Source organism: Cnephaeus nilssonii (assembly GCF_951640355.1).
Source record: "Cnephaeus nilssonii genome assembly, chromosome: 9".
NCBI lineage: Eukaryota > Metazoa > Chordata > Mammalia > Chiroptera > Vespertilionidae > Cnephaeus > Cnephaeus nilssonii.
The window spans coordinates 92,587,882-92,731,729 of NC_137080.1; the positions used below are offsets into that span (position 1 = coordinate 92,587,882).

The 143,848-nt window shown below is 46.3% G+C and overlaps 2 protein-coding genes across 3 annotated transcripts in view; both read left to right on the forward strand.

Moving 5' to 3' along the window:
- Positions 1-4,317: 4,317 nt before the first annotated feature.
- Positions 4,318-115,766, forward strand: ILRUN (inflammation and lipid regulator with UBA-like and NBR1-like domains). 2 transcript variants are annotated; one of them, XM_079780009.1, is made up of 5 exons: positions 4,318-4,632; positions 53,988-54,142; positions 60,780-60,977; positions 93,614-93,942; positions 112,653-115,766. In XM_079780009.1, the coding sequence occupies exons 1-5, from the start codon at positions 4,475-4,477 to the stop codon at positions 112,686-112,688; spliced, it is 876 nt and encodes a 291-aa protein (XP_079636135.1). In that variant the 5' UTR covers positions 4,318-4,474; the 3' UTR covers positions 112,689-115,766. The 2 variants fall into 2 exon arrangements, with proteins under 2 accessions (XP_079636135.1, XP_079636136.1); XM_079780010.1 differs by having other exon boundaries at positions 93,614-93,717.
- Positions 115,767-141,354: 25,588 nt separating this feature from the next.
- Positions 141,355-143,848, forward strand: part of SPDEF (SAM pointed domain containing ETS transcription factor) — a 17,346-nt gene continuing 14,852 nt past the window's right edge. The window contains exon 1 of the mRNA XM_079780154.1: positions 141,355-141,687. The gene's annotated coding sequence lies outside the window, so the exon portion shown is untranslated. The remainder of the gene's footprint in view (positions 141,688-143,848) is intronic.

Consider the following 143,848-nt stretch of genomic DNA (forward strand, 5'->3'; position numbering starts at 1 on the left):
CATTTGTGACCTGCTTTTTGTTTCCGCATTTTGGCTGCTTCCCTGTGTTGATAGAGTGGCTTTGTGTCCTATAGGGCCCAGTGGCTCAGCCTCCCCAGTTACCTGAGGTGGACACTCTTGGTGCACCCCTTTGTGGGCTGTGTGCACAGTATTTTTTTTTTTTTGTGTGTGTGTGTGTGTGTGTGTGTGTGCATAGTCTTGTTGTAGTTAAGCCTTGATTGTTGTTGGTATCACTGGGAGGAATTCACCTCCAGGCCAATTGGCTGTGAGGATCAGCTGTGTCTACGCTAGGTGAACTTCTGTGCTGGAGACACCCTTATGAGGCAAGACTTGCTTCAGTGGGGCTTTGGTGCTCACTGAGTCTGCCCCCTGAGTGTGTCCCTTATGGATCTAAGGAGTTGTAATCTGGATGGTCCTACTCTGACCACTGGGTCCACTGGCTCTTGGATCTCCAAGGAGGTGCTAATTTAGCCTCTGCCTGAGGCCACGCAGCAGGAGCTACAGAGAGATCTGCAGATTCCTCTTCTTTGTTTGGGTTTTGGAGGTGCCCAGATGAGGTCTGGCTGTGAATAAATGCAAGCTGCTGTGGGCCTTGGGCCCTCTTTTGGATGTTCTGGATCTCTCTGAGTCAGCTGCAATTTGTTAGGTAAGTTTAGATTTCAAAGGACCAGGCCATTCATATGCAAAAGCCTCTGTGCACAGCTTGGATGGGGTGGAGTCTCAGGGTGGAGCAAACAGCAATGGCTTCCCGTCAGCCCTGTCCTAAGAGGCCCTTGGGTCTCAGTGTCCTGCAGTAATCGCTGCAAGCACCTCTGAGAGAAAGCCATCCTCGAGTTTCGCCCACTGCTAGACAGTCCAGTTTCTCCCCGTATGTGTCTGGGTCCCCAGAGTCTCACCCAGAACTGGAGTTCAGAGCAGTCGGGAGCTTGTGTCTCCCTGCAGATTGAAAAAGCCAGCCGCATACTCAGGTGCCAGCCCTTTCTGCGCGTGTGCGCCTCCGTACCTCTGCACTTTACTTCCGCAGCTCCTCTGAGTCTCAGTGTGCTTTTCTCTTTCCTTCTAGTTGTAGAATTTCCACTTAGCCAGCTTTCCTATGGTTCTGGATGATGTCAATTTTGTCTTTTAGTTGTAGTTTTACCTATGCCGCCATCTTGGTTTTTCTCTGTCTCATTCTTGATTCTGAAGTCATCAGCAGTAAGATGGATATTGTCAATCTGCAGAATCATGTCCACAGAACTTGCAAAGATCTGAGCCCTCAGGTCCTCATGGTCTTGAAATAATGCTTCAATATCTGACCTGGGGTCCCTTCTGCTCCAGGGGTTCCCGGATTTTGCTCTCCAGTCTCTGATTATCAGCCTCCAGCTTCTCACCCTCTCCAGGTTGGAGGCCAGGTGGTCATTGAGTCATTGCATAATCTCCTTCTCACTCTGGATGCCCCCTATGCCTGCCAGACCCCCAGCCATCCCCATAGCCAAGCCCTGGACACTGGTAAAGTAGGACATGGAGATCCAGGAGCCCTCGCCCTTGGTACCTACATAGATGCTGATGGCACTGCTGAATGATAGGCTGGCTTAACTCTCTTATGAACCCCTGAAACTGACCTGGTCTTGGGATCTGGAATTAGTTTAATTTTTTTTACACAAGATCACCAGCCTAAAAAATTCTGAAAGAAACTGGCTGGTTTTGGGCATAAACCAGGCAGTGACATATCCAAGCATAGCCCTGACATTTCTGAGATGGTCCCTAGAAGCCCCGTTGGCATACTGCTGTCAGTTTTCCTTTCTTAGAGTGGTGTTCTTCAATTTGTCCCTTTGCCTCTCAATCAGTCCTCTCCAGGCTCTCTTTATAACAAAAACAAAACAAAGCTATCAGGATAGAAATGTAAGTGTTAATATCTCCTCAGACTCACATTTCTAGGAGTCTCCTGATTAGATAACACCTCATTTCCTCCATTTCATATCCCATCCCACAAGAGAACCATCCCATGGGGATGGAGGTGGTGGTGGTTCTTCCTTCATATCTAAAGTGCCAGCCACCTTGGTCATTGTTTCTGCACAGTGGTTAGGAGTGGGGCAGTTCTTTATTGTGCATGACTTTCTTAAGAACTTATGTTTAGCATATCTGGTCCTCAGGGAATTAACAGCCAGGGTACCACATCAATATCATGAGAACCAAAAATGTCCCCACAGTTTTAGAGTTCACTTGAGGAGTAGTTGCATTCCTTTGAGATAATACCCATCATGAACTGTAGTTCTGAGACATTTGGGTCTCTTATTTACAAGGATCTCTTTGCATTATATGGGCTGTTTAGGTATGAGTTAAGACCCTAGTAATTGGCCAAGAGTTTTTAGTTTTTCTTGGGTTCTCAGGTTCCAATAACATTTTCTTTTGGATCTTTGGTTAATCCAACTTTAATCCATGGATGTTGCAAGTTAAAATGCTTCCTAGAAAGTCTATGGTCTAACATAAAATTTGTTCTTGGGTCAAAATTTCTGATTACTTTGTATGTAAAGCCAAATTGAACTTAAAGTATAAAGGGAACTGTAGCAGGGTATAGTGGGTGGAGAGCTAGACTGGAAGTTTGGAGACCCCTTACTAGCTGTGGGATCTTGGGTGAATCAATTCCCTACTCTTGGTTTCAATTACATTTGCAAAATGGGGAGGTTGGACTAGACAGTATCAGTTCACTTCAGCTCTAATATTGTGATTTTTAAATCTTTCTGTATCCCCATTCCATTAACCATAAGATTGGGACAATACATGCTCACTTCTGAGGGAGACGGAACTTTCCTTAATATTAGTGAAATATTCCAACATTGTGGTCACCCAAAAATTAGGCCCTGACAATGATCGAAGCTTCCACACAGATCTCTGAGGCCCAAGAACAGTTTCTTACAGAATGTTTATAACTACTGTATGGTATGAATTTGTAATATCCTTACTGTAAGGTGTGTTTCCTGTAAGACATTCACATTGGAGGGGAAAAATCACTAGAGAAAGTTGGATTGACCAACTTTACCAATAATTGGCAAAATGAGAAGTTGAATCTCAAATGTGTGTGACCCCAGGACCCAGGCTTTTAGAGCCATTATGTTTCACTCTTATTTGGTAGTGGGACGGGAGATAGAATGCTTTCCCTTTCCAAAACCTCCTAGCACCCTAGACACTACTAGTCATTCTAGTTCTGTCTGCTATTGAAAACATACTCCATTAGGAATCTGAAAGCTGGGTTCTAGATTTGCTGCTCTGTATTTTTGGACAAGGCATATAAGCTTTCTGGGTCTCACTTTCCTTATTTGTAAAACAGAGAGCTACCTGAAGGCAGGAGACCATTTCCTATTCACCATTTCCCTCCCTTGACTGTAGCAGAGTGTGGGGCAAATATTATTTAAAAGCACTTCCTGAATGAAGGAATGTCAGGGGGTAGACAAGATGGTTCCTATGTTTCCTTTCTCATTCTTTGATCTTGAATTGGGGCCTTGATCAGGAAGGTGTACCATATATAGTAACGCTTTGCCTTCTATTTTATTTTTATTTATTTACTTTTGCCTTCTATTTTAAACACAGAACAAGGCATTCCAAATTCTCGTGACTTAATAATCTTTAAGAGGGTTGGTCTTGACCGATTAAGTGTGGCGTTTGTTTGGACCTGTGATTGATGTTTACACCAAGGCCTTCTTTACTTCCCCAGACTAGCCAGTACCATTGCATAACAGAAACTGCACGGATAAACTGTAGCAATCACCACCGAGGGGGCCGGGAAACCAAGGGCTTACAGCAGAATCCCTCTGGGACAGCAGCTCTGTAAACTTATGCAAACAAGTCCTTCCAACGCGAAGGGCAAAATCCTGGCTGGGAGGACTGGGTCCCGGGGTACTCTCCGGTACTTGACCTTGCCATGGTCTCTGCTCTTCTCGGAACTTTTTGAAGAAGTTCCCTCATCTCCAAAATGGCGGAGCTGTCCTAAGCGAAGAGCCGGAAACTTCTCCCCCAACCCCCGGCTTTCACTCCGCCCCTGGAGGATGGGGCGGGGCGAGGCGAAGGTCAGGCCAGGAGTCGCCCCCCGCCCCCCGCTGGGCGGGGCCTTTCCTCCTTACTTCCCGCTCTCTCGCTTCACCGCGGTGAGGTCACGCGGGGGACGTCACGGGGTTGTGACGCCACTGAGGGGCGGGCTTCCGGGGAGGAAGGGGCGGGGCCTAGGCGGGCGACGCTTGCGCACTGGGCGCGGCGCGGGTGGAGGCGGAGGCGGTGGAGAAGCGAGAGGCGGCGGCGGCGGAGGCGGCGGCTAGGGGGGGGTGGGAGGGGGGGAGCGCGCGAGTGCTGAGTGAGTTTACCCGTATGAGGCGGTGAGAGGCCCGGGGCCTACTCAGAGGAGCGGGCGGCGCCGGCAGCAGCGGCCCCCCCTGGTCCCCGGGCCCGAAGGCGCGGCGGCGGCTCGGCGCGAGGAGGCGGGGAGCGGTGTTCGGCCCCAGACATGGAGGGCATGGACGTGGACCTGGACCCCGAGCTGATGCAGAAGTTCAGCTGTCTGGGCACCACCGACAAGGACGTGCTCATCTCCGAGTTCCAGCGGCTGCTCGGCTTCCAGCTCAACCCGGCCGGCTGCGCCTTCTTCCTGGACATGACCAACTGGTGAGCCGGCCTCGCCTCGCCGCGCCGGCGTTGGCAGCGGCCTCGGGGCCCCGAGGGAGGGGAGAGACACCCGAGCCCCGCGGCTGGGCGGGCCGGGCGGGCTCTGAGGGGCACCCCCTTTCCGGGGCGGGAAAGGCGTGGGGGGAAACCCTAAGGGCATGGGAGAAATTTGGGGGTTGAGCAGGTTCGAGAGGACGTACGAGGAGTGTTGGGGTCCACGGAAAGCAGGAGGGGCGGGAGAGATTGTGGGGAGGGTCCTGCGGTTCCGTGGAGTATTAGGGGCCGTGGAACGCGGGACGAGGAGAAAGACTTGAGCCTCAGGTTACGGGTAGACTTGGGAGGAAGAGGGCTTTGGTGTTGGCTAAGAGTAGAAAGCACAGGAAATCTGAATTTGGGGAGTGGAAAAAAGCTTCGCGTGTGGAGTTAGGGGTGAGGAAGACAGGGATGAGGGGGAAACTCCGGAGACGTGGAGGAACCTGGGGCTCGGGAATTAGGAGTAGAGAAGAACATATGTGTGTGGTGTGTGTGTGTCTGTGTGTGTACGTGTGTACGACTTTCGGAAGAGTTGTGCCAGGGAGGGGTGGGATCTACTAGTTACTACTAGTAACTAGTAGATTGGCTAATGGAGGACTGGGAGTATTAGACCTGGGGCAGTGTCTGGGAAAAACTAGGGAAAGTGAAGGAAAGGAGTTTATCTTGGGGAAGGGAACCTTTTGAGGGGACCAGGACCCTCTGCTCCAGAACGCTGGAATGGAGAGTTCTGGCCTTATCGGAGGGAAGCTGAGTGGGTAGATATTTGGGAAAACGGAGAACTTGGCTCAGGTTGGGAACCAAGTGTTTTTTGCTTGGAGTTTCCTTGTAGAAGACTGAAATTGGGGCAGAAGACCATGGCACTTAGACTAAAGGAGAGTTTCTTGGCTTTGGACGTAGCACTTGCTGTTTTTGATAAGCAAGGCTTCCTCCTGTTCTCTGAGGAGGGATTGTTGGGTTCACTCGGGGAGAGGGAGAAAGTGGAGGCCATTAGACTTCCTTTGAAAAGATTTTAGGTAAAGCAACTCATCTTTCTTTGGTCAAAAAGCCAGGGAATGAATGCCCTTTGCTCTCTGTGTTGGGCAGTCCCCTGACATGTGGAATCTTGTTTCTTTTGGCATCACTTGTACAACTAGCCTCCCCTTTATCCCATGCGCACTAAATGCCTCAGGCACGGCCAGAAAAAAAGAGAGGCTGTAAGCCTAGTCTTTATCCCATTCCTCATCTAGGAATGGGATAAAGACTATCCTGAAAGATGCTCATTTTACTAATGATGGGAACCTTGTAGTTGTGACTGCAAAGGGGATGTGTGAATTTTTTTTTCTTTCTGTGCAGCATCATTGGTCAGTTCTGTTATTTTAGCTTTAAAGTTGATTGTTATAGCAAGTGTGGGATTGAATTTCTAAAATGTTTAGAAAACTGAGGCATTGAATGCAGGAGCTAGTCTTTAGAATTAAAGAAGCATTTGTCAGCACCACTTGTATCTTTTATATCTCGGGTGATCTCAAGCAGGGACTCTAACCTCCAATACTTTTCTAAACACCAACCTATGGTGTTTAAATAGAGTGACAGGGATTACTGAAAACACTAAGAGGTATTATTACACTGATGAAATTTAGAAATAAAGCTATCTTGAGGAGGGTTGTTCTCTTGCCTGCCTTCTTTCCCACCAGGCTCTTTTTCTTCCTTGTTTACACTAGTTCAGCATAGGAAACTTGGCATATTGTTGCTGCCAGTTTGGTAGGGGAGGACCATTATTTCTCCCCACCCCCTTGTGAGTCAAACCCTGCTCTAATAAATTAGTTTTTAGTTCTTTAGAGTCAGTATTTATTAGCACAATTACTATGGCTACAAAACCAGTGTAATGAATTTTATATGCTTGAGGTGTGTGTGTGTGTGTTTAACAACTAGGATTGTTTGTTTTTAAGTGTTGTGAATGATGAGGCCCAGTGTGGATGAGAAAAAAAACAACAAAAATCATAGTTGCGTGATAAAATTTTATTTGAATTTTTAGAAAAGTTATTAGGTTCAAAGACACAGTGGCATATATTCTGATGAGATGTTATCTCTGTATAAAATAAGGTATGAACAAAGGAGTGAGCCATTAAAAAAGTGTATTCTGGTTTTAAAGCAGTTAGAAGTCAATAACTTCTTAGGAATCCAGGCAGTTAAGTGATAGCTTAGTTTTAAGCCACATTATTTTTTGGTTGAAGAAGTCATGTTTTTTATTTTCTTTGATTATAAAATGAAAAATCATTTGTGAACTGAAAGCAGTGAGGCTTGTTATTATTTTCTATGAAAGCAGTTAACTCAATAATCTAATATTGTGTTTTTGATTCCTATGTTGACCTGGCTAACCCTGTCTTGTTAGACTTTTGTTTTAAACAAATACCTGTCATAATTAACAAAATCTAGTTAAAAAATACATGCATGGATGCATACTTGTTAAAAAACTTGTTGTTTAAGTAAATCTCTAGAATCTAGAAATTTATTGTTTTAAGTGTCATTTAATGTCTAACCTGGGACCTGTTGAGATGGCCTAATACAGGTTGGCAGAATAGCTCTCAAACTGCTGTAGTTAACCTGTTGGGTTTAGGATAATTAACCTTCCTGTGACTTCATAAGTGCCTGCTTCTGGTTGTAATAAATAACCACCAGTCAGTTGTCTGATGACTGTTAAAAAATAATGCGGAAAATTAAAAAGTATTTTAAGCTCTGGCTGGGTGTCTGGGTTGGAGAGTCATCCATACACCAAAAATGGTGCCGGTTGCCCTAGCACAGTGATGGCGAACCTATGACACGCGTGTCAGCACTGACACGCGTAGCCATTTCTGATGACACGCGGCCGCATGCCGAGGATGAAACATTTGCTGCTCCTGAGGATGAAACGTTTGCGACTAGAGTCTTGGAGTTAGTTTTTTCCTCAAAGTGACACACTACCCGAGTTATGCTCAGTTTTTTGGCGAAGTTTGACACACCAAGCTCAAAAGGTTGTCCATCACTGCCCTAGCATTTTGGCTCAGTGGATAGAGCCTCGGCGCTTGGACTAAAGGATCGAGGGTTCCATTCTAGTCAAGGGCATGTACCTCAGTTGCAGGTTGCAGGCTCAATCCCCAGCCCTGGTCAGAACGCCTGTGGGAGGCAACCAATCGATGTGGCTCTCTCACATTAATGTTTCTCTCTCTCCCTGCCCCTTCTACTTTCTCTAAAAATCAATGGAAAGAGATCTTCCGGTGAAGATTAACAAAAACCCCCCCACAAAAAACAAAAAAACAAAACATGTTGCCTGTTGATCCCTGGTTGGGGATGTTTCTCTTTTTCTCTCCCTTCCTCTCTAAAAAATAAATGGAAAACATCCTCGAGTGAGAATTAAAATTTTTTTTTAAAAAAAATGAAGATTATGAGTCTCCTAAAATGAGTTGGAAAGACTGTTTTTGTTTTCCAAAGTAAGATGTTTGTTTGTTTGTAACAACTTTCTAAGAAGCTGTTGAAAAACTGGTTTAAACGGAATGTTTTGGCCTTATTAATTTTCTACCCTGTAAGCACAGATTTTTTTTTTTGGCTTATTCTTAGGTTAGGTGTGCATTATGTAGATATTTCTCTTTATTTATTTTAGAACCAAGTATCATTTCAGTTTAAGCATTTTTATAGTGTTTATATTTGAGCTGGCAGCCATGCTGCTGGGAATGGGTGGAATTGCCTCTAACAAAAGTAGTCAATTTTCTTTCTTTTTTTTTTTTTTATATTTCTTTATTGATTTCAGAGAGGAAGGGAGAAGGAGAGAGAGATAGAAACATCAATGATGAGAGAGAATCATTGATCGGCTGCCTCCCACACACCCCCTAGTGGGGATCAAGCCCGCAACCCAGGCATGTGCCCTTGGCCGGAATCGAACCTGGGACCCTTCAGTCCGCAGGCCGACGCTCTATCCACTGAGCCAAGCCGGCCAGGGCAAAAGTAGTCAATTTTCAATTCCCAATTTATGAGTGCATAAAATGAATAAAATGGTGTAGTGAATACACAGTATCTGAAGCCAAAGTGAAATGACTTGTAGATTAGTATATAATCTTTCTATAGCTGGAATATTTTTTATTGAATTTATTGGAGTGACATTGGTTAATAAAATTATATAGGTTTCAAGTTATAATTCTATAATACATCATCTGTATATTGTGTATTCGCCACCCTAAGTCAAGTCTCTTTTCATCACCATTTATCCCCCCCCCCTCTTCTACCTCCCCCCACTCTGTAGGTGGAGTATCTTGCAGTGATACTATTGGGCTGTGAATATAGAACCTGGATTTCTAAAATTGGAAGTTGGTTAAAGAGCTTCTGTAGTTCATTTCAGTTTTCCCTACAGAATTGCATATAACCCTTCCAAGAGAGCTTATTCTTATGTCTCTGAGGGCAGAAATTTGTATGATATCGTAATGTGTAATTACTTTTCTAATTAGAATTATGTCAAAACTTAAGTCTCTCTTACTACAATTTAAGCTTTTTTTTTAATTTGCTTATATCCACTTTAGAGATGGAGAATATCTAATGATCATTACCCTTAAGGGGCTAGAAAGCTTCTATTCAAATCACTAAAAGTTTCCAACCATTTGTAGTTTAAACACATTCAATTTAATGGTTTCTCATCCTTTAAGGTAGTCTAATACATTTATATATTTTTTTCAGGGGTAACTAACAGGAGTCAGAGGAGAGTTTACATATGATTTTTAAAAAGTTGTGGTAAAATATACATAACAAAATATTATTCTAACCAATTTTAAGTGTACAGTTCATTGTTAAGTAATGTAACCAAGCCCTGGTTGTTTTGGCTCAGGGGATGGAGTGTCAGCCTGCGGACTTGAGGGTTCCGGGTTCTGTTCCAGTCAGGGGCGCATGCGGGGGTTGCTGGCTCTATCCCCGGTGGGGGCGTGTGGGAGGTGGCCGATCAGTGATTCTCTCTCATCATTGATGTTTCTGTCTCTCTCTCCCTCTTCCTTCCTCTCTGAAGTCAATGAAAATATATTAAAAATTTTTTTTTAAAATTTACTTCTGGCCTTCAAAATCAGTTGTCTCTGTTATGTTTTTTAGATTGTTTATTGACGTTAGAGATAGTGGAAGAATGTTGCTTTGTTGTGCATTCATTGGTTGTTTCTTGTATGTGCCCTGATGAGAGGTTGAACGTGAAACCTTGACTTATCGGGATGACACTAACCAATTGAGGTACCCAGCCAGGGCTCTGTTATGTTTTTCTTTCTTCTTTTTTTAAATCCTCACCCAAGGATATTTTTCCATTGATTTTTTTTTTTTTTTTTTTTAGAGAGAGAGGAAGAGAGGGAAAGACAGAGAGAAATATTGATGTGAGAGAAACACGTCAATTGGTTGCTTCCTGCACGCACCCGACCAGGGCCTGGGCCGGCGAGGAGCCTGCAACCTAGGTACGTGCCCTTGACCAGAATAGAACCCAGGACCCTTGGGTCTGCAGGCCAACTCTCTATCCACTGAGCCAAACTGGTTAGGGCTTTTTTTTTTAAAAAAAATCTTTGTTGTTGAGAGTATTACAGATGTCCCCCCTCTTGCCTCTCATTGCCCCCTTTCACCCAGTTCCCACACAGCCCCAGGCCTTCACTACCCTATTGTCTGTGTCCATAGGTAATGCATACATGCATATATGATCTTTGTTTAATCTCTTCCCACTCCCCACCCCCCTTCCCTCTGAGAATCGTCAGTCTGTTCCATTTCCATGCCGATGATTCTACTTTATTCACCAGATTATTCTGTTAATTAGATTTCTTATTCGTTTGTTTTTATTTTTAGATTCAATTGTTGATAAGTATGTATTTGTAGCTATTTTGTTGTTCATATTTTTGAACTTCTTCTTCCTCTTCTTAAAGAATACCCTTCAACATTTCATGTAGTACTGGTTTGGCGGTGATGAACTCCTTCAGCTTTTTCTTGTCAGTGAAGCTCTTTATCTGACTGTCAATTCTAAATGATAGCTTTGCTGGGTAGAGTAATCTTGGTTGTAGGTCCTTGTTATTCATCACTTGGAATATTTCTTGCCACTCCCTTCTGGCCTGCAAAGTTTCTATTGAGAAATCAGCTGACAGTCGTATGGGCACTCCCTTGTAGGTAACTAACTGCTTTTCTCTTGCTGCTTTTAAGATTCTCTCTTTGTCTTTAACCCTTAGCATTTTAATTATGATGTGTCTTGGGGTGGGCCTCTTTGTGTTCCTCTTGTTTGGGACTCTTAACTTCCTGGACTTGTAAGTCTGTTTCTTTTACCAGGTAGTGGAAGTTTTCTGTCATCATTCTTATAATAGTTTTTCAATATCTTGCTCTTTCTCTTCTTCTTCTGGCATCCCCATAATTTGGATGTTGGTATGCTTGAAGTTGTCCCAGAGGCTCCTTACACTATTTTCATATTTTTGGATTCTTTTTTCTCTTCTGATTGGGTGTTTTTTGCTTCCTCATATTCCAAGTCGTTGATTTGATTCTTGGAATCCTCTACTCTACTGTTGAATCCCTGTAAATTATTCATTTCAGTTCAAGCTTGTCATACTCACAGCATGTGGCCCACCTGTCACGAGTTTGACATACTTGTTTCAGTTAGTGTATGCTTGCTTTCTAACTGGTTCTTTTTCATGTCTTTGACATTCTCACTAATATTCTTGTAAGTCTCACTAAGTCCCTTGAAGCTCTCATTAAGATCCTTGAGCAACCTTGAACTCTGTATCGAGTAGTTTGCTTGCTTCCATTTCATTTAGTGTGTGTGTGGTTTTTTCCCCTGGAGATTTCTTTTGTTCTTTCATCTGTGACATGTTTCTTTGTCTGCATTTTGGCGGCTTCCCTGTGTTTGTTTCTTTGTATTAGGCAGAGCTATTATGTCTCCTGGAATTGGTAGATTGGCCTTGGTGTGGTTCAGTGGCTCAGCTTCCCCAGTCACCTGAGCTGGGCACTCGAGGTGTGCCTCTGTGTGGGTTGTGTGCACAGTCTTGTTGTAGTTGAGCCTTGATTGCTGTTGGCGTCACTGGGAGTTGACCTCCAAGCCAATTGACTGTGAGGACCAGCTGTGACTACAGTGGAAGAGCTATTGTGTAGGAGACACCCTCTTGGAGCAGGACTTGCTTCAGTGGGGTTTTGGTGCTCACTCAGTCTGCCCCCTGCATGTGTCATGTGCAGATGTGTAGAATTGTAATCCAGTTGGTCTGAAGTTGTCCAGCAGGTGTACTGGCTCTGGGGCCACCTGGCAGGAGTTACAGAGGGATCTGCAGATGTCTGCTACCTGTATTGGGCTAGGAAGTGCCCAGGCGATGCCCAGCTGTGAAGCAAGGCAGGCTGGTGCTGGTGCCAGGTCATGGGCCTCTTATTGATAGGTTGGGACACACTGCTGCCAGCTGCTGCTTGTTTGATTGTAGGAAAGTCTGAAGCCTGAGCCAGGACAGGCCATTCATATGGAAAAGCAGCTGCAAACAGCTTGGGTGGTGCTGCAAGTTAGTGGGTCTGGGTCTCAGGGAATCACCAGGGCAGAGTGAACAGTGTGAGATATGCTGATGGAAACTCAGATATGGCTGCCAGTGAGCTCTGTGAATGGGGGAGGTCCCAGCACAGGAACAGTGACCCTTGTGAGCACCCCCGTCTGGGAGAATACCACCCCTGAGTTCCTGCCCTGGTGCCAGACAATCCAGTAGTTCCTCCTCATATGTCCCTGATTCTCCCAAAGCCACCCAGCACTAGAGCTCAGAGGGAGTGGGACTGTGTAAGTTTGTTTACCGGCCCTTTAAGAGGAACTGCCTGAGACTCTAGTAGCCTCTGCACTCACCCACAATCTCTGCTGGTTTTTACAGCCCGAAGTTATGGGTACTTCTCTTCCCAGCACTGGAACCCTGGGCTGAGGGGTCTGGTGTGGGGCTGGCACCCGTTGTTTCACACTGGAGGCCTCTGCAGTTGAGAATATCCCTCCTGATTAAAAAAATGCCAAATGTGAGTGATGGACCAAGCGGTTCTGTGCCTCTGCCCCTCCTACCAGTCTCAGTGTGCTTTCTTCTTTACTTCTCTAGTTGCAAGGTTTCCATTCAGCCAGATTTCAGGTGGTTCTGAACGATGGTTGTTCTGTATTTTAGTTTGTAATTTTGATGTGATTGTGGGAGGTGGCAAGTACCACCTTTTACCTACGTTGCCATCTTGGTTCTTTCTGGCTCTGTTATGTTTTTTAAAGTGAGTTGTACTTTAGCATTTATGACAAGAGGCAAATACAGGTAATGCTTCTAGATTTTTAGAGGACATTAGCTTAGGAGTTAGTACTGGCCTTATTTCTCAGTATAAGTAAAATATCTTTCACTAGAATATAGACATCGACTGTTTCTCTCCCTCCTAGCCATTAGGCTAGGGTTTTGCAGTTTGAGTGTTGCAATATCTTAGGTTGCCTCCAGGTATCTTTAGGAAGCAGTATTTTGTGGAATACTATATATCTGTGCCCGTCATGGATGGAACAGGTATTTTCTAGAAAACTAACTTGGGAAAACATTTTTGTAAAACAGTGACCTGTTGACTATCTCAGCATTGTCAAAGGCAAGAAAATAAATCAAATAAAATAAAGTTAAATCAGAATCTAGATGTGAAAATGTAGTATATCATCTCACAGTGCCTCCCCTGGTTGGTCTTAATCCATTTCTCAGTCACCTGCAATGCTAAATGAGTTTCTGATTTACTCTCTGGGTTACATGTGTGAATCTAGGAAAAGTCCCTTTATGACAGACAAAACTTGATATTAATACTAGTTTTCTTAAAAAATGTGTGCCAAAGCTGATTGATATTTCTCTCTCATCAATGTTTCTGACTCTCTCTATCCCTCTCCCTTCCTCTCTGTAAAAATCAATGAAATATATATTTTAAAAAAAAATGTGTGCCAAGCAGCAGTTTTAGGATTGTATGATATTCAGTGATAGAGTGTTGTACATTCTATTACATTTTTAAGGTTTGGAGTTCTTGCTTTGGACATTCTTTTTTTTTTTAATCCTCACCCAAGGATATTTTTCCATTGGTTTTCAGAGAGAGTGGGAGAGAGGGAAAGACAGAGAGAAACATTGATGAGAGAAACGCATCGATTGGTTGCCTCCTGCATGTGCCCCTACCAGGGCCTGGGCCGGGGAGGAGCCTGCAACCAATGCCCTTGACTGGAATCGAAACCAGGACCCTTCGGTCTGCAGGCCGATGCTCTATCCACTGAGCAAAACTGGCTAGGCAGTACTTCATTCCTTTTTATTGGTGAACAATATTCCAGTGTATGGTTATACCACAAATGGTCCATTCATATATTGGTGAACACTTAAGCCATTTCCACCCTTTGGCTGTTGTGTATAGTGCTGCTGTGAGCATGTGTGTACATGTATTTCTTTAAGTGCCTGTTTTCAGTTCTTTTGGGTATATACCTAACAGTTGAGTTGTTGGGTCTTATGGTAATTCTATGTTTAACTTTTGAGGAACCACCAAACTTTTCCACAGTGACTGAATCATTTTACATTCCCCCTAGCAATGTAGGAGGGTTTTTCCACACCCTTATCAACACTTATTTTCCTTTTTTTAATTACAGCCATTCTAATGGGTATGAAATGGTACCTCATTGTGAATTTGATTGGCATTTCTCTAATTACCAATGGTATTAATGTCTTTTCATATACTTGTTGGCCATTTAGATATATTCTTTGAAGAATGTCTATTCAAGTCCATTGCTTTTTTAAACACTGGGTTGTCTTTTTGTTGTAAGAGTTTTTTATATATTCTGTATACTAGACTCTTATATGTGATTTGCAGATATTTTCTCCCATTCAATAGGTGTCTTTCATTTTCTTGGTAACGTCCTTTAATACACAAATCTTTTTAATTTTGATGAGGTCCAATTTATCTAATTTTTTGTTGTTGCTTGTGCTTTTGGTATTATATCTAATAATCCATTGCCAATCTAAGATTATGAAGATTTACCTATGTTTTACTCTAAGAGTTTAATGTTTTTTGTTCTTATATGTAGGTCATTGATTCATTTTGAGTTAATTTTTGTATATGTTGTGAGGTAGGAGTTCAACTTCATTCTATAGAGTTTAAATTTTTGTCATGTTATATGCTCTGGGACAGGCTTCTCATTAACTCTACATTAAAAATATTCTTTACTTGTATTACATGTATATTTTACTCTCTTAGCTATCACTAAAACTTGGGCCAGAAAAGAGTGCAGATTGACTAATGGGGAGGAAAAACTTCCAGGTGGCCTATTAGGCACCCCAAACTAAATGTGTTTAAAAGGTCACTTTATCCTCTTCCCCATCCCCAACCAGCTTTTCTTCTGACTTTTCCCTGTTCTCTTAATAGCTTCAATGTTCCCCCAAGCATTAGGCTTGAACTGAGTTATTTCCAATGCCCTCTTTTTCCTGGACACCCCAGATCATTTGCCAAACCCAGTTCATTTCCACTCTGCAGTGCACCTCCCAACTGTTTCTTTTTTCCATTCCTTCTGCCACCACTTTAGTTTGTAGATTGTGTTACTACTCAAACAGGGTAACATAGGAATAGTTTCATATTGGTTTTCTCCACCGGGCTTTCTTGCTTCTAGTCCATTTTATGGACATATTACTACCAGATCAATCTTTCTAAGTCACAGCTTTGAGCTGGGTCCTTCTTTTCTCAGCAATCTTTAAACAGTGTGTGTACCAGAGAGAGAGCAGAGAGCTTTAGCTTGACATTCAGGGTCCTCCAAAGATTGATTCCAGCTTGTCTGCCTCTACCTTTCTGTCATGTCTTTGTGCTGAACTCCTCTTTTTTTGTGCCCCATTCAAACTGGTCTGCTGCTCATTTCCAGGTACATACTTTTGCTTTCCCAATTTAAAACTTTTTTCTTTTATCTAGAATGCTGCTTTTTCCTCTCTTTATGTCTCATGAAATACTATTGCTTTTTGTAACATCATTTGCAATACACACCCCTTAACAGCCTTCTCCCTAAGCATCTGATGCAATGCTTTGTATATAGTAGATGCTCAGCAAATATTTCTTGAGGTCATGAATGAAGAGATGGGAGTAAAGGCTTCATTTTAATGGAAATGTTCAAGTATAGTGCTGTTAAAAGAAACAAAGTCCTACAAACTAAGCTCCTTTTCAGGCTTTTTTGTTTGTAGGTTTGAGCATGAGATTTAAATGTTGCTAATAATTTCTACATGACTTGAAAGGGAATTAATATATAAGTAACAATAAGAATATTATTTCTGGAAGCAATTTGAGTCCTGTAAAGATTCGCCCCACCTTATCTACCAACCTTTCCAGGCATATTTTCTTGTACTGCATACTCTTTGTAAGTCAGTTTATGAGAAAATTTATTCAAATTAGGTATCATTTAGTTATTTAGATGTGAATGGAGAATAATATTTTGCAAACTCTCTAAAGTTCTCTTTGATCTTTGCCAGTGTTTTTCATTGAGGAAAAACTTTAAAGAGTAATATAAGCACATAATAAGTTTAAACAGTTTAGAAGGTTCTAAACAGAGGTTTCAATCTAAAATGTCTATAGTTGCCCTAGCCGGTTTGGCTCAGTGGATAGAACGTTGGCCTGTGGACTGAAGGGTCCCAGGCTCGATTCCGGCCAAGGGCACAGGCCTGGGTTGCGGGATCGATCCCCAGTAGGGGGTGTGCAGGAAAGGCGGCCCATCAGTGATTTTCTCTCATCATTGATGTTTCTCTCTCTCTCTCCCTTTCTCTCTCTCTCCCTTCCTCCCTCTCTGAAATCAATAAAAATATATTAAAAATAAAACAAAAAATAAAATAAAAAGCCTATAGTTGCCAGGTGGGGAACATGAATAATCAAAGTGTGTGTGAACTGAAAGCACTTGCCTTTTTTAAAGAGGGTACCTGATTCTTGCCTTATGTCAAATGCTGCCATGCTGGAATGGGGGCCCAGTGTTCTTACAGATTCCCCCCACCCCCACCCAAGAGTGAGAAATTCAGATTTTTATGGGAAATTTTCTGATTTTCAGATTTTGACAACTAATTTAAATATTTATAAAACTCTATGTGGGCCAAAATAAAGCAACACACGTAGGTAAAATATGGTGCTTGGGCCACTAATTTGCAGTCTTTAGATAAAAAGTGAAAAGCAAAAATCCTCTCTGCTTTCCAGATATAGCCACTACTATTTCTTTTGTACCTTTTAGAGAATTTCCATGTCTATAGAATTCTACGTAGATATGTACACACACACACACACACACAGAGAGAGAGAATTTTCTGTGCATATGTATACGTATATATGCACAATGGTATTGCAATTTGAGTAATTGTATTTTTCTGTTCAGAGTAGTGGGTACCATGGTCCTTGTACATCCTTTGCTTCAGTAGGAAGGGAAATTAGTTGTCAAGGTATTTAGATATCCTGATCAAAAAGATGCTTTTTAATCAACAATGTAGAGGTGGACTTTGGTCTCTTCAAATACAGTAGAATTTCTTCATTGTATTAAACAACAGGCTCTCATCCAGTAATTACATATAATTATTAAAACTTTGTTTTGCTGTGTTAAGAGGAAAGTGTGTTAAGTAAGCTACCTAGTAATTTGCTCATTTGAATTTACTTACTAGAGATATTGTCAGGTAAGTTGAACTTTTTAGGGACCCAAAATGCAACAAGACTGAAATTCACTGAAGAGATGTAACTCTTTATTAAATCTCTTGTGCAGATGAAACTAATTTTTCACTTGTTGGAAGGGCAATTAATATTGTAAGTGGTTTTTCTAATGATTTGCCAAAGTTAATATGTATCTTGGGGGCAGGGGTGACAGTTTATTCCAAATATGGAATGCATCCCCACTGAATTTACTAAAAGATTCATTTTAAAAAATGAACAGTTGTGTTTTCTTACGATGTTTGAGCTGTAGATCTATAAAGTGTTTCTGAGGGTTCACACTTGAATTATTATGCTTGAGGTCAGTGATTCACAGCCTATTGTGGAGCAAGAACCTATTAATGATTGATTGAATGATACAAGATGTCCTTCTAATGTGCTTTGTCATTAGCATTTATTTTGTAAAGTAAATTTTGCTTTTTAATTTTTTTTAATACTTTAATAACAGTCTTTGAAAGAATGGGAATAACTGGCTGAATAATAGGGTTTGCATATAACTATAACTGGGAATGAGTGCCTTTTTACATTTTTTCAAATTTAAAAATATTTATAAAAGGATTTATGTCGTGATAAAACTGTCATAAATAAAATAGTTAAGTTAAAAGTGCCAATAAGCAAAAAGAAAACAAAAATAAATCATACTCACAGGACTGAGAGATAAACAATTTTAACTTTTTGATCTATATCTTAAACTAGTGTGTGTATGTGTTTGTGTGTGTGTGTTTTACACACTGGTTTCTAGGGCTGCCATAACAAATTCCAACAAACTGGGTGGCGTGAAACAAATTTATTTTCTTAGAGTTCTGGAGGCTAGACATTTGAGATCAAGGCATCAGCGGGTCATGCTCCCTCTGAAGGACCTAGGGAAGAAACCTTCATTACCTCCTAGCTCCTATGGCTCCTGGCATTTCTTGGTGTCCCATGGCCTGTAGCTGCATACTTCATAATCTCTGCCTCAGTAGCCACGTGACCTTCTTCCTTTGTGTGTCTCCAGATCTCCTACTCCTTCGAAGGACACCAGTCAGTTGGATTTAGGGCCCAACCCAATCTAGTATGACCTTGTTACTAATTACATCTGTAAAGACTGTTTCCAAATAAGGTTATGTTCTGAGGTTTGGGTGGATGTGAATTTTGGGGGACACTCTTCAGTATACTAGTACACACTGTTAATAATCTGTTTTCCCTTAATCTCTTATGATCATTTTCCCATTAATATGATTTTACACTCTTTTTTTTTTTAAATTTCTTTATTGATTAAGGTGTCACATATTTGTCCTCATCCCCCCATTCCCATCCCACACCCCTCCCCATGGATGCCCCAACCCTCTGTTGAACTTAAGCATTGGTTAGGCTCATATGCATGCACACAAGACCTTTGGTTGATCTCTCCCCCCTCCCCCCACCCTCCCCTGTCCTCCCTCTGAGGCCCGATAGTCCGATCGATGCCTCCTTGTTTCTGGTTCTGTTCTTGTTCATCAGTCTATGTTGTTCATCATTTCCCCTAGATGAGCGAAATCATGTGTCACTAGAGATATACTTATAAGAATTGAATGTGCGACGAGCAATAATAGTTATGCTGACAGGCAAATGAATCAGTCTGTAGTGAGTTTCTTTCTGGACCAATAGTTCTTTTGAGACCCAATATCAATGTCCACCAGTTCCTTATGTGTACATGTCGGCACTGACCCCTCAGCTCTGGATGGTGGACAAATGGTGGTAATGCAGGTCCGACTCCCTCTGGTTTGGTCTCGGCCGGATCCAGGGGCACGGCTTCACCCGGATCCAGGGGCCCACGGCCTCACCCGGACCCGGGATCCAGCCTCACCCGGATCTAGGGGCACACGGCCTCGCCCAGACCCAGGATTCAGCTTCATCCGGACCCAGGGGCGCATGGCCTCACCCGGACCCAGGGTCGCGTGGCCTCACCCGGATCCAGGGGCCCACGGCCTCACCCGGACCCGGGACCCAGGCTCACCCGGATCCAGGGGCCCACGGTCTCACCCGGACCCGGGACCCAGGCTCACCCGGATCCAGGGGCCCACGGCCTCACCCGGACCCGGGACCCAGGCTCACCCGGATCCAGGGGCCCACGGCCTCACCCGGACCCGGGGCCCAGGCTCACCCGGATCCAGGGGCCCACGGCCTCACCCGGACCCGGGGCCCAGGCTCACCCGGATCCAGGGGCCCACGGCCTCACCCGGACCCGGGGCCCAGGCTCACCCGGATCCAGGGGCCCACGGCCTCACCCGGACCCGGGGCCCAGGCTCACCCGGATCCAGGGGCCCACGGCCTCACCCGGACCCGGGGCCCAGGCTCACCCGGATCCAGGGGCCCACGGCCTCACCCGGACCCGGGGCCTCACCCGGACCCGGGGCCCAGGCTCACCCGGATCCAGGGGCCCACGGCCTCACCCGGACCCGGGGCCAGGCTCACCCGGATCCAGGGGCCTCACCCGGATCCAGGGGCCTCACCCAGACCCGGGGCCCAGGCTTACCCGGACCCGGGGCCTCACCCGGACCCGGGGCCCAGGCTCACCCGGATCCAGGGGCCCACGGCCTCACCCGGACCCGGGGCCCAGGCTCACCCGGATCCAGGGGCCCACGGCCTCACCCGGACCCGGGGCCCAGGCTCACCCGGATCCAGGGGCCCACGGCCTCACCCGGACCCGGGGCCCAGGCTCACCCGGATCCAGGGGCCCACGGCCTCACCCGGACCCGGGGCCCAGGCTCACCCGGATCCAGGGGCCCACGGCCTCACTCGGACCCGGGGCCCAGGCTCACCCGGATCCAGGGGCCCACGGCCTCACCCGGACCCGGGGCCTCACCCGGACCCGGGGCCCAGGCTCACCCGGATCCAGGGGCCCACGGCCTCACCCGGACCCGGGGCCAGGCTCACCCGGATCCAGAGGCCTCACCCGGATCCAGGGGCCTCACCCGGACCCGGGGCCCAGGCTTACCCGGATCCGGGGCCTCACCCGGACCCGGGGCCCAGGCTCACCCGGATCCAGGGGCCCACGGCCTCACCCGGACCCGGGGCCCAGGCTCACCCGGATCCAGGGGCCCACGGCCTCACCCGGACCCGGGGCCCAGGCTTACCCGGATCCAGGGGCCCACGGCCTCGCCCGGACCCGGGGCCCAGGCTCACCCGGATTCAGGGGCCCACGGCCTCGCCCGGACCCGGGGCCAGGCTCACCCGGATCCAGGGGCCCACGGCCTCGCCCGGACCCGGGACCCAGGCTCACCCGGATCCAGGGGCCCACGGCCTCGCCCGGACCCGGGACCCAGGCTCACCCGGATCCAGGGGCCCACGGCCTCGCCCGGACCCGGGGCACGTGGCCTCACCCGGATCCAGGGGCCCACGGCCTCGCCCGGACCCAGGGGCACGTGGCCTCACCCGGACCCAGGGGCCCACAGCCTCGCCCGGACCCAGGGGCACGTGGCCTCACCCGGACCCAGGGGCGCACGGCCTCGCCCGGACCCAGGGGCACGTGGCCTCACCCGGACCCGGGGCCCAGCCTTACCCTGACCCAGTTCCCAGCCTCACCCGGACCCAGGGGCACGTGGCTTCACCCGGATCCGGGACCCAGCGGGGTTTCATCTTCTTGATCCCAATTCCTGTTGGTCAATTCCCTCTCAGCAATTCCTTCGGCCATTTTCTCAGAGTTCCAGGGCAGCCACCGCAGAACTCGTTGGGCGACGGGCTCGGCGAAGCTCCGGTGTGCCCGGTGCGCGGCGGCGGGCTGGTCCGGGGTGGCTGCGTCGGCCCTTGGGTCTGCAGCGGTGGCCGGTCGCCGAGTGTGCGCACCTGGCCGCTTCCGGGGCGTTGAGATTCTTGAAGGACTCGGAGGTCAGCAAGCGCGTAGTCTCCCACCCCATGTCTCCCAGGGGCTTGTCTGTCCGTGCTCGGCAGCGAGTGAAGCCTTCCCCTCAGCCGGAGACCGCTGGGGGAACTGCGCCGAGCACGATCCAGGCTGCCATTGTGTCGCCTGAGCCGTAGTTTTTAAAGTGTGGTCTTTGGGTCACCGGCATCAGCATCATCCCGCGTACCCCTCTCTTTTATTCTAGTTGTAGAGCATCTGCTCAGTCAGCCCTCCGGTGGTTCTGGATGGTGTCTGCTCTGCTCTCCCGTCGTAGTCTCAAAATTGTTGTGGTAGGCAGCAATCAGGCTTCTGCCCTATGCCTCCATCTTGGTCCTTGTTTGTATAGTTAAGTCTTGATTGTTGTTGGTGTCACTGGGAGGAATTGTCCTCCAGGCCAATTGGCTGTGCGGACCCTCTGTGTCTATAAAGGAAGAGTTGCTGTGCGGGAGACACGTTTATGGGCCTGGTCTTGGTGCAGCAAGGCTTTGGCGCTCACTGCGTCTGCCTCTTGAATGTGTCCCTTATGGGAGTGGTTGAAATCTGGTGTCATCTCACACCGACCACTAGATGCCCTCGTTTCTGGGTCTCCAATGGAGTGTAGGTCAGCTACTGCCTGTGGCCCCTCAGCATGAATTACAGCATCCCTTATATTCGTGACCTGTTTCGGTGACCTGTTTTGGCTTCCCGTCAGCCCTGCCCTATGAGGTTCCTGTGTCCCTCTGTACTCCCAGCAAACACCTCTGAGAAAAAAGCGCCCTGGAGTTTCGCGCGCTGCCAAACAGTCTAGTCTCTCCCCCAATGAATCTGGATTCCCAGATTCTCGCCCAGAACTGGGTTTCCGTGTAGTCAGAATTGGGGCTCACCGCAGTCTGGCGCTTTTGTCTCCTTCCCTCCAGGGCGACTCAGCGGCACAGTCAGCAGCCCATCCTCCGCGCACAATCCCCTGCGCGCCTCCGGTGCTCTGCTCTTCGCCGCCTCTCTGCACCTCTGCCCCACAGCCCAGCTTTCCCCAGTATGAGCCTGGCTTCCTCGGGTCTTTCCCGGAACTGGGGTTCAGTGCAGTTGGAACTGGGGGTTCAGCACAGTCCGGAGCCCTTGTCTCCCTCCCGCTAGGGCAATCCAGCGGCACAGGCAACAGACCCTCCTCTGCGCACATTCCTGTGCGCGGCTCCGGCGCAACTGCTTCATGTCTCCGCCCCACAGCCCAGACTCCCCCAGCATGAGCCCGGCTTCCCAGGGTTTCGCCCGGAACTGGGGTTCAGTGCAGTCGGAGCTGGGGTTCAGCACAATCTGGCGCTTTTATCTCCTTCCCACCAGAGAACGCCAGCCAGGCCGTCAGCCGCCCCTTCCTCTCCGGCTCAGTCCTCCCCGCACGCGCGCGGGCTCGTGTCTCCGCCCGTGTCTCCATACCTCAAGCTTTTACGGCTTCCCTGATTTTCCTTGTGGTCCTCTCTTTCCTTCTAATTGTGGGCATTTCAGTCAGCCAGCTTTCCTGTGGTTCTGGATGATGTCCGTTTTGATTTTTAGTTGTGTTTTTGAAATTGTTGTGCCCGGCTGTAGGTTAGGTGTTTAACCTATGCCGCCATCTTGGTTTCTCCTGATTTTACACTCTTAAAGGCTTTACACTATTTCATTACAGGCATATAGAAAAAATTAATAACCCTTTTTTGTTGGTCTAGGTTGTTTTTAGTATTTTGTTAATAGAAACTCAGTACTGAACATCATTGTAGCTAAATCTTTGCTTGCATCATTAATTATTTCTTTAGGATTTATCCTAGAATTAGATTGCTGGGCTAAATATAAGCATGACTTGATGCTTTTAATACTTAATTGCCAAATTGTCTCCTTCATAAATGTGAACTAATTTGTATTACTGCCACTACTGTATGAGTGACTAATTATTTAATACCTCATCGGTGCATCTTATTATAATTTAAAAATTTTTAGTTTGCAGGTAAAAAAATTGATCTTTTTTAATTGATATTTTGTTACTCTAATGAGTAATTTTATTTATTTTTTAAATTTATCTTTATTGTTGAAAGTATTACAGATGTCCCCTTTTTTCTTCCATTGACCCCCTCCTCCCCACTCCCTCTTCCTCCTTAGGCCTTCACCACACTATTGTCTGTGTCCATGTTTTTTATTTCTTTGTTTTTTAAAAATTTTATTGATTTCAGAGAGAAGGGAGAGGGAGAGAGAGATAGAAACATCAATGATGAGAGAGAATCAGATTGGCTGCCTCCTGCATGCCCCACACTGGGGATTGAGCCTGCAACTCGGGCATGTGCCCTTACCAGGAATTGAACCACAACCTCTTGGTTCATAGGTTGATGCTCAACCACTGAGCCATGCTGGCCAGGCCATGGGTTTTGAATATATGCATATAAGTTATTTGGTTAATCCCTTCCCACCCCTGCCCTCCTTCCCTGTGAGAATCTTCCTTCTGTTGCATGCTTCCATGTCTCTGGATCTATTTTGTCAGTTTATTTTGTTCATTAGATTCCACATATAAGGGCAATCATGTGATATTTGTCTTTCTCTGATGGACTTATTTCACTTAGCATAATACTTTTCAGGTTCCTTTATGTTGTTTCTTTTTTCTAAATATATTTTTATTGATTTCAGAGAGGAAGGGAGAGGGAGATAGAAACATCAGTGATGAGAAAGAATCATTGATCCGCTGCCTCCTGCACGCCCCCTACTGAGGATTGAGCCAGCAACCCAGGCATGTGCCCTTGACCGGAATTGAACCTGGCACCTTTCAGTCTACAGTCTGACGCTCTATCCACTGAGCCAAACCGGCTAGGGCCATGTTATTTCAAAGAGTAAGAGGTCTTTCTTTTTTATAGCTGCATAGTATTCCATGTGCAATGTACCACAGCTTTTTAAAAAACATATTTTTATTGATTTCAGAGAGGAAGGAAGAAAGCGTGCACAGAGAGAGATAGAGAGAGAAACATCAATGATGAGAGAGAATCATTGATCAGCTGTCTCCTGCATGCCCCACACTGGGGATTGAGCCCACAACCTGATCATGTGCCTTGACTGGAAATCGAGTCATGGCCTCCTGGTTCATAGGTCAACCCTCAACCACTGAGCCATGCTGGCCAGGCTGTACCACAGCTTTTTTATTGAGTCATCTACTGATTGGAACCTGGGCTGTTTCCAGATCTTAACTATCTATACTAATAAAAGCATAGGTGGTCCTCGCGCCCTCATGCGACGCCCTCTTGTCATCACAAGATGGCTGCCACAAGATGGCCGGCAGGGGAGGGTAGTTGTGGGCAATCAGGTCGGCAGGGGAGGGCAGTTGGGGGTGAACAGGCCAGCAGGGGAGGGAGTTGGGGGCAATCTGGCCGGCAGGGGAGGGCATTTGGGGGCGATCAGGCTGGCAGGGGAGCAGTTAGGTGTCAATCAGGCCAGCAGGGGAGCGGTTAGGGGGCTATCAGGCTGGCAGGCAGAAGCGGTTAGGGGCAATCAGGCAGGCAGGCAGGCGAGCGGTTAGGAGCCAGTAGTCCTGGATTTTGAGAGGGATGTCCAACCGCAGGGATCGAGCCTAAACCGGCAGTCGGACATTCCTCGAGGGGTCCCAGATTGGAGAGGGTGAAGGCTGGGCTGAGGGACACTACCCCCCCATGCACGAATTTCGTGCACCAGGCTTCTAGTTGTATATAACACTGCTATGAATATAGGGGTGCATATATTCTTTCTGATTAGTGTTTCATTCTTAGGATATAGTCCTAAAAGTGGGATCACTGGGTCAAATGGCATTATTAATTTTTTTAGTAAACTCCACACTGTTTTCCATAGTGGTTGTACCAGTCTACATTCCCACCAACAGTGTACTAGGGTTCCTTTTTTTCCCCATCCTTGCCAGCACCTATTGTTTGTTGATTTATTGATGGTAACCATTCCGGCAGGTGTGAGTGAGGTGGTACTTCATTGTAGTTTTAATTTGTATCTCTATGACGATTAGTGATGTTGAGCATTTTTTCATATATCTATCTCTTGGGCATTTGTATGTCCTCTTTGGAGAAGTGTCTATTCAGGTCCTCTGCCCATTTTTTAATTGGGTTGTTTGTCAGTGCTCAACCATTGAGCCACACCAGTCAGGCCTTTTGTATTGTTTTTTTTTAGTCTCTATGTCATTTATTTCCGCTCTGATCTTTTCTTTTAAAATATTTTTATTGATTTCAGAGATCAGAGAGAATGCAGAGGGAGAGAAATAGAAACATCAATGATGAGAGAGAATCATTGATTGGCTGTCTCTTGCACACCCCCCACTGGAGATTGAGCCTGCAACCTGGGCATGTGCCCCGACTGGAAATTGAACCATGACCTTCTGGTTCCTAGGTTGATGCTCAACCATGGAGCCACACAGGTCGGTCTCTGATCTGATATTTATTATATCCTTCCTTCTACTTACTTTGGGCTTTACTTGTTCTCAAATTCTTTTTTTTTTTTTTTTTAATCTTCACCCAAGGATATTTTTTTTTATTGAACTTTAGAGATTGTGTAGACGGGAGGAAGAAGGGGAGAGAGAGATAGAAACATTGATGTGAAAGAGACACATAGATTGGCTGCCTCTTGCACATATTCCTACTGAGGGCGGGGAGCGAACTTGCAACCCAGGTAAGTGCCCTTGACCGGGAATCGAACCTGCAATCCTTTGGTCCATGGACCAACACTAACTAACCACTGCTCAGGCCAAGGCTCTTTCTAATTCTTTAAGTTGTAGGGTTAGATAGTTGATGAGAAACTTTTCTCTTTTTTTTTGAGGTAGGCCTGTAGTGCTATAAACTTCCCTCTCAGGCCTGCTTTTGCTCTGTCCCATAGGTTTTGGGTTGTTGTGTTCAATTTCATTGGTTTCTAGGAAGTTTTTGATTTCTTCCTTGATCTCATTGGTAACGCATTCATTGTTTAAAAACATGCTATTTAGCCTCCATGTGTTTGAATATTTTTGAGTTTTTTTATTGTAGTTGATTTCTAATTTCATGCCATTGTGATTTGAGAAGATGCTTGATATGATTTCAGTCTTCTTGAGACTTGTAGAGACCTAATTTATGGTCTATCTTTGAGAATGTTCCATGTGCACTTGAGAAGAATGTAAATCCTGCACCTTTGGGGTAAAATGTTCTTTAAATGTCAATTAAATCCATCTGATCTATTGTGTCATTTACTAGTAGGGTTGCTGTTTCCTTGTTGATTTTTTGTCCAGAAGATGTATGCAGTGATATCAGTGGGGTGTTAAAGTTTCCTCTTATGATTGTATTGCTGTCAATCTCTCCCTTTAGGTCCTCCAGAAATACACACACACACACACACACACACACACACACACACACACTAGTGGCCTGGTGCACGAAATTCGTGCACGGGGGGAGGGGTGTCCCTCAGCCTGGCCTACACCCTCTTCAATCTGGGACTCCTCGAAGGATGCCTTACTGCCGGTTTACAGGGATCGGGCCTAAACCAGCAGTCAGACATCCGTCTCGCAATCCGGGACTGCTGGCTCTTAACCGCTCACCTGCCTGCCTGCCTGATTGCCCCTAACCACTCTGTCTGCCAGCCTGCTCACTCCCAAATGCCCCCCTGCCAGCCTGATCACCCCCAACTACCCCCCGTGCCAGCGTGCTCGCCCCCAACTGCTCCCCCCGCTGGCCTGCTCGCCCCCAACTGCCCCCCTGCTGACCTGCTCACCCCAAACTGCCCCCCCCCGCTGTCCTGATCACCCCCAACTGACCCCTACTGACGGCCTGCTCACCCACAATGGCCCCCCACACTGGCCTGATCACCCACAACTGTTGTCCCATCCTGGCCTGATCACCCACAACTGCCCTCCACTCTTGGCCTCTAACCTCCTCTACCTTGGCCCCGCCACCATGGCTCTGTCCAGAAGAACATCCAAAAAGTCTCCTTGAAGGTCTCCCAGTCTAATTAGCATACTACCCTTTTATTAGTATAGATAGAGGCCTGGTGCATGGGTGGGGGCTGGCTGGTTTGCCCTGAAGGGTGTCTCGGATCAGGGTGGGGGTTCCCTTGGGGCGTAGGGCAGCCTGGGCGAGGGGCCTGTGGTGGTTTTCAGGCCGGCCATGCCCCCAGGGGGTGAGGGTCCCCGCTGGGTGGGCGTGGCCAGCCTGGGTAAGGGGCTGAGGGCTGTTTTCAAGCTAGCCACACCCTCTTCAGGTTGGGGGTTCCTGCTGGGGTGCTTGGCCAGCCTGGGTGAGGGGCTGATGGCTGTTTGCAGGCTGGCCATGTCCCCCAGCGGGGACCCTCACCCCATGGGGGCATGGCCAGCCTGGGTAAGGGGCTGAGGGCCGTTTTCAGGCTGGCCACACCCCTTTCAGGGTGGGGGGGTCCTGCTGGAGTGCCTGGCCAGCCTGGGTGAGGGGCTTATGGCTGTTTGAATGCCAGCCAAGCCCCCCAGTGGGGACCCTCACCCCATGGGGGTGTGGCCAGCCTGGGTAAGGGGCTGAGGGCCGTGTTCAGGCTGGCCACGCCCCCCCCCCAGTGACCCAGGCTTCCAGCCCCTCCTTGAGCAGAGTCCAGGGCGGGCAGGAAGCTTGGCTTCCTCCGTCGCCGCGGGCAACCCAAGCCTCCTGCTTGCTCCAGCTCCATGGCTGCTGTCATCTTTGTTGGGTTACTTTGCATACTCACTCCTGATTGGCTGGTGGGCATAGCGGAGTGACGGTCAACTTGCATGTTTCTCTCTTATTAGAGTGTGTGTGTGTGTATTTATATTTGGGTGCTCCTATATTGAGTGCATATATGTTTACCAGGGTTATATCCTCTTGTTGGATCGATGCCTTTAGTGTTATGAAGTGGCCTTCATTGTCTCTCTTATGGCTTTCATTTTGAAGTCTGTTTTCTCATATATGGGTATTACTACCCTGCCCCAGCTTTGTTTCATTTCTATTTGCATGGAAAATTTTCCCCCATCCCTTCACTTTCATCCTGTGTGTCTTTTGTTCTGACTTTGGTCTCTTGTAGGCAGCATATATATGGGTCATGTTTTCTTATCCATTCCGTTACCCTATGTCTTTTGATTGGAGCATTAAAACCATTTACATTTAAGGTTATTACCGATAGTTACTTGTTTGTTGCAATTTTTATTATTTATTTATTGATTGATTTATTTTTGGTTAATCCTTCCCTGAGAATATTTTTCTATTGATTTTTAGAGAGAGTGGGGGAGAGAGGGAAAGCCCTGCCCTAAGAGGCCCCTGGGGTCTCAGTGTTCCACGGTAATCGCTGCAAGCACCTTTGAGAGAAAGCCGCCCTCGAGTTTCACCTGCTGCCAGACATTCCAGTTTCTCCTGGTATGAGTTTGGGTCCCCAGAGTCTTGCCTGGAACTGGAGTTCAGAGCAGTTGGGAGCTTGTGTCTCCCTCCCGATTGAAAAAGGCAACAGTGTACTCAGTTGCCAGCCCTTTCCGCGCACGTGCGCGCCTCCGTACCTCTGTACTTTACTTCCGCAGCTCCTGCGAGTCTCAGTGTGCTTTTCTCTTTCCTTCTAGTTGTATAATTTCCACTCAGTCAGCCTTCCTGTGGTTCTGGATGATGTCTGTTTTGTCTTTTAGTGGTTGTGCGAGGCAGCAAGTTCAGGTGTTTACCTATTCTGCCATCTTGGTTTCTTCTTTTTGGCCCACCAATATTTTAAACCAAATTTCAGTTACATGGTGACTACTTGTTTTACCTTTTAAAGTATAACAACTTTATTGAGGTATAATTTACATACATATCATAAAATTCACCAATTTTAAGTGTTTAATTCAGTAAATTTTGTAAATGTATAGATTTGTACAACTATCATTACAATCTAGTTTCAGAATATTTCTATCACACTAGCAAGATCCTTATGCCAGTTTGTGTTCAGCCCCAACACTCACTCCTAGCCCCAGGCAACCACCATTCTGTTTTCTGTCTCTTTGGATTTGCCTTTCTGGATAGATATCCTCCTATATAATAAGAGAGGAATATGCTAATTATCAGTTACGCCCTGAGGCGTAATGACCAACCACCTAACGACCAGATCACGTATCTGCAGGAGGGTGGGGCAGCGAACTACAAGCAGCGGTGGAGAGCTACAGGAGGGGGCAGGGCAGCAAGCTATGAGGGGATGGGGGGAGCTACAGGAGGGTAGGACAGCGGGCGGAGAGCTACAGAGGGCGGCAGCGACCTACTGGCGCATGGATTCCTGCGCAGGGCTACTAGTTTCATATAAATGTACTAGGAAACATATAGCATGTGGCCTTTATGACTGACTCCTTTTCCTTAGCATAATGTTTCAAGGTTCATCCATGTTGTAGCATTCATCACATAAGGGAATTATATTTTATTGCTGAACATTATTTTACATATATTTAAAAAATAGTCATTATTAAAAAATAATTACCCCAACAGTACCATGAAAAGTAAATAAGTATTTTTCCTATTCTAGACTCTGTCTCTTGCCAGAGGCAGTAACCACTATTAATTTCTTGTATACCTTTTTGGATGCTATTCTATATAGTAGCTTTTAATACCTGTAAAATCATCCTTGGTTTTTTGGGCATCTTTGTCATTTTTTAAAATTGGTATTAGTAAGTTTTATTTTGCATGTATTTTTCCAGTTTCTTATTTGTATTTTAATTTTTTAAAATTTTATTTGGATATATAATCATAAAAGTAATATATGTCTTTCATGAAAAATTTAGATATAGTACTTAAATTCCTGTGTTTCCCTTCCTCCCTGTCTTTAAAATCAATTTAAAAAAGAAAGAGAAATAAGAACAAATACTCATTATAAAGAACAAATTAGCTCTGGCTGTTATGGTCAGTGGTTAGAGCATTGGCCCACACACGAAAGGGTCTTGGGTTTAATTCCCGGTCAAGGGCATGTACCTGGGTTGCAGGTTCTGATCCCCAGCCCTGGTGGGGCATGTGGGGGAGACAACCAATAGATGTGTCTCTCTCACAAATAGATGTGTCTCTCTCACATTGATGTGTTTCTTGCTCACTTGCAAATGTTGTCCCTTCTCCCTTCCCACTCTAAAAATCATTGGAAGATATTCTTGGATGAGGATTAACAACAACAACAAAAAGAACAAATTAAAGAATACATTATAAACTCTAAAAAAAATTTATATTAATTTGTGTTGCTTTAATTATATGCGAGGTTGGATTTCTTTTCTTATCTGTTTTGATCATTTGCATTTCCCCCCCAGCTTTAATGAGGCCGTTTGTAATTTTCTGTGACTTGTGGGTTTCCTCTCTACTTCTATTGGATTGTTAGTCTTTTTTCTCATTGGTTTGTTATAAGCTCTTTGACTATTAAGGAAAATAGCTTCTTATTAAATGTTTGCCTTTCTGTTTGTCTTTTCACTTGGCTTATAATGTTTTTAACTAGGGGCACTTTTTTGTGAATGATTATGAAGTTGAATCCAGAAATTTTTTCCTTTTTAATTTCTGCTTTTGGTTTCTTGAGTAGAAATTCTTCCTTACCTAATCCTAATATATATAAAAACCCAAAGTCTGTAACATCCAAAACGACCGAAGGCTCAACCAACTGGAAGTCAGTCCTGCAGTCAATGCTGGGTTGCCGTGGTGACCCAGCACTGACTGCCGCTGTGGCGGGCGCGGCAACCCAGCACTGCCTGCTGAGGGGCTGCGGATCAGGCCCGGAAAGAGGCAGGGTCTGATCCGCAGCCTCCGTGGCAGCTGTTGATCAGCCATTACCTCTCTCTTTCTCTCGGGCTTTGCCAGCAGCCACGCCTCTATTTCTCTCCGGGCCTACACGGGGGCTCCTGATCAGCCCCGCCTCTCAGATCAGGCCTGGAGATAGGCCTGAAGACACTGACTGGCATAGAAACTGACCAATCAGAACCAAATCTGGGTGAACTGTGAGGAGCCAATGGCTACCTAGGAGACGGAGCTTTGGACGCTGACTGGCATAAGAACCGACCACTGAGAACCAAATCTGGGTGAACTGTGAGGATCCAATGGCTGCCTAGGAGGTGGAGCTTTGAACACTGACTGGCATAGAAACCGACCAGTCAGAACCTAAGGTAGGGGCTGAGGAGGGGTTTTAAGGGCAACAGCTGTTTGGTGTAAGGTGTAAGAAAGCGGTTCAATTTTTTAATGACCGGTTTGGCAGTATAGTGATATGGCTGGCTATCAGTCCAGATATAGGGATTATGTATTTTTGTCTGCCAAGAGCATCTCCTCCTGCTGAAAAAGGCTCCCTCCCCCATTTAAGCAATCCTATCCTATAAAAGGACAATATGCTAATTAGACTAGGTCGACCGGCCATCTTCCGGTTGTCCGACTTCCTTCTGGACAAAGCCATGGTGATGGGGGCCAAGGCAGATAGGGCAGTTGTGGGCGAGATCAGGCCGGCAGGGGAGGGCCATTGGGGGTGAGATCAGGATGTCAGGGGAGGGCAGTTAGGGGTGATCAGGCCAGCAGGGGAGAGCAGTTAGGGGCAAGATCAGGCCGGCAGGGGAGGGCTGTTGGGGGCGAGATCAGGTTGGCAGGGAAGGGCTGTTGGGGGTGAGATCAGGCCGGCAGGGGAGGGCAGTTAGGGGTGATCAGGCAGGCAGAGGCATTTGGGGGCGAGATCAGGCTGGCAGGGGAGAGCAGTTGGTGGTGAGATCATGCTGGCAGGGGAGAGCAGTTGGGGGTGAGATCATGCCGGCAGGGGAGGACAGTTATGGGCGATCAGGCAGGCAGGCAGAGGCAGTTAGCGACGATCAGGCAGGCAGGCAGGCAGGTGAGCAGTTAGGAGCCAGCGGTCCCAGATTGCGAGAGGGATGTCCTGTGGGATCGGGCCTAAACCAGCAGTCGGACATCCCCCAAGGGGTCCCCGATTGGAGAGGGTGCAGGCTGGGCTGAGGCCCCTCCCCCCGTGCACGAATTTCGTGCACCGTGCCACTAGTTGTTATATAATTACTAGGGGCCCGGTGCACAAAATTTGTGCACGGGGGAGGGGGAGGAGTTCCCTCAGCCCAGCCTGCACCCTCTCCAATCAGGGACTCCTTGGAGGATGTCCAGCCAGTGGTAGGACATCCCTCTTGCAATCTGGGACTGCTGGCTTCTAACTGCTCACCTGCCTGCCTGCCTGATCACCCCCAACTGCCTCTGCCTGCCTGCCTGATAACCCCTAACTGCCCTCCCCTGCCAGCCTGATATCACCCCCAACTTCCCTCCCCTGCTGACCTGATCTCCCCCCCAACTGCCTCTGCCTGCCTGATTACTCCTAACTGCCCTCGCCTGCCTCATAGCCCCCAACTGCCCTCCCCTGCTGGCCTGATCACCCCTAACTGCCTCTGCCTCGTCCATGGCTTTGTCTGGAAGGAAATCGGACGTCCAGAAGATGGCTGGTCAACCCAGTCTAATTAGCATATTACCCTTTTAGTAGTATAGACAGATTATATAGGATTATAGGATAGGATTGCTTAAATGGAGGTGGGGGAAAGCCTTTTTCAGCAGGAGGAGATGCTCTTGGCAGACAAAAACATATAATCCCTATATCTGGACTGATAGCCAACCATATGCACTATACTGCCAAACCAGTCATGAAAAAATTGAACCGCTTTCTTACACCTTACACCAAACAGATGTTGCCCTTAAAACCTCTCCTCAGCCCCCACCTTAGGTTCTGCCTTCACAGTTCACCCAGATTAGATTCTGATTGGTCAGTTTCTATGCCAGTCAGCATCAAAAGCTCCGCCTTCCAGGCAGCTATTGGCTCCTGGCACTTCACCCAGATTTGGTTCTGATTGGTCGGTTTCTATGCCAGTCAGCATCTCTGGGCCTATCTCTGGGCCTGATCAAAGAGGCAGAGCTGATTAGCAGCCCCCAGGAGGCCCGGAGAGAAACAGAGGCTGACTGCTGGCAAAGCCGGGAGAGAAAGAGAGAGGTAACGGCTGATCAACAGCTGCCATGGAGGCTGGGGATCAGACCCTGCCTCTCTCTCTGCAGGCCTCTCTCTAGGCCTGATCTGCAACCCCCCTTGGGTTGCCACGGCAACCCAGCACTGACTTCTGGTGTTCAGTCGAGCCTTGGTCGTTACAAACCCTGGCTCTTTATATATATAGATTTATCTCAGTTATCTTTATGATTGCATAATTTACATATAAATATTTTATATAACAAATGTATTTGGCAGTGTGGTTGGAGGTCAATATCTAACATGTTTTTTAGGTGATTAGTCATTTTCCCCTCATTTATTGAGAAATTTGGATATCCCAATGATTTGATATTGCTATCTTTATCATGTATCAAATGCATATACCAGGTATAAAGATTTAGAGCTGGCCTAGCACATAGTAATTGTTAGTTTCATTCACCCATCTCTAATTTTAATTATTTGTAATTTGGTTAAGTCAGCTTCCAGTGTTTATGTTGTTTTAACTATTTAAATGTTTATTGACCCTTGAGCTATTAGTGTACTTGGATTCATTTTCCTTTTCTGCACAACTTTTTGCTTCCCCAAGGGTAATAATTATTTTGATTTTTGGTTTACTGTGTGTATACACACACACATTTGGGCTTCTTTTTGCACTTTTTTCCTCTGTTGTATTGGTATGTATGTTTGGTTTTCTGTAGTTGAAATAAGAGTTTTAATACTTACTGAAAAAGTAATTTTAAAGTGAAGTATATTTTCCTCTTATTTAATTTTCATTTTACTTATGTTATATGTGCACATAGTTTAAAGAGTAGAGTAGTACTATAGGCTTGTTAAAAGGAACAGGAATTCTAAACCCCCTTTTCCTTATCTCACTGTCCAGAGGCGGTATATTTCAGTTCTTTTCACTGACTTTTGAGTTTTTACCTCTCTATTGATTTCTCCCCCCAGTTTTAATTATTATCTGTTGACTTTCCACAGGGCAATGAGGATTTTGTTCTGGGTGAGCCAGTGTGGTGGTGAAGAGCAAAGTTCAGAGCTTCTGTTATTACTATTTGTGTGACCTTTGGCATCTTATTTACCCTCTCCATGCCTTGGTTTCCTCATATATAAGGACAGTATCAGTATTTATTTGAGGATTAGACAAATTAACATATGTAAAAGATTTAGTTTCACTCACCCATCTCCCATTTTCTCATTTTAATTATTTGTAACTTGGTTAAGTCAGTTTTCAGTGTTTATATTGTTTTATCTATCTATCTATCTATCTATCTGTCTGTCTGTCTGTCTGTCTGTCTATCTATCCATCCATCCATCCATCCATCCATCCATCCATCCATCCATCCATCCATTTCCTCACCTGAGGATATTTTTCCATTAATTTTTAGGGAGAGTGGAAGGGAGAGGGAAAGACAGAGAGAAACACATTGATTGGTTGCTTCTTGCACGAGCCCTGACCAGGAGGAGCCTGCAACCAAGGTACATGCCCTTGACTGGAATGGAACTCAGGGGACCTTCAGTCCGCAGGCCAATGCTCTGTCCACTTAGCCAAACCGGCCATGGCTGTTTTAACTACTTAAATGTTTAAAAACACTTGAGCCTTTAGTGTACTTGGATTCATTTTCCTTTTATGCACGGTCTTTTGCTGCCCCAGCATAATTATCTTGATTTTTGGTTTGCTCAGTCCCTTAAATATTTTTTTACCAGTTATTCTCAAACTCCTTACCAGTTGTGAATCTCTTAATAGGGTGCAGATACTTTAGGTGTTCTCTCAGTTTCATCTTTGTGAAGAAGTCTCTTCCAGAGCATTTGACCTACTCTGATCTGGACTGGTTGTGCTGTTGGTCTGTGGACACACCTGGAATTTTTTTCACACTCTTCTCCCTTTGTTGGAACCTCTTTTTCTTGGACCCTATTTTTAAATTTTTCATGATAGTACAGAGGAGATAAAATTTGAGACTTTTGTATTCTGAAACTATATTTTATTCTAATGCTTAGTTGATATCCAAGGTTTGGTTAGGTAGCAATTTCACGGTTGGAAATAACGTTTTTCAGGATTTTGAAGGTACTGATCCTTTGTCTTTTTTTCCCTCCTAGTGGAAATGTTGAAATGTGATGCTGTTCTGATTCTTTGTTCTTTGAATAAATCCTGTTTTTCCCCTCTCTGGAAGCTTTTGGTAACATTACTGTGCCCCTAGAGTCCTTAAATTTGATGCTGATTCATTTAAACCTGTATTTTCAACATTGTGCTCAGCTTTGGGGAGCCCTTTCAGTCTGGAAACTGCCCTCTTGTTCTTGAAAATTTTCTCAAATTAATCCTTTGGTTTCCTCCCCTTCATTTTCTCTGTTTTCTTTTCTTTGATTTACCATTTTTCAGATATTGGACCTTCTGGACTGGTCCTCTTTCTTTTCTCTTCATCTTTTGACAAATTTTTTGCTCAGTTTTCAGGGAGATCTCTTCAGTATTCTTCAAGTTGCATTTCTGTTTGCTTGATTGATCTGTTTCTTTCATGTTAGATGCTTTACCTTAAATATATGGTGGTTCTTTACTACCTACTCCTATTTTAAGAGGAGGACACAAGAAGTGGATTGGAAGCTGTGAGCCTGACTGTAGGGTTTGTTAACTGAGGGTTTAACAGCCCCACTCATTTCCTCCCGGGTGGGGCATTCACCAGGCCCTGCAGTGTTTAGATTATATTAGGGGATCTGAGGTCTAACTGTTGGGTAAGGCAAATGCATAACCTCTCCTATTTTTATCCATATCTTCACCTTCACTTGAAGGGTAACCTGGTGTTGTTAATTCCTGAACATTTTGGAGATCCTTATTTTAATTTAGGTTATTTCTTTACGTTTCTCCACTGTTGGCCGAGGAGGATTCAGCTTGTTCAGGTTGGCTAAGTTATCACTTGTCTTCTTTCCAGAGCCCCAAATGTTGCTTCTTCACTTGTTTACTTTGTCCTTGTGAATTTATAAATTTTTAAAAATTTTATTTTAACTCATTTGAGCTGCTGTAACAAAAAATACCATAGATTGTGTGGCTTACAAACAATAGAAGTACTTCTCACGATCTGAAGGCTGGGAAGTCCAAAATTAAGGTGCTAGCAGATTTGATGTCTGGTGAGGGCTCAATTCCTGATTAATAATAGATGGCCTACTTCTCCCTGTAACCCCACATGGTGGTAGGGTTGAGGGAGGTCTCTGTCATATTCTTTATAAGGACACTGATCCCATTCATGAGGGCTCTACCCTCATGACCTAATCACCTCCAAAGGCCCTATCTCTTAATACCATCAATTGGGGCTTAGGATTTCAACAACTTTTGGGGGGGACACAAACATTCATGTAGCCAATAACACAATTTTAGGAGTGTTTGGGGAGAGAGCTGAGACCAATGATGCAGTTTTTAATTTGAAGCTGAAAGCATTGGATTTGCATAAAAATTTTTTTATTCTGCCTTTGTATTCTTAGTATGATTTATGTGGTTGTTTTGATATTTTTACTTTTTTTTAGAGAGAGGGGAAGGGAGAGAGATAAGGTGGGATGGGCACATTGATTTCTTGTTCCACTTATTTATTCATTCATAGGTTGCTTCTTGTATGTGCCATGACTGGGGATCAAACTCCCAACCTGGCCTATTGGAATGACGCTCAACCAACTGTGCTACCTGGACAGGGGCCAGTTGAATAATTGATCAAGTTATGATAATAACTATATACAGATAGCTTTCCTTCACCAAAATGGATCTGCTTTTACCTGAATGATAAAGAGCAAATTATAAATGGCTATCTCTGGCTGATGGTATTACTGTTGGTTTTTAATTGCTTTTTTATACTTTAATTCTTTCTTTTTCACTTTAATTCCTAAATTTTCTAATGAATATGAGTTACTTGGTAATTAGAAAAATATAATACCTAAATAGAGAAAAAATTGTTAATCACTTCCTTGGATAAAAATTGGCTCTAGGTGTTCTTTTATTTTATCCTAAATCTGTCAGAGTTGTGCTATGTCCTCTGCCTTTTTTAGGTAATTGTAAACTAGAAACACTAATATTGGAGTTGGGCAGGGAGTTGTAGCATTCATTCTGATCTATCTCCCAACTTAATTTATTTTTTAAAATGGAACGCTTCACAAATTTGCGTGTCATCCTTGCAGAGCCATGCTAATCTTCTCTGTATCGTTCCAATTTTAGTATTTGTGCTGCTGAAGTGAGCACCCAGCTTTTTAAAAAAAATACTGTTTTTATCGATTTCAGAGGGAGAAAGGGAGGGGGGGGAGAGAGAGAGAGAGATAGAGAGAGAGAGAGAGAGAGAGAGAGAGAGATATCGGCTACTTCCTGTACAACCCTTACTGGGGGTCAATCCTGCAACCAGCATATGTCCTGGCCTGGGATCGAACAGATGACCTCCTGGTGCATGAGATGGCACTTAACCAACTGAGCCACACACTGGCTGAGATATTCCCCAATTTTTTATTTTGAAGAATTTCAAAACTATAGAAGAGTTGGAAGACTAGTACAATGACTACCTGTAAAAGTGACATTTTGCCATATTTGTTTTATTTTTAAAGCACCTTTATTATAATTGACATCATAAATTAACTCATTTTAAATGGATAATTGAGTGATTTTGTTTTGTTTTGTTTTTTTAGTTTACAGAACTGAATGACCCTCACTACACTCCAGTTATATATTTTCATCACTCTAGTAAGATTTCTTCTGCCTGTTGATGGTTAATCCCCATTCTCATCCCCAACCTCAGGCAACCACTAATCTTTTTTCTGTTTCTAAATAGTTGCCTTTTGTCTACTTTTTATATCAGTGGAGTCATATATGTGGTCTTTTGTATCTGGCTTCCATCATTTAGTATAAATGGGTTGTTTGTACTTTTTGGCTATTATGAATAAAACTGCTGTGAACATTGTCTTGCAAGACTTTGTGTGCATGTGTGTTTTAATTTCTTTTGGGTAGATACCTAGGAATGGGTTGCTATTTTGCATAGTAAAGTTGTGTTTAATTTTTAAAAAAACCTGCCAAACTGTTTTCCAAAGTAAATACCATTTTATATTCCCACCAATAATGTAGGAGAGAGCTCTCTATGGATTTACTACACGTGCTCTCCCCCCCCCCACCAACCGTTTGAATTAAATTGCAAACATCAGGACATTCACCCCTTGGTCCTTAAGCAAAGGGCATCATCCTACATCCATGGTCGGCAAACTGCGGCTCGCGAGCCACATGCGGCTCTTTGGCCGCTTGAGTGTGGCTCTTCCACAAAATACCACGGCCTGGGCGAGTCTATTTTGAAGAAGTGGCGTTAGAAGAAGTTTAAGTTTAAAAAATTTGGCTCTCAATAGAAATTTCAGTCATTGTACTGTTGATATTTGGCTCTGTTGACTAATGAGTTTGCCAACCACTGTCATAACTGCAGTATCATTGTCGCTCCCAAGGAATTTAGCATGTAAACAATAGGATTGTATATTGTAATCTAGTCCATATCTAGATTTCCTATTCCCAAAATGCCCTTTATAAGCCCCTCTCCCCCAGTCCAGCATCTTAAGCATTTAATGTTACATTTGGTTGTCAGGTCTCTTTAGTAGTCTTGAATCTAGAACAGTTCCCTTATGTTATTGACATTTTTTTTGAATCCAGGCCACTTGTACTCTAGTGTTTTCCATATTGTTGATTATTTTATCACAATTAGATTCAGGTTTAACTTTTGTTTTTTTGCTAGAAATAATACATAAATGATTCTGTGTCTTCCATTGTATCACATCAGGAGGCATGTGCTAAATTAGAGTATTTGGTTAAGATGATGGCCACCTGTTTTTCTCCTTTGTAATTAATAAGTAATCTGTGAGAGACTGTGAGGATATCATTTCCCCCCAGCAATATTTCTTCCATCTTTTAAAAATATCAATTTTTCATCCTTTCCTGAGTCATTTATTGCATAAGTGGTTGCAAAAAGGTAATTTCCTAATTCTGTTGTTGCTTTATTTATTAGTTGGTGGTCTCCTGTAAAGATATTACTGATTTTTAAAAATTTTTTATTAATTTTAAAAATTATTATTTTTTGCTGATTTTTATGGAACTTATCAAGTTAGAGCCATAAAGGATTTTATGGTGAAAGAAGCAAAATTTTGGTTATTTTTTGGTATATTGTAACAGTGTGGACTTAAGTGTATTTGCATTACTCTTTAAAGAGAATGATCTCCTTGAATTTGTGAAGCTTGAAATACAGAAACTCATTTGCTGAGTTTCCATTATTTGGGATGTTTGCTGCTTTTCTCTGAGAGATTACTCTTTTTCAGGAAGAATCTGAAAAGACTACATGTAATTTTTTTTCTCCTTAGTTTTTATTCGTTTTTCTTTGTAAACCAAAATGGATAGTCTCCCCTTACCCCATGTTTCTTTGGATGGCTTTTTGATTGATTTTTTTGGTAGTAATTTAACTGTTGTCAGTTATGCAGTGTCATGCAAAGTAGCCTATTTTTAAGAATCCTTTTTTTCTGTAATGTATAAGAAATGTCATAATTGGATGAGGTGTTTAAACCTGACTTCTTATCATCTGAATACCTCGTTGTCCAGGACATTAAAACATTAACAGAGTATGTGAGAATGTTTGCAAGTATCACAGGACTTTTAAAGGAAATCTTCTTTAAATAATGTCTTTCTTGTTTTCTCAATGATTACCTCTACTAAAAATGTCAGCAGGCTCTGATGTATTTATACTGTAATTTTATTATTAGTTTTTAAAGGAAAAAGAGGCCCTAGCTGGTTTGATTCTGGTCAGTTGCAGGCATGTGTAGGAGGCGACTGATTGATGTGTCTCTCTCTTAACTAATGTCTCTCCCCCTCCCTTCCACTCTCTCTGAAAATCAATGGGGGAAAAAATATCCTCCGGTGAGGATTAACAACAACAACAAAATCCTATCTAATAAAAGAGTAATATGCAAATTGACCATCACTCCAACACACAAGATGGCTGCCCCCATGTGGTCAAAGATGGCCACCCCCATGTGGACACAAGATGGCCACCACAAGATGGCTGGCAGGGGAGGGCAGTTGTGGACGATCAGGCCAGCTGGGGAGGGCAGTTGGGAGGGATCAGGCCTGTAGAGGAGGGCAGTTGGGGGCAACCAGACTGGCAGGGGAGGGCAGTTAGGGGTTACCGGGCCGGCAGGAGAGGGCAGTTAGGGGCAATCAGGCCAGCAGGGGAGCAGTTAGGCATTGATCAAGCTGGCAGGGGAGTGGTTAGTTAGGGGGTGATCAGGCTGGCAGGTAGGCGAGTGGTTGGGAGCCAGCAGTCCTGGATTGTGAGAGGGATGTCCGACTGCCTGTTTAGGCTCAATTCCACCGGGTTCGGGCCTAAACAGGCAGTAGGACATTTCTTGAGGGGTCCCAGATTGGAGAGGGTGCAGGCTGGGCTGAGGGACACCCCCACCCGTTTGAGAATTTTGTGCACTGGGCCTCTAGTAATAATAATAATAATAATAATAATAATAATAATAATAATAATAATATAATAAAGGGAAAAGTGACCTGGTCCCCTCAGGTTCTTGGACTGTCATAAAGTCTGACTTTATCATATTCTTTCTCCAAGTTAATTCTAATTTAATTTAGTCCCCTAGCTCTAAGTGTGTAGCTTTTAAAGGTACCTATCTTACAGACAGATACCTAAGAGCATCCAAATATACCTACAAGGTATTGGAGATGGGTTGGCTGGAGAATGAATAGAGTTGGCATTAAATGCCATGTGGCATTTTTGGTAGTGATGGTAGTATTGTTTTGGTTTTATCATATTAAATAGAACTTGGCTAAGGTTTATTTACCTTTTGGTTCCGAGAGAATAAGATTGATAACATAGGGCTTTAGATTCTTTTATTTTTATTTATTTATTTATTTTTTAAAAATATATTTTATTGATTTTTTTACAGAGAGGAAGAGAGAGGGATAGAGAGTTAGAAACCTCTATGAGAGAGAAACATCCATCAGCTGCCTCTTGCACACCCCCTACTGGGGATGTGCCCGCAACCAAGGTACATGCCCTTGACCGGAATCGAACCTGGGACCCTTGAGTCCGCAGGCCGACGCTCTATCCACTGAGCCAAACCGGTTTCGGCAAAGCCCATGCTTTTTTCTCTGTATGTAGAAATAACAGCTAGATTTATGAATGGAATGTTGTTCCATAGCTTAGCCTTTTGGCACTTTATATCTTAATATATATATTTTTTATTGATTTTTTTACAGAGAGGAAGGGAGAGGGATAGAGAGCTAGAAACATTGATGAGAGAGAAACATCGACCAGCTGCCTCCTGCACACCCCCCACCGGGGATGTGCCCGCAACCAACGTACATGCCCTTCACCGGAATCGAACCTGGGACCTTTCAGTCCGCAGGCCGACGCTCTATCCACTGAGCCAAACCCGTTTTGGCATTGGCACTTTATATCTTTTATTAAAAATCGAAAGTTTCTGTCTGGCTGGCCTGGTTCAGTGGTTGAGCGTTGACCTATGAACCAGGAGGTCACGGTTCAATTCCCAGTCGGCACATGCTCGGATTGCGGGCTCAATCCCCAGTGTGGGGCATGCAGGAGGCAGCCAATCGATACTTCTCTCTCATCATTGATGTTTCTATCTCTCCCTCTCCCTTCCTCTCTGAAATCAATAGCAAAAAAAAATTTTTTTTAAATCAAAAGTGCTTAAATAAATAAATAAATAAAATGAACATCTTTTAAAAAAATATTTTTAGCCCTGACTGGTTTGGCTCAGTGGATAGAATGTCGGCCTGCGGACTGAGAGGTCCCAGGTTCAATTCTGGTCAAGGGCATGTACCTTGGTTGCAGGCATATCCCCAGTAGGAGGTGTGCAGGAGGCAGCTGGTTGATGTTTCTATGTCATCGATGTTTCTAACTCTCTATCCCTCTCCCTTCCTCTCTGTAAAAAATAATCAATAAAATATATTTAAAAATATATATTTTTATTGATTTCAGAGAGGAAGGGAAAGGGAGAGATAGAAACATCAATGATGAGAAAGAATCATTGATTGGCTGCCTCCCCGCAACTCGTTTATGTGCCCCTGACCGGAATTGAACCCTGGACTCTTCAGTCCGCTGGCTGACGCTGTGTCCACTGAGCCAAACCAGCTAGGGAATAATAAACATATCTTTAATGGATATTTGAGTTCTTGAAAGCAGAATTATGAAGAAGGAAATGACAGCAGAAAATAGCACCTTTTAAAATTGTAATCTTTCTTTAATCTGCCTTAATATTCATAGTTTTTGTCTTTGGTGATGTACATTATCAAATATATAGTAAATAGAATAATACAATGGGTAACCATTGTATTAGTTTTTAAAAAAAAATAAATCTTTATTGTTCAGACTAGAGGCCAGGTGCACGAAATTCATGCACTTGGGTGGCGGGGGGCAATCCCTCAGCTCAGCCTGCACCCTCTCACAGTCCGGGAGCCCTCGGGGGATGTCTGACAGCAGGGAGCGGGTCTAAGCCGGCAGTCGGACTTCTTTAGCGCTGCCGCTGCGCTCGCCAACCATGAGCCCAGCTTCTGGCTGAGCAGCATTCCCCCTGTGGGAGTGCACTGACCACCTGCATTGAGCGTCTGCCTCCTGGTGGTCAGTGCGCATCATAGCGACCGGTCATTCTGCCATTTGGTCGATTTGCATATTAGCCTTTTATTATATAGGATTATTACAATTGTTCCTCTTTTCCCCCCCCCCCATAGCTCCCCTCCACCAGGTTCCCACCCCACCCTCTGCCCTTACCCCCTACCACTGTCCTCATCCATAGGTGTATGATTTTTGTTCAGTCTCTTCCCGCACCCCCCAACCCCTCCACCCCCCCCACCCCCCCGAGAATTGTCAGTCCACTCCCTTTCTATGCCCCTGGTTCTATTATATTCACCAGTTTATTCTGTTCATCAGATTTTTTTTATTCACTTGATTTTTAGATTTACTTGTTGATAGATATGTATTTGTTGTTCATAATTTTTATCTTTACCTTTTTATTCTTCTTCCTCTTCTTAAAGAATACCTTTCAGCATTTCATATAATACTGGTTTGGCGGTGATGAACTCCTTTAGCTTTTTCTTATCTGTGAAGCTCTTTATCTGACCTTCAATTCTGAATGATAGCTTCACTGGGTAGAGTAATCTTGGTTGTAGGTTCTTGCTATTCATCACTTGGAATATTTCTTGCCACTCCCTTGTGGCCTGCATAGTTTCTGTTGAGAAATCAGCTGACAGATGTATGGGTACTCCCTTGTAGGTAACCAACTGTTTTTCTCTTGCTGCTTTTAAGATTCTCTCTTTGTCTTTTGCCCTTGGCATTTTAATTATGATGTGTCCTGGTGTGGTCCTCTTTGGATTCCTTTAGTTTGGTCTTCTGTGCGCTTCCTGGACTTATAAGTCTATTTCTTTTACCAAGTAGTGGACGTTTTCTGTCATTATTTCTTCAAATAGGTTTTCGATATCTTGCTCTTTCTCTTCTTCTGGCATCCCCATAATGCAAATGTTGGTACTCTTGAAGTTGTCCCAGAGGCTCCTTACACTATCTTCATATTTTTGGATTCTTTTTTTCTCTTCTGATTAGGTGTTTTTTGCTTCCTCATATTCCAAGTCGTTAATTTGATTCTCGAATCTTCTACTGTTGAATCCATGTAAATAATTCATTTTAGTTAGTGTATGCTTAATTTCTAACGCTTCTTTTTCATGTCCTTGACATTCTCACTAGTATTCTTATAAGTCTCACTAAGTCCCTTGAAACTCTCATTAAGATCCTTGAGCAACCTTGAACTTTGTATTGAGTAGTTTGCTTCCTTCCATTTCATTTAGTTTTTCCCCCCTGGAGATTTCTTTTGTTCTTTCATCTGTGACATGTTTCTTTGTCTCTGCATTTTGGCGGCTTACCTGTGGCGCCCCAGGGAATCACCAGGGCAGAGTGAACAGTGTGAGATATGCTGATGGAAACTCAGATATGGCTGCCTGTGAGCTCTGTGATGGGGGTAGGTCCCAGCATAGGAATAATGACCCCTGAGAATACCCCTGTCTGGGAGAAAGCTTCCCCCTAGTTCCTGCCCTGGTGCCAGACAGTCCAGTTCCTCCCTGTATGTCCCTGGATTTCCCCAAAGCCGCCTCCTGGTGCTGAAGCCAGATCGTGTGAATTTGTGCGCTTTTAAGAGGAACACCTGGCACTCTTGCAGCCTCTGTGTCACTCAGCCACAATTCCTGCTGGTTTTTACAGCTTGAAGTTACGGGAACTTCTCTTCCAAGCTCTGGAGCCCTGGGCTGGGGGTCTGGTGTGGGGCTGGAACCTTCTGCTTCTCTTGGAAGGCCTTGGAGATATTCCTCCTGATTAAAAAACACACCTCCGCCCCTCCTACCAATCTCAGTGTGCTTCTTCTTTACTTCTCTAGTTGTAGGACTTCCATTCAGTAAGATTTCAGGCAGTCAAGCAGTTCTGAATGATGGTTGTTCTGTATTTTAGTTGTAATATTCATGTTGTTGTGGGAGGCAGCATTTACCTATGTTGCCATCTTGGTTCTTTGCAAAGTCCTTCTTATTGCTGTCCCTCTGGTTCTGTCTTCCTTTTCTCTCACACTCTTCTTTTTTTTTTAAAAAAAATATATATTATTGATTTTTACAGAGAGGAAGGGAGAGGGACAGAGAGTTAGAAACATCAATGAGAGAGAAACATCAATCAGCTTCCTCTTGCTGGGGATGTGCCTGCAACCAAGGTGCATGCCCTTGACCGGAATCGAACCTGGGACCCTTGAGTCCGCAGGCCGACACTCTATCCACCGAGCCAAACCGGTTAGGGCTCTCTCACACTCTTAAGGAAGTGATCACATGGAGGTTTACCTGGATTATCCAGGATAATTTTCCTGTTTTCAGGTCAGCTGACTAGCAAATCTAATTCCCTGTTGCCATGTAGAATAACATGTTTACACATTATAGGGATTAGGATATTATTGAGGTGATGACAATGTTCTAAAACATGGTGTGGTTTTACAGTTTTTTACTAAAATCATTGAAATGTACAATTGAAATAGGTGAATTTTATGCTACATAAATTTTTTTCTTTATTGATTAAGATATTACATGTGTGTCCTCATCCTCCCATTAGCCCCCACCCCCCTATGCTACATAAATTTTACTTCAATGAAATTGAGTGTGTTTTTTGTTTGTTTTTTAAAAACATTTAGATGTTCTCCTTTGCTTTTAGGAGTAAGTCCAGATTTCTTAATGAAGCCATCAAGTACATGAAAAGTGTTTAAGATCATTGGTAAATGCAAATCAAAACCACAGTTAGATATCACTCTATATTCACGAGGATGGCTGTAATGAAAAATAAAAAAGAAATTAAGTATTGGTGAAGCTGTGGATTAATAGGGAAAACGCATATATTGTTTGTGGAAATGTAAATAAAATGGTTCAGCTACTGTGGACAGTTTGTCAGTTCTTCAAAAAATTAAACATAGAATTACCATATGACCCAGCAGTTCTACTCCTAGGTATATATTCAAAGAAATAAGTACATATATATATATATACCCACACAGACACTTGTATATGAATGTTTATAGTGGCATTACTCATAATAGTCAAAAGGTAAAGCCCGGCTGGTGTGGCTCAGTGGTTGAGCATCGACCCATGAAGCAGGAGGTTATTGGCTCAAGTCCCAGTCAGGGCACATGCCCAGGTTGCGGGCTTGATCCCTGGTGGGTTATGCAGGAGGCGGCTGATTGATGTTCCTCTCTCATCAATGTTTCTATCCCTCTTTCTCCCTCTCTCTTAAAAAATCAATAAAAACATATATTTTTTTTTTACAAAAATTAGAAATACCCAGATGCTCATCATCAGATGAATGGATAAACAAAATATGGTATGTACATACAATAGAATATTATTCAGCCATATGCTTCCATTTGGGATGAATCTTGAAAACATTTTAATTCAAAGAAGCCAGACAAAAGGTCGCATATTGATTTTATGATCCCTTTTATAAAAATTATCCAAAATAGGCAAATTTATAGAGACAGAAAGCAGATTAGTGGTTGCCAGGGGAGGAAAAATGAGGAATGAGTACTTAATGGATATAGGGTGTTCTCTTTTCTTTTTTTAAAAAATATTTTACTGATTTTTTACAGAGAGGAAGGGAGAGGGATAGAGAGTCAGAAACATCGATGAGAGAGAAACATCAATCAGCTGCCTCCTGCACACCTCCCACTGGGGATGTGCCGCATTCAAGGTACATGCCCTTGACTGGAATTAAACCTGGGACCTTTCGGTTTGCAAGCTGACGCTCTATCCACTGAGCCAAACCGGTTAGGGCGATATAGGGTGTTCTTAATGGGTATAAGGTGATAAAAAAGTTTTGTAACTAGAGAGAGATGGTGTTTGCACAGCATTGTGAATGCACTAAATGCCACCAAATTATATACTTTTTAAAGTAATTGTATGTTATGTATATTTTACACCAGCATTGTTTTTTTAAAAGGAAAAATAGTTTGATCCTAACATATTATCAAAGTCACTTAGAAACTAAACTTCTACCCTGCCGTTGTGGCTCGGTGGTTGAGCATCAACCTGTCAACCAGGAGGTCATGGTTCAATTCCCAGTCAGGGCACCTGTCTGGATTTCAGGCTTGATCCCCAGGAGGGAGTGTGCAGGAGACAGCCAATCAATGATTCTCATAATTGATGCTTCTATCTCTCTGTTCTCCCTTCCTCTCTGAAATTAATAATTTACATTTATATATGTATGAAACTAAACTTCTGTAATGCTAGTGTTAAATTTGTGTCCTCAGCCTGCTTTTTAAAAAAAAACAAGAGAAGCCAATTTTATTATCTCAGATTACAAGAATACCCAATGTTAGATAGCCCTGGGGTTGCCTAATTTTGTGGTTCAATTATAGCATCAAAGACACAGCAATAATTTCCCTCTTTTTGATCTATCATCCTCAGTATATCAGCCTCATTATTGGGTCTCCTGAGGTTCCCAGTAGATTCCTTCATGTTCCCAAGATGGTTGTAGTAATTCTGTGCACTTTTTACATTTACCTTTTTATTATAAACTTTTCAAGCCTATATGAAAAATGTAAAGAATCGTAGTGTCTATACCCTTATGTTTACCATCTAGATTCAACATGGTTAACATTTTTGACCTAATTTTTTTTCTATATATAATTTTTTTTGTCATTTGAAGGTGGTAAACATCATGATTCTTCACTGTTAATTATTTCAGCATGCTTCTCCTAAAATAAGGACATCTTCTTACAGAACCACATACTAAGATACTGAGGTACTGTACAAAAATTCTATACTAATAAAAATATCCAGTTCATATTTAAAGTTACTCAGTTGCTCCCAAATGCATATTTTATAACCTTTAAAAAAAATCAGAATCCAATTAATGACTTAAAGGAAAAATAGTTTGATCCTGACATATTAGCCTAAGACACTTAGCAACTATGCTCCTACAATGCCAGTATTGAATTTCTGTGTTCTATATTGCATTTGGTTGTTATGTCTTTTTAAATCCAGAACAGTGCCACCACCTTGCCTTTTCATGCTTGTGTTTTACTTTCTATTTGGAAAAGGTTTAATTGCTGTGATAGAAGGACCAGTTCTAAAATGTAGTAAGATTAGTGGGTCAATAAATAGCCAGGAAAAGAAGAGAGAAGAAATAATCTTGGACTTGCTAGGTCTCTAAGAAGTGTATAAATGCTGGTATGGCCCTGGCTGGGTAGCTTAGTTCAAGCATATCAAACTCGCGGCCCACGGGCTGCATGCGGCCCACAACGAATATTTTTGCGGCCCAGCCAATATAACTATAAGAAACATTTTAATAAAAATTTCATAACTTAATTTTTACAATATCCTGTTATATGTAATTATTAATAACGACTTACAATGTTCGCTAATGGCTGATTACTATAATTGTGTTACATTCATTCCCTTAAGCGCCTTACGTGTACCATTTCTCTCCACTAATACTAGCAGCGAATATTTTAGCAGCCGATTGCCACGCCATTAGTCTTGTATTGACTTGTTTGGTGTGTGCAACAGGAAATATTTCGCTTTCTGAGAACAAGGAAAATAGGTTTATTTGCGTTACGCTTATTTGTGCAGTTATTCAGTGTCTGGTAAGTTAATGTTCAATAAAAATACTACTTTTTATTTAAATGTTCTATTTATGTTAACGATTACTCATTTATTTTAGTCTTTTATATTTAGCATGTCTCTATCAAAATCTATGTTCTATTAAATTGAAGCTTTTGTGTGTTTTTTTGCGGCCCACATAAACTTACACCTTGTTTATTTGGTCCGTGTTAGCCTTTGAGTTTGACATGCTTGACTTACTTGGTTAGAGCGTCGTCCTGATAGGCCAAGGTTTCAGGTTAGATAACTTGGTCAGGGCACATACAAGAACCAATGAGTGACTGCATAAATAAGTGGAATAACAAATTGATGTCTGTCTCCCCGCCTCCTCTGCCTTCTCTCTCTAAAGTCAATTTTTTAAAAAATGCTAGTGAGACCTTTGTTGTTCCTCTTAATGGAATTTTCCACAAGTTCTTTTTTCTTAATGTCTTCACATACTAAATAGTATCCATGTGTTAATTTTTAGGTTTTAAAATAGTGAGGATTTTCTTTAGCCCATTTCCTATTCTCTACCTGTTTTAATGAAATTCTCTTTTTTTTTTCAGGTCATAAAAGTTACGACAGTCTTAAATACATATTTTTGGGCCCCTCTTTTTGGTCTTCCATGTTAGATTCCAGTTGAGTTGATGTTTGATGTTGGAAAGCTCTAGTAAGATCTGTTTTGCTGATCCTTTCTTCTTCTTCTTCTTTTTTTTTATATCTTGATCCTTTTTTTAGTCAGGTTTTTCTTCCTCTTGATCCTGGGGAGGGAAACTTTGGGATGAGTATTGCTTTATGCCCAAAGATGTTATTGTCCATGCTTCATTGGATTGGTTCATTATTCTGATTTCCCATTTTAATTTGTGACCAGACAAGATGGGTTGTTTTCTCTTTCTCATTATTTGTATCATTTTGAATTTCCTAATCAGAGAATGGAAATAGAAGGTATCTAATTATATGTCCTTGAGAATCTGAGCTAATACTCAGACTTCTGGCATTCCTTTTTTAATTCTGATTTCCTGACTTCAACTGTTTTTTACCCCCATATTTTTGGGTGATGTTCCTGACTGTATATTCAGTATATAGATTACTTTTCTTTATAAGACCAATAATCTGACTTATGTATGTATACAGAGTACAAAAATAAATGTTCTCTTTGTAAATACATGCAACATTATTTGACCACTTTCAAGAATTCAGCTTAACAAGAAGGTTAAAACTATTGTGTTTATAGAATTCATGATGGAAATTAATATGTTCTTAAGAAAATCAGATGTTCAGAGTGTTACTAGATAATTAGAAAATTCCAGGTAAGTTAAAAAATGTTATGCTTTTGAATATATATGGTTCAAAATTATATTAATAACTGATTCTATAATAAAAATTATAAATAATAGTAAATTTTACTAATAGCCAAGAGCAAGTTATTTACCTGTCAGTTCATCTGTGTCTTCATAAAATGAAAGTTGGACAATATTGCTTTCTGAGTTACAAAATTGCATTTCATCGGGGAACACATATCAACATCACCAAATTCTTTTACTCTGAATTGTGTTAAGCTGATAATCAGTGCAGTTGAAATAGTATTGTGCACCAAGCCCATTTTTTCAGCCAAAGTAGAAAAAGTTGCCTTGGACTGATAGCCTCAGCGTGAGAGGCAGTTGACAGTTGGAGTTTTCCTAGTTTGCATGTCCCTGGTTTGCTACAAAATCTTTTCTTAGAGGCAGGGGCTTTCCCTGTGTCGCTATCTGTTATATTGCTGGTTCCAAGTAGATTGCCTAGCACATGAATAAATGCTCATTAATTAAATATTTGTTGAATGAATGAAATACAACCGGTACATTTACACACATTGTCTGATGCAGCCTTCATAGCCGACCTTATAATGCCAACCTTGTAATATGAAATATAAACCAGCCTTATAATACAAAAAACTCAGGTTTGCGATTGAATAATCTGACATAGATGCTTAGCCACTTGTTTAAAGCCCAGAGGTAGGAGCTGCCTCTTCAACAATGTCACTTGTAAAATTTTTACCATTTAAAAAAATATGTTCTTATTGATTTTAGATCGAGAGAAAAGGAGAGAGAGAGACATCGATGTGAGAGAAACATTGATCGGTTGCTTCCCCCATGAACCTGCAACCTAGGCATGTGCCCTGACTTAAACTGGTGACCCTTGGATGCTCCGGACAACACTCAACCAACTGAGCCACACTGGCCAGGGCCATTTTAACCATCTTTAAGTGTCTAGTTCTGTAGCATTAAATATATTCACAGTGTTGTGCAACTGTAACCATCATTTATTTTAGTCTGTGCCTTTTTCCTCCACTGTTACACTGCCCCTTTGTTCTTATAACCATCTGAAATCAGATTAAAACCTCCTTTTTTTTTTTTTTAAGCCATAAAGGAACCTGGAAGCTTAAACTTTCAGGCTGGGCTGAATACTGAGTCAGTGTGTTTCCTTTCTCATCTCAGTCAGCTCTGTTTCATGTAGAATTCCTTATCCTATATAATAAAAGGCTAATATGCAAATTGTCCCCTCCACTGGGAGTTCAACCTGGAGTTTGACCAGGGGGCGGGTCTGGCGGGCCAACCAGCTGCCGTGGCCCCTCCCCCTGCCCAGGCTGGTGCACCGGGCCTCTAGTTGGTTAATAATAGCTGAGTATGTTGTTTTGAATGGGAATACATGCTATCATGTCTACTTGATCTTACATTGAATTGGGGCTCTTTGGTCTATTCCTGCTGTTTCTTGACCCAGTGAGTCAGTGATCAAAATGGTCCAGGCGCAGAGGAGCCATGCACCCACATTTTTGAGCTGTGTACCTCAGAGCACCACTGGGCTGAAGTCCACGCTCTGCTGTGTACTTGGGAAATGAATTTGCTTTGTCATCCTCCCTCCTGCTTTCTGCCAGAAGTCGGGTTCACTAATTTCAGTTTCACTTTGGGCTTTAAAAATCTTTCTCTGGTGAATTACCTATATAATATAAGTACAAATAAGGAGTTTGTTGGCTTGGCTGTGGGATGAATTTGAATGTGTGCAAGATTTGAGAAGGGGAATGAATCTGCCTATGGAGAGTTGCTGGACGTTTCCAACTTGTGTTTCTGCTGCAGTGGTCTCAAAATTCTGTCTGATGCCAGGCAGAGCCAGAGATGAAATATGACACAGACTGGGGATGAGAATTGGCAGTTGGTCCTGAGTGCACAGTTTCTTCTCTCCCAAGTGTATTTTACAGCCAAGTGAATAGAAAACAAGTCAGCAGGCTACTTGCTGGAGACTTGAAGCAGAAAAATGATCTTAAAAAACAAAACAAACAACAATCCTTATCCAAGGACATGCTTAGAGAGAGGAGGGGGGGAGAGAGAGAGAGAGAGAGAGAGAGAGAGAGAGAGAGAGAGAGAGAGAGAGAGAGAGAGAGAGAGAAAACATCGGTCCTTTATCGGTTGCCTTCCGTAGTTGCCTTCTGTATGCTTCCCTGACGGGATCAAACCCACAACCCAGGTATGTGCCTTGTCTGGGAAGCAACTTTCAGTGCATGGGAGGATGCTGAATCAACTGGACCACTCTGGCCAGGCAGAAAAAATGATCTCTGTAAAAAGTTTTCAGAAGAACAAAATGAAACGGCTTATCTTTATCTCCCGCCAGTCCCTAAGTGAAAGGCTGATTCTGGATGTATTCCTAAATCCATTGTGGGAAGGAGAGGCGGGGCTTCCCCAAGATTGACCAATCATATATTCTTCACTTTGGATCACAGTCAGATGGATCAGGAAGTTGCAGGGTGACTAAAGTACAAGCCTTCCCATTGAATAGTCAAGCAAATGGACACAGTTTGGCCCCAGGCCCAGCTCTGCTCCATGTAAATTTTATCTAGCACACAAAGAACTGGCTCACAGCTGGTGGTGTTGTAATTCCAGGCATTACTGACTAATGTAGCAGGCCACCATTGCATGACCTGAGGTGGCTGCTCTAAATATAGCCAGTCTTTCTGGCTGATGCAAACACCTGGAGGAGCAGGCAGCCCCCCCTCCCCCCCAGCAGAAAAAGTATTTGCCGTTGATAGCATGTCTGTTGAACGTCAGACTACATATACTATGTCAGACCTTATTTCCTGCTATGTTTATGTGTAATTAAAGACAATTCACTGGACCCATTGGTTGGGTTATGCTTAGAAAAAACGCAATTTGTTGCCTACTGTGGGGACTAGGAATGATGTCACTAGTTTGAGTAAGACCATGGGAGAAGCAGTTAATGTAATTACTGATAATTTCCTTTATCTCTATAATGAACAGGGCTTACTTAAACCGCTGTAGTGGCCTTTGGTTTCTGGCACTGATATACCAAGCTTTCAGTCATGTGATTCTGTTCAGGGACTCTGGTTTGTGTGCTTGGTAGTTCCTTGTGACATAAGGGGGTTTGTGAGTAATTAAAAAGAACATTAAAAAAAACAACAACACCAAAAAATAAATAAAAATAAAAAGAACACCAACATTTACAAAATGGTGCTTCCAAAAAAGAAACTACAAATGTCTCATAAATATGTAAAAGATACCCTCTCTCACAAAAAGAGAAAACCATTTTAAGACCTCATCGAGATCTTCTTTTTTACCTATCAGATTGACAAAAATCCAAAATGTTGGAGAAATACTGTTGATGAGCAAGTAGGGAAATAGACACTCATACATTCTTGGTGGGAGCATTCATTAAATGAATAACTTTTATTGAGGGAAGTTTAGATATATATTAAAACCATAAATTTATACCCTTTGACCCAGCAGTATCATGTAGAGGAATTTATCCTATAGATGCACTTGCTGAGTGCATAAGCTTATTTATGGAAGAATTAAAGCTTGGAAACAGTCTCAGAAGTGAACTGGTTACATAAATAATGATGTATCTATAAAATGGACACAGATATAAAAAACAGTAAGGATACTCATTATGTACTGACATAGAAATGTCTTCATGATACAGTGTTGAGATAATAAAGCAAAGAGCAGTGTCTAATATCTTGCTACTTGTGTAAAAAGGGGTGAAATAATATATATTATTTGTGCATAAGGAAGTTCTGAAAAGATATTTAAGAAAGTTATATGAATGATTATGTGTGTGTAGGAAAGAAGAGATAAGATAGGTATTTTTCACTGTATGAAACTTCTTAAACTATGCATATATTGCTTTTTTTTAAAAAAAAAAATTAGAATGTTTTAAAAAGTGGAGCTGCTTTGAATTTCAGTCATAGTTGCCAGAGGAGTTCTCTTTTAATTGACTTGCTGTACCCATAATTGCTATCCTTGTGGGTTAGAGGGAAATTTCTTCATATTGTAGCTGATGGTGATAATATTTGTTGCCTCCTAAAATGTTACTGTTTTGTTGTTGTTGTTGTTGTTGTTGTTTTTTAGAGAGAGGAGGAGAGGGAGAGAGAGTGAAAGAGAAGGAAAGAGAGAGAGACATCGATGTGAGAGAGAAACGTCGATCAGGGGATTGAACCTGCAACCCTGGTTTGTGCCCTACTGGGAATCAAAAGGCCACTTCTTGGTGTACGGGACTACATCTGACCAACTCAGCTACACTGGTTAGGGCAGTGTTTGTTGCTTTTTATGTGGGCACCTTGGGAAGACAGTGGTGCACAAGTTCATTGGTCCTGGTGTTTTTCCTGTTGTTCCTTAGCCAAAATCAATGGCTATTACAAACCCTAAGAAACTGGCTTATTTCTTTTGTTTGACAATTAGGATGATATGCTGTGGATAGGATTGAATCTTTATCTTTTCTCTTTATTTGTAGGAACCTACAAGCAGCAATTGGCGCCTATTATGACTTCGAGAGCCCAAACATCAGTATGCCCTCTATGTCTTTTGTTGAAGATGTCACCATAGGAGAAGGGGAGTCGATACCTCCTGATACTCAGTTTATAAAAACATGGCGGATCCAGAATTCTGGTAAATGTATAATTGGCAATTCTCCTTGTCCAGTTTTCTTTTTCTTAGTTGTTAAAAGAAATAAATGTTTTAGAAATGTGATTGTTTTACTCAGATTTTTCTTATACATGATGTAGCATTTCTTGTACTGGTATGATGACCTAACATCAATGAAATATTCCCTGCCCTAGATTAGGAAGAACAATTTTGGTCTTGATGGCATCTAAAGAATTCAGTATTCATTTGACCCCAGGAACTAGGCCTGTGTGTGGTGGTTCTACTCCATCACTTTAATTCTGCTCTAGATAATCTCCAGTTATTCCCAGTAGGCTAGAGGAGGTACAGCCATGAATAGAACAAGGTAGGTAGAAAGAGCTGTGAGCATCTGCTCTTTTGCTCATTTCTTTACAACAACAGGATGATTCTGTTTGAAATTTCATTGAGGTATGTGAAACATTAATACCACTTTGAAAAACAGAGTAACAAGTATGGGGATTTGCTCATTTGGGAAAGATGGAATGATTGAGAAATTTTTTTTTAAACATTGTTTTGGTATATTGCCTACTTTAAGAAAGATTAAAATTAAACTAACCATAGTTCTTTGAAAATAGTATCTGAATATGTATCTGGTAACTGTTATTACCTTTTAATTGTTAAATTATTTTCTAATGACTTTAAAATTGAGTGGATTTAGTTAGTATTCCTTGTCCCATCCAATAACAGTTTATGCTGACTGGATGAGAATGCTTTAACATCTTTTATTAATGAGACAGAGAAATTCTGAGGGATAGAAATGTAGGCAAAAGGATATTTAGTTAAAAATTTGTGGCTGTGGGGAAACCCTAGCTAGCAAGGTAATTGATAGGAGATGATGTAAAATTCTGGGGGCTCAAACCCCTATAAAAGTGAGTTTTTATTGACTATTTACTTTTCAGTTCTTTATATTTCTTTTATGATTGGAAAAGATTGGCTAAGCTAGATTTTTATATGATAACTAATGTACCAAGTTGTTAATCTTAGTTTTCCTGGCTTATTTAGAAGTAACTTTCCCTTGGATGCAAGTTCACTGTCATGGAGCAAACACACATAATTTGGATTGACCTAGTGTTGTAGATGACTGGAGACATCTGTGGCTATATGAAATTTTCATTGGCTTCTTTTCTTTTCCCTTTTGGTTATAACAATATGGTACATTGTTAGTTTGAGAGGCATGGGTAATATAAGAAAATACCCATGTTTTCTATATTCTTGAAATTCTTGTTTGAAGTTTATCTTTTTTTTAAAAAAAAATATATTTTATTGATTTTTTTTTACAGAGAGGAAGAGAGAGGGATAAAGAGTCAGAAACATTGATGAGAGAGAAACATCGATCAGCCACCTCCTGCACACCCCCTACTGGGGATGTGCACGCAACCAAGGCATATGCCCTTGACTGGAATCGAACCCGGGACCCTTGAGTCCGCAGGCCGACGCTCTATCCACTGAGCCAAACCGGTTTCGGCAAAGTTTGATTATCTTTACTTTGCCTAATTTCTTTCTTAATATCGCATGCTTTTTAAAAATATATTTTTGTTGATTTCAGAGAGGGGGAGAGAGAGGGAGAGAATCATTGATCAGCTGCCTTCTGCACGCCCCCTACTGGGGATTGAGGCCGCAACCCTGGCATGTGCCTTTGACGGGAATTGAATCCGGGACCCTTCAGTCTGCAGGCCGACACTCTATCCACTGAGCAAAACCAGCTACGGCTTGCATGCTTTTAATAATATGAAAACAATCTCTTTAGTCGGCTTCTATTCATTTCCCCATAGGAGAAATCATTGTAGTATTGCTAAAACCTGTTGTTACTTATCAAAAAATGTTTTGAAAGTTACTCATGAAATTTTTAAATGCGTGACGCTTGTTTAGAAATTATGAACTATTCAAAAGTTTAAAAAAAATTAAGACCTTGTTTACTTGTAGTAAAAATGGTCTGACCTTCCGTGAGTTTGTTTTAATGCTTTTAAATATTGAAAGTTGTTAGAGTACTGTTGAAATAATTTAAATGCTGCCTTGTTGCAGAATAACCATTTTATATTTTAGAAAACCTCTTGCTATATCTGCTCATTCACTAGACAGTCACTTGGATTAATGGGAGGGTTTGGGAGGATTGACATAAAATGGCTAGAATGTAAAATCAGAACCCAAAAGCGCCTGCCTTTCACTTTGATTTGGAGAAAATCTGTATTGGCGAGCCTGACTGCCTTTTCCTCTTGTTTTTACATAGTAACTCCAGTTTAAAACAGCCTCTGGGTCTGTAGCCTTTTTTCTGTAAAAGGCATTTTTGTTCTTGAACACCTCTTGAAAAGTTGGGCAACGATTGCTAGAGATTTTACCCTTCAAGGTACTTTGAACAAATAGTTTTTTTTTATTCTTCTGGAATTTGTTCAGCCAGTCATAAAATAGATTTCTAACTATAAGCTAAATGCTTTCCATCTGATTAAGGAGAAACTGGCCTCCTGTAACTGACAGGTGTGTTATTAAAGAGAGGAAAAGTGCGCATGTGCACTGGTTCTTTGGCATCGTCCTAATCTGGCCTGAGTTCTCTCTGGAACTAGAGTAGCCACACAGAAGTAGGACAGGCCTTTGCTGTTTCTCCTCTTGCTCTCTTACTCTCATTCATAATCTTCCCTAAGAGATAGTGCTCACTGAAAGTTTCATAACTAATTTTCATGATTCTGTCTGCTGTCATCTTTTAGGCATGCCAGGCATTCAAATATACAACAGAAGAGAATAACAGGAATTGCACATAGTTGTCTCAGCAGCTTCCTCAAAGGAGATAAATGTCACACATTGTTTAAAATTAAACTTCTAATACTGTTTAAATTCTTTTATTTAGAACACAGAAAAATAGAAGTGAGACTTTTAATGACATAGATACAAAATCCCATGATCCAAACTTTGTCACTATTTACATGTTAGAAGCTTGGAAAACTTGAGCAGGAAACTACATTGGAGTTTAAAGTGAACATTTGAAACTGTCCCTTAAAGATGAATGTAGACAATACTCTTTACCAACACATACAGCTAGCTTCTCAGTTGTTGCAACCATGCTCTGTTGTCCAAGTGTGGTGAATGTTAAGCTGAGCATGTAGTGATAGCTCTGGTGTTTCTCTGACTTTGTGAAGTAGATATGATTGTCATATGAGAGTGCCATTAGAGGCATCTTTATTTTTTGAACTACATAGAAGTGAATATAAAAGAGTTGGGAGAAGAACTTGAGAAAGAATAAATATTCCTCCATTTTTCTTTTGGCTCCATAAATAGTAAGTTTTCTACCTTTCTCTTCAGTATGATTATAGATATCATTCTGCTTCATTCATTCAACAAATTTTTATGTTTTAGTCAGTTTATCAGGTACAGGGAGAAAATGGTAACAAAATTAATGAAGGTTCCTGTTTTTATGTCATTTAATTTGAAATGTAGTCTTTAAATTTATAGGGGTTAAAAGAATAGGCGATCTTTACTGAGATTTGTTGACTTCTGCATTGCTTTTTGAATGTTCCTTACTGTCTCCAAACACTTTCTATAATCACATACCGAGTAAGTCCCAGGCTTTCTAGAACTGATTGACTTTTATTTCATTTTTGCTATGCTCTCCATCATCTCAAAATCACAATATAATATAGTTTTGGTTTTTTATTTTTTATCTTTTTAAATAAAATTTAATTCCATGACAGCTAAAGAATCACAGCCTTAATCATATGCATGCTTGCGACACTTATCTTGGAAAGTCATAAAACACAGATTAATCTTTCTTATAAATACATTCATCCCCCATTAAGTCAGTTTGTAACAGGCTTAATTTGAAACCTGTTGTATTATGCTACTCAAATCCTGGTTTCCGTTATACTTAGCCAGGTGGCCCAGATGGCTCACCCTTGCTTCTGTTTAAAGAATCAATATCTTTGAATTTTTCAGAGTCACCTGACCTAATGGTTGGGGCTATAAGAACTGTATGTCATAGTGACTTACTGGTAACTCTCAGAAGGCAGATGATGGTTCTTCAGTCCATAATAAATTAACATTTTATAATGAATTAACACTTTAGAGTTGATGGTAGATGCTCTTCCAGTTTTTTTGTTTTTTTTTCAAGAGGCTCTCTAACTACATCATCAATAGGATATCTAGCATACTAAAAAGATCAGGACTGTAGCTGCATAAATTAACATTCATCATTAACGTTTTACCAACTTAGTCTCCCTGGAATGTAGCAGCACTCCCTCTTTTGCAGAGCTGAGAGATCTGAATATCTCAGCTTCTTGTGGTTGTCTGCTCTGGACAGCCAAGTATTTCCCATATCCAGACAGTCTTGGTTTTCCTTATTTTCTTAGAGGTTCAAAAACAGACACATTCTTGGATTTTCATATAAACAGACATTGTCTTGTTACAGGGGTGTGTATGTGTATGTAAAAGAATAATTGTGAATTCAGCTTTATAACAGTAGTTTAATTTCCCACTTGGATCTTGGTCTTTAAAGAAACCAACATTAAAAAGAAAAGAAATCAACATTTTCTAAGATGCTTCATGTCAGCTGCTACTACTCTTGACATAAGACAGGTATGCTTTTGCCAGGACATAGGCCCAGAAATGAAAAACAGAATTCACATATATTACCAATGTATCACTCACAACCTTTGCACCGGCCACAGTTGCTTTCTGTAGTGTACACTTAAGAGGATACTTTGCTAGCAGGTTTTGTGCGTGTGTGTTTTTTTTTAAGAAGTTGGGACAAAACATACTGCCACTGTTTCATCTGTTACCCCTTCAGAGCCAAGAGCCCCAGAGGAGGCTGCTCATTACGGGGCTGAGATCTCAGCAGTAGAGCGCTGGTTGCTTTTCTCTCTGGTTCTCTTTTCAATAGCAAGCCATCATGTATATTAAAAACACCCTGACAATTCTAGAACAAGGTAGTGAGGCACCCTAGAATACTGTTAGGAAGTAAATTTCAAGCATGATGTGTCCTGAGAGCCCTGCCATATTCACCTTTTCATAGTGATTTATTTGTATAATGAATGTATGGATTCCTCAAAAAGGATATCTAGAGTAAAAAGGAATGTATTGGAGAGACTTCACAGGAAAAATCTAGTCACTATGTGGCTACCTATGACTAGTTAGATCAAGCCAATATATAGATTTCTCATTTGCATTAGTTTACATGAAAATAGATACACAGGAGTATGTACCAAATAAGATCTTTGCCACTTCCAAAAGAGGAAAGACATTCCTGCAAAACCATTTTTCTGTATTGACATTCCTGCCCTCTGGCTGGTGGTGTTACACACACTTCATTGTGTTGTTGTCAGGGAAATTTATCGCACTGTTCATATTTTCCCCACTACTACAGTTTGAACCTGCACATGAAACTTTCACTTGACACCTCTTTTAAAAAATTATTTTTATTTTAGTCCTCTTACTAAGATATGTTTTTTATTGATTTTAGAGAGAGAAGAGGGGAGGGTGAGAGAGAGAAACATCAGTGTGAGAGAGAAACATTGATCTGTTGCCTCCTGCCCCAACCAGGGATTGAACCCACAACCCAGGTGTGTGCCCTAACTGGAATCGAACCTACAACCTCTCGGGTGCACAGGATGAATGACGCTCAATCACTTGAGCCACTCGGGCTGGGCAAAAAAGCAGTTTTGAAGTGTAAACAGTATCATAGAAATTACTTCTTATGTGTTTCATCCTCTTGCCTGGGTGAAAAAACTGGGGAGAGTCAGACATTTTTACTATGAATTTCAGCTGAAAATGTTAGAGTGAAAATTGGCCGTGTGTTACCTATTAGTAGAGAAAGCATCCAAAGATGTGGCCCGGTGCTTGTTTTAATGGCTCTTTACATAAATCATTCTGTGTTAATCCTTACCTGAGGATATTTTTCTATTGACTTTTTAAAAATATATTTTTATTGATTTCAAATAGGAAGGGAGAGAGAGATAGAAACATTAATGATGAGAGAGAATCATTGATTGGCTACCTTCTGCAAGCCTCCTACTGGGGATTGAGCCTGCAACTTGGGCATGTGCCCTTGACTGGAATCGAACCTGGGACCCTTCCGTCTACAAGCTGACGCTCTATTCACTGAGCCAAACCGGTTAGGGCTCCATTGATTTTTAGAGAGAATGGAAAGGGGGGGAGAGAGAGAGAGAGAGAGAGAGAGAGAGAGAGAGAGAGAGTGTGAGTCATTGATGTGAGAGAGACACATGGGCTAATTGCCTTGCATGCGTCTTAATGGGCTGGGGATTGAACCTGCAACCCAGGAATTGAACCTACAACCCTTCAGTGCACACTCTGAGGCTCTAACCATTGAGCAACACCGACCTGGGCACATATATCATTCTTAGATTCTACAGATTAAGTCTGATGTATGGCCTCCCCTGGGGTCACTTGAAACACATCTTAAGGAACTGCCTTGCTTTTTCTTTATGTACCCTCTCTTAGGGGTAGACTGTTGATCAGAGGTTGTTTACTTTGATAATTCCCTCTGATTAGTCATGTGAGATGTTCTATAGCTTAGGGATATGTGGGTAGAATTACATGTCTGAGAGACAAAGAAAGAGGCTTCTTCTATGGCTTTGTACCCACTGATTGCCTAACATTTTTTTCTTTTGCTTGAACTCAGGGGCAGAGGCCTGGCCTCCAGGGGTTTGTCTTAAATATGTCGGGGGAGACCAGTTTGGACATGTGAACATGGTGATGGTGAGATCACTAGAGCCCCAAGAGATTGCAGACGTCAGCGTCCAGATGTGCAGCCCCAGCAGAGCAGGCATGTATCAGGGACAGTGGCGGATGTGCACTGCTACAGGACTCTATTATGGAGGTGAGTATGTCCTTGTGCGACCCAGGGTAAAGGAATTAATGTTATATCTTAATGCATCCCCAGTGTTGCTCAGAGACCCTGTAAATTACATAACAGGGCATGGCCTCTTAAACAGTCACTCTGTGCAGGTGAATAACTTGAATTTAATGGCTATCTGATTCAATCTAGTGCTTTCCCTTTTACACTAGGATTTTAAAATATAGTGAATTATATGAGATATATCTTGCATTCTAAACAATGATTTAGTAATGTTGCTGTTTTTATTATATAATCTAGCAGGTACTATAAGAACACTGAAGGCAGTCTTTGCTTATAGAATATCTAGACACAAGTCACATAAAAAAAGATAACATACAAAATGTGCATACTTCCACCCTGGCTGGTGTGGCACAATGGTTGGAGTGACGACCCGTGGACTGAATGGTTACAGGTTTGATTCCCAGTCAAGGACATGACCTTGGTTATGGGTTTGCTCCATGCCCCAAGTGGGACATGTGCGGAAGGCAGCTGGTCCATGTGTCTCTCACGTCAATGTTTCTTTCTCTCCCCTTCCCCCTTCCACTCTCTCTAAAACATCAATGGAAAAGTATCCTTGGGTGAAGATTAACCAAAAAAAAATGTGCATACTTCCTTTAACCTGATGACCTGTCAAGCTACTAATGCCTCTCACACCTTCTCTTTATTGCCAAACTTTCTGAACAAAGTGATCTATACTCACCATCTTGTCTCTCTGTTTTCCATTTATTCTTCAACCCAATCTATTCCTTTTATAAAAGGAAATTTTCTTTTAAAAAACAACAATACATTTTTTACTGATTTTTAGAGAAAGAAGAGAGGAAGGAGGGGGAGAGAGAAACATCGATGTGACAGTGAACATTGAACAGCTGCCTCTTGCATGCACCCTACTGGGGATCAAGCCCAAAACCCCATGCATGTGCCCTGACCAGAGATCGACAGCATTTCAGTGCATGGGATAATGCCCAACCAACTGAGCTACGCTGGCCAGGGCTCAATCCAATCTGTTATTTACCCACTCCAATTAAATGTTTATCAGTGATAACCCAGTTACCAGATCTAGCAGTCTTCATACTAACTAACCTTCTATCATTTGGCACCATACTCTAAAAGTTTTTTGAAATGTGTACCTTCCTAGAGTCACATAATACCTCTCTTATTTCTCTTTCACCCCTGAATGTTCTTGCTCTATCTCTGTCGAGTCCCATCTTTGCCTTAGGATTACTAGATCGTGAGCTGGGCTCCGATCATGCTCAGTGACCTCATCTACCCACATGGTTTCAGCTCTCACCAATACAGCATACATGGTGGTGCTCAAATTCATATCTGTGTCTGCAAACTCTTTTTGGAGCACCAAACCTGTGTTTTAACTGTTTATGGACAGAACACCTGGATATTCTGTAGATTTCTGAATTTTAACATCTCCCAGGCAAACTTACATTCTTCTCATCGGCACCTCAGTGAAATGATCAGGCCTGAAACCTTTGAGTCACCTCTTTTTTTCTGTGTAATTATACTTAATCACAGATCAATCCCTATTGGTTCCACTATATCCCATGTCCTGGAAATCCAAAGAAAAATAAATAGGAAATAGTTCTTCCTCTCAGGGAGCTCTTTTTTATTTTTAAATATATTTTTATTGATTTCAGAGAGGAAGAGAGAGTTAGAAACATCAATGATGAGAGAGAATCATTGATTGGCTGCCTCCTGTAAGCCCCTAACTGGGGATCTTAATAATTTATCTGGTTCCATGATTTTCTAGGTTTTTTTTCTTAATCAGTGGAGTCCTTTCCTTGATAGTAGCATATATGAATGTCCCCTTCAAATAAGGGGAAAAGATAAAAATGAAACTGGTTTTGTTGAATTGAAAGCTTCCTTAGCCTGCCCTGCTCCCTGTCTGAGATGACCTACCTTCAAAGCTCTGTGGTGTGTAGTTTGCAAACTCTTTATCTGTTTTAGCAAAGAATTTAATTTCATTTTACAAACTTACTGTATTTCATTGAATTTAGATTACTGTTTATTATAAAACACATCCTGATAGCAGAGGTGTTAAGTGACTGGCAGAAAGTGCATATAATATACATACAAACCACAACTAAAAATACATGAAAAAAAACACAAAACACCTGCCATGTTACCCATGGTTGGCACTTCCTAGTATTTCTTGCTCGTTCTTCTTAACTTGTTAGCTCGTTGAGCACAGTGTGGTGGTAAGAACTCAGAATGTAGAACCAGGTTGCCTAGGCATAAACTTGGACAAGTTAGGTAATTCTCTGTACCTCATCTTTCTGTTTTAACAACGAAGCTTGTATTTTTTTTTAATTTTTTTTTGTGTGGGGTGGTCTCTATAGTCTTTAGATGGTCTTCTCTAGAAAGAATCCATTCTTATTTTTTATAATAATACTAGAGGCTTGGTGCACGAAAATTCGTGCACTTGGGGGAGGAGGGTCCCTCAGCCTAGCCTGCACCCTCTTGTAGTCCAGGACCCCTTGGGGGATGTCCACCTACCAGCTTAGGCCTGCTCCCTGGGGGATTGGGCCTAAGCTGGCAGTCAGACATCCCTCTGGCAGCCTGGGAGTCCTTGGGGGATGTCCACCTGCCAGTTTAGGGAGTGGGCCTAAGCTGCAGTCAGACATCCTTAGCACTGCGGAGGAAGCAGGAGAGGCTCCTGCTACCTCTGCTGTGCTCGCAGCCGTCAGCCCGGCTTGTGGCTGAGCAGAGCTCCCCCTGCGGAAGTGCACTGACCATCAGGGGGCAGCTCCTATGCGGAGCGTCTACCCCCTGGTGGTCAGTGTGCGTCATAGTGACCAATTGTTCCTGGTCGTTCTGCCATTAGGGTCAATTTGCATATTACCCTTTTATTATATAGGATTTATGGTGTTTCAGCTAATTCCCTCAAAAGGAATTTTTGCTATCTACACTAATAAAAGAGAAAGATGGAAATTGACCATACCTTCGCAACACCCACCAGCCAATCAGGAGTGAGTATGCAAATTAACCCAACAAAGATGGCGGGTTAATTTTCATACATAGGCATTCCGCACTGCCCCAGCCACTCTGGGCCTCTGGGCAGTGTGGAAAGGCGGAAAGGTGGCTCCAGCCAGAGCGAAGGCGGTGCCAGCAGCCAGGGGAAGGAAGGCCCATTCTTGCATGAATCTTTGTGCATCAGGCCTCTAGTATTAAATAATTTACAAATGGGTTCCCTTTCCCCATTTTAGGTTGATTGTGTTCTCAGAGTTTCTCAACAGGGGTGCAATTGGCACATTGTGTGGATAGTTCTTCATGATGTGGACATATTTATAAGACCCTTGGCCCTCTCACACTAAATACCTGTAATTTCACATGTTCATATTTACAACTGACACCTCCCTCCCCCCTCCCCCTCCCCCCTCCCCCCTTCCCTCCCTCCTCCCCGCCGCCACACATACAATTCTAACTCCCTTGGTTGAGTAGCTCTAAGGATCTGATTCCTAATAGATACATTTTCAAGCCCAAACATTTTATTTTATCTTCTTTTTATGGACTTCTGATTCTTAGATAAAAGCAATGTTATCTAGTACCTACTGTATATCAGGCATTGTACTGGGCCTTTTGCATATAAATTACCGTATGAAGGAAATACTAACTGCATTTTATGGAGTTCTCATGGAAACTTTGCCTCCAGGTTGTTGATGCTTGTTAGGGTTTAGGGAGGGTGTCCTCTCTCCTCTTCCAGAGTGAGTGGGACTGAAGGTGGGGTTGAGTTTGACAGCGCATCTCGTAGGTAGTGGGGTAAATATCAGTTTTCTCCCAAGGAGTTCCTGCCTGCTAGGAGATACACAGTACCTGTAGGACACTTGGCTCTTGGGAAGAAGAAAGAGCATGAGTAGTTATTCCTATTTTAGTCTTGCTGCCAGCGGAAATATGCCTGCCCTATTCCTAGTAGAGTGCCTGTTTCCAAAATTCTACAAGAGAGATTTACCCCTGCACTGTGCTACTTTCCTACAAATCATAGGGGTCCTAGTTGTGAAGTAAGCTAAGGTCATACTCTTTTTTTTTTTTTTTTTAAATATATTTTTACTAGAGGCCCGGTGCATGAATTCATGCACCAGTGGGGTGCCTTGGCCTGGCCTATGGGATCGGGCCAAAACCAGCTCTCTGACATCCCCTGAGGAGTCCTGGATTGTGAGTGGGCCTACCCCCTGGTGGTCAGTGTGCGTCATAGTGACCAATTGTTCCTGGTCGTTCTGCCATTAGGGTCAATTTGCATATTACCCTTTTATTATATAGGATTTATGGTGTTTCAGCTAATTTCCTCAAAAGGAATTTTTGCTATCTACACTAATAAAAGAGAAAGATGCAAATTGACCAGTCCTTCGCAACGCCCACCAGCTGAGGGACCCCACCAGTGTATGATTGGGGCCGGGGAGGTACACAGAAGGTTGGCCAGCCGGGGAGGGACCACGGTAGGGCTCCAGGGCATGCCCGACCCGTGTCGCTTAGTCCCGATCGGCCGGACCCTAGCAGCAAGCTAACCTACTGGTCAGAGCATCTGCCCCCTGGTGGTCAGTGCACGTCATAGCGACTGGTTGGCTGTGTGCCCCCTGGTGGTCCGTGCATGTCATAGTGAGCGGTTGAGCGGCCTTAGCATGTCAGCATATTATGCTTTGATTGGTTGAACGGCCGACTGGACGACCGGACACTTAGCATATTAGGCTTTTATTATATAGGATTGATTTCAGAGAGAAAGGGAGAGGAGAAGGAGATAGAAACATCAATGATGAAAGAGAATCATTGGTCGGCTGTCTCTTGCTTGCCCCCTACTGGGGATCAAGCCCACAACCCTGGGCATATGCCCTGACCGGGAACCAAACTGTGACCTCCTGGTTAATAGGTCAGTTCTCAACCACTGAGCCACATCGGCCGGGCTAAGGTCATACTCTTGTTATCACATGCTGATGAGGGCTTCTCCCACTTGAAGTAGATCTTTTTGTTAAATACTTCACATGAGTCCCTAGGGACATTTCATGTGTCCATTGAATTCTTATAGTTTCCCAGAGGTTAGGAATGAAACTTCGCTTATTAAGCTTCCAAAATGTAATATGTACTACATATTAGGAGAGTTATTGGGTGCTCTGTGTAAACCAACTGTTTATTTCCTAAAACCTTTGTTAAGTTCTTACTCTAACTTCTCCAATTTACAGAGTGTTCTCCCTAGCCTGTAATTTCAGGACTGTCCCATCTTATTCATCTGTATTTTAACTGTCATGTTATAAAAGCTCTGGTTTCATACAGACTTCCTCTAGACATGAGTCTTCTATGTAGATGCTGTTCTATTTGGCATTTCTGCCAGTTCTTTACCTATTAACCCCAACTTTAGAATGTCTCTCTTTTGTGTTGGACTGAAAAAGGCTGCCTCGTTTACTTCTTCTAGAAGATCCTTAATAAAGTATTCTCTGTTTCATTTCTGATCTCTAGAATTCTCTGATATCAGAAATATTAGTAGCCCTTGAAAACAACAGATTTCTTTTTTGACAGAAGAAATGCTAACCTAAGCTGATTGTGACTTGTATGGGAAATGTTTTTAGAAGAGACATTTCAAAATATAAATGAGATCTGAAATCCTTAATTATTTTTATGTTATGAGGTGTGTAATAAGTTTATAGGGTGACAGGCTATTTCAGCTTCAGAGAAGGAAGCCTGCCTTTGGTTGTACTGCCACTAGGGGATGGTGTCTGATTGGTGGTCGTGTCCAGGTAGTTCTGCATGAGTCAAAGGCAATGTGAAATGGCTGTACTGTTCAGATTAACCTCTAAAATGCAGATATTTGGGTCCTTAACCTCTGTGGAGCATAGACAATCAAGAAGTCAGGTGAGCCTAGCGGGCATGGCTCAGTGGTTGACTGTCGACCTATGAACCAGGAGATCACAGTTTGATTCACGGTCAGGGCAGTTTCCTGGGTTGTAGGCTCGATCCCCAGTGTGGGGCGTGTAGGAGGCAGCTGATCAATGATTCTCTCTCATTATTGATGTTTCTATCTCCCTCTCCCTCTCCCCTCCTCTCTAAAATCAATAAAAATATATTTAACCCTTTGCATTCGCTATTTTCTCGATTCCTTTATTCTAATGCTAACCGTGTCGAGTCACACACGACATCCGAGTGCAAAAGGTTAAAAAAAGAAATCAGATGAAACAGTGATCCATCTATAAAGTATAGTAAAAAAAAATATTTGCATGTCCTGGTATGAAGCATCAAATTTTTTAACTTTTGAAATTCGACTGTGAGTTGTTTCAATGTGTGCTCTTAGTGCTAACACTGTTTATTTTATCAAATAGTTATATAATTTTGCAGTCAACAAATAACTACATAAGGATTTGGTAGAAGGGCAGTAATATAATTTGAAAGCATCATGTTTTTTTCTTATGGTAGCTACAGCCCTTTTAACAGAAATTTCTTTGATCTGGAATGTTAGGTTCCAAGGATACAGAATTTTGGAATTGATTATTGCTTTAAAAATCTTAAAAGAAAATATAATTTTTTATTAAAATATTAATATGCAAATTGTTTTTGGGGTAGTTTACTTTTTTTCCTATGGTATATTTATTTTAAATCTTTATTGTTGAAAGTATTACATATGTCCCCCTTTTTTTCCCCATTGACCCCATCTCGCCTGCCCCTGCGCCCTGCTCCCCCTCTGCCCCAGACCTTCATCACCCTATTGTCTTTGTCCTTGGGTTATGCATATATGCATACAAGTTGTTTGATCACTTCCTACCCACCCACTTTCCCCACTGAGATTCCACAGTCTCTTCTATGCTTCTGTCTCTGAATCTATTTTGTTCATTAGATTCTACATATGAGTGGGATCATGTGATACTTGTGTTTCTCTGACTGGCTTATTTCGCTTAGCATAATACTCTCCAGGTCACTCCATGCTGTCTCAAAGGATAAGAGATCCTTCTTTTTTACTGCTGCATGGTATAAATGTACCACAGCTTGTTTTTATTCACTCATCTACTGATGGGCACTGGGCTGTTTCTAGGTCTTAGCTATTGTAAATTGTGCGGCTATGGACATAGGGGTGTATACATTCTTTCTGATTAGTGTTTCGGGATTCTTAGGGTATATTTCTAGAAGTGGGATCACTGGGTCAAATAGCAGTTCCATATTTAATTTTTTTGAGGAAACTCCATACTATTTTCCATAATGGCTGCACCAGTCTGCATTCCCACCAGCAGTGAACTAGGTAGGGTTCCCTTCTTGCCACATCCTCGCCAGCACTTGTCATTTGTTGATGGTAGCCATTCTGACAGATGTGAGGTGATACCTCATTGTTGTTTTAATTTGTATCGCTCTGATGATCAGTGACTTTCAGCATCTTTTTATATGTCTCTTGGCCATCTGTATGTCCAATTTGGAGAAGTGTCCATTTTAGGTCCTTTGTCCATTTTTTAAAAATAAATCTTTATTGTTCAGATTATTACAGTTGTTCCTCTTTTTCCCCCCATAGCTCCTCAACACCCGGTTCCCACCCCACCCCATGCCCTGACCCACCCCCATTGTCCTCGTCCATAGGTGTAAGATTTTTGTCCAATCTCTTCCTGCACCCTCCACACTCCCTTCCCCCCGAGAATTGTCAGTCCACTCCTTTTCTATGCCCCTGATTTTATTATATTCACCAGTTTATTCTGTTCTTCAGATTTTTTTATTCACTTGATTTTTTAGATTCACTTGTTGATATGTATTTGTTGTCACTTTGTTCATAATTTTTATCTTTACCTTTTTCTTCCTCTTCTTAGAGAGTACCCTTCAGCATTTCATATAATACTGGTTTGGTGGTGATGAACTCCTTTAGCTTTTTCTTGTCTGTGAAGCTCTTTATCTGACCTTCAATTCGAAATGATAGCTTTGCTGGGTAGAGTAATCTTGGTTGTAGGTCCTTGCTATTCATCACTTTAAATATTTCTTGCCACTCCCTTCTGGCCTGCATAGTTTCTGTTGAGAAATCAGCTGACAGATGTATGGGTACTCCCTTGTAGGTAACCAACTGTTTTTCGCTTGCTGCTTTTAAGATTCTCTCTTTGTCTTTTGCCCTTGGCATTTTAATTATGATGTGTCTTGGTGTGGTCCTCTTTGGATTCCTTTTGTTTGGGGTTCTCTGCGCTTCCTGGACTTGTAAGTCTACTTCTTTCACCAGGTAGGGGAAGTTTTCTGTCATTATTCCTTCAAATAGGTTTTCAGTATCTTGCTCTCTCTCTTCTTCTGGTACCCCCATAATTCAGATGTTGTTACATTTTAAGTTGTCCCAGAGGCTCCTTACACTATCTTCATATTTTTGGATTTTTTTTGCTTTTCCAGTTGGGTGTTTTTTGCTTCTACATATTTCAAATCTTTGACTTGATTCTTGGGATCCTCTAGTCTGCTCTTGATCTCTGTATATTATTTTTTATTTCAGTCAGTGTATGCTTGATTTCTAGTTGGTCCTTTTTCATATCCTCGAGGGTCTCACTAAATTTATCGGATGTTTCTAGAAAATTCTTGAGTAACCTTATAACCATGGTTTTGAACTCTATATCCAGTATTTTGCTTTCATCCATTTCTTTTATTTGTGACTTGTTTCTTTGTCTCCGCATTTTGGCTGCTTCTCTGTGTTTGTTTTTATGTATTGGGTAGCTGCTATGTCTCCTTGAGTTGATAGAGTGGCCTTGTGTGGTAGGTGTCCTATAGGGCCCAGTGGCTCAGCCTCCCCAGTTTACCTGAGGTGGATGCTCTTGTTGCACCCCTTTGTGGGCTGTTTGCATAGTCTTGTTGTAGTTAATCCTTGATTGCTGTTGGTATCACTGGGAGGAATTGACCTCCAGGCCAGTTGGCTGTGGTGACCAGCTGTGTCTACACTGGACGATCTGTTGTGCAGGAGACACCCTTATGGGGCAGGACTTGCTTCAGTGGGGCTTTGGTGCTCACTGAGTCTGCCCCTTGAGTGTGTCTCTTATGTTGGTGAAGATTTGTATTCTGGTCTCACTCTGACCACTGGGTACACTGGTTCTTGGATCTCCAAGGAGGTGCAAGGTCAGCCAGTGTCTGGGGCCACCAGAGAGATCTGGTGATTCCTCCTCTTTGTATGGGGTTTGGAAGTGCCCAGACGAGGCCCAGCTGTGAAGCAAGGCCAGGCAGTGGGCCCTCTTTTGGAATCTCTGGGGCTCTTTGACCCAACTGCAGTTTATTTTAGGGACAGAAAAGGCCATTCATATGCAAAAGCCGATGTGCATAGCTTGGGTGGGGTTGTAAATTGGGTGGGGTGGGATCTCTGGGAATCACCAGGGCGGAGCAAACAGGGATGGCTGCCCTGAAATGGAGAAGTTCCTGGTTCTCCGCTTCTCCGCCCTCATGCAGGAACAATGATTGCTGCGAGCACCTCTAAGAGTAAGCCGCCCTTGTGTTCCTGTCCCGATGCCCGACAGTCCAGTTTCTCCCCATATGTGCCTGGGTCCCCCAGAGTCTTGCCCGGAACTGGAGTTCAGAACTAGTAGGAGCTTGTATCACCCTCCCGGTTTAAAAAGCAGCATACTCTGGTGCCAGCACTTTCTGCGCCTCTGTACCTCTTACCAGTCTCAATGAGCTTTCTTCGCCTCTCTAGTTGTGGGACTTCCTCTCCGCCAGCTTTTCTGTGGTTCTGGGTAGTAGTTGTCCTGCCGTTTAGTTGTGGTTTTGATGTGGTTGTGAGAGGCAGCAAGTATAGGTGATTATCTATGCCACCATCTTGGTTTCTCTCCTTTGTCCATTTTTACTTGGATTTTTTGTCTTCCTTTTGTTAAGTTGTATGAGTTCCTTATATATTTTGGATATTAACCCTTTATCTGATGTATTGTTGCCAAATATGTTCTCCCATACAGTGGAGAACATATTTTTTTGTTTTGTTGATGATTCCTTTTGCTATGCAGAAGCTTTTTAGTATGATGTCCCATTTGTTTATTTTTTCCTTAGTTTCCTTTGTCCTAGGACAGTGGTCGGCAAACTCATTAGTCAACAGAGCCAAATATCAACAGTACGATTGAAATTTCTTTTAAGAGCCAAATTTTTTAAACTTCTTCTAACACCACTTCTTCAAAATAGACTTGCCCAGTCTGTGGTATTTTGTGGACTAGCCACACTCAAGGGGCCAAAGAGCCGCATGTGGCTTGCGAGCTGCAGTTTGCCGACCACGGTCCTAGGAGATGTATCTGTAAACATATTGCTACGAGAGATGTCTGAGATTTTGCTGCCTGTGGTTTCTTCTAGGATTTTTCCGACTTACATTTAAGTCTTTTATCCATTTTGAGTTTATTCTTGTGTATGGTGTAAGTTGGTGGTCTAGTTTAATTTTTTTGCATGTATCTGTCTAATTTTCCCAACACCATTTATTGAAGAGACTGTCTTGACTCCATTGTATGCTCTTGCCTCCTTTATCAAATATTAATTGAGCGTATTGTTTTGGGTCGATTTCTGGGGTCTCTGTTCTGTTCCATTGATTTATACACCTGTTCTTGTGCCAGTACCAGGCTGTTTTGATTATGGTGGCTTTGTAGTATAACTTGATATCTGGTATTGTGATTCTTCCAACTTTGTTCTTCTTTCTCAAGATTGCTGCAGCTATTTGTGGCCTTTTTTTTTTGGTTCCATGTAAGTTTTTGGAGTATTTGTTCTAGATCTGTGAAATATGCTGTTGGTATTTTAATAGGGATTGCATTGAATCTGTAGATTGCCTTGGGTAGTATGGGCATTTTACTGATGTTAATTCTACCAATCCATGAACATGATATATTCTTCCACTTGTTTATATCTTCCTCTATCTCTTTTTTTCAACGTCCTGCAGTTTTCTTAGTACAGGTCTTTTACCTCCTTAGTTAAGTTTATTCCTAGGTATCTTATTTTTTTTTTTTTTGCTGCAATGGTAAATGTGATTGTTTGTTTAGTTTCTCTTTCTGAAAATTCATTATTGATGTATCAAAAAGCCATCAATATTTGGGTGTTAATTTTGTATCCTGCTACATTGCCAAACTTACTTATTCAATCTAGTGTTTTTTGGTGGAGTCTATAGGCTTTTCTATGTACAATATCATATCATCTGCCAATAATGAGAGTTTTACTTTTTCCTTTCCAATTTGGATGACTGTTATTTCTTCTTCTTGTCTGATCGCTGTGGCGAGGACTTCCAGTAATATCTATACTAATAAAAGGGTAATATGCTAATTAGACCTGATAGACCAGACGTCTTCCAGATGTCCTTCCGGTCAAGCCACAGCTGTGGGGGCTGAGGCAGAGGTGGTTAGGGGTGATCAGGCAGGCAGGCAGAGCGGTTAGGGGCGATCAGGCCGGCAGGGGAGAGCAGGTAGGGGAGATCAGGCCGGCAGGGGAGAGTGGTTAGGGGTGATCAGGCTGGCAGGGTAGAGCTGTTAGGGGTGATCAGGCCAGTAGGGGAGAGTGGTTAGGGGTGATCAGGCTGGCAGGGGAGTGGTTAGGGGCATCAGGCAGGCAGAATGGTTAGGGGCTATCAGGCAGGCAAAGTGGTTAGGGGCAATTAGGCAGGCAGGCAGAGTGGTTAGGGGCAATCAGGCAGGCAGGCAGAGTGGTTAGGGGCTATCAGGCATGCAGGCAGGTGAGCGGTTAGGAGCCAGCGGTCCCGAATTGTGAGAGGGATGTCCAACTGCCAATTTACCCCTATATCTTCTCCCATCCCCAAAGGAAACATCCTTATAGTTCCTTTTCTAAATATACTATACATGTTTGGAGAAGGGTTAAAATATAAAGGGGCTCATCATATCCATTACTCTTGCTTTTAACTTAATATATACATTTGTTTGAGATTTTTCATATTAGTATAGTTAGGTCTTTGTTTTTGGTGTGTTTCTTTTTAGTATTGTATGCTATAGTTATTCAAAATAAAACATTTGTGTAGAGTCTGTTATATGGAGGGTATTGTTCAGCTAGTACATAGGGATTGGGCCTAAACTGGCAGTTGGACATCCCCCCAAGGGGTCCTGGATTGGAGAGGGTGCAGGCTGGGCTGAGGGGTCACCCCTCTCCCCCCCATGCACAAGTGCACCGGGCCTCTAGTGTTGAATAAGAGTGGTGAAAGCGGACATCCCTGTCTTGTTCCTGTTCTTAGGGGGAATGGTTTTAGTTTTTGCCCATTGAGTGTGATGTTGGCTGTAGGTTTGTCATATATGGCTTTTATCATGTTGAGATATGATCCCTCTATTCCCACTGTGCTGAGAGTTTTTATCAAAAATGGGTGTTGGATTTTGTTGAATGCTTTTTCTGCATCTATTGATAAGATCTTGTGATTTTTGTCTTTCAATCTGTTTATGTGATGTATCATGTTGATTGATTTGCGAATATTGTACCAGCCTTGCATCCCTGGAATAAATCCCACTTGATCATGGGGGTATAATCTTTTTAATATATTGCTGGATTCGATTTGCTAATATTTTGTTGAGGATTTTAGCATGTATGTTCATCAGGGATATTGGCCTGTAGTTCTCTTTCTTTGTAGTGTCTTTATCTGGTTTTGGAATTAGGATAATGCTGGCCTCATAAAAAGAGCTTGGAAGCGTTCTTTTCTCTTGAATTTTTTGGAATAGTTTGAGGAGGATAGGTGTTAGTTCTTTGAATGTTTGGTAAAACACTCCTGTGAAGCCATCTGGACCCAGGCTTTTGTTTGCTGGGAGTTTTTTTAATTACTGCTTCTATTTCATCAGTTGTTATTGACTTATTCATGTTTTCTGATTCTTCCTGATTCAGTTTTGGGAGTTTGTATTTTTCTAAGAATTTGTCTATTTCATCCACATTGTCCAGCTTGTTGGTATATAGTTATTCATAGTATTTTCTTACAGTCCTTTGCTTTTCTGTGGTGTCCATTGTTACTGCTCTGCTTTTGTTTCTGATTTTATTTATTTGGGTCCTCTCTCTTTGTTTCTTGATAAGTCTGGCTAACAGTTCATCAATCTTGTTTATCTTTTCAAAGAACCAGCTCTTGGTTACATTGATTTTTTTTTTTTTGGTATTGTTTTTGTAGTCTCTCTGTCATGTATTTCTGCTCTAGTCTCGATTTCCTTCCTTCTACTTACTCTGTGGTTTTCTTGCTTGTTGTTCTCTGTTTAGTTCTTTAAGTTGTAGGGTTAAATAGTCTGTTATTAACCTTTTGCACTCGGATGTCGAGTGTGACTCAACACGGTTAGTATCGGTAGCAGCTCGTATGTCGAATTGTATTGAATGTATCAATAATTTGAAATATAAAAAAAATCCAAATAAATAAGTTTGTATGAAAAGAAACTCCAGTTTTTTATTCTACTGCTGCGCTTTGTAAAATCTGGGGTATTTAAAAAATTAAATCCCGAATAGAATAAAGGAATCGAGAAAAAAGCAAGTGAGTGCAAAGGGTTAATTTTTCTTGTTTTCTAAGGTAGGCTCTGTAGTGCTATGAACTTTCCTCTCAGAACTGTTTTTACTGGGTTGTTTTTTGTTCATTTTCATTTGTTTCCAGGAAGTTGTTTTTTAAAAAAAATACATTTTTCTTGATTTCAGAGAGGAAAGGAGAGGGAGAGAGAGAGAAACATCAATGATGAGGGAGAATATTGATCGGTTGCCTCCTGCACGCCCCCTCCTGGGTACATGCCCGCAACCCAGGCATGTGCCCTTGACCAGAATCGAACCCAGGACCCTTAGTTCACAGGCCTACACTCTGTCCACTGAGCCAAACCAGCCAGGGCTCCAGGAAGTTTTTCTAATCTTTCTTGATCTTATTGGTAACCCATTAATTGTTCAGTAATATGTTATTTAACCTCCATGTGTTTGAGTGTTTTCCGGTGTTTTTACTGTAATTGATTTCTCATTTCATTCCATTGTGAACTGACAAGATGCTTGCTATGATTTCAGTCTTGAACTTACAGAGATTTGTTTTGTGTTCTGACATGTGGTTTATCTTTGTGAATGACCCATGTGCACTTGAGAAGAATGTATATTCTGCACCTTTAGGGTGAGATGTTCTATAAATGTAAATTAAATCCATCTGATCCAGTGTGTCCTTTAGAGTCAGTGTTTCCTTCTTGTCTGGAAGATCTATCCAGTGAAGTCAGCATGGTATTAAAGTCCCCTACTATGACTGTATTGTTGTCAGTCTCTCCCTTAAAGTCCTCTAGAAAATTGTTTATATATTTAGGTGCACCTATATTGGGTGCATATATATTTAGCAGGGTTATACCCTCTTATTGTATCACTAGAGGCCCGGTGCATGAATTCATGCACTGGTGGGGGGCGTGGTCTGCTTTGGGAGTGCCACTCATCCCGGTCAGCCTAGCAGCTGTGGACCTGCCCTCTGAGTGGTGCTCATTCTGGTCAGCAGAGCGGCACTCCCACTGAGGGAGTGCACTGACCACCAGGGGGCAGCTCCTGGTGGTCATTCTGGTCAATCCGCCATTCAGTTGCTGGGCTTTTATTTATATAGATTGTTTTCTCTTGTGACGGCCTTCATTTTGAAGTCTGTTTTGTCTGATATGAGTACTGCTACCCCAGCTTTTTTTTTTTTTGTCTCCATTTGCATAAAATTTTTTTTCCCATCCCTTCACTCTCATCCTGTGTGAATCCTTTGTTCTGAGCTGGGTGTATTGTAGACAACATATAATTTAGTTGTTTTTGTATGCATTCAGCTACCCTATGTCTTATGATTGGCGCACTTAACCCATTTACATTTAAGGTTATTATTGATGGGTACTTACTTATTGCCATTTTAATTCTTCATTCCTATGTTTCTCTCTCTATCCTCATTACAGCAGTCCCTTTAGCATTTCTTGCAGTGCTGGTTTGGTGTGATAAACACCTTTAGTCTTTGTTTTGTTTTGTTTTTTGTTTTTGTCTGGGAAGCTCTTTATTTCACCCTCTAATTTGAATGATAGACTTGCTGGATATAGTATCTTGGTTTTAGATCCTTGCTTTTCATTACTTTGAATACTTCATATCCTTCCCTTCTGGCCTGTAGTTTCTGATGAGAAATTAGCTGACAGCCTTATGGGAGCTCCTTTGTAGGTAACAGTTTGCATTTCTCTTGCTGCCTTTAAGATTTTTTTCTTAGTCTTTAATTTTGGGCGTTTTAATTATGATGTGTCTGTGCATGAGCCTTTTGGGATTCTTCTTGCTTAGGACTCTCCATGTCTCTTGGACTTGTGTGACTTTTTCTTTCACCAGGTTAGTGAAGTTTTCTGCCATTCTTTCTTTTTTTAAAAAAAAAATATTTTTTTATTGATTTCAAGTGAGGAAGGGAAAGGGAGAGATAGAAACATCAATGATGAGAGAAAATCATTGATTGGCTGTCTCCTGCACATCCCCTACTGGGGATTGAGCCCACAACCCGGGCATGTGCCCTTGACCGGAATCGAACCTAGGACTCTTCAGTCTGCAGGCTGATGCTCTATACACTGACCAAACCAGCTAGGGTTCTACCATTATTTCTTCAAACACATTCTCTGTCCCTTGCTCACTCTTCTCCTGGCACACCTATTATGCAAATATTGTTACGTTTCATGTCACACAACTCCCTTAAGCTGTCCTCCTTTTTTTAAAATTGTTTTTTCTTCTTGGTTCTCTGAGTGATTTTTTTCTACCCTGTCTTCTAATTCACTGATCGAATCCTTGGCTTCCCCTAACCTGCTGTGTATTCCTCCCACTGTGTTCTTTGTTAGTGCTATGTCATTCTTCATAGTTACTATATCTTTTCTCATGCTTTTGAGCATCTTCGTTGTCATTATTCTGAACTTTATGTCTGATAAATTTCTTATCTCCATTTCATTTAGCTCTTCTTCTGTAGAACTCTTGTTCTTTTGTTTGGGTGTTGTTTTTTGTCTGCCTGTTCGAGTTTGTGACTGTGTACTAGGTAGATCTGCTACACCTCTAAATCTCTAGTGCAGGACAATGTCCAACACTGTTTCTGACTAATTAGATCAGACCAAAACTCAAAGTCTCCAGAGACCTTCCTCTGCCTTCAGATTGATTTTATTCAGCCTTGAGTAGCTTCAGGCAATCATCCACAGGTGTGGTGAGAGGTTTTCCAACAGGGTGGGGCAATTGCTTCTGCTTAGAGCTAATTGTTATTCTCAGTCTCTTAATGGGTCTCAGAAACTACACACAGAGGGGCAAGGACTTTCCAATAGGGTGGGGCAACTGCCTTCCTCCCAGGCAAAAACCACCTGGATGGCAAAAGTCTGCCTGAGAAAGGTGTTCTTCACAGTGTGAGGAAATGTCTCAGCACAGGAAACCGGGCTTTAACCCCAGAACCCCCAACCCTGGCTTCTGCTCACACAGCTCCAGTCCACTCTGCCCTCCCTCTGCTGGAGCCCAAGATAAGTGGCTGCACACGAATTTTGTGTGTTGGCCCTTTAAGGGGGTGCCTGCGTTTCCAGCCATCTCTCCCTGACAGGCAGCAACTCTGTTGCTTTTTGTAGCGAGATGTTATGTGGGCACCTTTATCAGTTCTGATTCTCTGGTCTGGGAAGCCCAGTTTGGGGTTTAGACCTTAGAGTTCTTGGTGGCAACCTCCCACAGCTGAGATATCTCTCCAGAACTTCAGCTGCTCTGTGGGAGCCCAGCCAGCCCTTTCCAGCCTCAGATGTGAGTGGGCGGTGAAGTTGACTTTCTTTTATAGGATTGAGAAGTCCAAAGGGCCATGAGTGAGCCCTAAGGTACCCTCTGTGTGGATGTTGCTAGACCTACTTCAGTCTAGGGATAAATAATCATTCATTTCCCCAAAACTCTATACTCAGATTCAAGCCTGGAAAATATTTTGTCCTATTAAGAGCCTACAGTAGAAATGAAGAGGAATGGATGCTTGGAAAAGTTGTGTCAGACCAAAGAAATGAAGAAGAAAGTGAAAAATGGGGGTGGGGGGAGTAAGGAGAAAATGAAGAAGTATTCCAGAAGTTTTGCTTTATCACTGTCTTTGACTGTGATGTCAGTGAATGTGATATCTGATGTGTAGTTCTCCTTGGAGAGAATGTTGAGAGGGAGGGGTTACTGTTTTGTTTTGGTGATTCTTGCATCGATCCAATTAGGATGATGATGTTGACTGGGAGCAGTTCCCTGAAGCCAGAAACAAAGCTGGTCGTTTTAGGAGGGAGATGGGAGAGCAGAGTTAATGCAGTGTGCATGATCTGAAATCTCTAGGTCAAAGAGCTTCCTGTCAGTAATGCTATTTTATACTCTTGTCCCTAATTGTGTTAAAGTTAGGGTTTGAATTGGTAAAAAAAGACAAATGGGGCTTATGTCTTATTATGCTGTTAAGTATTCAAAACATACATAGTAACTCTGTAGGAAGGTGTCATAGAGTCCTAAGTTAAACCTCATATTAAAAGCATGTGTACTAAGAGGAGTGATTTTTTTTTTAGTCCTCACCCAAGGGTATATTTTTGTTGTTGTTTTTAATTTTACTTTAATTGACATTTGCTGAAAAGCACAGAACAGTTAACATTTGAATGCCTCAATGTTAAGGTTACAAACAAAATCTTTAAGTCAGAGAGTTACAGGATTCCACATCAGTTATTTCACATTAAGTGCAGGTTTAAAAAAAATAGCGCTGTGTTTGGAGCACAAGATATGCATTTCAATTTAACAACACAATTAAACTTAGCACCTTTAAAATAAAATAAATACTGATGACCACATTGTAAGTACAGAAGTATCATTTAAATAGGGGGAAAATCCAGTTCACCAACAGTGCAAACACTGAAATTAAATTTGTGTAAACACATACCCACTTGCCACTCTGCCTAGTACAGTGAGTAAGTCCTTCCCACCCAGGGCCGAAATGAAAGAGTTCCTGCTAAGTCTCTTAGATTCCAATTCTAAAAAGCTGCCACAAGTTTTAGGCCAAGGGCTGGAAAGATTTAAGTGCAGTACAAGGGAGATCCGTACGTTCGAGCAGGAAGGAGTTCTTTTTCAGATGGGTCACCTAGAAACATTTTCAGTCCAACCCCAGAGCCTTCCAGCCCAAGCATACACATGATCATAGCCTACCTGATGTGACCCTGACTTCAGGGGGGGCATCTGAGTGCAGAGCCGATGCTGCATGAGGAATGACGGCCCAAGTTCCCCACAGTGGGCACTGCTTTGCAACCAGAGTACTTTAGGCCAGTTCAGTGTAATTACAAACGTTTGTGATTCTTAACCTATTGTCACCAAGTGGTTCTTAAGTAGGGAATGTCTGTCTACATGTTAAGTCTTCTTAATCTTTTCAGACATTAATGATTAGTCCTTTCCAATGTGGTTTTTATATCACTCACAAGGTTACCGTGTTTTCTTTCTCATGAGCATGCCATTTTTACACAGAACTTGACGCTGAGCTTTAGGTCTTACTTTTAACAAGTGTAGCCACATATAAAAGGAAATACTAGAAGCAGACTTAGTGGCCAGTTATTTGCATTACAGTGTTACAGAAAAACTGCTAGATGTTTTTTCTAAATCAGCATTTACCAATTGTCCAGACCAAAGGTCATTTCCAAGCACGAAAGTTCGGATTCCAACTTTTCCACTGACCTATGTGCAACACAATTTATTCTGTTCCCAAATACTCCTGGAAGCACTTGCTTGCTCGGCTGTCATCGATGCCTAATGGGTTTGTGGACACAAAATGCCATAAGGATCATGGTCACTAGCAGGATGCTGAAAATGGTTTCCATCAACACCAGGTTCTGTCCCTGCAGCACCGTGTACGGCCAGCTCTCTGCTCCAGCGGCTCCACCGGGCTCCAGGCCTTCGCCTGCCCCATGAGGAAGCTACACAGGCCCAGGCACAGCCACCACCACACTGCACACAGCATCTTCCCGAGCTCCCAAGGATATGTTTTATATTGAATTATAGAGAAAGAGGAAGGGAGAGAGAAAGAGAGAAACATAGATGTGAGAGAGAAACATCAATTGGTTAGTTGCCTCCCCTTCATACCCTGACTGGGGATCGAACCCGAAACCTAGGTATGTGCCCTGACCAGGAATTGGACCTGCAACCTTTTGGTGTACTGGAAAACGCTCCAACCAAGACACTTGGCTAGGGTAGGAGTGCCTTTATTATTATTATTATTATTATTATTATTATTATTAATGAAGATATTTAAGATTGATCAAATAAGGTAAATTAGTTGCTAGACTAAAATTTGACTTTCTGGCCCAGCTGGTGTAGCTCAATGGTTGAGCATCAATCCATGAAGCAAGAGATAGCTGGTTCTATTCCAGGTCAGGGCACATGCCTGAATTGGGGGCTCGACCCCTGGTGGGAGCTTGCAGGAGGCAGCTGATGGTGTTTCTCTCTCATTATTGATGTTTCTATCTCTCTATCCTTCTTCCTTCCTCTCTCTCTAAAATCAATAAAAACATTAAAAATTTTACTTTCTTGTTGTTGAACTAAGTATTTCCTTGGAAGTACTTCTGTTTGAATATTTCTATTTTTAATTACCCTTTGATGATAATACCACAGATATCAAGAAGCACCACATGTGTCCCAGTCACACTGGTTGAGAAATTCAGCATAAGTAGTGAAGGAATAAAAATAGCAGCCATTTCTCTACCTATTTGCATATAAAATGGACAGTATTTAAATGTTAAGCCATTTTACCCAACACCATATTTAAGTGCTTTTCAGCGTTAATGCCAAAAATGATGGTTAAAAATCAGTTATAATCTGTGTATTTTATGCCAGTTGCATATGTTTGGCTCTTAATGTTCTCGTAGTTACAGTTTTGATTCCCTGCATTATCCTTAAACATAATTGTACTTTAAAATTTAAAGTAGTAATTTAAGTTGCTTAAATGTACTTTCCTGCTATATTAATTTTCTAGTTGTGCTATCACCCACTCAGATTGTGCTCTATTAATAGGCTACAGAAGTTTAAATTATTAGGATGTTAATATTTTCATCTTTTCTGCCAGGAAGAGTATTATCTATTTCCTGATTGACTGAACTTTCAAAACTGACTAGGAGGTGGGAAAGAAGTGTTGCATGGTATTGTAGCTAAGCACTAGACCAGGGTTCAAAAGAACTGACTTCTGATTTTGATTCTGCCATAATATAGTACCCATTAATCTTAAGCATAAAGGTTGTGTGTGTGTCTTTTTTAAATCAGTTGTGGTGAAATACACATAACAAAATGTACCTACTTAGCCATTTTAAAGTATACATTAGTGGCATTAAGTACATTCACATTATTATGCAACTAACCACCCTCTATCTTCAGAACTCTTTTTCTTTTCATCTTGTAAAACTGACACTCTACCCATTAAAAAATAACTCCTCATTTTCCTCTCCCTCCGGCCCCAGACAACCACCATTCTACTTTCTGTTTTATGAATTCGACTCCCCCAGGGATCTCAAATAAGAGATATCATACAGTATTTGTCCTTTTGTGACTGGCTTATTTCACTTAGCATACATCTCATCAAATTGTATCATGTCTCAGAATTTCCTTCCTTTTAAGGCTTAGTTATTCCAATGTATGTATAGACGATACTTTTAAAATTCATTCATCCATCAGTATATACTTGGATTCTTTTGGTATTATGAATAATGCTGCTGTGAAAATGGATATACAAGTATTTGTTTTTTTTGTTTTTTTTTAATATATTTTATTGATTTTTCACAGAGAGGAAGAGAGAGGGACAGAGAGTCAGAAACATCGATGATAGAGAAACATCGATCAGCTGCCTCTTGCACACCCCCCACTGGGGATGTGCCCGCAACCAAGGCACATGCCCTTGACCGGAATCGAACCCGGGACCCTTCAGTCCGCAGGCCGACGCTCTATCCACTGAGCCAAACCGGTCTCGGATATACAAGTATTTGTTCAGGACCCTGCTTTTAGTTCTTTTAGGTATATACCTAGAAGTGGAATTGCTAGACCATATGGCAATTCTATTTTTAATTTTTTTGAGGAACTGCCATACTGTTTTCCATAGTGGCTGTCCCATTTTACCCTCTCACCAGTAGTGCACAAAGGTTCCAATTTCTCTACATCCTCACCAAGACTTATCTTCTGTTTTTTTTTATAGTAGACATCCTAATGAATGTGTGGTTTTGATTTGCATTTCCCTAATGCTGAAGTGATGTTGAGCATTTTTCATATACTTGTTCATCATTCAGTTTATCTATTCGAGTCCTTTGCCCATTTTTAAATCAGGTTATTTGTTTTATTTTTAAGAGTTCTTTAATATATTCTGCATATTAGCTCCTTATCAGATAGATGATTTGCAGATATTTTTTTCATTCCATGATTTGCTTTTTCACTCTGTTGATCATGTCCTTTGATGTATAGAAAGTTTGAATTTTGATGTATTCCAATTTATCTTTTTTCTTTGGTTACCTGTGCTTTTTGATATCATAACCAAAAAATCATTTTAAAATCCAACGTAATGAAACTTTACTTTTGTGTTTTCTTCTAGAAGTTTTACAATTTTAGCTCTTAATGGTTAGGTCTTTGATCCATTTTTCGTTAGTTTTTTATATATGGTGTAAGGTAAGATTCCAACTTCATTATTTTGCATGTGGATATCCAGTTTTCCTAATATCATTTGTTGGAAAAAAAAACTACCCTTCTCCTTTGAAGTGGAATTGGCATTCTTTTTTAAAAAATTTTTTTTCTAATAAATTTTTATTGTTCAGATTATTACAGTTGTTCCTCTTTGTTCCCCCCATAGCTCCCCTCCACCGGTTCCCACCCCACCCTTTGTCCTTACCCCCCTGCCACTGTCCTCATCCATAGGTGTATGATTTTTGTCCAGTCTCTTCCCACACCCACCATACCCTTTTCCCCCCAAGAATTGTCAGTCCACTCGCTTTCTATGCCCCTGATCCTATTATATTCACCAGTTTATTCTGTTCATTAGACTTTTTATTCACTTGATTTTTTAGATTCACTTGTTGATATGTATTTGTTGTCACTTTGTTCATAATTTTTATCTTTACCTTTTTCTTTTTCCTCTTCTTAAAGAATACCCTTCAGCGTTTCATATAATACTGGTTTGGCGGTGATGAATTCCTTTAGTTTTTTCTTACCTGTGAAGCTCTTTATCTGACCTTCAATTCGAAATGATAGCTTTGCTGGGTAGAGTAATCTTGGTTGTAGGTCCTTGCTATTCATCACTTTGAATATTTCTTGCCACTCCCTTCTGGCCTGCATAGTTTCTGTTGAGAAATCAGCTGACAGATGTATGGGTACTCCCTTGTAGGTAACCAACTGTTTTTCGCTTGCTGCTTTTAAGATTCTCTCTTTGTCTTTTGCCCTTGGCATTTTAATTATGATGTGTCTTGGTGTGGTCCTCTTTGGATTCCTTTTGTTTGGGGTTCTCTGCGCTTCCTGGACTTGTAAGTCTACTTCTTTCACCAGGTAGGGGAAGTTTTCTGTCATTATTCCTTCAAATAGGTTTTCAATATCTTGCTCTCACTCTTCTTCTGGTACCCCCATAATTCAGATGTTGTTACATTTTAAGTTGTCCCAGAGGCTCCTTACACTATCTTCATATTTTTGGATTCTTTTTGCTTTTCCAGTTGGGTATTTTTTGCTTCTACATATTTCAAATCTTTGACTTGATTTTTGGGATCCTCTAGTCTGCTCTTGGATCTCTGTATATTATTTTTTATTTCAGTCAGTGTATGCTTAATTTCTAGTTGGTCCTTTTTCATATCCTCGAGGGTTTCACTAAATTTATCGGATGTTTCTAGAAGATTCTTGAGTAACCTTATAACTGTGGTTTTGAACTCTATATCCAGTTGTTTACTTTCCTCCATTTCTTTCATTTGTGACTTGTTTCTTTGTCTCCGCATTTTGGCTGCTTCCCTGTGTTGATAGCGTGGTTTTGTGTGCTAGGTGTTCTATGGGGCCCAGTGGCTCAGCCTCCCTAATTACCTGATGTGGATGCTCTTGGTGCACCCCTTTGTGAGCTGTGTGCACAGTCTTGTTGTAGGTAAGCCTTAATTGTTATTGGTATCACTGGGAGGAATTGACCTCTAGGCCAATTGGCTGTGAGATCAGTTGTGTCTATGATGGGAGAACTTCTGTGTTGGAGACACACTTATGGGGCAAGACTTGCTTCAGTGGGGCTTTGGCGTTCACTGAGTCTTCCCCCTGAGTGTGTCTCTTATGGATCTGAAGAGTTGTGGTCTGGATGGTCTCTCTCTGACCACTAGGTACACTGGCTCTTGTTCTCCAAGGGGAGAGGCCACCCAGCAGGAGCTACAGAGAGATCTGCAGATTCCTTCTCTTTGTTTGGGGTTTGGAGGTGGCCAGATGAGGCCCAGCTGTGAAGCAATGCAAGCTGCTGTCGAGCCTTGGGTCTTCTTTTGGAGGCTCTGGGGCTCTTTGACCCAGCTGCAGTATGTTAGGTTTCAGATTGCAAAGGGCCAGGCCATTCATATGCAAAAGCCTCTGCGCACAGCTTGGGTGGGGCGGGGTCTCAGGGAATCACCAGGGTGGAGGAGCAAACAGCAATGGCTGACAGTCAGCCCTGCCTGGAACAGTTCCCGTGTCTCTGTGTTCCGCGGCACTGTGCAGGCACAATGATTGCTGCAAGCACCTCTGAGAGTAAAAGCCGCCCTTGAGTTCCGCCCGATGCCAGACAGTCTAGTTTCTCCCCGTATGAGTCTGGGTCCCCAGAGTCTCGCCCGGAACTGGAGTTCAGAGCAGTCGGGAGCTTGTATCTCCCTCCCGATTGAAAAAGACAACAGCGTACTCAGTTGCCAGCCCTTTCCGCGTGCGCCTTTGTACCTCTGCACTTCACTTCTGCACCTCCGCCCCTCTTCTGAGTCTCAGTGTGCTTTTCTCTTTCCTTCTAGTTGTATAATTTCCACTCAGCCAGCCTTCCTGTGGTTCTGGATGATACTCGTTTTGTCTTTTAGTTGTAGTTTTGAAGTGGTTGTGCGCAACAGCAAGTTCAGGTGTTTTACCTATGCCGCCATCTTGGTTTCTCCCCGAATCAGCATTCTTGTAAAAAATCATTTGACCAATAAATATGAGGATTTATTTCTTAGTTCTTTATTCTCTTCCATGGTATATATGGTCTTTCTGCCAGTACTACACTATTTTGTTGTTTTGTAATAAGTTTTGAAGTCAGGAACTGTGAGACCTCTAACTTTGTTCTTCATTTTCAAAATTACTTTGCTATTGGTGACAACCTCTCTCATCCCTCCATTGCAATAAGGGGAAGGAGGGGAGAGACTTCTATAAGGTTTGGGTTTCTGCTGAACGATTCTGAAGAGGCTTTCAAGCATGTGGGGATCAATTTTGGATTGGCTTCGGTTTCTGAGGCAAGGTTAGAAGGGAGGATTAATTAGGGTTTGGGTGCTGTCATGAGACAAGGACAGTTTGGCAATTGGGTGTCCTCAGTAACAAAGCAGGTCTGGGGGCATCATTGGCAAGAAAGCAGTGACCCTCAGAGCTGTTACAGCATTTTACAGCTGCTGACTGACCTTGGGAGAAATAATGTTTCCTAGTAACTTTGCACCTGCCTTTATCTGTGTCTGCTCTCCCAGCCCAGTTAATGGCAGGGTTATTTTTTTCTTTCATTCTGAGCTTATTTTTATCTTTCATGTCTGACATGTTTTTACTCTTTTAATGGATTTGGGAAGTAGGGAATCATTATATCTTAAGACTTGAAGCTAATAAATAAGTGATTAAAATCCCCCCACCCCCATTTAAGGTAAAAGGGCATAATTAGTAAATAGAGCATGATTTGGAAAAATTGTGAAGTAGGAATAGTTTATTTGTTATTGCCATTTCCACTTGCTTTCTGAGCCCCTCTCCCTCTGATGGGCACCTGGGACCCTTCACTGTCTCGTCTCACCTAGGCTTCCGGTATTCTTTCTTGGGCTTTTCTTTCTTTTCCCCTATGTGAACTTGTGCCCGTTGGTTGACCTGATGGTGAGATTATGGTAGCTTAATATGTTCCTTTGAGGGGCATTTGCATTTTAAAAGGAAATTTCTGAGAATAATACTGAAACTAAGGAACACGTTTCTAAGGCACATTTCAGGTGAGATGAGGTGGTGGGGAGTGAGGATGGGAAGGGAAGCAGTTGTTTGAGTAGAGGTCAGACCTTACGCAGTCACTCTGTCTAAATGGGGCCCCAGAAATCAGAAGTTGTTCTCTGAGAAGCTGATGACTGGTGGTGCTGCCTGCCTTTCCCTCTTCTCCCTTAGGTGCTGAGGAAGACATATTAAAAGCATCTGAGTGCCTGCTGAGCATGTGTCAGGAAAGCAAGGCTATTGTGTTAAGTAAATAATGTTGAAATGCATGCTGGAAGTTGAGACTTCAGGCAGATCAGTGCAAGGACAATTGGAGGTGCCCTCTTCTTACAGTGGTACACACACTGTTACCTTGGTAGTTCCAAGAGACAGACACCAAGATGTGGAGACCTGCTCATAGTGTTGACCTATGCACTAACTGTCGGGACTTGTTTTAGTTCAGAGACGACCAGTGCTCAGACTTTCTCCTTTCAAGCCTTTCTCACTGAAGCTAGGCAATACATACCCAGTTTTCCCTTAAGAAGAAATGTGAGCCCATAGCTCCCATAGCTTGTGGGCCAGCAACTGACTGGTACCTTTTACCTCTGCAGACCCAAGTTGTTTCTTTTTTTATTGGGGGGTGGGGGGGGAGGGAGAAAGATATAGAAACATCAGTGATGAGAAAGAATCATTGATCAGCTGCCTCCTGCATGCTGAACCCTGGGGATCGAGCCCACAACCTGGGCATCGAGCCCACACCCTGGGGATCGAGCCCACAACCCGAGCCTTGACTGGGAATCAAACTGTGACCCCCTGGTTCATATGTCAACACTCAACTACTGAGCCACACCCGTTGTTTCTTAATCCTAGGGAAATGTGAGGTTCCTGTTGTGCTTTGAAGATGAGTTGTTTTAGGAAGGATTTGAATCCCCAACCTCCAAATCTACAAGTGGCTTCCATGGTAATCTTCCATGTATATGCCAACTAAGCCAGGTTATGCCTACTGGTGCTATGGCATTCTTGACTCACAGCTCCTGGGGACAAGCCCAAGGCTATTGTTCTAGACATCAGAAGCCTGCAACATTTTAATCCTAGCCATAGTTTGAACTACTTTGAAGCTTCCTGTAAACTGGATTTTTGAAAGTGGTGCTTTCCCAAGTCCCCTTTGGGAGCCCAGACCAAGTGAAACCTATTGATGCCACAGTTCTTGCTTGCTTAACTGTGGCTTTTGAAGACCTCTTGTGTAGGCAGAGGTAGACTCTAGAATTAGGCAACCTCAGCCCATCCACATCAAGGTGATGGTTCATTTGTACTGTTGCCCCTGTTTGAAGACTGTTAACTGGCCCTTTCCTTAAGCTCTGCTGAGGCGTTGCACTGGAAAGGAGCCATCTCCCTGTAGATAGGAGTGACTCTTGTAGGGTTGATAAGTTGGGCTTTTTGAGGCCTCTGAAGAACTTGAGCATGTGATAGGCCCTGCCTCCCTGCCCTCCTACAACCTGTTCTGCCCACTACTGGATGAAAGCCCTCCCCTTTGTAGTCAGTTCACTACAGAGAGAACGGTTTGTGTTGGCTGTGTTGCAGCTTTCCCTCTTAATGCCTGAAAATACTATTTTTAATGCTATACTAATTTCTTTTTAGTAGATTTTACTCTGAACTGATTTTAGACTTATAGGAAAGTTTCAAAGATGATAGAGAGTTCCCATATACCCAATTTTCCCCATTGTTAGCATCTTACATAACCAGCACACACTTGTTAGAGTGAAGACATCAACATTGGAACATTATTGTTTATTTAGATTTTATCAGTTTTCCTCTCAGTACCTCTTTCTGTTCAGGAATCCAGTCTAGGTGCCACACTATATTTAGTTATTGTGTCTCCCCGTTTCCTCTGGTCTGTGACAGTTTCTCAGTCTTTACATGTATTTCATAACCTCTGATCGTTTTGAGGAATACCATCTATTGTCCTTTATAATACTTTCAATCTGAGTTTGTCTGATATTTTCTTTTAATTTCTTTATTGATTAAGGTGTCACATATTTGTCCTCATCCCCCATTCCCATCCCACACCCCTCCCCACGGATGCCCCACCCCCCTGTTGTCCTTAACCATTGGTTAGGCTCGTATGCATGCACATAAGTCCTTTGGTTGATCTCTCCCCCCTACCCCCACCCTCCCCTACCCTCCCTCTGAGGCCCAACAGTCCGGTCGATGCCTCCTTGTTTCTGGTTCTGTTCTTGTTCATCAGTCTATGTTGTTCATCATTTCCCCTAGATGAGTGAGATCATGTGTTACTAGAAATATACTTATAAGAACCGAATGTGAGATGAGCAATAATAGTTATGCTGACAGGCAAATGAATCAGTCTGTAGTGAGTTTCTTTCTGGACCAACAGATCTTTTGAGACTCAATTTCAATGTCCACCAGTTCCTTATGTGTACATGTCAGCACTGACTTTTCAGTTCTGGATGGTGGACAAATGGTGGTAATGCAGGTCCGACTCCCTCTGGTTTGGTCTCGCCTGGACCCAGGGGCGCGGCCTCACCCGGACTCGGGCGCGCGGCCTCACCCGGACCCGGGATCCAGCCTCACCCGGACCCAGGGGCACAGCCTCACCCAGACCCAGGGGCGTGAGGCCTCACCCAGACCCAGGGGCGCGTGGCCTCACCCGGGCCCAGGGGCACGCGGCCTCACCCGGACCTGGGACCCAGCCTCACCCGGACCCAGGGGCGTGCGGCCTCACCCGGATCCAGGGGCGCGCGGCCTCACCCGGACCCGGGACTCAGCCTCAACCTGACCCAGGTCCCAGCCTCACCCGGACCCAGGGTTGCGCGGCCTCACCCGGACCTGGTACCCAGCGGGGCTTCATCTTCTTGATCCCAATTCCTGTCGGTCAATTCCCTCTCAGCAATTCCTTTGGCCATTTTCTCAAAGCTCCGGGGCGACTGCCACGGAATTCGTTGGGCGGCGGGCTCGGCGAAGCTCCGGTGCGCCCGGTGCGCGGCGGCGGGCTGGTCCGAGGTCGTTGCGACGGCGCTCGGGTCTGCAGCGGTGGCCGGTCGCCCGGCGTGCGCACCTGGCCGCTTCTGGCGCGCTGAGATTCTCGAAGGACTCGGAGGAGGTCAGCAAGCGCGGAGTCTCCCACCCCATGTCTCCCAGGGGCTCGTCTATCCATGCTCGGCAGCGAGTGGAGCCGTCCCCTCAGCCGGAGACCGCCGGGGGAACTGTGCTGAGCACGTTCCAGGCCGCCATTGTGTCGCCTGAGCCGTAGTTCTTAAAGTGTGATCTTTGGGTCACCGGCATTAGCATCATCCCGCGTACCCCTCTCTTTTATTCTAGTTGTAGAGCATCTGCTCAGCCAGCCCTCCGGTGGTTCTGGATGGTGTCTGCTCTGTTTTCCAGTTGTAGTTTCAAAATTGTTGTGGTAGGCAACAATCAGGCGTCCACCCTATGCCTCCATCTTGGTCCTCCTTTGTGTAGTTAAGTCTTGATTGTTGTTGGTGTCACTGGGAGGAATTGTCCTCCAGGTCAATTGGCTGTGAGGACCCGCTGTATCCATAAAGGAAGAATTGCTGTGCAGGAGACACGTTTATGGGCCGGGACTTGTTCCAATAGGGCTTTGGCGCTCACTGAGTCTGCCTCTTGAATGTGTCTCTTATTCTAGTGGTTGAAATCTGGTGTCGTCTCACACCGACCACTAGATGCCCTCGTTTCTGGGTCTCCAATGGGGTGCAGGTCAGCTACTGTCTGAGGCCACTCTGCAGGAGTTACAGCAAAAACTGCAGTTTTCTCCTCTTTGCTTGAATGGTTTTGGAGCAGTCTGACTGGAACTGCAGTTTATTTGGTTAAGCTGCCACAGGGCAGGCCATTTATATGTAAAAGCTGCTGTTTGGAGCCTGGGCGGGTTTGTAGAATGTACGGGGCGGGTCTCTGGGCGGGGCGGGGTCTCAGGGCGTCACTAGGCTAGGGTGTGGCAAACAGCAATGGCTGCAAGTCTGCCTTTTCTGCCTTTTCTGCCTTTCCATGTTTCCAAGTCCCCGCGTCCCGTGCTCCAGCGCAGTAAACACTGATTGCTGGGCACACCTCTGCAAGAAAGTCACTCTCACTTTCCGACACGATGGCCGAGACTCCAGCTTCTCCCCGTAGGTGTCTGGGTCTCCAGCGCGTCCCCAGAAACTGGATTTCAGAGTGATCCGGAGCTTATCTCCCTTCAGGTTGGAAAAAAAGCTGCGCGTCCCGTCCCCCGCCACCAGCCCAATTCACGCGCCTCCGTACCTCAGCCCTTCCGCGTTTGTTCGTTTTTTTTCCTTCTTAGTTGTAAATCTACCATTCAGCCAGCTTTCCCATGGTTCTGGGTGATAGACGCTTTGTCTTTTAGTTGTATTTTTGAAATTGTTGTTCGCGGCGCAGTTTATTTGTTTAACTTTGCCACCATCTTGGTTCTCCTCCTGTCTGATACTTTCTTTGTGATTAGACTGATGTTATGGGTTTGGGGAAGAATACACAGTGGGGAAGTAAATGTCCTGTGGAGTACTTGAAATTTGTATAACTTCATTGGAGATGTTGACCATGATCACGTGGTCAAGTAGTTTGTCACCAAGTGGTTCTTCACCGTAAAGTTACTGTGCTTCCTACTCTATTGTTTGGAAATGAGTCACTAAGTTTAGCTTGCCCTCAAGGTAGGTTGGGGGATATATAGAATTAAGTCCCACCTCTTGGAAGTGGGAGCATCTGTATATAATATTTGTAATTCTTCTATAAGGAAGTTTGTCTCTTCTACCCTATTTAGTCATTTATTTATATAACTATGGAGTCATGTATATTTATTTTATACTTTGAGTTATAATGCAATACTTTGGTATTTGTTTTGTTTACCAAATTGTTCTAATTCTGTACTTATTATTAAAGGTTTAATCATATGTAAAAGGGATGAGTTGAATGAAATAATATTATAGTACCTTCTAGCTCCAAAGTTCTGAACCAGGAGCTTTAAAAAACTCACCTTAAAATAAGATATTCTAAAATAAGTTTCTCCATTTGCTTACTAATCCCTGATTGTGTAGCCTTGGCCCTTGGTTCTACTTCCTTAACTACTTTTCTAGGACATCCTGATTGCTCATATATTTGATATTGGCGCCAAATAACATATGTCTGTAGGTAAAGCTACTATGGCCTGGGGAGTGGAACTGACTTAACTGTAGCTTTAGTTCCCTGGATATGCTTCTCAAGTTGCTGTTGGGAAGAAACAAGTGTGAGTCTAAAAATTATTACTGAGAGCTGGGAGTTCTTGGGCCCATTTCTTCTACCTCCAGACCTCAGATCCTTTATCTAGTAAATGAAACATTTCCATTAGATGGCCCCTAAGATTGCTCACAGCTGTGATTTTATCATCAGAGATATAGTAAAATATCTGGCTGGTAGTTCTCATCTCAGTAATCAAAGCAAGAGTTGGGAGTGGCCAACCTCTCTGAAACAAGCTTATTTGGTCCATCTTTATCATCCTTTTTATTTACTTGATTAAACACACACACACACACACACACACACACACACACACACAGTGCATGGGATGAGCACATACAGAAATGCGAGGTCGAGAGGTGATGCCTAGATGACTCGTTGTATAGTGGAGAAGGCATGTTTTGCTGTTCATTAATGGCCCCACAGTAAGAACTTTGGAGGATCAGAACTGGAGTGTTTATTATTAGTATTTATAAATCATTCTTAAGTGAAATTCCTTTTACAACAACTATATGTATGTGAACAGTCTAGCAAAGTAGCCAAGGTGAATAGAATGTGGTAGCTTAAGTATAAGGCCCAGTGAGTTACATTCAAGACCATTTAGTTCTCAAAGCCGGTGTGTGTGGGGGGCAGAATGTCATTAGTCTCATATACTGAAAGCAGATGGGTGGAGGACAACAAGGAGGAACTAATGTACTGTGAAACAAGGCATATTCATTTGGGAATAAGGAACAGTAGAGTAAAGGAATGTTGCTTTTGGTAGAAAGCTAGGATAGAAGAGCATGGAATGACTCTTCCTCAGGCTGCCTGCCATTGAGTTGTTCTTTAAGGCCCACATCATACTGATTTATGAGATTGACTTAGAGCTCTGAATGAAAGTCCTCTGACCCGCCACACCTGTCACTGTCCCACATTTCTAAGTGAAGTGGCACACTGCATATCCTGGCTTACAGTGTTAAATCAGCAGGTAGAACTTTTATGGTACTAGTTGCATGAGGATTTACATTTGCTTTAATGACAAGTGTGTCTGGAGATGCCCATTCCTGTGAGTCCTGCTAATGCTGCTAGTGGCTTTAGCTTCCTATCTCAAGTGAAATGAGTTGCTATTTCTTGAAGTGAACAGCAGATGTCACTGCATCTTCACTTACCAGGGCTCTGGATCCTAATTGTTTGGATGCAACCCAGTTCTTTGTACAGCTCTCAAACCACTGACCTCAAATTGAGTATTTATTGCTCTCTGACGCCCTAAGATCCTCTTCCTCAGATACAGAACCCAAATTGAAAATTGACAATAAACACAGCCCAAGAGGTTTTCCTCAATTCCTTCACTATCCTCTATTTATATTTATCTGTATTTTCATGTAGCTAACTGATGAGGTTTATTTGCCTTTTCCTATCAACCTTACAGTTATTTAGGAACCTGGGCAATTTTTTATATTTGTCTTCAGCAGGGTTCACACTGAAATGCTTCTTGGCCTTTCTGATGCTTGCGTTTTAAAAACCTTCCAGCAGTAAAGTCGATGCCACTGTTCTCTGAATTGAGGTGCTAAACATAGAGGAAACCGCCACTTTCCTTTTTTATTCTTTTGAACTCTTAGCTTTGGTAATTGAAGAAATAAAAAACTGAATTGGGATAAAAGTTCTGTGGTGCATCTTTTTAAAACATAGCTCTTACGGTTTCAGTGTAGATCATAGGGTTTCCCTATCTGACAGAAAGGTAATGTTGGTGTTAGATTATTCTAGAAAGTCTGAGACATATTAAAATTTTTGGTATCTTTTGCTCAGATATATTGTGGAATAGCCAGGGTGACATCTGTCCTAATATGCCAGGTTTATACTTATATACTGGTGCAGTTATTACTAGTTCCCTCTTTCACTCTCAGTTGACCTAGTCTGAACAGTATGGTCTCTCTAAATTGCCGTGGTGGTGGTGGGACAATCTATAATTTCCAATTTTAGTAATAATAAGCATTTTTTTATTCAGGAATTATGCATGCCCTGAGTTTTCTGAGTTAAACACATGTAAAATAAGAAAAAACCACTAAGATGTTGTAATTCTGGAAAAATAGATTTTAGGTTTCTATTGATAATTGTCCTCTGGAGTAATGATTTCCAAAGATGGCTGTGCATCAGAATCAACTAGTAACCTTTTTACAAATAGTTTCAGGGTTCTCATAGACCTCTACTGAATTTGTTCCAAAGCTTGAACTTGACATTACCAAAAATGTAGAACTTGACGCAATGCAAATGTACTGGACTATTTTGTGAGCAAGCTTCTAAAATAACATATAGAAGAACACTTCTCTCTATGGTTCGGGTGGTGGTTGAGGTTCTTGGTGGTAGCTGCTTTGGGCCTTGAGAGGGTGTACTTGACATTGACATGAGTTGTTTTCTTGTTTCAGATGTCATCTGGGTGATTCTCAGTGTGGAGGTGGGTGGACTTTTAGGAGTAACGCAGCAGCTGTCATCTTTCGAAACGGAGTTCAACACACAGCCACATCGCAAGGTAGAAGGAAACTTCAACCCGTTTGCCTCTCCCCAAAAGAACCGACAATCAGATGAAAACAACTTAAAAGACCCTGGGGGTTCCGAGTTCGACTCAATCAGCAAAAACACATGGGCTCCTGCTCCTGACCAAACCGAGCAAGATGAGAATAGACTCTCACAGAACTCTGTAAATCTGTCCCCCAGCAGTCACGCAAACAACTTATCAGTAGTGACTTACAGTAAGGTAGGTGCCCTTGGAGAAGAGGAGAAGGGGTAGGTGGTGGGCCTTGGGATCTGTGATACCCCTTCATGGCAAACCTTGAATCCTAGAATGTTCTTTAAGACTGCTTAGCTCTCCTGCCAACAGCAACAACACAAACCTACCCCTTCTCCCCTCCCCCCTCCCCCATCTTCATGTCCTGTGGATATTACTTCATCCACATTTATAATTTACTACTGTCTCTCTGCTCTGGTTTGGGTGTTGAAAGAACAAAGTTCTTTACCTTTACATTTTAAGAAAAGAAAGTCAAAATATCGCCAGCCATGCTTCCATTTTTAATTATACTGAGCTTAGAGCAACAACAACACACCTTGGAATTGGTTCCTACTTTGATTTTTTTGGGTTTGGGTGGGATTCTTGTTTTTGTTTGTTTGTTTTCTGAGGAAAAAGGCAAGCTCAATTATTTATCCTAACTACTGTTGGGCTTTTACTTTATTTACCTTGTTTGCATGTCTTCCTATTGATGTCTTTTCAGTCTGTGTGGCCCATCTACTCCCTCATCCACAGCCCAGAGTGGCCCAAGTGATATTTTGACTTTTCACGTGTGGGGAATAAGAGAGAATTGTTTAACCATGATTTTAAATTTATGATTGTTCTGAGACACTCTTCTAGGTGTTTGATTTCTTGATCTGTTTTTCCTTATGCTAGTTGATTGACAATGTCTTCCACACACTGCTAAGGTGATGATGGTTCCTGGTTGTTGGTTTTGGTTGATTGAATAAAGCCCTATGCTAAGAGTTCACTGTTGTAGGTGGTTCATGTATTGGGACCTGTGAGTATTCCTGTGTATTCTTCTCTGATTAATAATGCTGCATGTTAGGCCCAGCATCCCATCTATATAATCATATAACTGTTAAGTCTCAAAATTTACCCTCAAAAATTTAAAAGTAAAATTAATGTTTATTTGAGGGATAAGTTGCATTGTTGTAAGAATGGTATTTTTCTGACCAATGCTTTATTAAAATATGGTCTAGATTAAGAAAAGAAACCTGGTGATGTGAATCCTCTTTTGTCACATGGTCTGGTAAGAGGGACTTCAATTAGCAGTAGTGTAGCAAAGGGTTAATTTATTGGTTGGTTGAATAGTCACAAAGGGTTCTGTGTAGTCATGTTAGTTCTCCAGGAAATTAGAGAAGTCAATTGATAAACCAGTAAATTGCCTGTATTTGAGGAAAGACTTCACATCTTAACACTTAAAAGACTTTCCTCTACGTTCCTGTTGCTCCAGATTTGTCTGTCTTAATTTTAACCCTTCAGAGCATGACTGTTCTAAAATACCTTGGTAGAACGGAAAGTTGGGGCAGTTGAGTTTAATGGGAAGGTGAGAATTGGAGGAGGCAAAACTAGTTAGTTGCTCTATTGTTTTCTATAATCGAAGCCCCTTTACCCAATATCGAACTACTTGGCTCAGCCATCATTGTAGTCTTAGAAGAGGGCTGGCATTCCTGGCCAGGGCCCTGTATTCATCTTAGTCATGAACTTGTTAGTTGTTTTATTTTCCTTTTGGGCTTTAGGGACTGATGCTTTTAACCAACTCTCTTTGCCCTGGCCCTGGCGTGTTTGTGGGTGCACTGTCAGAATGAATTACTTACCAGCCTTAATTGAGGTCCCAGCATACTGCTTTTTTGGAACGGCTGAGCTGTGATGAGGCTATTGAGATATTTCTTAAGGTTGATGAACTCATGGTATGTTACCTAAATTTTTTTTCCATGAACGCTGCAGGGTCATATAGAAGCAGCACTTGTAAAACCACAGAGTAAGGTTCTCATTGGGGTTAATGAGACTTTTGGCTATAATACATTGAGAATGTGGCACTTAGATCCCAAAGAGAAATTGGAGCCTCCCTTTTTTCTTACTTTAAGTAGAATACTATTCATAAAGCATGTATGTGAACATCTGGAAGCAGTTCTGGCTAAAGTTGAGTCAGCTCTGCCTCTCAGGCTCCTAAGGAATGGGGTCAGGTTTAAACAGTCATCAGGAAGTACTTACAGATTTGTGCACTATTTAGAGCAGTGTACATTGTTCAGTAGGAGACTTGAAGAATAAAAGAAGTGACCCTGCCAAGCAGCTTACAGTACAGTGGAAGTGACGAGACATGCATCCAGTTCAGTCAGGACAGGTATGAATTTGGTCGGTAGAGAACAACAGTCAAATGTATAATCCTATCTAATAAAAGACTAATATGCAAATTAACCATCACTCTGCTACGCCCACCAACTAATCAGGAACGAGTATGCAAATTAACCAAACCAAAATGGCTGCGGCCACGGAGTCAGCGGGAGGCTTGGGTTTCCCCGGCAATGGAGGAAGCCAAGCTTTCCGCACACCCTGGCATGCCCAGGCCTCCACTCAAGGCTACAAAGTTTTAATTATAGAAGATAAATAAATCCCAACAAAAATGGCGGCAGCCACAGAGCTGGAAAGAGCAGGAGGCTTGAGTTGCCCCCAGCAATGCAGGAAGCCAAGCTTTCCGCACACCTTGGCAGGCCCAGGCCTCCACTCAAGGCTACAAAGTTTCAATTATAGAAGATAAATAAATCCCAACAAAAATAGCTGCGGCCACGGAGTGAGCAGGAGGCTTGGCTCCGCTCAAGGCTACAAAGTTTCAATTATAGAAGATAAATAAACCCCAGATACCAGGGCCTCTGCTTGGGTCGCCTGGGGGCGTGACCGGCCTGCAAACCACCATAGGCCCCTTTCCCAGGCCGCCCCACACCCCAAGGGAACCCCCACCCTGATCCGGGACACCCTTCAGGGCAAACCAGCTGGCCCCCACCCATGCACCAGGGCTCTATTCTATTTAATAAAAGAGTAATATGCAAATTGACCATCACCCCAACACACAAGATGGCTGCCCCCATGTGGACACAAGATGGCCACCACAAGATGGCCAGCAGGGGAGGGAAGTTGGGAGGGACCAGGCTTGCAAGGGAGGGCAGTTGTGGGCGATCAGGCCATCAGGGGAGGGCAGTTGGGAAGGACCAGGCCTGCAGGGGAGAGCATTTGCGGGGGATTAGGCCTGCAGGGGAGGGCAGTTAGGGGTGACCAGGCCTGCAGGGAAGGGCAGTTGGGGGTGACCAGGCCTGCAGGGGAGGGCAGTTTGGGGTGACCAGGCCTACAGGGGAGGGCAGTTAGGGGCAAACAGGCTGGCAGGGGAGCAGTTTTAGGCATTAATCAGGCTGTCAGGGGAGTGGTTAGGGGGTGATAAGGTTGGCAGGCAGAAGCGGTTAGGGGCAATCAGGAAGGCAGGCAGGCGAGCAGTTGGGAGCCAGCAGTCCTGGATTGTGAGAGGGATCCCAGATTGGAGAGGGTGCAGGCTGGGCTGAGGGACACCCCCACCCCCGTGCATGAATTTCGTGCACTGGGCCTGTAGTTTTTATATATTCTTGGAGGTTAGAGTTACAGAAGGCAGAGCTGGAGTTGATAGAAAGAGCTTTTCAAAGAACGGGCATATGGAAAGACAGGAAGGACAATGGTGTGGAGAACCGTTAAAAAGTGCTGAGGGCAGAACATGGAAGGGTCGTGAGGTCCTGATGTGGGTAACAGACAATGGGAGATAGATTCCACTGCCATACTGTGTTCCTTTGAGGAACAGTGGTTGAAATAATGGCTTTGGAAAAAAGTGGAACTATACTTAATAGGTATCTTAAAGCAGGGATAATTCACAGTACTAAACATTTGTGTTTGCTTCAGAATAGAGATTTATTTATTTTTAAAAGCATTGGCATGCTTGAAGTTCTTTTTTAGAAAACCACTTTGTTGGAATTTTGTAATATGAAAAATTTCAAATGTACAGAAAAGTGGAAAGAATAGTATAATAAGCATTTGTATTCTGAAATATTTTAAATGTTTAAAAGGAAATTATGACATTTTGACATTTTAATATGCATCTTTACAAAATAAGGATTTTCAAAAATACCATTAACTTACCTAATGATTAATAATAATTTCCCAGCCCTAGCTGGTTTGGCTCAGTGGATGGAGCATCGGCCTGCAGACTCAAGGGTCCCGGGTTCGATTCCGGTCAGGGGCATGTACCTTGGTTGCAGGTGCATCCCCAGTGGGGGTTGTGCAGGAGGCAGCTGATCGATGTTTCTCTTTCATTGATGTTTCTGACACTCTGTCCCTCTCCCTTCCTCTCTGTAAAAATCAATAAAATATATTAAAAAAAATAATAATAATTTCCCAATATTTTCTAATATCAGTTCACATTCAGGTTTGCCTCTAAGTGTCTCTTAGAATTCATCTGTTCAAGCCAGGATCTAATCAAGACCACATTTCGCATTTGATTGTTGTATAAGAAAAGCCTTAAATTTTGAGATTCTGAATGGTGCACTTGACATAGTGTTGAGATCAGGTACACATCAGTGGTATTTTTAACTGTTCCTGTGTGCCCAGGTGTGCTGCCAGTACTTTACAAGCCTCATCTCATTTTCTGATTAGAAAGGCTCTGAGGGGCTAAGTAACTTGCCCAGTATCACACAGCTAAGTAGAGAGAGGCAGAGCTGAGATTCAAATCCAGGTGCCACATTACTAAAATGTGTTGAGTGAAAGCATTAACTGAGCTCCAGTTATTATCAAGCAAGGCATGAAGGAAGCCCAGTCAAAATAAGCAGTCGATAAATGGTTCTAATATGTAAATTGAGGATTGCCTTTGCCATCTTTTTAAAGAATTTCCCTGTTTGCTGAGTCTTTAAAAGTAGTGACTTCTTTTCTTGTTTGATAAAAATAAAATATCTTTATAACTCTCCAGGTACCTAAACCATGTGGTGTTTATAATAAATAGTGCCTTTTATTATGAACTAGAGGCCTGGTGCATGAAATTCGTGCAGGGGTGTGTGTGTGTGTGTGTGTGTCCCTCAGCCCAGCCTGCACCCTCTCCAATCTGGCACCCTTTGAGGGATGTCCGACTGCCCATTTAGGCCTAAACGGGCAGTCGGACATCCCTCTCACAATCCAGGACTGCTGGCTCCCAACCGCTTGCCTCTAACTGCTTTTGCCTGCCAGCCTGATCACCCCCTAACCACTCCCCTGCCAGCCTGATCAATGCCTAACTGCTCCCCTGCCGGCCTGGTTGCCCCCAACTGCCCTCCCTGCAGGCCTGGACGCCTCCAACTGACCTCCCCTGCCGGCCATCTTGTGGTGGCCATCTTGTGTCCACATGGGGGTGGCCATCTTTGACCACAGGGTGGCGGCCATCTTGTGTGTTGGAGTGATGATCAATTTGCATATTACCTCTTTATTATATAGGATGAGTAGAAAGGATGAAAGACCTGAGTTGGGGCAAGTGTTTTCAGTTCACCCCAGGTGCCATCTTTATTGGATGAATAGGAGGAGTACTGGGATCACTGACTTGGCAATAGATTTGAGTTACTCTAAAGAAATTCCCTGCCTGCCATTAAGGCTGGGAGAGAACAAGATGCTCTTGGAAGCTGGTGACCACAGTTTTAGTAGCAGCTACAATTTCCTGCTGCCTCCATCGTTACAGTTTAACTTGCTAAGGTTGGTAGGATTAAATGAAAAGATTGCTTCATGCACCTGCTCTGTGAGGGCTGGGTGGATGTGTCAACATAATGGCCCATCTGTCAGTGCTAGGAACTGGACACCCGTGGAGCCCTTCCCCAGCTGCCCTTAAATAACCATTAGCTTTCTGGACTCAGTGCTTCGTGCCTGGGGGGAAGCTCTGGGTGGGAACGCCAGCCCTAGCTCCATCCCACAACCCTGGCCCCTCCCTGTGTGAGCTGTCAGAGGGAGTCAGAAAAGTAAGTATATGCGGACTTGCTCCAAAGATTCATAAAGCTGACTCTTCCCTTTTGTTAGAAATTGGCTGGCCTCATTGTCAGCTCAATTATGGTTTACCTGTCCCAGGTGAACAGTCAGATCAAGTATTGGTGACGGTCAGGTGCTGTTTTAAAGAAACCATTTTTATGTGATTAGCTCAAGAATCTCAGAGGACAAACAGTCACAGTAGGGTAGGTGCTCACTCTGTTGACTCAAGGATATTCTTGTCATGAATTCTAGCTCTCTGACTCATCTCTGCAGGCCAAGATAGCTTCTGTTTGAATAATATGAAAGTGGTGAAAAAATACCTCCGAGAGGTGTGGGAGGAGAAAATAACTCCTGTTAAAATTAGATACCCCCTTTCCTTATTTGCCAGTAACTTTTTAAAATCTCTAAATGTTTTCTCAGAAGGCCTTACAGAAGAATAAGACACCAACCAAATGATCTGATTCAGGACATCTGGGGATAAGAGTGTGGCTGGCAAAATCCAAGGGACTGTTCTTCAGGACAGCAGATGCCTCACTTCCTTTTTTTAAGAGGAATACTTTACATTGGGAGCTAAGAAGAATCCCAAATGTATTTATGTTGTTACTTGGACTATAGCCCTTATTTTGTGTTTGTTCTTACTTTAACCCTTTGCACTCGCTTGCTTTTTTCTCGATTCCTTTATTCTAATGCTAACCGTGTCGAGTCACACTCAACATCCGAGTGCAAAAGGTTAAAAAATGTTTGGAGCTGGTATATGTCATATACTCTTCTTTTAAACTGGATTACAGTCTGAGCCACTGTTATTACTTCCGCCAAGTGTTGGTTCAGAAGGAGAAACTTGTTATTATCTTTGTGGGGAGGTTCTCTCTCCTCCATTGTCCGCCACTGCCGGTTGCCATCTGCCCTGCCTGCCCACATTCCCACCTGCTCCTCTTCCATTCTCTCTCTGGCAGCCACTCTTTAGTACATTTTGGATCTGAAGTTAGAGAAGTCAGTCTACTTTTATTACATCAGAAATCAGCTGACTTCTAACCTGCTGCTTATCTGTGTTGACTGAAGCATAGAAGAGTTCTTTTCCCTCTGTTTAGGTGAGGGTTTAAAAGTTGTAGTAGAGGCTACTAGAGGGGAAGGTTTGAAAAAAGCAAGTCTTTTTCGGCATGGGCCTGAGGATGTAATAAATGGCTTGTGAATCTTATTATCTACTCTGAAGTAGACGGTCAGTTTAACACAAGGGATAGGTTTAGGGTGACAGTGGAATTGGGCTCATCATTCACCCAATTCATTTTTAAAATATATATTTTTATTGATTTCAGAGGAAGGGAGAGGGAGTGAGAGATAAAAACACCCAACCCAGGCATGTGCCTTGACCGGTTCATAGGTCTATGCTCAACCACTGAGCCACCCCCAATTCATTTGAATTTGACCACAGGGCAGGTGGTTGGTGTCCTTATCTGGGCTAATGCTTATGTGAGGCAATAGAGGGCAGTGTAACTAACTTTTCACTGCCATGAATGAGTCTGTTCTCAGATACAGACCCTTTCCATGAAAGGTTTAAAGATGGCTGAAGGAGAAGCTGGAAGGAAAGCTGCTTCACTTGATATTTTATCCAGCTTGTGTCCTCCTCTGACAAGGGACAGGTAGCAAAGCATGCTACTCCCAGAGGCCATTGAAAGTACGATAATCAAAGCTGTGAAACTACCGTTGATTGAACACTATGTGCTAGGCACTGTACTGGGGGCTTTTTAAATTTAATTTTCATTGTTAAAATTATCAATGCACGTAGTTCTACAAAGCTTATTACAAAAAATACCAGTCACCTCCCTGCCTCCCAACCTCCAGTATTTGTTCCCCAGAGGTAGCAGGCTCAATGTTTGATGTGCGTTACTTCATTTAGTCCACACAACAGTACCATGATACAGGTACTGTTATTAGCCCTACTTTACAGTTCTGAGACTTGGGGTACACAGATCCCATGAATTGCCCAAGGTCATGTAGCTAGAGAGTGTTGAAACCAGGATATGAACAAAAGCAGTTGTCTTTCACTCTCGAGGCTGCTCTCCTAACAGTGCACTCCATTGCTTCCCAGTATAAATAGTGTTCATGCACACATTTTTATCAGCTGAGCTAACAGTTGTGGGCTAGGCAGGACATGCTTTCTGTAGTATATTGCTACATTTCAAATGAGGAGCAAGCCCATTATTGACAAGATATTATTTGACTTCTCTTTACTAATCCCCCTCTCCCTATAAGTACAGTGGAAGCTACAGAAATCAGCCTTTATCTCTAACCTACAGGAAGGGAAAAGATTCCCTAGAACCTCCCTAGTCACTTGGGCTTAGGTTTTTGTTGAAATTGAAATTTACACTAGCTCACTCTTGTGACAGCAACACCTATACCTCTTGCAGTCACAAAACCTATTTGTATTCCTTGATCGTTGCCAAAAGATAGTCTCTGGAGTTTTATTTTTCTGGAACAAATGTAAAATCTCCCTTGAACATACTTAGCATTTCAGAACTAGAACATAGGTAGGGGCTACCTTACTCCCTTTAAGGTTGGATTTTATTTCTATAAAGGCTCTCTGGAAAAAGACTATTTTAGAAAAAAGGGACAGCCAGTACAAGCCCTGAAGTGGAAGTTTACCTGGTTTGTTCAAGGAACAGAATGAGTGAGGAGGAGAGTAGAGGGAGATGAAGTTAGAGAACAGAAACCAGGTCATGGAGGGCTTTGTGGTCCCTTGCAAAGCTTTGGGCTTTTGTTCTGAGGGACAGGAACATGAAAGGTGAGCGGAGAGGTGATGTGGTCTGTCCTAAGGTTGTAAAAGGATCACTCGGGCTCTCGTGTGGAGAATGTAGGGCAAGCATAGAAGCAGAGGACAGTAGAGAAGTTAGCACAATCATTCAGGGTATGTGGGGGAGTAGTTTAGACCAGAGTGGTGGCAGTGGAGGTAGAAGGTCCGAGTCTGGATCCAGTTTATAGCCAACAAGATTTGCTAGTAGGTCGGAATGGGGGATGTAAGAGAGGGTAAAGGATGACACCAAGGTTTTTGGCCTGAGCAACTAAAATTTAGGATGGAATGGCCATCAGTGGAGAAGGGAAAGGCTGGGGTAGAGGTGGAGAGTGATTGGGAGTTCCATTTTGGGCACATGGACAGTTTCTCTAAACATCCAAATGGAAGTGTCAAGTGGGCTGTTGTATATCCAAGTTGGTATAGAATTTAGGAGAGGTCTGGGTGGAGATTAAATTTTTTTTTTAAAATATATTTTATTGATTTTTTACAGAGAGGAAAGGAGAGGGACAGAGAGCTAGAAACATCGATGATAGAGAAACATCGACCAGCTGCCTCTTGCACACCCTCTACCGGGGATGTGCCCGCAACCAAGGTACATGCCCTTGACCGGAATCGAACCTGGGACCTTTCAGTCCGCAGACCGACGCTCTATCCACTGAGCCAAACCGGTTTCGGCGGAGATTAAATTTGAGAGTCATATTGTGTGGATGGCATCTAATGCGGTGCGACTGGCTGTAGTCCACTGAGTGCCAAGTGTAGAGCAGAAGAGTCTTGGGGTGGAGGGATGTTATGCATTATAAGATGTTTAGCAACATCTCTGGCCTTTACCTCCCCAACTTTGAGTTTAAGTGCCAAAAATGTCTTCAGACATTGCCAAATGTTCCTTGGGCAGAGGCGGGGGTGAGGGGAGTGAGGGGAATCGCCCTGCCAGGGGACCACTGGTAGAGATAGAGCAGAGGTCCAAGGACTGACATAATAATACTGTGTCTGATGTGTAAACAAACCACTTCAAGTTACCCAGGCCACCTTTACTGCTTTTATTCTTAATTCACAACACTCTTGTGAGTTTTGTGTTACATTGTTCATTTGACAAACTAATCAGGAAGTTGTAAGTGATTTGCTCACATTCACAGAGCAAATTGGGGGTGAAATTGGGGGTGGGTCATGGGCTAGAATCCAGGGACCCAGGTTGAGTCTAATGTTCTTCTAGACCACACTGTGATCAGGTTTGCTGGCAGAAGCAAAGTCTGTTGGCTGTTCTCTAAAGGTAGTTTATATACTAGTGTCAGGTTGTAGAGATCTCCTTGTTCATCTTCAGGAGCTACAAACGACTTTGTGACCAAGGGGGAAGCCATGCAAAACAATTGAGGGACCTGTATCCCACCCCCACCCCTGCCTCAGGTATGCTGGCAGATTAGCACATTCTGTACCAAAAGGGGTTTGCCAGGAGCCTCTGGTTTAGTGATATTTCGATGAATCCCTTTTGAAAACCCTGAGGAGCCAGTAAGCCCTGCCAGCCTTGCCGATGTTTGAACTGGCGTGGGTCATGTGTACATTAAAAATAAGCAAACACTGTGAGCCTTAGAAAATGTCTTTTGTTGTTTGTAACATTACTATCTAACTGAGAATAAAAATTATCTCCAGGAACTCTCCCTTTTGTACCTCAACAGCTTCAGAGCTGCTTTGCTCCCTTTTATTTGATTTGGGGCTCTGAGCATTATTGTACGCTGATGTGATGCTGGGCAGTCTTAGAGCTGAACCAGAGCTAGTGTTCCCAAGGTTGCCAGAATATTTTATTTTGATTGTATTGATACATTCTCTTCCCTATACTCTGAATTTAGCATTTTAATTTCTGATGAAAGTTCTCAAAGTAGGACTAGCAAAATTACAGGTTCAAAGAGATAAGTGTAATTCACAATTGTGACAATTTATCTCCTGGCCTAGATGCTCAGGTTTCAAATGACTTGTCCTCAGCTAAGTCTGCTGTAACTGCATTTCTGGCAGGACCAGATGCAGAAGGGAAGGTCACAAGCTTGTCTACCGCAGAGGGAATATGTGGGCTTCCTTCGAGCTCAGCTAAAAGCGAGATCCTTTCCAAAGCTGTGGACATTCACCTGCAGAGGAAGATGATCCTGAGTGTTTTGTTGTGATTTCACTGCTCAAGAGTCACTTAAGCCCGGCCAGCGTGGCTCAGTGGTTGAGCGTCGACCTATGAACCAGGAGGTCATGGTTCATTTCCCGGTCAGGGCATATACCTGGGTTGTGGGCTTCATCCCCAGTGTGGGGCATGCAGGAGGCAGCTAATCATGATTCTCTCTCAGCATTGATGTTTCTCTCTCCCTCTCCCTTCCTCTCTGAAATCAATAGACATACATGTTTTTTAAAAATCACTTAAAACTTTGCTTTAGCCCTAGCCGGTTTGGCTCAATGGATAGAGTGTCAGCCTGCGAACTGAAGGGTCCCAGGTTCAATTCTGGCCAAGGGCACATGCCTAGGGTGCAGGCTCGATCCCCAGTAGGGGGCGTGCAGGAGGCAGCTGATCAATGATTCTCATCATTGATGTTTCTATCTCTCCCTCTCCCTCTCTAAAATCAATAAAAATATATTAGAAAAAAACCACTTTGCTTTACACAGAGATAGCTTCAATATTACTAGTTGATTAGTGAGGCCTTCTAGATGCTTAGCTGGTGCTAATCCTTTTCTTCAAAGAAATTGCTTTCTGGCCACAAAGACGAGCCTAGCTCATAGGAAAGAATGAGAGCCAGTAAAGATAAAGTATATTGAGTCCCAGTTGACTTTTAAATGCTCATATGAGTTTGGAGGAAGGAGAAAGCAATGAGGTTTGGAGTAGCCAGAAAAACGTTACCTTCGTAGATGATAGATTTAAGCTGAATTGGAAGAAGGGAGGTATCACATACAGGAAGACCCAGAGGCAACCACAGGCAAGGTGTGTTCACGGGACACTGGCCAGCCTGACGTGGTGAGTGAGATGTGCTTAAAGAGGGTGGGGTGAATTTTGGAGGAAGATCTTTGAAAGCCAAGCAAAGGAGAGTTTACTTTTAATGTAAAAGGAAGCAATGCCAACATTGCTTTTGAGCAGGGGAGTGGCAAGATGAAACCAAATATGGCTGAATAGGACCAAGGAAAGACAGTTTGTTCTCAATTAGCCAGCCACTTGGGCGGTTGGGAGAATGGTGTTGTGAATTCATTGTAAGAGAGATGGGGAAGACAATGGCGTGTGAGGAAAATGTAGTTGACAGAAGGCACCAGGAGTCCCAGTGGTAATTCTGAGAGGAGACAGGACCAGCAGCCTCACCCTGTGCCTCGGCAGGACTCCCACAGTGAAACACCAGTGGCCACGGGGCCAGGAACTTGGATAAGTTTCTCTCCTTTTGGGTGTCCTCCCCAGTAAGACTCTTGCCAGTTTTTTTTCCTTTTTAGAAATCTCTGTTGGAGGACATGGCCAGGAGAGAGCTCTGTCTGCCAGGACCCCATCTGCGCTAGAATTACAAGTAGCAAGCAGCTTTTCCTGAAACCTTTCCTGAAAGGGAAAGTCAGACTCAGCAGTGTCCTCCTTCTCCCTGTAGAACTTTAATGTGTTCTCATTCACAATTCTTGAGTTTTACTCTTCACAGTCACTTTCATGATTTGTCAGAGGATAGGTGAAGGCTGTAGGAGTTGCCCTTGGCCAAGAGGTGCTGTGGATGGATGGGAAGATGGAGGATGAAGGAAGGAAGACTGAAGGATGCATGATGAAGGATTAGGGATGGATAGGTAGAGGGAGAATGGATGGATGGATAGATAAGGTCCCCAACAGGGCTGTAGAAGTTCGTTAAGAGCAACAGAAAAACTGTGTTACAGCAGTAAGTATAAAAAATGACTTTTTTTTTCTGAGCTTTTAAAAAATCAATTCAGCATGCTTATAACTGAATCAAGCTTCTTAAACACAGTTTTGGCACAACCCAAAGGTTTTGAACTGATCTGCCCACCATCAGACCTCATGCTTAAAGTAGGTTTATGTTCTTTTCTTTGGCTTGTTCTCACAGTCATCCTCAGCCAGTGCATGAAATATATGTGTGAAGTTTTAAGGACTGTCACATGAAGGGGCATGAACATCAGGGTTAAAGCACCTGCAGAAGTTCTCATCATGTTGACGTGGCACCGTTGTCCCACTAGAAGCCTCCTCAGGCAGTTGGCATCCATCAAGGGAAGGGCCTGGTTTGAGTATTTCTGAGAGAGTCCTGCCCATTACTCCTGTTCAGACTGTTTTATTTCTAATTAATGAGAAGCTAATGAGTTTGATCAAGGCTTAGTCTCTGGCCCTTGCCAACCAAGTGTCCCCCCTGATGAGCAGGGCCTCATCACGCCATGTTTGCACTACAGGATCAGGCTAGAACTTGGTACTAAGCCCTTACTCTTCTGTATTTGTCTTCTGTGCACACAAATGATAGAAAAGGAGCTGTAGGTGGTGGGACTGGCCCAGGAAATGAGGAGGGCCCTCCTGGTACTACCAGTGCTGCCATCAGTATGCACTGCAGAGCTTGTTAACCTGTGTGAACCTTTTTATTTATTTAAATCAGATCACAAATAAAAGGAAAATAAAGACAGGTATGTGAAAGTTTTGTGTTGTAGTGCTTTCTCTAAACAAGCTTTCATAGAGAAAAAGAGCAACCCAGAAAGTCCTCATGAGGCATCCTTGTTTCCGGAGCAATTTCAGCCTTCCTTTTTGTTCTGCAAGGTTAAAAACAGAGAGGTGGCTCACTACTGCAAAGAATTTCAGTTCATTCATTTATTTTACTTATGTTTGAGTCTTACAAATGGTTGCCACCCTCATAAAAGGGCAGCTTGCTCTTCGATAACACTATACTCCCTACTGTTGAAAATTGATGAATAAATCTTTTTAAAAATTCTAACTGAAATAGAACTAGTTTCCAGTTTTTTAGTACTTTAATATACATTTAATGCCTTCCATCTGTGACAATTTTTTGTATTCCTTTTTGAAAAGTTATTTTGATTTATGCAAAATTTTAGGAAGAACTTTAAGATATTATAGGTGCACACTCATGTAAGATCAGTGGCAACCAAATCACTGCTGGGAGTGACCCTGCTCTTCCATGGGGGTAGCTGTAAACCACTGTGAAATACACATCAGAGTTATTTTTTAGGTTTGTTTTTGAAAATAAGATTGTAGGTACTGGCTCTTAAATTTTCATTTCAGTAGATTGTGGTAAATGAGACTAAGCTTTTCTTCTATGCCTATAAATGTTCTCTCTCTTTTGTGTGTGTTGTTGAGAGAGAGAGAGAGAGAGAGAGAGAGAGAGAGAGAGAGAGAGAGATATCAGTTGCCTCCCATATGGGCCCCAATCAGGGATTGAACCCGCAACCTAGGTATGTGCCCTGACTGGGAATCGAACCCATGACCCTTTGGTTCATGGGATGATGCTCCAACTAACTGAGCCACACTGGCCATGTCGATATACACTAAGTGGCCAGATTATTATGATCTCTGAACGCATAATAATCTGGCCACTCACACACACACACACACACACACACACACACACACACACACACACATATATTAGAGGCCCGATGCATGAATTCATGCATGGGTGGGGGCCGGCCAGCCTGACCAGGGGGAGGGGACATGGGCGGTTGGCTGGCCTGCCTGCTGGTCGAACTCCTGGTCGAGGGGACAATTTGCATATTAGCCTCTTATTATATAGGATATACACTGAGTGGCCAGATTATTATGTGTTCAGAGATCATAATAATCTGGCCACTCAGTGTAAATGTTCTTTTTAAAAAATGTTTTTTAGAATTAGCCAAGTATAGCTTGCTGAAGTTATTCCATCGTGGAAGTGCAGTTCAGGACCTGGCCTGCCTACTGTAATCTTTCACCCTGATAGAGGCTCCTGCTCTTAGCTGGTGAGGATGGAGCTCCTGTGCTCTAAGAGGGCTCGCCTGTCCTGTAGCCAAGGGAAGGTCAGGCCCCAGGGCCCAGAGCTGTGACAGCTGTTGATGGAAAGCTTAAGGAAGGTTGAGGTAAACAGGCACCACCTCAATCCCTGTGGACATAAAGGCTGTCTCTCCTTCCCCAGGAACACTTTATTGTTCCCTGACAGATGTGAGGCTGCCCCAAGAAATGGAGCTTTAGAAAACCCCTTTCTGTGGAAGTTGGGTAGGTACTGGGGAATTGGCCTTCGGACCTGGAGTCAGGTAAAGGAATTCTTTTCTGGGTCTGATTGTTCCTCCCCTGTTGGCCTGGATCGGTCCAGCCTTGCTGTAGTGCTGCGTCTGTGGGGAGAAGTGGTTCCTCAGAGAGGAGGCTGGCCTTCTGTGTCAAACTCACTGTTTTGTAATCATGCCGATGGCCTCAGTTTTTGCTTGAGTCAGAGTTTAATTCAGGGCTCGATAGTACCATCTAATATGTCTGTCTCTTGATCTGTTTTCCTTATTGGTAGTGGTGCAACTGTGACAGGAAAGATGTTGGTGATGCCAGGTTAGTTAAAATATTTGGCATTTGCTTTTCCTACGGATAAAAGTAGAATTGCTAGGCCCCAGAGGAGAGTGAACATTATCTGTATTGCCAAACCCTGCTTTTAGGCTGGGGTTGGAGACATTAGCCCTGAGAACCTGTTGCGCCGGGTCTTGGAACTTCAGTAGAACCTGAAATGTGGAAGGGCCTCCTGTTTTGAATATACCTCCATCCCACTGTTAGGAAAGGCACGTCCCACTTGGCCTCCTTGCCATCGGACGCCCTGAACAAGCTGTTCTTGGAATCTCTGCCAGGCTTTTCCTTTATAACTGGTGTTGCATTACCTGTGCTCTGTGATCCACTTGTTACACCTATAATCCTGCATGTGGGGAGTCTGGATGATAAAGGGGTTTTGAAATAGAATGGTTTTCTCTCCCTTTCTTGAAGTGGTGGTAGTTAATTTTGGGGGAAGGAAAATACAGCTTGTTCTCAAGTCACCTTTCAATACCAATTAAACAGTTTCAATGTGCCATTCTCTGGGTGAAAGGGAATGAGGTAGCATTTTTCTTTCCAAAAGGCATGGGACCTCAGTCAGTAAATAGAGGACCAACGATAACTACGGAATCTAAGCTAGGCAAATACCACACCAAATGAATGGTCTAGGGCCAGGGCACTCAAGTGGAAGTCGGAAAATGCCCATGTCTTTGTTTCTCTCTCTGTCAGTAGCACGGGACCTATTTTATTTACCTGTAAAATAAGAATGTACGACAGCTCTTTGGCAAAGGCAAAATTTCCCTTCTCCAAGCATTTCAGACAAGTTTGAAGGCTAGTTTATAAAGGCCCATGTGAACTGTGTGGAGCTTTGGTCTGGAAAGCAGTTAAATTTAGGGTAAAGGGGAAATACTTCATAGAAAACAAATGCTGTTTGGTTTGGGGTTTTCTTTGCTCTGTGCCCCCCCCCCCTCCCAGTACAGAGACCTTTGAGCATTGTATTGGTTTTAATCTTACGGGAATCTAAGCCTTTATTGCTTTCCTTGGATTGTTCCGGATGAATGAATGTTGTTGGGAAGAACTGAGAGCAGCTTGTTTTAAGCTTCTTTACTTGCTGCCTGTGGTGTGTGTGACCCTCTGACCAGGACCCACAGAATGGAGTCTGAGAGCCCTTTGCTACCCTGGCCCCAATGGCTTGAGTGTGTAGGTCCATGGCTACTGAGATGGTTACAGCCTTAGCCTACCTGCTAGAGGCTTGATGGGCTTAGGGGCTGGCAAGACATGTGACATTTTGGCATTTTTGAACACCACTGCTCTACTTACCAGCTCTGTGCCCTTGATTAAGTTACCACACCTTTCTGAGCTTGGAGATCATATTTGTCTCAATGGATCTTTGTAAGAATTAAAAGAGCAGCACCTGGCACATAGTTGATGCTCCATCAATGTTGGCCAGCCCGTCCTCCAAATGCACCTTAGGCTCTTGTTCAGTGATACTACCAAGCAACTCTCTAGCTGGTCTTTTGTGACTTTATGTCAGGGGAGGGGATTTAGAAGCAAAAGCAATTTCAATGCTTTTCACTGAGAACACACACACAGATACATGGACATTTGAATCTCATGTTTTCTATTCTTTTTAAATCTCCACCTGAGGATATGTTGTTACTGATTTTTGAGAGAGAGAGCGAAACATTGATCAGTTGCCTCCCATACATGCCCTGACCAGGGATTGAACCTGCAACCTTTTGTTGTACGGGACAGTACTCCAGCCAACTGAACCACCCAGCCAGGGCATGCTTCCTATTCTTGGCCGTTTTTGGCTGCTGGTGTAAACATGACCAAAGGGCGATTTTCTTGGAATACTGTTTTTCAGCCTCCGGAGCCAAGGCATTTTGTGTCAGCTCCTAGAACCTTAAATGTGGAAAGATTTAGGGAGGAACCTGAGATCCTGGGGGTGGGGATCTTACTCAAGGGCAGAACCCTGATCTCTCCTGTTTCTTTTCTTTTTAAAATATTTTTTTTTATTAATTTCAGAGAGAAAAGGAGAGGGGGAGAGAGAGAGAGAAACATCGATGATGGGAGAGAATTATTGACTGGCTGCCTCCTGCACACCCACACTAGGGATCGAACCTGCAACCACTGCGCCACGCTGGCTGGGCTGCTCTCCTCTTTCTACATAACCTGGATCCCACTGCAGTGCACACTGTGCAGGACCAGCAAACCCCCTCCAGAGACCTCAGCCTCTCCTGGGACCTGGGGGTCTGTGACCAGATGGATGGCACAACCCAGACTCTTGTGTCCCCAGGCCTCAGCAGCTATTTAAAAACTTGGGTTTGGAAGGACTAATATTCCTGTGACTTAGAGGGGTCTAACACTAGGTCTGAGAAATACCTCTTCTCTTTCAGTTACTAATTCAGCAAATACTTACTGGGTGCCTGCTAAGGGCCAGGTGGCGTGCTAGGGAGATGGCAGCAAAAGTCATACTGAAAAGGGATCCTAATCACTGCAACCAAGCACCTTTCTTTCTTTTCAAAGAAATGTGCCATTTTTTTAAGGCAAGCAAGTTTTAAGTGCCCACATCCCATCAAGCTAATAGCAAATGTCATCTCACTAATTCTTGTACCTCCTCCCTCCAAGTGCCTGGATTCAGGATTCTTAAAGTGGTTGTCAAATCAGGAAGCCCCTCTCTGGTCATTTGTTGTGGCTGTGGCTGAGGTGCCTGTTTTCTGCTCCCATTTGGTCCCTTTGGTCCAAGGGCCCTGCTGCTTCTGGGCCAGTTTGGGGTGCAGGACAGTAGTGAAGGTGGTCACCTGTTATCTTTGCCCTCTGGTCTTAGCATTGACCAGGTCTTTCCCAGGAGCACACCCAGGGAGGGGCATGGGGGTGGAGGAAAGCACAGGTCATCCTGCACCAAGTTCATGGGGCTGCTTTTGGTGTTGGCACATCTTAACCAAAGGAAAAAGTGAAACTGATGCCTTCTCCACCCAGCCAAGTGGCATAGAAAATGCCTTCGAGAATTTGGATTAATCCTTATTATCATGTGGCAAGGGAGAGGCATTATGGGGAGAACAAAGGTCAGACTTGGGTTTGAACCTTGGGTCTACTTTTTGCTACCCATTGACTTTGAACAAGTCTCTTAGTCTCTTCAGTCATATGGGTGTAATAATACTCACCTGGATTTTGGGATGAGGGTTCAAGAAGATGTGCGCAAAGCTGCTAGTACCGGGCCTGGTAGTAGGTGCCAGTGGATAGTTGCTTTTCTGCTGCAGTGTTTTTGTCGTTGATAAAAGTTTTGTCATTAGCCTGTAGTAACCTACATGGTAGAAGTTCAGGGGCAGCAAGTGGATCTTTAGCTGAGAGGTTGTGACATTGTCAAGAAAGAAAGAAGGCTTTGTGAACTAGGTAGAGGAAAGGTGAAAGATGAGGAGTCTCTCCCCGAGTCTCCCCTCTCTGGATGGTGTAATTGAGTGAGAACCCTTAGCACCTTGAAATGTGCTCATGTTTGGCATGGCAAGGACAACCCTCAAGCCTAGTCTGTGCCTTGGAGTGTCCCTGTGGCTCACTGGGAACTGTGGATTCTTTTACTTGGTTTCGGTTTTCAAATTGTACCTGCTGTGTCTACCATCACTGACTGTGTTCACTCTCTTCCAGGGGCTCCACGGGCCTTACCCCTTCGGCCAGTCTTAAACGGGTGTCAGCAAGAAGAAAATTAACAAAAGACAGAAGGTCTGACTTTGGTGGGGGGCGGGCAAGGGGTTCCTCAGGATTGCAGACCACATCGCACGGACCTCTGGCTCTGACCGTCCATCCCGGAAGAAGAGGAAGAAGCAGAACAGACTAGTTTTGAGTAAACTCAGTGTGCATGTGTGAATGCTGAATCGCTGGAGTGGTGTTGAGGCTACCAAGAAGAAATCCATGCAGCCACCTTGGGTTTTGTTTATTAGGTGTCAGTCTAACAAGTCATTAGGTCACTCGGGAAGGGGAAAAAAAGCTTAAAATGGGGGAAAAAAGCCATCTTTTTAAACAAAATTATTTTGCCTACAGACAGGTTGTAGTTTTGAGCACATGTTAATTTCCCCCCTCTTTCCGCACTTTTATTATTATTTTTTTTAGATAAGGGATAACATACTCTTAATAGAATAGCTGCTTGCTCTGGGAGCGATTCAGGTTCAAGCTGGTGTGGTGTGTTTGGGGCTCTGTGGGCAGTGCTGCAGCAGGGCATCATCTGTGCCACATGACCCAGGAGTCTAATGGCATCAGCCATTGAGCCATCGCCCTTTTCCTCTTTCTCTTTAGTCTTTTGTTGACTTATACCTTTGACATTTGTATTCATCAACCCTGTGGCTTGTTACCATCAGAACCTCTCTGAAAGACCAAACTTCCGTGTGCCCGCAGAGGAAGCCTTGAGGACGGATCTCGGGTGGCGTGGGAGTTTCTGAGGCGGAGAGGTCCTCTGCACACGCTTGTAACAATTCAGATTGCTTTCTCCCATGTTTCTCCTGGCACAGATGCCATCATACTTGCTGCTTTTGGGCGTCTTCATCCACAGTGGCTCCCCGTTCATTCTGTGCTGCGTTTATGCATGTGCCACGTGCACACACGGGTGTGGGTGAGCTCACCAGCGAGTGTGAAGCGAAGGTCCCATTCTTCTCTGTTGTCACACAACTCCCTTCCCTGTGTTTCCTCTCAGTTGTCTTTTGTGGTGTTCTTGCAGCCTGTTAGTGGGGGCTGAGCCTTTAAGGTATGAAAATACAGCCACAAGTGGGGAATTGCCATGGGGAAGCGCCAGAGTTGTTATGTGATCTTAGAGACCACGTTTTGATGGAAATGAGAGGACCCCCATCCTGAGCAGGATGCCTGGTTGTTGGGAGGTGGTGGGACCGGGCCGCCCAGCCAGAGCAGAATGGCTGGCTGCTCCCTTGGGCAGGTGGCCCCACTGGCATCCTATGGATTCTGAGCAGGTTGAGATGTGGATATCTCCGTGGGAGGCTTGAACCAGGCTAGAACAGCTGTCTGCCAAAGATACAAGAATATGCAAAGTCCCTCTTCTCTTCTCTTCTCACCCCCTCCTTCCCTCGAGTGTTGGTTGGTTTGATAGCCAGGGGGTATGGATCTAGGATCAAGGGTGCGGTTGCCTGCCTATTACCACACCCCAAGAGTGTGAGTCAAGGAAGGAGACCAGGTGATGAGTGGCTGCTGCAAGGGGTCATATAGCCTTGATGTGGGTGAGGGTCTGCCTGCCTGTCTGTCTCTGTCTGGGTGTGTGAGTTCCAAAAATGTGTGTTGTTTGTTCCTCCTCATCCTCTTCTGAGACTGTTTTTTAAAAGCTTGATTGTGGGAGATAAGCTTGTATGAAATTACCCTTTTGCCTCCCCACCTCCCAAAAATTAAAGGGGGGGCGTAGATTTTTGTCCACTGGAGAAGCCCTAAGGGAGAGTGGAGCCAGCCTGCTGAGCAGGGCAGTACAGCTGGGGCGGGGGGCTGGACTGGAGCACCAACTTGTTGTGCACACGAAGAGTGCCCCATTCCTGAGTGGAGAACCTGTCAGGTGCCCGAGCCAGGGGCTCACAACGGCTTTTTGGCTGAGGGCCCTATTGGGCCCAGACTGCCGCTACTGTTGGTGCCAATCTCCTGGGACACTGCCACCCTGGAGCCCACCCATGCCCAGCATTCTCCTCCTTTGATAGCTCTCAAAGCAGCACATCTCCAGCTGCCCCTGGCAGGATCATGGGGGCTTTCCATCCCCGGACTTCCTGGCTTCCTCGTCTGCTACACACAAGGTGCCCCTTCACCATTTCCCAGGAGGGTCTGCCTGCTGTTATTCATCAGAGGCATCCTGCTCCTCTTGCTTGTAGGCACCCTGACCTGGCAAGGAAACTGTCCCAAACACGCTGGCTTCCCTCCCAAGAACAAACCGTTTCTGTGCACATCCTCACAGAGGGCCAGAACAAGGGCAAGCTGTGGAGTGGGGCAGGGCGTCCACTGCTCCCCAGCACCAGGGACTAGGAGTGCCATTCATTCGGCCTCCTCCCACTGGTTTGAGGGCTGAGCAATGCCCAGAGTCCCTCCTCCCCTGCATAGCCTCTGCTCCTCTTCACCAAGCAGCAGCTGCCAGTGGGCAGGACCACCAGTGTCGTGCCCACGAGGTGAGACCAACACCATCCTTAGGGGCCTGAGTCCAGTGTGGGAGGCAGAGGGGCTCAGGCTTGGGAAGAGCCTGTCCGTGTGCATGGAGTGAGGTGTGTGTGGATGTGTGTGCACGCGTGCATGCTTTTTTTTTCTTTTTGTCATGGGGACAGTTGAATTCGGGGCATTTTTTCTACAAGAAGCAGACTTCTCTCCCTCCGTAAGGACTGGCTATAAACTTGAAGCCCGTCAAAGGCACTTCCAACCTAGAAAAAAACCTAGCAAGACAGCTGGTGTGGCCTGAGGGTGGCCAAGGTGCGAAATGGGCATGAGAATAAATACCTCCCCAAATTCATTCTGAGCCCCAGCGGGAGAGGATGGTGGGGTTGGCAGGGCTCAGAAAAGCAAGCTGATCCTCAGCCCCACCCTGCCTTGCCTTTCCTTTGTTTCTGTGGGTGAATGCTGGAGCAGCGATGGCTGCCCTCCACCTGAACAGTGGTGTGTAGTGAGCAAGCTGGGTGGGTGTTTGTAGTGGGGCTTCGTGGTGCCTGAGAGGAGATGAAGATGAGGAGGATTTTCCTTACTGTATAAATGAATATTTGTATGATTAAATTAACACAAAAAAAATGTCCATGTGTGTCAATGGGTTTTATTGTACCCTGAAGCCCGCTGTACCTGCTTAGCCCCATGGTGGTTCTCTTTGGTCTCTGGGTCTGTCTGTCCCTTTTGCAAGTGGAAAAACCCTGAGGTTCGCTACATGTTTGGGAAGTCAGTCCTGGGGTTATAATTAGACTAGAGGCCCAGTGCACAAATTCATGCACAGGTGGGGTCCAGCTGGCCTGCCCCGATTGGGGTAGGGGTGGGCGATCAGGGGCGGGGCTGGCCGGGAGGGAGGGGTGGCGCCCCCCCGCCCCCCCCCCCCCCCGCCCCGTCGAACACACTGTTGAGGGGCAACTTGCATATTAGCCTTTTATTACATAAGATTAGCTGCCCTTTCTGGCTCCTAGGACCCTGGTCCCATGTGTCTCCTGAGCACCACTCTATCCCAGCTTCACTGGGGTCTCCAGGCTCTCCTGCTGTCATATTATGGATTAGGGAAGTTTTTGCAGACTGGCCTGGGATCCCGAGAGTCAGGTAGGGACCACACTCCAGGCAACTGGCAAACAAGTCTACATACATATTGAGACAGGCCTATGACCTTGGCCAAGAGATGGGGGGTGGGTTACATGGTCGTCAGCATGAAAGAAACTTAATTGGCAAATATGATGGCGAATGGGGGTTCACTGGATCCATTCCTTCCTGTCTGTAGCACTCTTTAAAAAATTTAATTTTATTGATTTGAGAGAGAGAAAAGGATAGGGGGAGAGAGAGATAGAAAACATCTATGAGAGAGAAACATCGATTGGCTGCCTCCTGTATGCCCCCTACTGGGGATAGAGCCTGTAACCTGAGCATGTGCCGTGACCTGGAACTGACCCAGTGACTTCTTGGTTCATGGGTCAATGCTCAGTCACTGAGCCACACCAGGGGGCATGTAGCACTCTTTGTAGCCCAGAACTCAGGTTTGTGCTCAGTCACTCCTCTGCGTTGACAGGAGAGTGAGATCAGAGGGGAAGGAGTTGCCTGGGTCCTACAGGCTTGGACCCATGCCCTCAGCTCCCAGATGCTGACATTGTTTTCACTGAAATTGCAGACCCCCAAGTTGGGTCCTCACCCTGGCTGGCAAAGCTGCGTGTTCTAAATGATGTGGACCTGGATGTAAGCCGTGTCTCTAAGGATTGGGTGTCAGGGATAGAGGATTCCCTGGCCAATTGCCCGTAGGCAGCTCAGTGAGAGGACCTGTGGCCACAGATTGCATGAGAAAAATGTAGGCTTCACAAAGGAACTGGCCCCTGCCCCAAGGGCCGAGATGGACTCCTGCTTCTCTGTGTAGCCTGATGCCCAGCCCAGGGTGAGAGAGTTGGGAGACGGGCCCTGAAACCCCTGCAGCCTGCTTCCTTCCAGGTGCCCATGGCTGTGTGTTCTCTGCAGGACAAGGGCCCCCGCCCTGGCAGCTGGGTCTTCTGGCAGCTCAGACAGGCCTTCCCCAACGCCCCTGCCGCTGGACAGTTATTTGCTTGGCAGAATCTGTTTGTCTTTGGGGCTGTAACCTGTCAAGAAGTCACCAGGCCCTGGGAGAAGGGAGCAGGTTCGGTGGTAGCTCCTGGCCCAAGCCATTCCCACGGGGGCTGGGTGACAGGGAGGGGGCTCTAAGCTGAGCTTTCGTCTGGGAGGCGAGGGCGGGGAGGCAGTGGCAGTGGTCGGGCCCAGCCCTCCTGGCAAAGCAAACAGGCCCTCACAGGCCCCTCCCTGCCCCAGCTCAGGTTGTCCCTGGGTGCCTCCCACCCTGTTCTCAAGAAGGCCCCTCCTTTAACTGCATGCTGTGACCCGGCCACTTTCCCAGACGCGATACCACTGGTGTCCAGCCGTGTCTGGCACCAAAGGTGCTCACGGCAGCCCTTCATTTCACAGTGGGAAGAGGGAGCGGGCGAGACGGTTAGAGATGGGGAGAATGTGAGTTTGGGGGTCAGGGTGTCCAGAGAACGGGTTCTGACAGGCTAGCGTGACTGACTGATGGGTTTCAGGTGACGCCTCTATGAAATAACGGAGATATACAGGTTTAGAAACCATGGCTTTTCTTAATATCACTTTTAGCTCTTAGTACAGAGACACTGTGATCTGGGAAAGTGCTTCTCCAACTTGATGTCATCTGCTGTTAGATGGAATTCAGTCTCAGGACTAGATGAGCTCATCAGAGGAGTGTCAGGGGCTTTGACCTCATTGGTCACACCCCCAAATGCCTGCTGGTTGCCCCAGCTTCAAGAAGACCCTCCTCAGACTGAGCGGCGATGGCTGCAGCTGACCTCTCCTGACCTTCTGGAGACGCGTGCCCCAGTCCTCTCCCTGTGGGGCATCTCTATAGATGGTATGGAGCGGACAGGGCTAGGTGCTGGCCAGGCCAGGAGTGGCCCCCACCCAGGAGGCAGGTGCAAGGGCATGGAGGAGCAAGGCCAGGGCCCAGCACGGTAGAGCTTAGTTCCTGGGGTCCTGTCCTCCCAAGGACAGGCTAGGCCCTGGAGCCAAGTTCTAGGAATTCCTCCTACTGGCTGGGGGGAGGGGGGCGGCTAAGAGAAGTGGGGCTGTGTCTGAGTGGGGGCCATGTTTGCCTGTACCAAGCCCCCTTCCCTGGTCAGCAACCAAGACACCCAAGATCCCTGGAAGGCTGGGCTGTCACTGCTCCGAGCCTCTGAGAAGCAACACACGCACACGCACTCGCGTGGCAGTGAGACAGCGGGGCCAGGAAGGGATTGTGGCTGCGCTGTGAGGAATGCCTTCTCAGTATGGCTGTCCTGAGCCATTCTGGGTGGGAGGGGGAATGTGTGGACAGCCACAGTGGGGGTGCGGAGGGCTGGGAGTGTGGCCACCTCAGAGCTGGTGCAGGGTGGGCCCAAGGCCAGCAGAGGGCACGATGTGGCCCACCTCTCTGGAAAGGGGGGACACTGGCCTGGCCTGGCCTCCCCCTGAAGTATGTTTTCCAAACCCCACCTTCCAGGCCGCGTTGCCTCTGCACTCCACGGAGGCAAGTGTGGGCTCGAATCTAGGCTCTGCTGCTTGCCTCAGCCTCAGTGTCCTAATCTGAAAATCAGTAGTTTCTTTCTCCAGAGGCATGAGAAGTAAAACTCATTACAAAAGTGGAGCATTGTATACCTGACACCTGGGAAGTGTCCAATATGTGGTGACCATTGTTATGTTTTTGTGACCTGCCACACCGGCAGGTCTGGGCTCCTTAGGAGAGGGGACTGGGACACTGGGCATTTGAGGGGTAGAGTCCAAAAAATCCACAGCCTGTGCAGGAGTCTCCCTGGACCACAGTCCTTATTTCTGGCAAATTCTTGCCTTGGTGGGTCTTTCTTCATCTGGGGCGGGAGTTGAGATACAGGGAAGGAGCAGGCTGGAAGAGTCTAGGAGATCCTAATTCCCTGAGGGAAGGCTCGGGGGAGGCTCTCTGTGCACGGTTGTTGGATGGAGAAAGAACACACATGGCGGAGAGACTGGGAGATACTGCCTGTGCTGGACTGGCCTGATTCCTGGAGGTGGACACTGCCCAGCTCAGTCCCCACACAGTGGCAGGCTCCTGGAGAGGTGGGCGGGGGTGGCCAGGTGTGCCCGAGGTTAAGAGCGACAGCCCAGAAACCTATGCCTGGCAACTGGTTCGGACACTTCCGAAGGTGGAGCAGGCTGCCATGTTTGCTTCCACAAAGGCACCAGGGCCGGGCGTGGAGGCCAGGCCACAGGTAGGCACCATCCTCGTGGCGCTTGCTGGTGTCAGATGGCACCCGGATCCTCTGAGCACCTCCAGCTCTTGCTTTCATACTGATTCCTCCACTTACTCTCCCACGCTCGGCTTCCTGAGCACACTTGAACCAGGAGCCATGGGGGTGAAGGCTTGGGGTTGGGGTGCCCACAGAGAGCTGGTAGATTGGGGGCAGTTGTTACCAAGATGGATCAGGCGGGCAGTTTATGTATATGTTGAGGCCCTCCTGTCCCCGGGGCTGATGAAGACACATGTCCCTGATGGGGAGACAGATCCTCGGGGAGGTGAAAAGTGGGTACTGGTGGGGAATTGGGCAGCTTAGGTCCTATGAGTGCGGACAGTAACCACTCAGAGCATCCCCAAACCTGAGGCCAGGAAGGGCCTTAGAGCCCAGGCAGAGAGGGCCCGCTTCCCGGAGTCCCACCGCCGTGTGGCCACTCCCAGCCCAGGCTCTGCAGGCACCTGAGCCAGCGAGGAGAGCCAAGGTCCCCAGGGAAGAGAGGTCATTGGGAAACAGGAGCAGACTCCAGCTGGCTCCGATCCCCAAGCCCAGCGGCAGGCGGGGGTCCGGTGGAGTCCAATCGTAGTGGCGGTGGTTGGGCCTGAGGGGAGGCAGCCTTGGCTCTTCGGTCTCGTTTGCATGGAGGGAAGAGGGATTTGCATCTTTGAGAAGTTACAGCCGTGGGAAGAAGGGACCGGGCCCTGGGGGTGGTTAGCCCTGTCTTCAGTCTCCTGCCTCCCCCTGGGTGGGTGGGGTGGGGGAGCAGGCCTGTGCTGGCCAGCCCCGACCTTACCTGGTGCCAGGAGCCCCGCTGAGTCCCTGTGCTATTGGCCAGCATTCAGGCTCTGTCCGTGTGGAGCACGCAGAGGGGCCGACCCCTCGCACCTGCACATGTGCACACATTCACAAGCATGTGCTCAACATACATGTGCGGTTCCATGCACCCCTCACACCGGATCATGTTCACACAACACACCTGCATCCACGTGCTGGCACGGATGCCCACTCATCACCTTAGTTCATCCACAGACACACCACCACACCTGAGGGTCATGTAATCTCACACTGGCACGTGCCCACACATGCACACATTCATACTTAATAGTTGATATTTTTTACTAGCTTTTCAAGTCGGGTATATTTGAAATTCTTTCTATTCCCTCCTCACAACACCTTCAGAAGGAAGTTGGATTCCGTGAGCTCTGCCCTGGGGGCTGGGCGGCAGGGACTGCTCCCTGCCCCCCCTCGGCCCGTGTACCAGGCCCCTCTCGCACTCCGACTGGAAACGTCAGTCTTCCCCCTTTAGGTCCACGGTCATCAGCACTGGTGAAACGCAGAGGCAGAGCCACTCCGTCAGCAGCTGGTGAGGAGCAAGGCTGACCCCGCGGGATCGCAGTTGAATGTGAATGTTCCCGGCCACGCCGAGGGAGAGAAGCAGTACTGGACACTGGATTAGCCACAGTGACCAGGAATGGGGACTAGGGAGTGGTAACAGTGACTGACCTCTGGGTTCTGGACTACTTTTCTTCAGTAAAATGTTCTGAAAGTTTTTGGTCAACAACAAAAAACACGCAACGTGTTTCTTACTGATCTATGCATTACATACAGTAAAACCCCAACACTTAGGGGTTCGGCTTGATACATCCTGCACAATCACCCAGGTCAAGATCTGCTGGAAGTTTTTAAAACACGCAATACCTGACTGTTTAGCCAGGGGCACTGACCTCTTTTCCCTTAGATTGTCAAATAAAAAATGACAGCAGCCAACACAATAGTCTGGTGTGAAAAATCAAAATTACACCTATTTTTTGGTCAGCTCGACAAATATATTTTTTGGTGTGCCGCAGAATGTCTGTAATGTATGCCATGACATGAAAAAGGTTGCAAATCGATGACTAGAACATGCCCAGTGCCTCAGCAGGCTCCCCGGTGTGCCTTCCTGATCCACAGCTCACACAAGAGGAGCCAATGTTCTGTTATTCCCATTTAAGAGGTGGAAAAACTGAGGCTCAGGTCGACAGTCACATACTAACAAGTGACCAGACTGGGAGCTCCCTGACTCGACGGCCACATCGCATAAATAAATACCCACTAATGTGCACTGTGCACCCTCACGTTAGTAGAGGCCCCGTCGCAAAAGGGCTGGAAGGGCCTCTTTTGCTTTTCCTGTGAGGAAAGCAGCAGAGGCCATCTAGCAGTCTGCCCTTAAAAGGATGTCTGTGATCTGGGCTGCAGCTGCTGCCCTGGGGCATGGTGTGTCCATGGCGTGGGCGCTTTTGAGGACACTTCTCACTGGAAGAAGCCATTCAAGCATTTTCATCGTGCCCTCCATCTTCGGAAACCCTATTGACGAAGCTTGGCATTCATCCATTCATTAATCGTTTATTTTGTTTAAAATATGTATTGAACACTTCCTAGTACCTGCCATGTTCCCAGCCCTGTCCTAGGTGCTGAGGATGCAACAGTGAAACAGACAAAAATACTCCTGTGTCATGGAGCTGACATACAGTGAGATACGTGGTTTACGGGGTGGTCAAAAGGGATATGGAGGAACAGGAGGGGATAGGGAAGGGAGGGCGAAGTGGAACTTTAAATAGGTCGGGGAGGTCCCACTGAAAAGGTAACATTTGAGGCGAGATGTGGAGCAGCTGAGGGCGTGATCATTGTGGGTATCTGGGAGAAGAGCATTCCAGGCAAGGAGAACGGCCAAAACAGCAAAAACAAAAGAAAAATAGGTGCCCGTCCTGTTTAGATGCCGATTGTGGATTTTGTGAAATGCAGGTTGTGGCATCTGCCCCGTCCTTAATGCTGTGTGACTTGGATGGAGCCACTGCCCCTCTCTGGGCTGTCTTTTCACTCACATGAAGTGACACTTAGATGAGCTGCCCTGCCCACCTGAGCTCTCTCTCTGTCCTCAAGTGCCTGCCCTTAGCAGCAGAGGAACTTCTGCGGTCACCCCCAGGTCTGGGGACAGGGCCTGGCAGAGTTCCATAGCAATGCCTTGGGCCTGGCCACCCTCACTCCAGGGCTGTCCACAGCCTCAATTCAGGGCCCCGATGCCTTAGATGCAGTGGCCAGGGGTGGTGGTAGGGGAGACCCTGGCACAGTTCCTGGATATCTGAGCATTGTCAAGTATTGGGAGAACGGGGTGGCATTACCAGAGATTGGTATGCCATATGTTTCCCTGCAAGTTTATTGCTGAGGGAACAGTGGATGAGAGCTGAGTCTAGGTCCCTTCAGACTCCACCCTCCCTGAGCGCTCCCAGGCCTCGACGCTGGCCTCTTCCCAGGGCTGGCTCCTGTTTCCTTCCCTTCATCCCCTTTGCTTCCCAGACCTCCTCCAGGGAGATGGTTACCATCTGCACAAAGAAGGAGCTGGCAAAGGAGAGATTGACAGACACTGGAGCTGCTTAGAAATGCCATTCAGCTGCAAATAACATAGTCCTGAAAGACAGTGGCTTAAACAAGACAGGGACTTATTTTCTGTCATTAAATGTAAAGTCTGAAGATAATTACCGTTCTGGCTTCCATCCCCAAGGCCTCCTCACGGTCACAATACAGTCACCACAGCTCCAGCCATCACATCGCAGTGCCAGGTAGACAGGAGGAAAGAATGAATTAGTCCCCCTTTTAAGGAACTCTCCTGTGATCCCTACCCAACAACTTCTTGTATATGAAGGAATGCTGGCTATTTCATCCAAGAAAATGGTAACTCCATTGGTAAGAAATAAGGAGAGAATGGATATTGAGGAGGCAACTTGCAATCTCTCCCCTATACTAGCACATGCCCTGCGCTCTTCCATCTGTTTCTTAAAAAATTCATGCTGCTCCTTCCACCTGTGCGGCCCCTCCACCCTCATGCCCACCCATCTATTCTCTGGTAAGGAGCCCACAGCACATTTTCTGAATCTCTTGGGGTTGCCAGTAACAGACACCCCCAGGGTTGCTCAAGTGAAAAGGGGGAGGGTGGCGTTAATGGTAAGAACACAACACCAGCCTGTGGGGTCCATCAGAGGAGGGGGCAGGGCCTCCCACTGCCCTGCTCAGAGGGATGGGGCTGGAGACACAGCCAGGTCCAGACCTGCCTCCAGGGAGCTGATCCCCATCACACCGACCAAAACCTAGATCCTGTCAGGCTCCTCTCAGTACCAAGGAGATAAGTCAGCCAGTAGAGATAAACCAGGTGTCAGGGAGCACGAGGTATGCGGTGGCACTGGATGACTGTATTGGACGCAGCCCTCAGGAAAGTGGCCCAGAATCCAACAGCTGTAGACCGTGAGGGGCAGGTGATGGGACAGCGCCAGACGGAAGGCCCCAGGACAGGTGTCAGGCGCTGGGGTCTTCAGCGCAGAGCTGGCCCAAGCCTGGAGAAGGGACAAGGGAATCGGGGGTGTGGGTAGGGGGTGCCAGTGCTGAGGCTGTTCAGAGGAGCCGCTGGGTCCAGACACCCAGCAAGTGCAGAAGGTCCAAGCCTGGTCCCAGTGGGTCCCCTGAGTGTCCTCCCTGTGGGTTGTGTCCCAGGTTGCAGGTGAATGGTGGGCAAAGGAGGCAGACCTCCTGGCAGCTCACCGGGTTGGAAGGGGAGCCAGTCCTATCCCCAAACCGGCCATACTAGGAAAGTAACTTTCACCTCAAGGAGCAGAGTTGCTAAGCCCTGAGCACCCCTCTCCATGGAGAAAGCTGCCTCAGGGGCTGGGGAAGGAAGAAGACCAGCTGGCTCCCCAAGTGTCCCTTTCTCAAGTCCTGCTCCCCAGACCTGTCTCCCCATATCTCTGTGGCCTTGGGAAGCTCACTGAGTAGCTAAGGACTGATACTGCATAAGGTGTCAGTGCTGTTGTTATCTATCTATACTAATAAAAGGGTAATATGCTAATTAGACCGGGAGACCTTCCAGACGTCCTTCTGGACAAAGCTATGGTGGTGGGGCCGAGGCAGAGGTGGTTAGGGGCAATCAGGCCAGGAAGGGAGGGTAGTTGGTGGTGATCAGGCTGGCAGGGGGGGGCAGTTGGGGGCAAGCAGGCTGTCAGGGGGGGCCAGTTGGGGGCGAGTAGGCCGGCAGGAGGGGCAGTTGGGGGAGATCAGGCCAGCAGGAGGGGAAGTTAGGGGTGAGCAGGTTGGCGGGGGGGGGGCCACAGTTGGGGGTGAGCAGGCCAGCAGGGGGGCATTTGGGGGCAATCAGACTGGCAGGGGGGCAATTGGGGGCAAGCTGGCTGGTGGGGGGTGGCAGTTGGGGGCGATCAGGCCAGTGGGAGGGGCAGTTGGAGGCAAGCAGGCTGGCGGGGGGGGCAATTGGGAGCAAGCAGGTCGGCAGGGAGGGGCAGTTGGGGGTGAGCAGGCCAGCAGGGGGGGCAGTTGGGGGCAAGTTGGCTGATGGGGGGTGGCAGTTAAGGGCGAACAAACTGGTGGGGGACATCTGACTGCTGGTTTAGGCCCAATCCTACAGGGATTGTGCCTAAATGGGCAGTCGGACATCCCTTGAGGGGTCCCAGATTGGAGAGGGTGCAGGCTGGGCTGAAGGACACCCCACCCTGTGCACGAATTTCGTGCACTGGGCCTCTAGTCCTATCTAATAAAAGAGTAATATGCAAATAACCATCACTCCACCACACCAACAAACCACGCCCACCAGCCAATCAGGAGTGAATATGCAAATAAACCCAACCAAGTTGGCTACAGCCACAGAGAGCAGGAGGGAGGCTTGGGTTTCCCTGGCAATGGAGGAAGCCAAGCTTTCCGCCTGCCCTTGCCGGCCTAGGCCTCCACTCAAGGCTACAAAGTTTCAATGATAGAAGATACATCAATCCAAACAGAAATGGCAGCAGCCACGGAGCTGGAAAGAGCAGGAGGCTAGGGTTGCCGCCGGCGATGGAGGAAGCCAAGCTTTCCGCACACCCTGGCTGGCCCAGGCCTCCGCTTAAGGCTACAAAGTTTCAATTATAGAAGATACATAAGTCCCAACAGAAATGGCTGCCACCACGAAGCAAGCAGAAGGCTTGGCTCCGCTCCAGGCTACAAAGTTTCAATTATAGAAGATAAATAAACCCCAGATACCAGGGCCTACTCTTGGGTTGCCAGGGGGCATGGCCGGCCTGCAAACCACCACAGGCCTCTCACCCAGGCCGCCCCACACCCCAAGGGAATCCCCACCCTGATCCGGGACATCCTTCAGGGCAAAACAGCCGACCCCCACCCGTGCACCAGGCCTCTATCCTATCTAATAAAAGAGTAATATGCAGATTGACCGTCACTCCAACACACAAGATGGCTGCCCCCATGTGGACACAAGATGGCCACCACAAGATGGCCAGCAGGGGAGGGCAGCTGGAAGGGACCAGGCCTGCAAGGGAGAGCAGTTGTGGACGATCAGGCCTGCAGGGGAGGGCAGTTGGGAGGGACCAGGCCTGCAAGGGAGGGCAGTTGGGGGCAATCAAGCCTGCAGGGGAGGGCAGTTAGGGTTGACCAAGCCAGCAGAGGAGGGAAGTTGGGGGCGACCAGGCCTGCAGGGAAGGGCAGTTGGGAGGGACCCAGGCCTGCAGGGGAGAGCAGTTGGGGGGGACCAGGCCTGCAGGGGAGGGCAGTTACGGGTGACCAGGCCTGCAGGGGAGGGCAGTTAGGGGCAAACAGGCTGGCAGGGGAGCAGTTAGGCATCAATCAGGCTGTCAGGGGAGTGGTTAGGGGGTGATCAGGCTGGAAGGCAGAAGCGGTTAGGGGCAATCAGGAAGGCAGGCAAGCGAGCAGTTGGGAGCCAGCAGTCCTGGATTGTGAGAGGGATGTCCAACTGCCTGTTTAGGCCCGATCCCATCAGGCCTAAACGGGCAGTCAGACATCCCTTGAAGGGTCCCAAATTGGAGAGGGTGCAGGCTGGGCTGAGGGACACCCCCATCCCCCCCTGCACGAATTTTGTGCACCGGGCCTCTAGTCTTCTCTAATAAAATGGTAATATGCAAATTAACCATCACTCCGCTACATAAGCCACGCCCACCGGCCAAGCCACGCCCACCGGCCAATCAGGGCGAGTATGCAAATGAACCCCAATCCAAGATGGCTACAGCCACAGAGAACAAGGTTTCCCAGGTAACAGAGCAAGCCAAGCTTTCCATAGCCGTTGCAGGCCTAAGCCTCCACTCAAGCTACAAAGTTTCCATTATAGAAGGTAAACAAATTTAAACAAATGGCAACAGAATGGAGCTTGAGAGAGCAGGCCAGGGTTGCCACCGGCAACAGGGGAAGCAAAGCTTTAAAGCACACCCTGGCCGGGCCCACCCGCTTAAGGCAACAAAGTTTCAACTGTAGAAGGTGAATTAACTGCCACAGAGATGGCTGCCGCCCCGGAGGGAACAGCAGGCTTGGCTCTGCTCCTAGCTACAAAGTTTCAATTGTAGAAGGAAAATAAATCCCAGATACCAGGGCCTCCGCTTAGGTTGCCAGGGGGCGTGGCCCACCTGCAAACCACCACAGGCCCCTCGCTCAGGCCACCCCATGCCCCAAGGGAACCCCACCCTGATCTGGGACACCCTTCAGGGCAAACCAGCTGGCCCCCACCCATGCACCAGGCCTCTATCTTATCTAATAAAAGAGTAATATACAGATTGATCATCACTGAAACACACAATATAGCTGCCCCCATGTGGTCAAAGATCCTGCCCCCATGTGGACACAAGATGGCCACTACAAGATGGCCAGCAGGGGAGGGCAGTTGGGAGGCACCCGGCCTGCAAGGGAGGGCAGTTGAGAGGGACCAGGTTTGCAAGGGAGGGCAATTGGAGGTGATCAACCCTGCAGGAGAGGGCAGTTAGGGGTGACCAGGCTGGCAGAGGAGGGAAGTTGGGGGCAAACAGGCTGGCAGGGGAGCAGTTAAGCATCAACCAGGCTGGCAGCGGAGTGGTTAGGGGGTGATCAGGCTGGCAGGCAGAAGCGGTTAGGGGCAATCAGGAAGGCAGGAAGGCAAGCAGTTGGGAGCCAGCAGTCCTGGATTGTGAGAGGGATGTCCGACTGCCCGTTTAGGCCCGATCCCATCAGGATCGGGCCTAAACGGGCAGTCGGACATCCCTCCAGGAGTCCCAGATTAGAGAGGGTACAGGCTGGGTTGAGGGACAACCCCCCGCCGTGCACGAATTTCGTGCACCGGGCTTCTAGTATATACATAAAAGCCTAAGCGATCATTATAACCGAGGACCGGGTGACTGGCCAGTAACTATGATGCACACTGACCACCAAGGGGCAGACGCTCAACACTGGAGCTGCCCCCTGGTCCCTCTCCCCAGCTGGCCAGGCTGAGGGACCCCACCCGCCTCTAGTGCACAGGGCCTCTAGTTAAGTAATAATACCTTATGTGTGTATGTGATGCATTTTCTTTAAAAATTTTTAAAATGTAATGATTTTTTAGGCAGAGGGTGGGAGACATCAATTTGTTGTTTTACTTATTTATGCCTTCATTGGTTGAGTCCTGTTTGTGGGGATCGAACCCACAACCTTGGGGTATTGGGACCATGCTTCAACCAACTGAGCCAGGACTGGGATGCATTTTCTCATCCAGGGCTCCCTGGAGCCTCCCACACCCTGACACGTGAGAAGCCTGCAGGTCAGAGAGGAGATAAACTTGCTCCAGCTCCCCGGAGGGACAGTGGCCGGGGGAGGGGCATACTTGCTCCTGGGTCACCGGTCTTGGGTGCCAGGCTAGGACTGTACTCAGTGGCAGCAGTGAGCCCTGTGGATTGACAGCTTGAACCCACCTGGTGAAAATGGGCATCTACCTGGCTCTGCTGTCCTCTTCTCCCATTGCTCTCCCTGGAAGCTATCCAGGGTGGGGCAAAAGCAGGTTGCAGTTGTTCTATGGAGAATACTACAATAATTAGTAAGTAATAATACAACAATAAACTGTGTTTCACACTCACAACGTAACCCTGCTTTTCCCCACCCTGTATAGCATCCTCATTTTACAGTACAGGAAGCTGAGCCCTGCAGAGGTGGCGACCCTTGCCCAAGCTCCGGCTGCCTGGTCAGGTCCTGCAGGTCGAGGCCTGCTCTTGCTGCCCAGCACCCACGTGGCAGTGTGGAGAGGCCGGTAGGAAAATGTCACTCATACCTGGCCAAGTGAGACCTTGGGCAGTTTACTGATTTGCTGGGCCTCAGTGTCCCCACCCATGAAATGGGGCTAGTTCCCGATTCACAGGGTTTTTGTCAGACTGCGATGGCTCATGCCCACCTGAGTCCCCGCCTCCTCTAAGGGCCAGGCAACAGCTGGGGGGCAGCTCCCCACTGTGACCTGGTGCCCCGTCCCTGCCCTGGCCCTGTGTCAGCTAGGCCCGCCCATGCACATCTTCCAGATGGCACCATAAAGCCATCCCCGAACCTGGGCCACCCGCCCGGGAACAAACAACCCCTCCCCGGAGGCCACACCCCACTGGAGCCCTCACCACCACGTACCCCCTGCAGGCAGGCTGCCTCGTCCGACCCGACCCCGGGGCCAGGTGTGAGGGGCAGCAGTTCAGGATCAGGCTGTGATCTGTCCTTTCTGAGAAGGGGGAGGGGGAAGCCAACGGGAGACTGAGAAGTGGGAAGGGAGCTGGGAGAATGTGCTTCGGGAGGCCCGGTGAAGGGCAGCCAGCTGGCCTCCTCTCTCCTCTGGGGGTAGGGAGGTAGAGTGGGCAGGAACAGGAAGCCTGGAGAGCTGAGGCCCCAGGCCACACAGCAGGGCCCACATCCCCTTCTCCTGCCTCCTCGGGAACTCATCCCTTCAGCCCCATACCTCCCACCCTTCTTCTCAGAGGGCCCTGCTGAATGGAACGCGGGTCTCAGTTTTCCCATCTGTGCAATGGGAGTGGCAGGGTTGGTAAAGTGCCTATGTGACAGGCACCTTTCCCAGGAGACCTGTGCCTCAACCCGGACCCACCCCTTCCAACACCTCGGTCGCCAGGCTTTCTTCTCGGAAACATTGATCTCCCTGGGGCACGGACAGTCTGTCCCAGGCAGTTCCATTCTCAGGTACAGAGTGCCTGTCCGCTATTGTTTCCCTTTGTTTTATGTGTTGGGAGGGAGTAGAGGGCAGTAGTTCTCGGGCCAAGCTGCCAGGGTTCAAATCCTCGCTCTGCACTTGCCAGTTGTGCTACTGGGGGGCAGGGTTCTCTGCCTCAGTTTCCTCATCTGTGAAATGGGGTTGTTCATAGCGGTGTCCTCCTCATAGTGTGGACGTGCAGCTTAAACTGTTAATGTGTGTAAAGCGCTGAGAACCACGAGGGTCTGTGCGTGGTCTCATTCTCACTCCTCTACTCCTGGGAGGGAGGGACCCCAGATCGCAGGCTTGTGCTCCAGGGGGCGCCCTGGGAAGCTCGCTGCCGGAGCAGGGCACACAGCAGAGGGACCAGGATGCATGCCGCCAGCCTCGCGTGGGAAAAGGCCGAACCACGGGAGGGGCGCGGCTGCAGCCCAGGACCCCAGCCCAGCGCCGTGAGTAAGGCACCCCGCCCTGAAATCTCCCTCCCCCAAGTCCGCTGGGCTAGAGGACAAGCCTGCCATGGTCTCCACTGGGCCAGGCGCCCGCCGCCCTGAGAGGAGACGCAGGGCCGTGGAGATTGGGGCTCCTCATCCTGCCCACTCGCCCACTCTCTGGGGGCCCTGACCGCCCGCGGACCTCCTCTGGGCCTGTTCCCTCGTCCGTAACTGGAACTGTGGAGAGGAAACGCGACAACGAAGGTGCAGCTCCTGCCCGGTGGCTGCGGCGATGGAGAGGAGACTCGGTGAGGGCAGTGAGAGCACTTGTGTTCATGTACTGGAGGCCCACAGGCCTAGTGACAGGCTGTGATCCAAACTCGGCTTTCGGGAGGCCTGGAAGGCCCAGAGAGGGAAAGGACTTGTGGAGGTTGCACAGCAAGTCGGAGGCAGAGCTCAGGCTGGAGGCGGGCATTGAGACCCCTAGTGCAATATTGACCCGCCCACCGGGAGGGGTGCGAACAGAGGGAGCCCGGCCTCAGCTGCCCTGCGGCCCACCCCTCCTGCCTCGAGCACTCTGGGAGGCCTGGTTAGGCAGGCCTGGCTCCAGTCAGCTCAGCGGCTGCCCAGCTGTGCGCAGCTCACCTCGCCCCTGCCCTGCCTCAGTTTACCTCTGGAATGGGGATAAGAACAGAACCCCACCCAAGGTTGTTGTGAGGACCCAGGGGTGAACCAAGGCCCCACGCACCCCACCCCACTCCTGTGGGTGCTCCCCTGTGAGAAACGCCGAGCCCAGCACCACCTCAGAAAGCACAGCCTGTGTTCCCTCCCCTCTGCCTACCTGTCCCCCCCACACACACACACCTGGCTCCTGCTGCCTCTGCCATGATGCTGTCCCAGCCTCTCAGAACCCAAGACTGCCCCCTCCTGTTCCCGGAGTCCTTCCTGCCCACGCTGCTCTCGGCTGGGCACACAGTGAGCCGAATGAAGTGGTAGCTGTGGAGTGAGGGAGCGCGTGAGCTGGAAGACGAGACGGTTTGGGAGTGACACCCGAGACCTGGGCAGGATCTGCTTCCTGCAGCTGCTGCCAACTGCGTGGCCGACTGGGCTCGGGGATCCTGGCTTCCCCGATGTGACGCAGGAATGGCGTCAGGTGACAGAGGGGGCAAGGGTCATCGCAGGGGGTGGGGCAGATCCTGGGGGCCACCAGGCTGCTGGGTCCAGTGAAGGGCGCACAGAGCAAGAGGTACGCAAAGGTGGAAGGAGGGGCGGGACAGAACGATCTCCCTGGACGGACTGACTGAGACCCTTGTCCAGCCTGGCCATGTGCAGGCAGGACAGTCATGAGCAGAGCTTGGGCCTGGCTCACTTTGTACCCTGGCTGTTTTTTACTAGCTGTGTGTCCCTGGGCAAGTTAGTAAACCTCTCTGGGCCTGTTTCCTCATCTATAAATGAATGCACCATAGGGTTATTATGAGAATTCAATGACATTCTGTAGAAAAGACACTTGTTTACAGTGCCTATATCATAGAAAGGGTTTGATAAATGCAAATAGTGATATTATTATTATATTTATTAATATAAAGGCACAGAGACCAGGAGAGACTGAATTGAAGCCACACAGCAGGCAGAAGCCAAGGAGAGACCAAGACTCCTACTTGGTAACTACGACAAGAGGCAACACAGCCTGGGATTGTGCACCAGGCCCTGGAGCCAGGCTGCCTGGCTCACAGATCACAGATCAGCACAGCCACTCACAAGCTGTGTGACCTCAGGCAACTTCCTTAACCTCCCTGTGCCTCAGTCTCTTCCTCTGTGCAACAGAGATTACCATAGTGCACCTGCCTCACAGGGCTGCTAGGAGCTCTCAGGAGTCCATGTGTGTGAAGCACATGGAAAAGTGCCTTGAACCATGGAAAACACGCCATGAGCTCGCAGTTATAAGGAACCTTGAGCAAGCCGCTTCCCTCTCGGCCTCCCGCCTCCCTGTGAGATGGATAATGAGCCGAGTTTAGCTGTCGGGCCTGCTAGCTCTGAGATCCACAGCTCTGGGGAGCGGCGGTCCACGGGCTTCACACACACCCTCTCCCACTTTCACAATCTTTGCACCCGAGGAGGGGACCGCTCCCAGCTGCTGTTCCACCCTCACCCCCACCCCCGTTTCCCCTCCTCCAGAATGGCAGCCAAAGGAGGGGCAGCCTTGGGGGTGAAGGAGGTGGGGGACAGAAGGGCTGGGGGGAGGGCGAGAGGAGGGCTGCCCACTGGTGGCCCGGGGATGGGTCGCTGGGCCAGGCTGCTCGCACCTCCCATTGGGGTGGGGCCCACAGAGGCAGGCCTGGCCCCTCCATCGGGAGCGAGGACCCTCAGAGAAGGCCCTCTGACTTGGCCGAGCTGGGCAGGCGCTGCCGGAGGTGAAGACAACAGAGGAGGCGGCGGTGGCGGCCTCGGCTGCGCCCTCAGGCGGCCCCTGTTCTCTCAGGCGGCCCGGGTCTGGGCACGGGCAGGCAATGTCTCAGCCCCTCCTGGGTCACAAACCAGGAGGTGGGAGCTCGATGTCCTCACCCCAGGGCCGGAGCGGGGCCGTCTGCAGTGCCCGCCTCTCCCGCAGCCTCCCCAGGTGGCAGGCCTTTAGTCACTTCAGGGGAGGGGGTGCCGCAGGGTGGGGTGGGAACGGCCCTCCCCCGATCAGGAAGCAAACCCCAGATCAGTCACCCCTCCCCGGCCCACACGCCTGTGGCCATTGTTGTCCAAGACAATTACGTCTTTCCTGGGAACTGGTAGGAGGGAGCCCAGCTTGGCACCTCTGACCTCCCCAGGGACATTCCCAGGCCTGCCTCAGCCCAGCCCCCAGCCCCCTCCCACCTCCCAGTTGGTACCCCCAACCCCAACAAATTCCATCCAACCACCCATCCATCTGCTGGTTCCTGGGTCCGTGCACCTGTCCAGCCCTCGATTCCGTGCACAGCTGTTTGCTAGGCTGCACTGGAGCCCAAGGAGCCCAAGCCAGCCAGACAGCGGCCTCGTCCCCGTGGCTCCCCGCCCCGGGCCGGGCACTGGGAGCTGCTGTGCCACGTGCTGGGGTGGGAACAGCGGCGCAGGGGGCGCTTCTTAGAGGAGACGCCACGTGGGTCGTGAAGACGAAGCAGGAGGGCGTGTGGAAGTCTGCACGCTAAGCCTTGCCGTGCACAAGGGCCCTGAACACACTGATGCTCAGGGAATGCTGGGGGCGGGCTGTCGGGCTTGGGGGCCTCCCAGCAGCCCCCAGGGCTGAACCGCTGGAGCTGAAGCAAAATGGGCGGCAGATGTGAAGAACCCGAGCGTGCCAGATGTTGTGCTGTGAGCCGGAGGGGAAGCCTGCAGTCCTGCCCACACATTACCCACGATTCAAGACAGGGACTCTTAATCTGGGGTTCATTGGGGTTTCAGGGTCTGTGAGCCCCTGGAATCGTGTGTGGGGTGTGCACTCTGAGGTAGGGGCCCGTAGGGCTTAGCAGATTCTCAAGAGCGACCCCTCCCCACGCAGGGCAAGACCCACGTGTGTGGGAAAGAGGTCGCTTCCCTCGACATCGCATCGGACGCTGCTGAGAACGTGCAGGGCCTCCCCATCGCAGCCTCATGCCCACGCCGGGGACCCCGAGCCCTGGCCAGCTCCCCCTCCGCGGACCCCGAGCCCTGGCCAGCTCCCCCTCCGCGGACCCCGAGCCCTGGCCAGCTCCCCCTCCGCGGACCCCGAGCCCTGGCCAGCTCCCCCTCCGCGGACCCCGAGCCCTGGCTAGCTCCCCCTCTGCGGACCCCGAGCCCTGGCTAGCTCCCCCTCCGCGGACCCCGAGCCCTGGCTAGCTCCCCCTCCGCGGACCCCGAGCCCTGGCTAGCCCCCCCTCCTCGGACCCCGAGCCCTGGCCAGCTCCCCCTCCGCGGACCCCGAGCCCTGGCCAGCTCCCCCTCCACGGACCCCGAGCCCTTTCTAGCTCCTCATCCTCGGACCCCGAGCCCTGGTCAGCTCCCCCTCCGCGGACCCCGAGCCCTCGCTAGCACACGGGGAGAATGGGATTTGAACTCCAGACCCAGGGCTCCTCCCTAGCAGCCCAGGGACCTGACGGACACGCCCTATAGCCCGGCCCCAAGGGGCTGCCACCCAGCAGCCCGCCAGCAGAGCGCCCCTCAGCACCCCTTTCTCCCCTGTCTCCCCAGAGCTCCTCTGACCTGAGTTGGGCCCCAGGATCTGCCCATCCCACCCCAGGACTCCACACCCCAGCAGGCTGCCTCCTCCCTGGCAGGCCGCTCACCGCAGGGCCCTGGCAGTGCCCAGGCTGGGGCAGCAGGAATAGGGCAGGGTCCTGGCTGGGCTCTACTTCCTACTCCGCTCTGCTGCCATGGTGCTGTGTGACCTTGGGCACCTCACTGCCCTCTCTGAGCCTCAGGAAAAAGGAAGCTTGTGGACTGGTCGATCTCTAGCCTCCTCTTGGCTCTCCCTTCTGTGTCCGTGACCCTGACCCCATACAGGGAGAGCCGTGGATCCCTCAGGTCTTGATTCCAGTCTCTCCTGGGGCAGGTTCCTTGGACCCTCACACACACTTTCTATCCCACGTCCCTGCTGCGTTCTTGCCCGCTAGCTGCAGTTGTCATCTCCGACCCGCTCTCTGTCCTGCCCATTTGTGGTTGTTTATCAGGCTCTGCCGCTCCACGGGGGGTCGAGGTTGGTCCATGCTGTTCACTGCTGTGCCCAGTGCCTGGCGTGTAGTAGCTGCTCCATAAACATTTGCTGAAGGTGTGACTGGGAGGTCAGGCATGGAACAGGCCTGGGTTTCTGAGGGAAGGGGTCGGAGGCTGCGCTGAGGAGGAAAGCGGGCCGAGAGAAGTCTGCAGGAAGGGATGAGAGAGGTGGGGTGGGGGGCCTGCAGGCTCAATGCAAGGGTGTGGGGTGAGGGCAGGGAAGGGGGAGCACCTGGGCAAGCACGCCACAGGTCTGTGTGAGAGGAGGGGCCCCTTCAGTGTCCCAAAGCCACACGCGCCCCCGTCGCCTCCTCTGGGCAGAGGCCGGGCCGGGCGGAAGGCCACCTTGCACAGCTGGACACAAAGGCACAACAGCCCCCCCAGCTCGCCCCTGATAAGGCGGGTAGATCTCAAAGGGGCTAATGGGGAAGGGGTGGGCAGGGCTGCTGATAGCAGGGCCAGCTCCCCTTCCCAGGCCCGGCCCAGCCCCTGCGGGCAGAACAGGTTCCGATTGTGCTCTTATCTGGGCCTGTGGCTTTGGAAGGCCCTGCTGGCTCCGCTGACGGGCGCAGCGCCGGCCCGCGGGGCAGTGACGCAGCCTCCACCTCCGCCCCCCACGGCGGCGAGGCAGGGGCGCACCTGGCGCTCAGGAGCGGGCAGCCACGCAGGCCTCACCCCGAGCAGGAGGGGGCCCTGCCTGGGCTCGGAGCAGGGCTCGGCTTCAGGTCCCGGCTCCGAGAGCCAGGAGCTAGGCTGGGACTAACGGAAAAGGCAGACTGCCCCTTGCCGCAGGCCTGCCTCGGCGTCCTCACTGAGTTCAATAGGGACACTGAGGACAGCTGCTACCGCAAAGGGCTGTGGGGCAACAAGTGAGTTCCTCTCTGAAGTCATCGGCGTGGCCCGTGGCAACCCGGGAGCGCCGCGGAGGGAGGTGCTTGGCAGGAGGACTCGGAAAGCAGGGCCCGGCTTCAAGGCCCCGCAGTCTGCCTCCCCCCCCCCCCCCCCCCCCCCGCCTTATCCCCCTGCCCTCCCCCTCTCTGCTCCAGCTCACCCGACCCCTCACAGCCTCTGGAGTCCTGACACCAGGCACCAGCCGCCTCAGGGCCTTTGCTCAAGCTCTGCGCTGCCTGGGTGCTCACAGCTAAACGCAGGCTCACGCCTCCGCCTTCGTGTTTCTGCTCAGATCCCACCTTCTCCAGGAGATGCTGCTCCCCATGCCCCACCCAGCACCCCTGAATGTAAATCAACGAGGCTCACTGCCGCATCCCCGGGACCCAGGCCTGGCTCTCCACAGGCCTGCAGCGCGGATTTGCGGGGTGAACCGATTCCCCAGGCAGAGGCCAGGCAGGGACACCACCCGGCTCCACCATCGCCGGCCTGGGTGCGGCAGGGAGGGTGTTGTGTGTGCTGTCTGCCCTCAGGACAAGCCCCGGGTCCCAGGCGTGGAGCCTAATCCTGGCAGGAGGCTGCCTGGCTCAGTGCACAGGGAACCTCGGGGGCCCTGAGGCCTCCTCCGATGGCATCCCAGGTTGAATCAGCAATGAGGGTTGATGGATGAGGCTCCTGGCAAGGGATGGGGGTACAGTCGGGCCTCGGACACAGGAAAGGCTGGCCCATCTGCTCAGCCACCCTCTCGTGGAGTGGGTACCTGGGAGGAGCAGGAGGTGATGGTGGGGATGCCCAGGGCTGGGAACCAGGTCACGAGCTGGGACGGCCTTTGTCCTCTCCTACCTGTGGGTTTCCCCCATTTTGCATACAGTAAGTGTTCATGAAGCCAGTAAGCCCACAGAGCCTGGCCTTGGGAGGGACCTGGGAGTCGTCTGTGCCCTTGGAGGCCACCAGGCTGTGAACTACTCAGGACAGAATGTGCCTGGCACCCCGCCCCCAACGCTGGTGCAGGCCTGGCACAGAGCAGGTGCTCAATCCGTGCATGCTGGCCCGAGCAGAGCCCTGGGGCATGGCCCACAGGTGCCCAGGGGCACGCTCCAGTTTATGGAAATGCCTGGTTGGGTGTCCCTGAGGACACAGCCCCCACCCATAGGCTCTTCCTGGTTCCCGTGTCCACCATCCAGCTGCAGCCGGGGGTCCTGAACAGAGGCCCGAACCCTGCCCTGCCGCCCTCCGGCCTTGCCTTCGGGGAGCTCCGGAGCCTTGCTCCTCGCCTGAGCGGAGAAGGCCCGCCGCCCTCGGGTGCTGGGCGTGCAGGGTTAGCCCGGGCAGCTCCTGTCGCACAGCATGGGCTGGGCTGGATCTGGACCCAGCCCTGCTGGGCGCCCTGGGGTCTGCCCTCGCCTCTCTGGCCTCAGGGTCTCCCGCTGGACCCTGAGGGCTGGATGGTCTTTGGGTCCCACAAACCGAGCTTCCTGCCCACGCTGCCACACGGTCCCATCTGGGTGACCAGCCCACCTCTCAGCAGGGGAGCCCTCCCCCTCCCCCGCGGCCCCACCTCCCACAGCTGGAGCCTGGGACCCAGCAGCCATCCCGCTGTGCCTGGTGTGGGTCCCAGCCTTGTCCCTGCAGCACTCCCGGCTGCGGCTCCTCAGAGGGCGGGCAGTTGGGGGCAGGAAAAAGGCTAGGACTCACGGAAAAGACAGACTGCCCTTGCAAAGTGCGCCCACTTCCTTTGTCAAATGTCATTCACTCATCACCACCCCCTGTGCACGAGGTCAGCAGGGCACGAGTTTCCATTTCACGAAGGAGGTAAGGGAGGCCCAGAGGGGCCTGAGACTCGCTGGCCATCACACCGCCAGTGAACGGCAGCACCGAGCCTGCGCCCTGGCCCGCCTCCCACCCAGCGCTCTCCGCTCTGAGGGGCGGGTGGCCAGAGGGCCCAGGTCAGCTGCGTTGGGTCTGATGCTGCTGGCTGCTCCGGGGTCTCTGCCCTTACGTTAGAATCTTGGGAAGAAGAGAAAGGCTGGAAGCAGAGCTCACAGAATGGGACATGGAGGTCTGCGAGGGCTGGGGCCACGGAGGCGACTGAGGAGAGGGCTCTGCAGAGGGGCTGGAGAAACTCAATTCAGATCCATTTCAACAACAGAAAACGGGAGTGGCCGGCTCATCCCGGTGCTCCCGCCGCGCCAGGAGCCCGTCCCTGGGCTGCCGCAGCAGGCTCCCTGGGGGTGGCAGCCCCCAGGGCCCACAAGAGAGACATGTTATCTCAGTAAGTCGGGAGAAAGTTCCAGGATGGAGCCACCAGGGCCAATGTGGGGGGTGGGCGCGGGCAGGCGTCGCCACGCAGCTGGGTGGGGCTGGCTTGGGAGAGCAGCAGGGGCACACTCACCGGTGGGCACTGGCCGGAGGAGGGTGGACCGATCAGCCTTCGGGAGCTGTGGGCAGGAGGCAGGGTCTGGTGGACCCAGTGACCGTGCCCGGGACCTGGGACCTGACCCGAGGGGCAGGATGTCGTAACGGGGTCCCAGCAGGCACGGGTGATCGAGGGAACTGGAGATTTGAGTTTGAATCTGCTTTCCAGCTGTTGACCTTGGGCAGGTAATTTTTCTTTCAGGGTCGGTCTGTTTTATCATCTGACTGGAAAATTAGACACTCCACCCCTCGGGGGGATGAGGGGACCTAATCCTCCTGGTCTCTGGCTCCAGCCCCGCCCTGGCCCTTCCTGGTGTCCTTCCTCTTCGCTCGGCCCAAGCAGCCACCCCAGGTGGGGAGCGCAGGGAGAAGCCCATGTGCTCTGGGGGGTCCAGACGGGGATGGAGCAGGGATGGCAGGTCACGGGGGACACGACACCACTCTCCTCTCGCTTGGGGCAAGACATTTTAAACATTCCGGCCTCCATGTCTTCACCTGAAAAATGGGCATAATAATATCTGCCTGGAGGGGTTGCTATGGGGACTAGGATGATGCATGTCAAACACAGGGCATGTGGTTGGGGGTGAGCAAGGCCCTGGCGCGGGGAGTCTGGGTTCACGGAGCACTTTCACCCGCAGCATCTCACTCCTCACACAGCTCTGCGCATTCTCTGGGAGTGTTCAGCAGCTGTCAGATACTTGGCCAAAGCCATGAAGCCGGAAGTGATAGAACCAAGACATACATGTGGTCAAATCTCAAGCTGGTGCCACCATGCTGGATGGATCAAGGAGTGAGAGGGTGTATGTCGCCCAGGGTCCCCTCTTGGATTAAAGGGGCTCCATTCTGGCCTCCCTTCCCCTGAGCCCACCAGAGTCGCCCCAGGAAGGCACCAAACCTGCCTGGGGCCCACCACTGCCATCCACCCAAGCAGCCTCTGAGCACTGGTCAGGTGAGCCCCCGGCCGAGCAGTCGGGGAGTCCTCTGCTTGCTCTCTCTTGGACGTCCCAGCTCCCAGGAACAGCCTTCCCCTATTCCAGTCGTGGCTGATAGAGTCACTGTGCACACTCAGCACAGCTTAGCCTTGTCTGTGCATTCAGGCCCACCCTCCCCTGAAACCTATGCCGTGTTCCCTCGGAGCCAGGATAAGGCTGTACCAGCATTCAGGGGCAGATTTCCCAAGCTCAGAGTTTTCCATGGTATGAGCAGGCCCCTTCACATTGCCACTCAGAAGTGGGGTATTTCCTCCGGCTGCAGGAGTATTCTGTCTTCATCTGTCTGCCCATCCTCTGGTCTGTCTCAGCTAGGATCAGGCTTGTTTTGTACTGAAAGATCCCGCTTACCAAGGTCTAAAGGTCTGTCACTCCCATGAAAATCCGAGGCAGGCAGCCAAAGCTGGTATGAAGGTTTTATGCCATCCCCAGAGACCTAGGCTCCTTCATACTCACCGCTCCACCATCCAGTCCTCATGGTCCAATATGGCAGCCGGAATCCCGGCCATCATAGCTGCATTCCAGGCAGCAAGATGAAGGAAGGGTAACGAAAAAGGGTCAAATGTTACATGCCAGTTTACTTTTAAGAAAGAGTCCTAGAGCCCTAACCCCTTTGGCTCTGTGGATTAGAGCGTCAGCCTGCAGACCGCAGGGTCCAGGGTTCGATTCTGGGCAAGGGCATGTACCTCAGTTGCAGGCTCCTCCCCAGCCCGGGCCCTGGTCAGGGCTCATGCAGGAGGCAACCAATCGATGTGTCTCTCTCACATCAATGTTTCTGTCTTCCCCTCTCTCTTCCACTCTCTCTAAAAACCAATGGAAAAATATCCTCAGATGAGGATTAAAAAAACAACAACCTAAAAAAGAAAGATTCCTAGAAATCGACACATAACACTTTTACTTGATTACAGCCACATCTAGCCGCAGGGGAGTCTGGGATAGTCTTAATTGCCAGCTGAAAACGAGGGGCTTGTTACAGAGGGAAGATAAGAATGTACATTGGGGGAAACCATCCCTGACACCTGATCCATTCAACAAACATTTATTGGGAGTCCTTGTCCTTACCCACGTTCGAGTATTTATACTATGATTAATGTCATAGCATCTCATGAGCACTGAACGGTGCCTGGCACATAGTCAGTGTTCACTGAGCCCCGCATCAGAGGGCTGTGTGAGCCCACGCTTCTGTGCGAGTGGAGAGGAGGGCTGCCTGGGCAAGTGGGGTCTTTCTTCCTACTGACCCTGGGGGGCTGGGGTGGGCAGCGGTAGCCGTTTAGAATCTGTATCACCTCCTCCATCCCATCCTACCAGCCTTCTCCGGAGCGGCTCTGCCGCCTCGTCCTCACCAAGGGGCTGGTGACAATAGCAGCCACGCACGGCCTCTCCGGGGTGAAAAGTGAAACCACAGGTCGGGGAATTACGGCATCGGTTAGGGTGAGGGCCGGTGCCGCAGCCCTGGGGTCCTCCTGAAGCCCTGGAGTACTCACGTGTGGGCAGTCACACAATTCCTTTTGAAGTGAGAAAATAGCCACAAAATGCCCTCATCTGACAGAATGGGGGTAGCAGGTGCCCCGTGGCCTTCCAGAGCGTCCCAGAGAAAGAGGAGCCACGCCCTGCCCTCCGGAGACATCCTCAGCCCACCTGGCCGGAAGAGGAGGAAGCTGGGGCTCGACTGGGTGGTCCTCCTGGGACTCGTGGAGGGGCCTGGGCGGGGGGGGGGGGGGGGGGTGCCTGGACGTGGGTGTGCACGCAGCCTCCCTCCTTGCCTCCACCCTTCAGGGGCTGTGGGAGAGCACGCTGCTGGGGCCGAGCTCCGCACTGGGCTTGGGAAAGCTAGCTACCAGCCCTTTCTGGCACCACTGTGTGCCGGGCCTGTGCCCAGGGGTACAGGGAGCACTGTTCCCCTGCAGGGTGGGTGGCCCATGAGCCTCAGGTCCCTTTCCTCAGGGTTCTCTGAAGCTCCTTCCATCCCTGGCCTGGGGAGCCAGACACTTCCTCCAGGAAGCTCTCCCTGACTTCCCTTGCCTCAGGGCTCCCACAGCCTTCCACTGAGGCTCTGAATTTCCACTGCTGCTTGCTTGTCTGTCCCCCACCCTCGGCTGGTCCCTTTTAGTGCTCCCTCTTGATATATACCCTGTGCCTCGCACATAGTATGAGTTCAGTAGCTATGCATCAACTAATGAACAAATGTGAGTGAGTGTGTGAATGAATGAATGAATGAATGAGTGAGTTCCCTGGCTGCCAGGGTATAGATCCCCCCAGTGAGGAGAGGAAGACCTGCAAGGGTTAACCGGGAGCCCGCCTGTGGTCTGAGGTAAGCAGGGAGTGTATTTGTTCAGGTAAATAAGGAAGGATTACTTATAATGGGAAATCAGGCCCGGCCAACTCTTCATCCCACGGCAGCCTGACTTCCTCCCAGCACATTCCTGCACTCCAACTGCGTCCACACTGCCCCGAGACCCAGACCCAGGGCCCAGAGCCCGCGGCGGCCCCCCAGTAAGCCCTCCGGCTGGGTCTTGCCACAGTGCCAGCAGGTGGCCTTGGGCTGGGAGCTGGGGGCACACAACCCTGAGACCCCAGAGGGCTACCCTTTGAGGGTGGCCAGGCTGCCAGCGGCCCACCTGTCACCTCTGTCCCCAGCCTTGCTGGCCCCTGGTCCCACTGGCTCCCCAGATGCCTGGCTGAGACTCAGCAGTGGCCCAAGCTGCCCCCGCCTCCTCCTGGCCCCGGAGGTTGCCGCTGCAGCAGGCGACTTGGGCACCAGGCGGCTAACGGGTAAGTCCAGGGGGAGGTACGGAGTGCCCTGCACGGCTTTCTCCTGCTGGCGGCGGGGAAGGGGTGACTGAGAGGACTTGGAGGTGCACTTCGCAAGCTCAGAGGGATCTCCCAGGCACCAGTGACCCTGCGACCTGGGTCCTTCGCCCTCAGAAGCCCCTGCCTCTCCGCATGCTGCCCCGTCTGCCTCCCTGGGCCGACGACCCCAGAGCCTCGGTGAGTCCCGTGGCCTGGCGAGGCCTGGGTGCCCCGTGTCGGTGAGGGCCCTCCGGGCTGAGCATTGAGTCCACCTGTGGCCTGCAGGTGGCTGCTCTGTAGATGCAGAGACTCGGCCCCGGGACCTGGCCACTCTGCTTGGCCAGTGGAGCAGCAGCCTTCAGGGCCGCTGGCCGGAGAGGCCCGCCCTGGGGCCGGCACACGTGGGCGGGGGCTTGCTGGAGTCTGGAGGCTCAGGGGCAGGGTCCAGGTTGGAGCCGCGGGGACAAGCCCAGAGCCCAGGGGCCCATCAGGGCAGAGGTGGGCACAGGAGCCAGCTGGTTGGGGAGCTGCAGAGCAAACCAGCTGGCTGCCTGGGCACCCAGAGGAGCCGAGGGCCCTGGTCCCGGTCTCACTAGGAGAGAAACAGGGGTCCATGAAGAGGCTCATTTCTAAGATCTGCAGATTCCTTCTGTGGGAAGAGTGGGAGTAGATGGCGAGGTGACGGGTGGAAAGCTGAAGGGTCTGGAGGTCTGAGGGCTCCCCTGAGATTGGAAAAGGTGTGTGCATCTGTGTGCATGGGTGTGTATATATGTGAGCGTGTATATGCACACATGTGCACATGTATGTGTATATGTACACACATGTGTATATCTGTAAGCATGTGTCTCTGTGTGTATATGTGTGCCTGTGCATACATGCATGTGTATGTGTGTTTTGAGTGTGCGCATGCATGTGCCTTACACACGTGCGCGTGTGTGTACACGTGCATATTATGTGTGTGAGTGTGCGCATATGTGTGTGCATGTATGTGTGCCCATCTGTGCATGTTAGGGAGTGGGCATGCCCACCAAGCTAGCCCTGGATTTCTCACCGCACCCTGCCAGCTGGGCACACCCAGGCCATAAGCCTCAAGCGCCTTTCCCTCTATGGAGGTCATGGCCTTTCTTTTTCTCCTTGGCCAGGGCTAGGACTTGGCCTCATTTCCTGCCCCCACCTTCCCAATAAACAGCGTCACAGCACCCCCAATAAAGCAGCATCTCCCCAGCACCAGCTGCTCGGCTGAGTAACAAAGCAAACAGGCCCTGGCTGCCCAGCTCTGAGGTGGCAGGCAGGGATGGGCAGGAGATGACCCACAGATATAGATAGGTAGACCCAGACCATGGCCAAGGCCAGCAAGGACCTCCTGCCTGCCCCCTGGCCACCTGGAGGAGGAGCGAGAACCAGGGACTCCAAACTTGGAGTCTCACCACCCCAAATTCACAGGACTTTGGGGAGAGGATACATCCTCAGGGCGCCCAGGGAGGTTGGGGTGTGGAGGAGGTGGTCACTCACAGCATAGGGGACCACCCTCCCCTCTGAGAGCCCAGCGGTGAACGGACAAGTGGCCCCTCTGCTCCAGGCAGGGCGGGACCAGAGCTGAAAACTGTCCCTGCCAGACGTGCTCACCGTGTTACCAATCATAACACACTCCAGCAGGTCCCGTGGACCCCGTGAGAGGATGAGCTGCTCTGTCAACCAAGCCTGAGGGAATAGGGGCACCCAGTAGGTGCTCAATCACTGCTCAGAAACTGTGACCCAGGCAGCAGGTAGAAGAACCTGGGAGAGCCCACCGTTTTCCACTGAGGTCGTTGCAGATATATACTGAGTGGCCAGATTATTATGATCTCTGAACGCATAGTAATCTGGCCACTCAGTGTCTCTCTCTCTCTCTCTCTCTCTCTCTCTCTCTCTCTCTCTATATATATATATATATATATATATATATATATATATATATATATAGAGAGAGAGAGAGAGAGAGAGAGAGAGAGAGAGAGAATATATATATATATATATATATATATATATATATATATATATATATATATATATATATATATATTTAGAGGCCCAGTGCACGAATTCGTGCATGGGTGGGGTCCAGCCAGCTTGGCCAGGGCGAGGGGACATGGGCGGTTGGCTG

Excerpts from the sequence above, each read along its gene's own strand:
- ILRUN (XM_079780009.1), top strand. The coding sequence starts at position 4,475 with ATGGAGGGCATGGACGTGGACCTGGACCCCGAGCTGATGCAGAAGTTC. Across the intron at positions 60,978-93,613 it reads TACAGGACTCTATTATGGAG|ATGTCATCTGGGTGATTCTC; the intron begins GTGAGTATGTCC and ends TTCTTGTTTCAG. Across the intron at positions 93,943-112,652 it reads CAGTAGTGACTTACAGTAAG|GGGCTCCACGGGCCTTACCC; the intron begins GTAGGTGCCCTT and ends ACTCTCTTCCAG.